The sequence below is a fragment of the Stegodyphus dumicola genome, chromosome 2 (genome assembly GCF_044657685.1).
Source record: "Stegodyphus dumicola isolate Sdum_Otavi_A_Nest chromosome 2, ASM4465768v1".
Lineage (NCBI taxonomy): Eukaryota > Metazoa > Arthropoda > Arachnida > Araneae > Eresidae > Stegodyphus > Stegodyphus dumicola.
Window position 1 is genome coordinate 276,466,415 of NC_140769.1, and position 135,028 is coordinate 276,601,442.

The 135,028-nt window shown below is 34.6% G+C and overlaps 2 protein-coding genes and 1 non-coding gene across 3 annotated transcripts; 1 reads left to right on the forward strand and 2 right to left on the reverse strand.

The window, feature by feature from the left end:
* The first annotated feature begins 7,790 nt into the window (after positions 1-7,790).
* On the forward strand, positions 7,791-27,478 carry LOC118187513 (uncharacterized). Its single transcript, XM_085810366.1, has 4 exons — positions 7,791-7,896; positions 10,265-10,349; positions 13,225-13,300; positions 27,206-27,478. Exons 2-4 carry the CDS (start codon positions 10,265-10,267, stop codon positions 27,414-27,416), a joined length of 372 nt encoding a protein of 123 aa, XP_085666492.1. The 5' UTR covers positions 7,791-7,896; the 3' UTR covers positions 27,417-27,478.
* Positions 27,479-37,289: 9,811 nt separating this feature from the next.
* On the reverse strand, positions 37,290-106,013 carry LOC118192471 (chymotrypsinogen B-like). The gene is made up of 6 exons (XM_085810285.1): positions 105,871-106,013; positions 75,897-76,070; positions 73,276-73,421; positions 60,294-60,424; positions 51,871-52,195; positions 37,290-41,649 (listed from the first exon to the last, which is right to left on the reverse strand). The coding sequence occupies exons 1-6, from the start codon at positions 106,011-106,013 to the stop codon at positions 41,279-41,281; spliced, it is 1,290 nt and encodes a 429-aa protein (XP_085666411.1). The 3' UTR covers positions 37,290-41,278.
* TRNAY-GUA (transfer RNA tyrosine (anticodon GUA)) lies at positions 51,400-51,469 on the reverse strand. Its single transcript has one exon. It is a non-coding gene; the product is annotated as a tRNA-Tyr (tRNA).
* Positions 106,014-135,028: the final 29,015 nt, after the last annotated feature.

Sequence of the window (135,028 nt, forward strand, 5' to 3'; positions counted from 1 at the left end):
ATGCCTTCGTGGAGGACTTTCTAAGGGAAACTGGCTCGTATACACGTTACACATGGGGGAAAACCACGAAAACACCCATGCAGCCAGCCCGTTCGCGGGATTCGAACCTCGGACCGAACTACCAGTGTTCAGCGGCTTTACCGCTCGGCCGCTGGTGGGCGTATTTGAGCTTGAGTGGATGAATAAAAAGTATTTTATTAACGATTGAGAATCTGAACAATATATAGACAGAGTGTGAGCTAACAGTAGGAATTTAAAAAAGGAAAATCGCTTTAACATTCTCGTTTCTTTTAGCAGGGACGACTGCATCCCTTACGGTGAGGAATGTGCTTTGATTGGAGGACCAAACTGCTGCGGATTCAGACTGTGGTGCAACTACAAAGATGAACATTTTGCTGGCAATGATACCCCCCCCCCCCAAGATACATTAACAGATGTCGGCAGGGTAGTTTGACTGTATTTCTGGCTGATACCTGGGATGAACTCGGCAGAAGTTCTTGAATTACAAAGAAGTTTAAATCGGTGTTTACGATTTACCACCATATAAGGATAAAAAAATTGGGCTCACAAGACAAATAACAGAGTGGGTACATAATATATAAATTTCCACAATATAATTCTTCTAAATATATTCATATACATTTTCTATGGTCTATTTGCAACCATAAAGGGAGGTGCACAACTATAGCCGTCCTATATACAAAATTTCAGTGGCAATCCTATATACAAAAATAGCAGCATTCCTATGTTGTAGCTGTCCTATATATAAAATTTCAGCGTTCTGAGACTATTCTTTTTTTAGTATGCGAGATACGTACATACATACCTATGTACAGACGTCACAAAAAATATTCTCTTCTGAACCCATTTTAAATTTATCTTACACTTTGTTTTGGGAAAAGGAATCCTTTATTCTGGCCGTACATACAAATGTCACGCAAAATAAGATCATTTAAATCGATTCGGGAGTGGTCAAAATGGATATTTTCGATGGAATATGATACCCGAGATTTTTCGCGATTATAGTACAAGGGAAGTAAAAGAAAGGAAGTGATAAGAACTCGCTAGGGAGTCGACATATCTCACTAGCAAGTCGAAATTATTTAAACCGATCTTGCGTACAACGCGTACATTTGTCATTATTATACTGTGGTACTTATTCCACAATGGAATTCTACCCTTCCATTCCGACATCTCACAATAGTTCGCTACTCTTGCTTAGTATATTATTGCAGAGACGTCAGGTATTTTTTTGGTAGCAGGAAAGATGAAAAATGAGCAACACCTTCGCCGGGAATCGAACAACGGACCTCTGGAATATGGGCCCAGCGTGCAGATCATTACACCAGGAAGGCACGCTAAAAAGGAGGGAGAAATGCCTTATATACTCCCCTTTTAAAGGGCGACTGGGGTTCTGTTAGGGGACCCAATCGCCAAATCCTGGGTGTGGAGAATCATCACTCACCACCCTTTTAGTTCGGGCACCACTATAGAGACATTAGGTATTTTTTGGTAGGAGAAAAGATGAGAAATGAGCAACGCCTTCGCCGGGAATAGAACCACGGATATCTGGAATACGCACCAGTGTGCAGACCACCGCACTACGAAGGCGTGCTAAGAAGGCGGGAGAAATATAACACTACGAACTCGTGAAAACGTTTTCCGTGTTCCTATGCATCTTGCACGCTTACAGATACCATCTATCGGTAGTAAAATCACTGTTTTGCATACACGACACGACAGTGATATCTGTGGTATACTCGTCGAAAGTACAAATTTTGCGGTTTCTGATGAAGACATAAATTGCAATCCATTACTGTATGACATAAACAATATTTAAGTTACTGTTTATTAAGTCACATTTGTTTCACAGAAAATATACATTTTATACTCCTATTAATGGTAGAACACTCACCTTAAATCGTGTCACTTGATTAGAACACTACGTTTTTGGTGTCCCAACCATCTCCCTTCATTTACTTGTACAAGTTCGTTTTGTACTCTTTCATATTACAAGATCATTGGAGAAACGAAACATCAGCTTTGAAAAAGGTTTGGCTGTAAATTATATTGACTGAAGGTTTCAAATTAAATATACACCTCCATAAATATAACCACCAACTCTTTCAACTAATATGAATTTAATAATAATAAAAATAGTAATCTGAAAATTTTCAGATTTTATATTACGCCCAAAGGGGCTTGTTTTTTAACGTTTTGTGTGTTACCTTTATTTATTAAATATCATGTTCTTCGCATGTAAACCACAAAATTCAATTTAACAGCGATATCCCAAAATAAGTTCAAATGACCATATCTTTAGAATTTCCGGTACACAGTCTCGCGCTGGAGATAAACGTATTTTATTCCGTAGAGTGTTGTCATTGCTTGCTTTGAAATCGTTCAGTTTCTTAATCAAAATACTGAAAATTGCTTTACTGAATAGGAAATGGGTGATAAAACAAATTCCTAATTTGGGCTTCCAAATGGTCATATTCGGGTGGAGACGTACATCATTCAAAATTCTATACCTGCAGGTACCATTGTTCAACAACAACAACACCAAAGCTAAGCTATAGCAGCTTAAGCTATAAAGCTCAATTCAGCAACAATTTCACCAATTATTAAAAAATCTGATGTGTACACCACATCACTTCCTTGTATGGGAATATTAAATTGGAATATTAAATTATATGCATTTTTTCTTGCATTTCATTTAAACTTATTGGATTGAATTAAATCTACTTCGCCGACAGCGCATAAACCACAATAGAATAAATGCATTCTGTAAAACTCTAGTATTTGTTTACCTAGTATTTGTTATAGTTACTCTAGTATTTGTATTGTAGTTTCTGTAAACTCCTGTATTTCTTTACCATAGCGACACTCTGGCGCTAGATTCACTTAAAAGTATTAATAATTATATAACAATAACAGTTAACTTAGTTTCCGTTATATAATTATTATATAACGGAAATAATCCAATAATTATATAACAGTTAACTTATATATTTCGTTCATATTATAACTCACAATGCACAAAATTTATATCATTTAAAGAATAGAATTATCTAATAGTTGCCACATCTTCTATTCAAATACTATAATAAAGCTAGAACGATGTATAAAAGAAATTAAGCAAACAAAACGTTAAAAGAAACAGTTTTTCATAGACGATTGAGTATTTCTCATTCAATTAATTCAGTTCTCACTTCGCGAGAAGGCAAAAATACATAACTTAAAATATCTGTATTAAAAATTACGAAGTAAATCTTAAACACTTATTTCCTCCAAAAAATTTCAGAAAGGATTAAGCATGATTTAAATAATAAATGAAGGCGTTATCTTTGTTGTTGCGAACCTAAGTTTCTCTAGATTGGCAACAAATCCGCTACTCAGCTGTTTCAAATGTAAACAAGAGCAATGGCCGCCATCAAATTAGGCTTAGCGGCACTTAAACAATTTTAAAATTGTTGATAATTCTAAAAATATTGCATACAGATTTACTAAAGGCATAAAACCCTTAACCGGAAGATAAAAACAACATAATTCAATCATTTTTAAAGCAAAAAAATGTACAATTTACAAACATATAAGAGTAAAGAAACTGAGATCACTGTGCCGAGTAACAGAATGGATATATATATAAATATAGTATTTATATACGTTTGGTGCGGCCGATTACAACCAAAATACGAGGTGCACATCTACATGTTATAGTAGTCTTATATACAAAATTTCAACGTTCTGAGGCTACTCGTTTTTGAGTTATGGGAGATACGTACGTACGTACATACGTTCGTACAGACGCCACGAAAAATTCTCTTCAGAATTCATTTTAAAGCAGTTTTTTAGTTTTTTTGGAGGAAAAGAGTCTTTTATTCTGTCCTTACGTACAGATATCACGCAAAAACATCCTTAAAGTGCATTCGAAAGCGGTCAAAGTGGATATTTTCGTCGAAATAGGCTGCCTGAAACTTTTCGCGCTTACAATACTTCCTTTTTACTTCGTACAAGGAAGTAAAAAAAAAAAAAAAAAAAATCACGTAATTTATATTTAAGTTGAATAAATGTAATTGACTTCCATGTTAACTGTAACCGTAATTCTACTTTTTTCCTGCTTTCCAGAAATTGCTAGAACTGTTTAGCGCGGCCGATTTAAAAAGCTATAAAAGCCAGAGAGAGAACATCTCAGCACAGTTGTTGTTTAGTCAGCTGCCGTAATTGTTGTTGAATGGATTAGCTTTCTCTGCGCTTTGGATTGCGTTCTATTTAACGTTTGAGCAGTTTAAAATATAGCTTTTGATTATATTGTGCGATATTGTACGAATATCTCTGAGGAAGAATCCAGCGTTTTGTTGCATTTCTTGTGATAACAATAAATTTTATTAACTTTTTATCGGACTTGTGCAATCAGTCTGTTACGAACCCTTACGCGCACGCAAAAATAGTTATTCCCATTTCAATATTTCCATTTTCAATATGGATTTCATCCAGACGTTATGGGTTTTTTTTTTTTTCTGAAAATGGTCTCCCTTATGTTTAGTGATATCTATAAAGAAATATATACGATTATTTTTGTTGCTTTATTTGCAAACCTTTTTCATCATTTTATTAAATTTTTTCTTATTAATTTTATAATTAAATGTAACATTATATTCTTTTTTTCTTATTCTATGTATTACAGGTAAAGCATTCATTTCTTCATTAATCCCATTTTTCCTTAATATGTTTTTTATTTCTGATTTAGAGCAGTAGAATTTTAAGAACAGAGACGACACAAAAGACTACTGATAGTTAGGTGATTTTGGTCTTCTGAAGTAATCGTGTTAAAGAGATAACATTCAACATTGTTAATTTATACTTTCAAACTATAGCTTTTATAGCTTTAACTTCGACGATAGGAATCAAACATGTTTATTTAATGATAAGGTTTGATTTTTTTATCAAAAGAAAGAAGAGAAAATAAGGCACAATTTCGAAAAATCAACTATTGGTGCCTGCTATACCACCACGCACCGCCACCCACTCACTGTTTTTATGCTGTTACATTTTCATTATTGCTCTTTTTCTCCTTTTTCTACTCCCGTGGACTTTTCTAATACTTTATAGAACTTTTTTCTTTTTTGTTTAGTCCAAAGATGCAATTTGCCCAAACGGACTACTAATTTCGTTTTGGCATTTGGCATTGATGTACTATAAATGTCGGTTCACTTTCCAAATTGTTGCCACACCATATTATCGCCCTGTATTATATTTACAGAAATTAAATAATGAAGAATCTGCATGAATGTATGTATGTTTCTAGCATTGTGATAATACGACGGTACCTAGAGCCATCCAATTTTGAATAATGTAATCTTCCACGGAATATGGCAATCTGGAAGCCCGAATTTGGAATTTGAAATTTGTTTTATTATCGATTTCATATTTTGTAACACTTAAAGGAAATTTTGATTAACAAACTCAACGATTTCAAAGCTAGTAATGGTACTGTACTGTAAAATTATTTCGCGATATTGCTGTTGAATTGAATTTTATGGCTTAAGTGCGAAGAACATAATATTTAATAAATAAAGGTAACACACAAAACGTTTAAAAATCGCCCTTTTTTGCGTAATGTTAAATCTGAAAGCTTTCAGATTTTGTTAATACACTGGTTATCATAAATTAAGGGAAAATAAAAAAAAAAAATCACGATTACTGAAAAAGTTGTAGAATTTAATGAAACTTACCCACAATATACAACACATAATAAGGTATCGAATAACTTAAAAAGAAATTACCAGACAAATGTGATCGTATAGAAATTAGCACATGTATAAAATGAACAAATCGAAGGTGTCAGTTTGCTATAGGAAAAGTACCTTCAATATGGAATATGATCGCCTCTAGAAGCAATGCAGCACATTCAGCGATGCGGGATGCTTTCAGTTATGCGGTCTATCAGTTCCATAGGAAGCGAGAGCCATCGCTCTTGCAAAGCAGTTGCAAGCGCGACAAGGATCTGAGGGGGCGGATTGAGAGCAGCTAGACGTCTCCCTAAAGCATCCCAAACGTGCTCGATAGGATTCAAGTCCGGGGATCGAGCTGGCCACCCCATGCGCATAATGTTTCCTGCTGAAGATAATCATCTGCGATGCGAGCCCTGTGTGCTCTTGCGTTGTCGTGCTGTAACAGGAAAGCAACCCGTATAGCCCCGGCATATGGGCGCACATAAACATCAAGGATGTCATCTCTGCGAACTTGAGCATTCACGGTTCCCCTTGGAAAGACATGGAGGTCTGTGCGTCCGGCTAAAGAGATGCCACCCCAAACACAGACACTGGCCCTTCCGTATGCATCTCTTTCACGTATGTTTGACGGATGATAACGGGTTCTAGATTCTCTCCATATCGAATAACGCTTGCTATCGCTTTCTTGACTAAACCTGAACTCATCCGTAAAGAGAACAGCCCTCCATCGATCAGGTGTCCAGTGGACATGTTGTCGTGCCCACTGCAAACGGTCCCTCCTATGGCGTGACGTGAAAGGCACGCAAATTGCTGGTCGCCTCGCATACAGACCACCTTCGTGAAGCCTTCTACGCACAGTTGACGTTGACACCAACCTTCCAGTGGCTGCAGCAAGGGAGGATCGAAGAAGAGTCGGAGTAGCGGTTCTATTCCTGCGTGCACATAATATCAAATATCGGTCATCGGCACCGTCGTAGTAGTTGGCCGTCCTTGGTGAGCCTCCTAGATGCCGAATCTGTGATTTGAAATTGTCTCTAAAGTCTATAAACCACAGAAGGACTCACATTTAGCCATCTGGCCACTTCTGTTTGACTTTGTCCTGCCTCTAGTCTCTCAATGGCTTTCTATCGTAGTTCTGCAAGCAAATGATGGATCATTGTTACCAATTGGCTATCTCAGATTTCTGATGTCACTATCGCAGTGAAATATGTGGGCTTGCTCTCAAACATGGACTTTTATGCTCCTCGTAGATGGCGTATTCCGAGTGCAGTGCCACTAATTTGCATATTGCAGTTTTACTCAGCTACTCTTACTTGGAACATATTCAAATTTTACACGGTTTGATTCTTATTTTTGAGGGAGTTATCGCTATTTTTGTGATTTTTCCTTAATTTATAATAACCAGTGTACTTTTTAAATTACTTTTAAATTTATTTAGCATCTAAAGAATGTGTTTTTAGTCTTGTAAGCCCAAACTGGAGGGTTAAAAGCTTTCACGGAGTTATGAGATCCCCTCCCCACGGTTTCAAGAGCCACTTCAACAAAAGGTTAATATATGAAGTTTAATTACAAAGTGTTAATTTTTGGTCTTCTTAATGGTTTTACCGATAAAAAATAATAAAGAAGAAGATACACACATTCACTCCACCTAAGGAAAAAATCATATTAACTAAATAATGAATTCTACATCTATCGCACCTACTGCGTGACATGAATATTGCACCTGCATCAAATGACACTTCTCTTTTTTACAGTTGTTTCCAGAAATTTATTCCACAGATGGGCCTAACATGACATTCATCAAACCTTTGAATATTGTAGACTTTTTCCTATTATTATTCACATCAGAGTGAAAAAAAACGTAATTTCATATTCTTCATTTCTACTTTACAGAGAATGCAAATATTTTTTATCACGAAGCATTATCCAGGCTTTACGTTTCATTTTTTGTAATTTTTGACAGAATGTCAGTCATCGAAATTGCACGTGCTATTGCAATTCATTTTTTGTGTTCTAAATCAAAGAAGAAAACTGGTTCCAGGCGACGTCGTATCGAATTTCATTGGTTAAGGAAAGAAATTATTGTGTGTAAATTTTGTATATAAATTTCGCTTCACAGAAATCTTTTACCAGTTCTACTATCTTCCAGTCTTCTTGCAAGGTAAGTAAGCAATCGCAGTTCTTTCATTCGTGTAATTTTTAACACTTTCGCTGCCAACCACGAGTTATCTCGTAGATCGAAGTTTGTGTTTAGGCGCCAGCTACCAGTTAGTACGTAGAATGTTTTTGTTTTACCTACACCGCAGACGATCAAACTCGTAATATTTTCATGTTCTTTGAAGGTATCCGGCTTTGGGGATTAAAAAGAAGCACAACAATTTGGCGCAATTCAAGAGATTTATTATAATTAATATAACATAAATAATTATAAAGTAAATAGCATAAGAATTGTAAAAATAATCAAGCAATTTATAATAATCTTTGTTATAATGATTGTTGTAAAAATAATGTCTTTGTTATCAGCAACCGCCAACTACGAATATACTCGTACTTGGCGATGTCATAAAATATTTTATCGGAAAATCCGACTACGATATAACTCGTACAATTAATAAATCAATTAAAAATTATATAAATTATTGGTTCTCAACGGGGGAAATTCTGCCCCCGGAGCAGTACGACGATGCTGAGAGGGGGACTTGTTTTGGGCGGTAGGGGTGATGAGTATGTTTTGGCAATCGGCTTAATTTTAAAATTCCAAAAATATTTATTTCTGAGCGTTTTGAGGATATTTTATCCCTGGAAATCACTCAATGGATAATGAACCCTTTTACGAATATTGAGAAAGCAAAGGTTCGAATATTGAGAAAGCAATTCAGGAGGAACCAGTCGAACTTTCAATTAATGAAACTTTGAAAGCCAGCTTCCAGAATAGTGATCGTCTCACAAAATTTTGGCTTCAAAGTAACATCAGTCGCCTCTAACCAGGATTGTGGACGATCGTCAAAAAATTTTTAATTGTTTTCCTTCCTCCTACCTTGTCAAGTAAGGATTCAGTGTTTGCTGTGATTGATCTAATTACAAACAAGTAATATTAAAAAAAATTTTTTTGTAGTCAGTTCCTACTTAATTCAACAAAGAAAAATTTTTAAATACAAAAAAAAATTTTTTTTAATTAAAAATTTTAAAAAATTATAATATCTCAAAAACTGTATTAACATCAAGTGTCATCCACTACAAGTTTAAAAAAATGCATTTGAACTTGAATGGATTAATAAAAAGTATTTTATTAACGACTGAAAATTTGAACACGATATAGGGAGAGTGTGAGCTAATAGGAATTTAAAAAGATAAATCGACCCCCCCCCCACCCAAGTCGTGGAAAGGGGACTTGTGCTTTCATTTCTCTAAAAATACTGAACCGAATATTCAGAAACTGACTTTGAAATATCAAGCACAAACATCCCCCTCTTCATACATGATTTTTTTCATTGATATTACTCGGTGTATGTTTTGCTGTTTTTTTTTAATTATTTAATTAAGAATAAAGAACTTTTTAATCATGAAAGAATGCTTAAGATTTTTTTTTTATTCCAAAGGGGCTTTGTTCCTGTGGGATTATTGTTTTCGTTTTGGCATTTTGCGTTGAAATCTTTAAAAGGCTGTATCACTTTTCAAACTGTTGCCACCCAATAGTATCGTCCTGTATTATATTTGAAGAAATTAAATAATGAAGAATCTGCATAAATGTATGTATGTTTCTCACATTGTGTTAAAACAATGGTACCTTTCGAATGACTTAATCCTACTGCTAATATGGGCATTTGGAAGCCCAAATTTGAAATTTGGAATTTGTTTTATTATCGATTTCATATTTTGTAAACCTTTAACGAATTTCTGATTAACAAACTCAAGGATTTCAAAGCGAGCAATGGCAACGCTGCACAGAAATAACACTTTTATCTCCAGTGCGCGACACTGTGTATCCGAAATTCTAAATATAGGCTCAATTTAAAATTATTTTGTGATATTTCTGTTGAACTCAATTTTATGGTTTAAGTGCGGAGAACCTGATATTTAATAAATAAAAGTAACACACAAAACTTTAGAAAAGCGCCCCTTCAGACATAATTTAAAATCCAAAATCTTTCAAATTTTTTGTCTTTTTTTTGGGGGGAGGGTGCGTATCAGTCATTTCAGTTTTAACCAAAGGAGTGTAATTACCTGCCAAGGCAAAACTATCCAGTTAAACAAATAAATTTGGTGTGCATGTCTACCAAAAAAAATTACTTAAAACTTTTGCCTTTTATAATTCAGGAACCTCCCTTTCCCATACCCTAAATTACAGGATTTTTCACATGGAGGGGGGCATTGAAAAATTTTTTGCGCTCCTTAGGGGGGCAGCAGCTTTGAAATGTTGAGAATCACTGATCTAAATTCTGATTTCTTTTGAATAACTTTCAATATTAATGATTAATACAAAATGTATATTGAACTTCTAGATAATGATTAATACTTTCTTCTTTCAGATGAAAGCCTTTTGGGTGTTCGTTGTGGCCAGCGCTCTTGCTGTTGTCTTGTGTCAGGACGATTCTAATGACCCGGAGCTACAAGGTAGGTTACAGTTACAGTTTTGAATAATGTTCAATGACATTTAAACGTTCTTTAACGAATCACGAGGTAATCTGAGGATAAATAAGATTAAATAGTATTTTTGCTCATTTTTCGTATCTGCTAGAAACATTTTTCTACCTTTCAGACGTAAGATTCTTAGTATTCAGACAATACAGTTTGAGAGACAACATGAAATTTTGTCCCGATGAGGATCGCTAAACATTTGTGTTTTTTACTGCTTTAACTATTTTTGAAATGCTCAAGTACTTAAGATATGATTCCGTTAGTTGTCATTATGTATCTATCCAGCTGCTTGTATGAAATGTTGATTTTATTTTTTTTAAATAATTATAATACAAATATAATATTTATTTTTAATCATATACTAATATTTCGAAATATATATTTTTTAAATGATTTAAAGGAAAATTATGAAATGTATTTTATAAAAAATATATTCAAATATAGATTTAAAAGAAAAATATAGATAAAAAAGAAATAAGAAATCAAAATAAAGCAACCAATCCACTTCATTACGAAAAAAAGGCTTACTTTTTAATATTCTAAGAATAAACTAAAAACACAGTGTTGCCAAAGCATGAAAATAACTCTAAGGAAAACGTGCGTTTATGTAACCGTTAAGTTGCTCGCGACATCTCCACTCATCTTTTTGATTTATATTGGGTGGAGCATAAGTCAAAATACAATATAGTTAGTTAACAGAGAGACTAAAGAATATACTTAGTACAATAACACCAAAAAAAAAAGTAAAGGTTTTACCGTTATCTTACCACGTTTAAATTTAATTGTTTTATGAGGAACCCTAATATCTTGACTAGGATGACTATTAAATTGTTTTGTGCTGAAATAAAAGCAAGCTCCCGCCGTCCATTCATTCTAGAGGATAGAATAGTTGCACAGGATGGATCCGTTTACCTGTGGCTGCAGCTACCTTTGCAACCTTAACACAATTATCTTGACTCTGAATCAATTCAATAACTCGGACCGAAGAGACAATCTAACCTAAATAATCAAATAACTAAGCAATCAAAATAACACTTATAGCAGGCAATCCAACTACATGGTCAAATAAAATAGGCTGCAGGCAATTCCCCTAAGTAATTAAATAAAACCTCAATACAAAAATATTTTTTTCCTACTTAATGATTAGAATGTAAAAAATACAGGACACAAGAAATTATCTGTATCTTCTGTTGGAAGAATTTTCGTCTTCACTTTCATTAGACCTTTTCGATCAGTTACATCGCAGTCTTTTAGAACGCTTTAAATCGCTCGAAAGTTTTCATGGCGGTGAAAGTTTCACCATCAGTTCAACGAAAAGAATAAGAAATTCAAAGCATGAAATTCATATAAATAAAATTATTTATACTCAACAACAAAATTTATGCTTGATAGCTTTAACAAAAGTTCTAATCAAAGTTGCTCACTATAATTAAAATCAATATTCTAACTTTATACGAATGCAATTAACAACGAAATAGAAGTTGGCGGTAATAATCGTCTTCATGTATTCTTTTGCACAGCCTCTAGTGGCCCAGTTATTGCATGAGTAATAATTATTTTTAATTTCAAGTATTTTATATTTTGCATCTGTTTAATTATTTCGTAAAATTAACTTTAACGTTTTGTTAATATTTATATTTATATTTCTTTTATGTTGAATGGCAACAAGTAAGTATTCATTTTTATATTTATATTTCTTTTACGCTGAATGGCAACGAGTAGTGATTCATGATTATTTTGGTTTTCGAATGTTGATTCTTTAGTGACTGCTATTCAAGAAGCAGCTCGTTTTGATAGCTGAAAAATAAAAGCAAAAAACTCAGCTATTCGTTAGTGATTCCAGCTATTCCTAACTATAATTCAGATTGAATATCAGTAGTCAAGACTACAAGCCTCAAAAAGAGAGCCAATCTTTGATTTTTCCACTAAAGTTCGATCTTCGCTAACTTTTATTTTTGAAAGGGCGAAGATTTATTGAAACTTTCGGCTTTAAAAAATTCCCTTAAAATACATTTCTACGTTTACTTCTTTTAAGAAATTTTAGTTATATTCTACTATTGTAGCGTACTCATTTTGATATATTTCATCATCTTCATCTAGTAATAAAGAGCTTATTTTATGATCTATTTAAATTAGCTGAGTCTAAATTCTACAATTAGATCTAATATTCTCTTTCTTAACATTATAATATGTCCTTCAAACCAAATTCGTAAAATTAATTCTTATAGATGAGCATTTTTTAACAAACAATTTATTTTTAGAATAATGCATCATTAAAAAAAAGCGTACCTTTAAAAATCACGTCGTTTTGGCTAACATGGTGAGAGACTCTATCTGAATTTCATTCATACAGTCGATTCTCTAGTTAAAAAAAAAAAAAAAAAAATGTAAAAAGAACACGGGATTAAAATAAAGCAGGCAAACCACCTAATTAATCAATATAAAACAAGCAATCCATTCACTACAAAAACATAGCGGATTTCCGTCTTTGCTTTTAATATTCTAAACATAAACTTGTGTGATACAGTGTTGCCAAAACATGAAAATAACTCAAATATAAATAATAAAGAAAAAGTGCGTTTACACAACCGTTGAGTTGCTCTCGATAGGTGAATTATCTTATAGTTATTAATTCGGATAAACCGATTTCTGCTATAATTATAAAGTACGTACGAAATACCTGATCTTTAGAATAGTTAATGACACTGTAAAGCCTTCCGTAAGGCTTTTCATATCCAACAAATAATAAAATTAGTGATATTTTAATGGTCGGAATTTTTGTATAATTACACGAATTTTAAATTATATTTCCTTGTATTTTGCGTAATAAACATTCTCTATTGTTTTACAGCTGTTCGGAAGAAGCTGCAAAAGTTGGAACTAATAGAAAAGCTAATAGCTGCAATTAATGAAAAGTTCGAACAGAGGTAAAAAAAAAGTGTTATTTGTAAAAAGCGACAATAATAGATGCAGAATAATATCTCTTTTTTTCCCTTGTTTTCCTTTAATTTTATTTATTTATTTATAAGCCCAAAGGGACAATTTGCCAAGAAGAGCTACTAAACTTCATTTTGGCTTTTAGCTTTGGTTCACTATAAACCGCGAATCACTTTCCACATTGTTGCCACCAAATATTATAGCCCTGCATAATATTTAAATAAATTAAATAATGAACAATATGCATGAATGTGTATATGTTTCTCGCACTGTGAAACAATAACGGTATCTGGAGAATTCAAATTTTGAATAACATCCACGTGACTATGGACATTTGGAAGCCCGAATTTGGGATTTGGTTTCTTATCTCCTTCATATTTTCTAAACCTTTAACGAATTTGTGATTACCAAACTCAACGATCCCCAAATGGTAAAATCAACACTGTACAGGGAAAAAAATTCTCTTCAGCGCGCGAGACTGTGTATCGAAAATTCTAAAGATATGCTCTTTTTTAATTATTTTGTAATATTGCTGTTGAATTGAATTTTATGGCTTTCGGGCGAAGAGCATGATATTTAGTAAATAAAGATAACACATAAAACTTTAAAAAAAAACGCCCCTTTGAGAGTAATATAAAATCTGAAAGATTTCAGATTTTTTTCTTTTACTTCCTTGTACGAAGTAAAAAGGAAGTATTGTAATCGCGAAAAATTTCGGGTATCATATTTCAACGAAAATATACATTTTGACGGCTATCGAATGCAAGTTAACGATGTTTTTGCGTAATATCTGCATGTAACGACAGAATAAAGGACCAAGAAAAATTATAAAACTGATTTAAAATGAATTCTAAAGAGAAATTTTCGTGGTGTCTGTACGTACTTACGTACGTACGTATCTCGCATAACTCAAAAAAGAGTAGCCTCAGAACGCTGAAATTTTGTATGTAGGCCTGCTATAACATGTAGATATGCACCTCGTATTTTGGTTGCAATCGGCCACACCAAAAGCGTACAAATATATGTATATATATGTAATAATAAAATTCCATAGTCAAGAATACACTTAAAATTCTAATTGTATGTTCTTTTCATTTTTAATGGCGACGTTCTCTTATTTGAAAGTACGCGGAATTAAATCCACAGCCCCGTAGTCAAGTTGTTTTTCCCGCCTTTTCTACACGTACAGTTATAGAATATTCTGGAAATATTTAAAGCGAACTGGATTGGCTGACGAGGCTGACGTCATTTCTTGGAAGCTCCGCCTTTCCAGAGGCTATAAAAGGACTCGCAAAGGAATACAGGAGGCTTTTTCTTAAATGTCACGATGCAGTAACTTCATACAAAAAGTTATTAGTAATTCTTTTTATTTGCTCCGGATATCTGATTTTGTAACTGCTATTTCTCCTGAATAATAATAAATGGATCCTGTTTTTTAAACTTATCGTCTGATAATTTAAGCTACGACAAAATCTGGTACATCATATATATATATATATATATATATATATATATCCACTGTGTTACACGGCTCAGTGAGTTCAGTTTCTTTATTCTTATATGTTTATAAATTGTGCATTTTTTGCTTTAAAAATGCTTTAAAAATTATTAAACTTGTAAGGATCTTAAGTTTTACTAACGTTTATTTTATTTTAAATCTTTACAATCACTTCTTATTTTCTACTTCCGGCCAGAATTATAAGCGTTAAAGTGTTTATGCAAAGTTTGTCTGGCGAACGCCAAGTATTTAAGTTGTGGCTTTTTGCGAAGCGAGAGAGAGGAAGCAGTTAGTCGAAGCAGGCCGCTTACCTTAGAAGTTTACTCAGTTGCTGGTTGCCTTCCAGGCTAGAGGTTTTAATCCTCTTGATAATTTTTAAACGTATTGTAGTGTTCACAGTTATCTGTACTACATACGGCTTCCTGTTAATATAAGGCCAATCTTCCACGTTTATTATTTTAAAGTTAAATTAGAGTTTAGTTCTATTTTTATATTTTTACGTTAGACCCCAAGTAGCGGGTCTGTGTATTCCGAAGTACGGAAGTTATTGTAAATAGACGAAAATAAAGGGTTTTGTATACCCTTCTTGTGTATCCTGTTTACTTCCCACAGTTTTGAACATAACTTTAGTAAGCTCTCTGTTCCGAGTCAGGTCCTTGCATGTTCCCGAAGAAGGTTAGACGGAACATTGAACCTGATAGTGGCGCCCAACGAAGAAGAATAACCATGCTCAGAATCCAGAAATGCCAGCTGCCGCCCTGGAAGGATTTGGTTACATCGTCCAGACCATGCGCGCTTCGATGAAACCAGAAGCAACATTTAATGGAAACTCACCGGTAACCAGTTTTTTTGGAAGAATTGGATGACCACTTCATGCTCTACGCCGTGCACGAATTTCAAAAAGTTACCTTAGCTACCAGCGCTTTGAGGGGCCAAGCGCTTAATTGGTTCAAATGTATAGGCAGAAGTCTCTTGGGTCAAGCAGGAAGTCCCACCTATACTTACGAGAATTTCAAGACTGCCCTAGTAAAAGCCTTCCCTGTCGTAAGGGATCGTGCTAAATTAGAAACGGAACTTTTTAGTATATATCAACAAAGAATCGAAAACCTCTCAAGCTTTATTTTAAGAAAAATTCACGTCTTTAAACTCTTGTATGGAAACCGTCCGGATCCTGAGATAATTCAAGTGATTTTGCCGAGGTTACTGCCCCAAGTGCAAGACTTTATTGAATTAAGAAATCCGACTACACTGGAAAAGTTATTTGAGCTAGCAATCCAGTTTGAAAGTAGAAGAACGGCGGACATTGAAAGAAGACGCCAATATCAACAGCGAAACCAATTTGGTGCGCCAAGACTACAGCAAACTCAAACACACGGCTACGGAAGCAAAGCGAATCAGTGGGCAAGGAAACCCGAGCATTCAAAAACAGCCGGCGAACGTCGACAGTTCAATAGCAATCCAGGAAAAAAGTCTCAAGGCCAGTGGAAAAAGAAGGAAAGCACGGAAATGAAAAATAATTTAAACTAAAACGGATTTCTGCTGACGAGAGGGTGCGGAAATCCGAAGGCCACGAAAACCCCTCTTCCTTCAAGTTAAATACAGTAATGGTGAAAAATTTGACTTTTCCGAAGATTGAAGTGTTGGTGAATAATATCCCAGCCACCGCACTCCTGGATACAGGCGCGCAGTGTTCCTGTGTGGCAGAAGATTTTTTTAGGAAGTATTTTCGGAAATACCGCATATATAATTCGGATAATACCACAGTGTTAGCGGCGCAAGGAGAAAAATGTAAGTGTATAGGTAAAGTACCGCTATATGTCCGTATCAAGGACGAACAAGTAAAGGTGATGTTTTTTATAGTAAAGAATCTGCAAGCACATATAATCTTAGGAATAGATTTTCTTTCAGAAGCACAAGCAACGCTGGATTTTAATGAAGCGTCCCTTAAGCTGACAATGAAACCATTTCGTGCAGAAAAGGCTGAACCGCCGATGTTAAATCTTGACCACCTGCCTAATGACGAGCAAGGAAGAATCCGACAAGTGGTAAGTGAATTTGCTTCGTTATTTAGTGATATTCCAGGATTAACTCAGGTTACTAACCATAGTATTGACACCGGAGATTCAATGCCAGTTCGCCAAAAAGCATACCGGTATGATAAGAATAAGGAAAAAATTATAGAATGGCATATCACCGATATGCTACGTAAAAAGATCATAACGCCCATCTCAAGTAGTTATGCTAGCCCGGTGGTTTTATGTAAGAAAAATAATGACTATCCTTTGACACATCCAAAAAGGTGGAGATTCGCGATTGATTACCGTAAATTAAACTCCATAACTAAATATCCGGTATATCCGTTACCTATCATTGAAGAAATTCTAAGGAACATAACATCCACCAAATATATGACGACTTTAGACTTAACGACTGGTTATTTTCAAATAGGGGTTAGACCTGAGGACGTGCCTAAGACTGCTTTTATAACCAAGTCTGGCACTTATGCATTTTTGCGTATGCCGTTTGGCCTTTCAGGGGCCCCGGCAACATTTCAGCGATGTATGGACATTGTGTTAAGACCTGTTCTTGGAAAGTCCACATTTATCTATTTAGACGATATTATTATTACTAGTGATAATCTCGACCAACATGTACAGGATTTAAGACAGGTGTTTTCTTTATTAAATGAGGCCGGTCTAAAAGTTAATGTCGAAAAGTGCAAATTTGCAGCCCCTGAATTAAAATATTTAGGTTACAAAATATCGCAAAAAGGAATCGAGACAGATGAATCAAAAATAATCGCTGTACAAAAGTATCCGACTCCAAACACGGGAAAGAAGCTCTCTTCTTTTCTAGGACTTTGTTCATATTATAGGTCCTTTATAAAAGATTTTGCAGCTATCGCTGAGCCATTGTTAAAATTAAAAAGGAAAAAGGCAAGATTCTCGTGGATGGCCGAAGCCAATAGTGCTTTCGAAAAATTAAAACAAGCATTAACGCAAGCCCCTGTGTTGAAATTTCCTGAAAAGGATGAGAATTTAGAAATTTCAGCGGATGCTTCGGATTATGCGGTAGGAGCGGTACTTTCGCAAAATCAGCAGCCCGTGGCATTTTTTAGCCGAACTTTAAATCAAACACAAAGAAACTATTCCGCGACCGAGAGAGAGGCACTTGCAGTTCTGTTAGCAGTGCAAAAGTTCCGAGTCTATTTTGGAAAGGCGCCAATAACAGTGTACTCTGATCATGCGGCGGTAACTAGACTGTACTCAGGGGAAAACTTATCCCCAAGGTTAATAAGATGGGCACTCAAGCTACAAGAATATAATCTGGTAATCAAGCATACCCCCGGAAAGGAAAATATCGTAGCAGATGCCCTATCAAGAATTAAAATAGATGAACAAGGTAATACTGTAAAGGTGGCAATGCTCACAGCATGTACAATAAATTCCCGAGAAACTGTAATAACCGAACTGGGTAAAGATCCTGAGTTTGGAAGCATTTATGAGTATTTAAAGGATCCTGAAAATTTTAGCCACCAAGATATTGTGGCGATAAGAAATAGGGCGGCCCATTACGAACTAATAGATGGTCTATTATTCTATACAAAAGCTACGAATTCCAACAACGAATTTCGACCTGTTATCCCAGCTAGTCTTAGATTAAATATCCTGTAGGAGCTCCATGACAGCCCTTTAGCTTCTCATGCTGGTATTCGAAAAACTATCCAACGCGTACGCGAGGCAGTTTATTTTCCTGAACTGCAAAAGTTAACAAGGACGTATGTCCAGTCCTGTCCAACATGTCAAGCAGTTAATTATATTAATTTCCGCCCGGCCGGGTTTCTAAATAGTATTAAATCCGAATTTCCAAATGAAATAATTGGCATCGATTTATTGGGCCCTTTCCCAAAAAGTCAGTTAAATAAAAGTCGCTATCTCCTTGTTATGGTTGATCATTTTAGTAAATGGACCGAAATTGTTCCCTTAAAACGAGCCTCCGCGAAATTAGTTACTGATTCTATTTTAAATAAATATATTTTAAAATACAGGTCGCCCCTAAAAGTTATATCGGATAATGGTCCTCAATTTGTAAGTAATATATTTGAAGACATGTGCCAAAAACTGGGCATACGTCATTTAAAAATGGTCCCGTATCGGCCGCAATCAAATATAGCGGAACGGGTCAACAGAAATATAGTGAAAATTATCCGTAGTTATGTTAAAAATTTTCATAAAAGCTGGGATAACTATGTCAATGAATTTGCTTTCGCCCTTAGGACCGCAAAACATGATACAACGGGCAAAACTCCTGCTGAGTTATTTCTAGGCAGAAAGATTATAACACCGTTAGATAAATTATTTTATGTGCAACAAAGAGCCCCAGAATTTAAAATAGGTGATATAGAAAAACTAATTAAGGAAGCAAAGAAGAATACTGAAGTAGCACAGAGAAAACAAAAATTATAATATGACTTGAAACGACGGGGAGAAACTTAAGTAGGGGATGAAGTTTTAAAAATTAAGCATTCACTTTCTTCAGCACCAGAAGATAAAACTGCCAAATTTTTTCCACGATTTGAAGGACCATATGTTATAGAAAAAATAACTCACGCTGTAGTAGTGTTGAAAGCCAGAAATGGTGAAACCTGCTCCGCAAACATTGATCAAATCAAACCCTACTATGATCGTAATAAAATGCAAATATTTTCAGATCTTTTGCAGGATCCGGCACGGCAGACACCGCAGGCACAAGCTCCAGAGGGGGAAAAACGACAAGTACAAGGGCAAGCCATTAAGAGGCAGGAGCAAGTGAAAAGAAAGTTTCCCCGCGGAAAAATTGAAGGTAGCAAGAAAAAGAAGCCGTTCCACCGTCCAGAAAAGAGAGCTAACGAACACCCCCAGAATGAAGAAGGGAGAAGGACGACGTATGCAAAGAGAACCAGGAGAAATGACGGCAACTATAACCCGGCTCTAAAACGGAAGATCTACTCATCCGACAGGACTCTCCGCAGCAAATGTCGCCGAACTGCGGAAGGGCCATCAGCGGCGGAGGAAAAGTTACAAGGAAAATTTGAACGGCCAGCAACGAGGTCCAAGCAGGAACACGAAAGAAGTTTCCCGGTTCCGCCAAGACCAGCTGCCATCAAACGACCAAGACCACAGGCAGAAGCGAAAAAGAAGGTATTCAAGGGTGACCGAACTGGAGAAAAAAGAAATCATCTAGAGGAAGGCACTGAAGGGCAAGCCCGTACAAGAAGGAGGATAAATCAAACAACTATCTGCACTACCTTTAAGGACTGGGCCCAGAAAAGAATGTCCGAATATCACAAAGATAAGTAAAATTTTATGTTACTTTGCAAACTTAAACTTTCATTCTTATTGCAAGTGGCAGATTTCAAGAAGTTTTACCTCATGCGAGGTCTACCTTTATCGTCAAAAGGGCGAGAAATGAGTTGTTACCGATTTTGGTATTATGTTTTTCAATGACTCGCGTGTAAAACTAAAGTTGATGTATAATAGCGATAAATTGTATAAATTTTATTTAAAACTTTCTGGCAAGAAAGAAGTTTTAGTCTGAAAGACTTTTTGAAATGTATTATTTCAATGTAGAAAGAATTGGCACTTGCTTTGAAAAGAATAGAAGTTAACAATGTACTAATGTATGTTTTCAAATGTATAAAATTAACGGCATGTTAATATGTTCTTATATACAATGTGAACTGTTATTTTAAATGTTAACAAATACCGTGATATGGTAAAAGTGAAAGTAATGTTAAATTTTTTTTTTTTATTCGTGTGACTGTAAAAAGACTAAAACATGGTGAATATGTGTTAAAGTTTGAATGATGTAGTTAGGCTCTCTGACGCTACACTTCAGAGTTAGCCACTTTCAGAATAGTACCTCAGGGTTTAGAGTTGAAATTAGGGTGTATTACGAGGTCTTGGTATGTTGAATTTTAACACGTTAGTGTTTTGATTGTAGGAGGAAGTGTTGAACACGTAGACATAAACACATTCGTGTTTGGTGTTCTTTTACAACACATGTCAGAGAGCACGGGGAGAGATAACTAAAATAGTTATGAATGAAATAAGAATGTTAAGAGAAATATAATTATACATGTTACTTGCCATTTCATTGTGTAACATTTCATTAAACTAGTTTTCCTTCCAGATCTCTGGAAGGAACCAGATTTGAATAAAAGCTCCTGTTTAGATGCAGTACAGATGAAAAAAATTGTGTTCTGGGAGCTGCTATTGTAAAAACAAATTTCTTTCTTTTAAATCTCTAGTTTCTAGCGAAAAATGTTTGTAAAAGATTGGCCTCCCGTTATATTCTAGAGCTAAAAGTTTTCAACAAAGTCGTTTTAGACCTCAGTTTCAAACTAATTAACTCTGGCGAGAAGTATATAAGGATTTTAAGTTTTACTAATGTTTATTTTATTTTAAATCTTTACTATCACTTCTTATTTTCTACTTCCGGCCAGAATTATAAGCGTTAAAGTGTTTATGCAAAGTTTGTCTGGCGAACGCCAAGCATTTAAGTTGTGGCTTTTTGCGAAGCGAGAGAGAGGAAGCAGTTAGTCGAAGCAGGCCGCTTACCTTAGAAGTTTACTCAGTTGCTGGTTGTCTTCCAGGCTAGAGGTTTTAATCCTCTTGATAATTTTTAAACGTATTGTAGTGTTCACAGTTATCTGTACTACATACGGCTTCCTGTTAATATAAGGCCAATCTTCCACGTTTATTATTTTAAAGTTAAATTAGAGTTTAGATCTATTTTTATATTTTTACGTTAGACCCCAAGTAGCGGGTCTGTGTATTCCGAAGTACGGAAGTTATTGTAAATAGACGAAAATAAAGGGTTTTGTATACCCTTCTTGTGTATCCTGTTTACTTCCCACAGTTTTGAACATAGCTTTAGTAAGCTCTCTGTTCCGAGTCAGGTCCTTGCATGTTCCCGAAGAAGGTTAGACGGAACATTGAACCTGATAAACTTAGCAGAATACTGTATTTGTTGCCATTCTAGGAAAACTAAGCCTCCCAACAACAAAGATAACGCTTTCATTTATTATTGCGAATTAAATCATGCTTAATCCTTTCTGTAATTTATTCAAGAAATAAATGTTTAAGATTTACCCGTAATTTTTAATATAGATGTTGTGAGTTTCTATGTATTTTTGCCTTGTCGCGAAGTGAGAACTGAATTAATTGAATGAGAAATACTGAATCGTCTGTGAAAAACTGTTTCTTTTTTGTTTTGTTTGCTTTATTTCTTTTATACATCGTTCTAGATTTATTATAGTATTTGAACAGAACATGTGGCAACGCTTAGATAATTCTTCAAATGATTTAAATTTGTGCTTTGAGTTATAATATGAACGAAATATAGAAATATAATACTGTTAAGTGAACCTATAGCGCCAGAGTTTCGCTATGGTAAACAAAGTGAATTTTAAAGAATGCATTTATTCTATTGTGGTTTATGCGCTGTCGGCGAAGTAGGTTCAATTCAATCTAATAAGTTTAAATGAAATCTGTATGCAATATTTTTAAATTATCAAGAATTTTAAAGTTGTTTAAGTGTCGCTAAGCGTAATAAATTTTTTGATGGCGGCCATTGCTTGTTTACATTTGAAACAGCAGAGTAGTGGATTTGTTGCCAATCTAGAGAAACTTAGCTTCGCAACGACAAAGATAACACTTTCATTTATTATTGCGAATTAAATCATGCTTAATCCTTTCTGGAATTTTTTCGAGAAAATAAGTGTTTAAGGTATACTTCGTAATTTTTAATACAGATATTTTGAGTTTTTATGTATTTTTGCCTTCTCGCGAAGTGAGAACTGAATTAATTATATGAGAAATACTCAATCGTCTGTGAAAAACTGTTTCTTTCTTTTTTGTTTTCTTTATTTAATTTCTTTTATACATCGTTCTAGCTTTATTATAGTATTTGAATAGAACATGTGGCAACAATTCGATAGTTCTTTAGATGATATAAATTTTTGGCATTCTGAGTTATAAAATGAATGAAATGTAGCGATGTTAAGTGAACCTCGAGCCAGAGTGTCACTATGGTAAACAAATGTAGATAATTTTTGAGAGTGCATTTATTCTATTGTGGTTAATGCGCTGTTGACGAAGCAGATTTAATTCAATCCAATAAGTTTAAATGAAATGCAGGAAAAAGTGTGTATAATTTAATATTCCGTACAAGGAAGTCATGTGGGTACACATTAGATTTTTTTTATTTTATTGAAAAGTAAGCACTATTTTTAATGGTTATCCAACAAAAAAAATCTGGTATTATTTTCCTTCAAAAATACCTATTGCAATGAAAATCGAGACCACAAATGACCTGGCTTGTGAATAAATACCTAAATCTCCAGGATTTAAAAGAGAAAGAGCTTGTCCACCAAAACAAGAAGTGAGGAGTGATGACGTAGTCATGTTGGTACTGCAAGCGGAGACTCAATTCAGAGCTAAGAAATTAGCGTTATAAATTTGAAGATCCAGCCTTAAAATGAAAGGTGAATGAAAAATAAATACAATTAAAGAGCTCATATTATTGCTGTATGCATTGTACAGTAAGTGTTTAAAAAGTTAATAATACTGTAATTTAATTGTAAAAATGATATTTAATTGATTTTAATTGTATTTGGTGCTTCATGCTTTTTCATATTTTTTAATTTTTAATGAAGATATTTTGAATTTTAATGTATTTTCGTCCTACCGCGAATAAAGAACTGAATTATTTCAATGAGAAAGCTATCTCTAATTAAATTCCAGGAATTAAGTTTAAATGAGATGCAGGAAAAAAATGCGAATTTAATAGTCCTGTAAATGAAGTCTGAAGTCATGTGGTTGAAACATCAGATTTTCAGATTTTTTTTTAATAATGTTACAACTTATACTCCCATCTACATCGCATACATTACACACACACACACACACACACACACAAAAAAAAAAAAAAAAAAAGTTTTTTTTTTTTTTTTTTTTTTTTTTTTTTTTTTTTAAAGTTTGACAAAACAGCTTGTAGAGACATTAGGTATTTTGGAGGCAGGAAAGATGAAAAATGAGCAACGCTTTCGCCGGGAATCGAACCACGGAGCTCTGGAATACGCGCGCAGCGTGCAGACCACTACACCACGAAGGCATTCTAAGAAGGCGGGTATAAGCTTTACTCCCAGTATCTAAAGAAAATTATTTAATTTTTCAAAAGAGAAGGTTAAAGATGAAGGCCTTTTTTATGCGAAGAAATCGCATAACTCGGAGCTCAAGGCACTCAAAATACCACGATAAAACTCACGCTCGATACACTCTCCGATATGCTCGACGATGCACCGCTACTCCGCGTACAGGCAGCGTTTATATAGCTTTTGACCTGCCTTCGAGAACATTCTGGGATAAAGCGGCAAGAATTTGTTCTAGAATGTTCTCGCTCCGTCTATAGCATATCGCCAATTTTGTTGCCAAATGGGCGATGTCGCGCCAAATCTGACAACCTTGCCTCACCTTGCCATTTTCTGGAAACCCTAAAGCCGCTTTGCGGGAAAGCTATCTTTCCGCAGCTGGGCATTTCGCAACAATATTATTAGTAGAAGAAAGAGCATTTATGTTCTAAGATACGTAGGTAAGTTGAAAAATAAGTTTCCCCTGTCGACTGTGGTCAGAGTTGTGTATGAAAGTCAAAAAATAGAATGAGACATTAAAGATATGACATACCTTTATTTTTCCACATAGGTACCAAGTACATTGAGACATTTGTCATATCGCTTGATAAGCTTCAAAAAGTCCTCCAAGAAAAATTCCCGCTTTGCATATGGAAGAAGCGCTGAACGGCTATGGGCGAAAGGCGATACAGCAGGAAAACGCGCAAGTCACCGATACACCATTGGGTAGAGGTCGCTGCAAATCAAGCAGATGGCGCTGTTACAGTGCCTGCGCAAAGCGAAGAACAGCCTCTCATTTGAGCCCCGGTAGGTATGGAGAGAAGGTGCGTTTTGAATTCGTGGTCAAAGGAGGAAGTGAGAGCGGTTATCCACTATGAATGGGCATGTGGAGTATCAGGAACAGAAATTCATAACCGCCTCGTGGAAGTCTATGGGCCAGGTGTGATGTCGAAGCAAATGGTGCGGAGATGGTGTCGCACATTCAGTGATGGACGTCAGCAAGTGGAGGACATACCGAGAGCTAGACGGACGCGCACGGCCACTACAAATGCAAATATCAGGAAGGTGGATGACATGATTAGAGCGAACCGGCGTATCACCTTTGATGAAGTAGCGGAAGAACTTGGAATCTCACATGAGCGAGCTCAAAACATCATCCACGACATTCTTCGATACAGAAAAGTGTCAGCACGATGGGTGCCCCGACAATTGACCTCGACACACAAGGAACAACGCATGGGGGTCAGCCTGGAACATCTCGTGCGTTACCATGAAGATGGCAATGACTTTCTGTTTCGGATTGTGACGGGGGATGAAACGTGGGTCCACCATTTCACGCCAGAATCGAAGGCCGCATCTATGGAGTGGAAACATCCATCATCACCTGTCCGAAAGAAGTTCAAGACAATTCCCTCTGCAGGTAAAGTGCTCCTGACAGTTTTCTGGGACGCCCAAAGAGTTTTGTTGCTGGACTTTTTCGAGGTTGGAACCATGAATGCTACGCGCTACTGTGACACCCTGTCGAAATTGAAAGAGGCGATTCGGAAAAAGCGGCCTGGCCTTCTAACATCTGGCGTTCTGGTGTTGGATGACAATGCCAGACCACATTCGGCGACGGCAACGCAAAACCATATTGCAACTCATGGTTGGGAGCGCCTACACCATCCGCCATACAGTCCTGATCTCGCACCAAGCGACTTCCATCTGTTTCCGGCTTTGAAGAAAAATCTCGGGGAAAGGCACTTTGGAAGCAATACTGAAGTGAAACAAGCCGTTCGACGCTTCTTCCATATGCAAAGCCCTGATTTTTTCCTGGAGGGCTTTTTGAAGCGATATGACAAATGTCTCAATGTACTTGGTACCTATGTGGAAAAATAAAGGTATGTCATATCTTTAATGTCTCATTCTATTTTTTGACTTTCATACACAACTCTGACCACAGTCGACAGGGGAAACTTATTTTTCAACTTACACTCGTATGTATAATAAAAAGCTTTATAACACATCACCAAAACGCTTTATCACTAACGCATCTAGCGACGGACCCCCGTTAGACGGGACTTTTCTGAAAAACCAGATTCTGGTAGCATTGGTTTAAACGGGAGGATGCCTAGAAGAAATAGCTCTGCTGGATGCGAAATCCCGTCTTTCTACGGAAACGATGTCGCCGAAAATGTTCCGTCTGCAGTTCCGTCCCGGGTAGAGATCAACCAATCAGACGAACGTTTTGCTTCTGAAGGATCACGCGATCCCAATCTGAGCAATAATCGATTACGCTTTTACGTTCAAATATTTGTAGTAAGTGAAAAGGGTAATCTAGCTACGCAGGTTTCGTGGAAATGTGCGGGTTCTGAGAAATGTCCCTTTCGACGTCCAGTCCCGCATAGCGAAAGCATATGTGATAAGGACTTAAAATGTTCCTAACCTTTGTGGTTAATTCCGGCCTAGCTATAATTCGCTTCATGTCTCTTAGAGGTTTTGCACGAATTAACTTTTACCAGATCAAGTAAAACCCAATAAATGATTGAAATTTGTACCATTTGAATAATTACGTGTCAATGTTACGGTGAAACACCGAAATCTGGAGAATGTCGACTTTCACCGCTGAATGTCAACATTCACATAGTCTCTTGGTGTATGTCCGAAATATTTTCCAAATATTCTTATTTCTGACTTACATCGGTCAGTGTCGACATTCACCATGTACCAATGGTGAATGTTGAACATATAACAGTACTATATTTTCTTCTCCGTCATTCAGTCGCGAATAAACGCACTCGAGACTTGAAATAAGAACTTAAGAACATGAGAACCTAAAACACACAATACATTCAAAATGAGAAAGGAAAATAATAGAAGTTAAAAACTTACTTAATTATACAGTACGTCCTAAATGAGAAAATAAAATAACAGTCATAAAAAACTTACTAAATAATGGGATTCAAATCTTATTTATTGCAACAACTTAAACTATTATGGCACTTTATGACCTCTCTTTTCGACTTTCACCAGAACATATCTGTGATTGTCGACATACACCGGTGAGGGTCCGAATATACAAGAATGTAGTGAAATATTCGGTCTTTCACCGACGTATTTGGTGAATGTTGATATTCTCCGGTGAAAGTCGACATTCTCCAATTTCGGTCTTTCACGGTAACATCAATACAACAAAAGGAATCATTTCTACTTCAACGAAACTCATCCACAATTTTATTTTTGCAGCAGGGCGGATTGCCTTCCCTACGGTGAAGAATGTTCGCTGATTGGCGGACCGAATTGCTGTGGATTCAGACTGTGGTGCAACTACCACGATGAGCATTTTGCTGGCAACGCTACCCACCCTCCAAGATATATAAACAGGTGTCGGGAAGGCAGTTTGACGGTATTTGCTGCAGACACTTGGGATGAAATCGCCGGCAGAAGTAGTTCTTGAATAACCAAAGAAGTTTCAATTTGTGTTTTCTTTTTTGTGATTAAAGTGATTTGATTTAGCAAGCTTCGAAGTTATTTTTTAATTTCTGGTATTAGCTTTTGATACCATTTTCTCATATATTTAACAAATATTATTTATTGAAAAGAACACATGAAATGTTAATGCTTAAACTGTAGATTTTCATAACAAGTTTTATGAATTTCTGTAAAATCGTAAAACAGAAGAAAGAAATGTTTACTAATGAAGTAATTTTTATGTGGAAGAATGAAAAGTTAATGAGTTGAGAAGTTTTCGGTAAAATATGATTAATATTGCACTAATGAAATACAACAATGAAGTTAGTATTCTTTTTAGTCCAAAGGGATTTGAATCCCGAAGGACTATTAGTTTCGTTTTGGCATTTTGCGTCGGATTCATAAATGTCGGTTCACTTTTCAAACTGTTGCCACAAAATGTTAGAGTCCTGCATTATATTTGAAGAAATTAAATAATGAAAAATCTGCATAAATGTATGTATATTTCTCGTATTGTGATAAAACAACGGTACATAGAGTCATCGAATTTTGAATAACGTAATCCTCCAACGAATATGAGCATGTGGAAGACCAAATTTGAAATTTGTTTTATGATCGATTTCCTATTTTTTAAAACTTTGACGAATTTTTGATTAACAAACTCAAGGATTTCAAAGCGAGCAATGGCAACGTTGTGCAGAAAAAACATTTTTATCTCCAGCGCGTGAGTCTCTGTATCGGAAATTCTAAAGATATGCTCGTTTTAAAACTATTTTGCGATATTGCTGTTGCACTGGATCTTATGGTTTAAGTGCGAGGAACATGATATTTAATAAAGAAAGGTAACACACAAAATGTTAAAAAACGCCCCTATGGACGTAATTTAAAATCTCAAACATTTCAGTTTTTTTTTTTTTTTTTTTTGGCAGCAACAAAAGGAAAAATAATTTCCAACCTTAAATTTCATGTTAGAGTTTCACATTTTGAGATACTAACCGTTTTAAAATGTAGAGTATATAAAAGACTTTAAAACTATGAAATTTCGCGTAAATATCTGTCTAATGATAATAATATCTATTGTTGAAAAACTCAAAAAAATTTTAATCAATAAAATTAAAATTCGAGAATTCCTGCTCCGGCATTCCGGCATATGTTTCTTCTTTCACTTCTACTTTTCAACGAAAAGTATTATAAGCAAAAGTACTGAAAAAAAGAATTCTGAAAGATTTTAAATTACATTCAAAGGGGCGTTTTTTTAATGTTTTATGTGTTACCTTTATTTATTAAATATGTTCTACGTACTCAAACCATAAAATTCAGCTAAACAGCAATATCGCAAAATAATTTTAAAATGAGCATATCTTTAGAAATTTCCATACAGAGTCTCGCACGCTAGAGATAATTTTTTTTTCCCCCGAACAGTGTTGCCATGGCTCGCTTTGAAATCTTTTAGTTTTTTAATCAAAAATTAATTAAAGTGTTACAAAATATGAAACAGATAATAAAAGCAATTTCAAATTGCAAATTTGTGCTTCTACACCCCCCATATTCTATGGAAGAATACGTTATTCAATTTTTAATGGCTCTAGGTACCGTTGTTTTATCACAATGCGAGAAGCATACATACCTTCATGCAGATTCTTCATAATTTAATTTCTTTGAATATAATACAGGGCGATAATATTTGGTGGCAGCAATTTGAAAACTGATTCGCCGTTTATAGTTTTCAAAGCAAAATGCCAAAACGAAATTAATAGTCTTTCAAGGCAAATTGTCCTTTTGAGCTAAAAAACTGAAAGCTTTCAGATTTTATATTTCGCCCAAACGGGCGTTTTTTTAACGTTTTGTGTGTTACCTTTATTTATTAAAGTTCATGTTCTTCGTACTTAAACCAAAAAATTCAATTCAACAGAAATATCACAAAACATTTCAAAGAGCATATCTTTAGAATTTCCGATACACAGTTTCGCGCGGTATAGATAAAATGTGGAGGATAAATTTCTGGAGATAAATTTCTTTTTTCGTACAGTGTTACCATGGCTAGCTTTGAAATCGTTGAGCTTCTTAATCAAAAACGCATAAATGCTTTACAAAATATGAAAAAGAATCATTTCAAGAAAAATTGCTATTTACATTTGATTCTGCATCTGGTTTACATGTTAGATTTTACATGCTTTGGTGATTCTAGTTTATATGCTTTAGTGATTCTGCATATAGGAATGAAAAGTGAAAGCTAACAAGATCGCAATACTAGAACAATTTTGCTAAGGCTCCAGCAAAATAAACACACTTTGCCCCCATGCCGCACCGACACTATACATTTACAAACAACCATGCCTTGTCGGGGTTTCGAACCCGGGCCCTTCGACACGGCAGTCAGCGACGCTACCATACCGGTTGGGCGGCATTCTGGATTTATTCATCATGATTATAATTATGGTCTTATATCGCGTGCATTTTTATGTATGATGAAGAATAGTGTGAAATATGTAAGAGGAAAAATGAATGTATGATGAATGATGTATGATGGAAAATATTCGCATGGTGTAAAAAAATTCGCATGTTTCCGAAAAATATTCCGCATATTTCCGGATGGAACTGTAAACATGTTGGATACTAAAAAAATTCCATCTAGTCAGGGCCGGTTCAACCCGTGCAGCCGCACCGGGCGACAAGGTTTAGGTAATAAGGTTTAGGGGTTTACGAAGGAGCTAGGCAGTAATAACTCTGTAACAATGGAATCATCGAATATTTGCATAATGCAAAATGTTTAACCCGTTTCTATAGAACTGTGATTAATCTCAGAACTATTTTAATTTAAATAATATAATATTAATACTAACAATAAAATTCATACTATTAAATATTTGCACTTAATGCTCGTAATAATTTTACGATTTCAGTGAAAAATGTCATTGAAATCAAAGAAATAGTGCGAATGAATTAATTAACAACTAGCTTAATTTTAGTTGGCTTGGGGGGGGAATAGCGATCTTAATAACTGAAATTTCTGATAATTGAAATAACTGTTCCACAATTCACTTTAATGAATACTGGTTTTTGAGCTTTTGTAGTACATTTACGCCTATAGAACTTTCTAGCTCTGTTTAAACTACGTACTTTATTAAGCCCGGCTGCGGCATTTTCGGCGCTAGGGTTCAGTACGCCGGATATAAAATTAAAAATATTCACAATTCACAGAAAAATATATCCTCGTTTATTAGTCGCTTGCAAAAATAATTTCGCTAGGGCCCTCCGAAAATCCATATCATATGCTGCATATGATTGTGCCCGGTCCACACAGCTACAGTGGCATAGCTACAACTTTTGTCGCCTAGGGCAGTTTCTAAATCTGTCTCTTGCTATACAAACAAATAACTGTAAAAAATGTCAAAACTACATGCAGAGAAATTAATTAAAGCATTACTATTATTTTTGAAGAAAAACTTAAATTCTATCACTATAGAGGTCTGTATGGTTGCTTCTGCTGTGACGTAGACCAGTAGAGAAAGATTTCTTAAATGCATATTTTGCACCGGATGGCAAAAATTCTAGCTCCGGTTGTGCATATAGTCTGCTAACCGTTCTCTTAGAGGAGTCTAGATAGCTACCAGATAGTACCTCATAGTATCTGCATACTGAAAGACTTAAATAAACAGGTAAAGGTAAAGGTAAAAGTATGGGGGACACCAGCGATGTACCATAGGTCAACTGGTAATGCCTTCCCATACTAACTCTTTGAGAAAAAAAAAAGGGGGGGGGGATAATTGCAAGTTTTATAAGAATTTGCATAGACTGAAGCTTTTCAAAAAGTCTAAAGTTTGCCTATTATGGTACATCGTGCAATTCCACAGTACGCCCCGCATCCAGTATTTATTAAAAATAAGGGTGTAGGGCATAAGTAGATTACAAAATAGTAGGAATACAATTTGAGATTCACAAGATAAATTGAACATCTGATTTGGTGCAACAAAAATAGGAGATAAACATAATTAATTAACAAATAAACATAATGAGATAATTATAATTAGTACTGGCAACACAATGTTAAATGAATTGTTATAATAATGCTAAAGAGGTAGGTGTCCATGGGTTATTTCAGATATATTGGTTTATTGCAGTTTATAAAGTTCAGTTCACGAGCGGATCCATTTTGTCCATAATTACAGCATGTAAAAGTTCACTAAGTTTAAACTGTATGTGGATTTACACTTGACAGAGATCTACGGCGTAGGAAGAGAGTCGTTGCATAATTTTCTGAAACTTTGGATACTGATGTTTATCTTTAATTAAAAATCTTTGGAATGCCAGGAGGTCAGTTCTTGGGAATTTTATGTGAATATCCTCAGTTAAGGGGCATGAGAAAACGTAGTGATCAGGAGTTCCCTGTTCCCCACATATGCAGATGTCAGAGTTTGCCAAATTTCTTGCGTAGAAATAAGTGGGGAAGGGTCCATGTCTTGTTATAAAGTAATTTAGGGAAGGATTCGAGTTCAGAGATGCTAAGCTTACATTGGGCATCAAGTTATATGTGCGTCTTCCCTGTGGAGCATTGTTCCACAAATCTTGCCAAGATTTTGAAGCAAGTTGTTTTAGTTGGTACTTGAAATTCGAGCGAGGCCACGGAATGATGATTTCAGTACCATCTTGATTAATAGCTGCTTCTTTGGCTAATTCATCTGCCTGATCATTACCAAAATGGCAACTATGTCCATGAGATTTGAATTTTGTAGTTTGGGATTTTTCCAAGAAGAGAATTTATGTCGGATATCAATGGAGAGGAAGGTAAGGGATTTTTAATAGCTAGAATAGCTGCTTGGGAGTCAGATTTTATGCTAAATTCGTTGAGATTTTTGAGAATGGACTTAAATAAAGAGGAAAACATCAGATTAGTGGTGTCAAAATCATTAGCGAGCTGCATACAGTTTACCAAATGTGCAGCGGTTACCATAAAAAGCCTTCCTTTACTATTTTTTAGAACTTTTTCAGTATTCTCTAGATAGAAATGTTCCGGCAACGTTTCTGGAACTTCCAAAAATTTAAAATGTTCCAAAATTTTAAAATGTTAATCCAACGAGAACTTCGACTCAGCCTTTCTAGAAGAATCTTTACCCAGTTCTAGCTCTAGTATTTTTGGTACTGTTCTTTAATCGGGATGGGAGTCGTCGCCAAATGTTTTGCTAAACTCGCCAAAAGATTGATTCACATGAAGTCGCCAAAGTTTACTTCTAAAGTCGTTACAATGTTAACTTTTTTTAAGAAAAAGTAAATGAATGTCTTCTCAAAACTGGCAACAATTCAAATTCCGAAAATGTAACGTTCACTTGTGCTATTATTATTATTGTATTTACCATGGATTTGAAAATTTGGACTTGCTTAATTATGAAATATCTTCCATACGATTTCTTCAAGAACGAAGGACTATTTAATCAGAAAAAAAGTGCACGAAAAACCATAAAATGATATTTTTTTTTTACTGATTTTTCGGCGGGTTGTTTAGATTACGTTAAAAATTGCTAATTTTACGAATATCCCTTTTATTTTTTCACTTGGATTTTTCTCCTACTTAACCACATGGCAAATATTTTGGTGAATATTTTTATGTTTTGAATTTTTCGCCAAATCGCTAATTTTTTGGCGATATCTGAATCCGGTCCCGATAACAGAAAAGTACCCTTTTATTTCCTAGAAAAACATTAAATTGAAATTCCAATCAACAATTTGACTACGTGATAACCAAATCTTTACTATCATGATTATTTGTTTTACATATTTAAATAATTAAAAATAAATTCTGTAAATATATAACAGTTTTTAACCCACAGTCAGAATTTAACTTAGCAAAGCTCCCAACATTAATCTGAACTAATCAAGAATTCTGTACAAAAATTAATTATTTCGAAGCATATAAATTAAGGCGAATATAGTTAATAAGTTTTCAAATAAAACATTTACAAAAATTGTTTTTCATAACCAATGAAGAGTTTGTATTTACTACTGATATATTTTGCTATGAGACTGCACTTACTAAAATCTTAAAATTAAGGAAATTTGATACATTTTTACACTTTCCCTATATCTTGTTCAAATTTTTAATCATTAATCAAATACTTTTTATTTATCCACTCAAGTTCAAATACATTTTTGAAACTTATAGTGGATGATACTTGATGTTAAAACAGTTTTTTCACAAAATTTTTAATCTAAAAAAATTTTTTTCGTAATTTTTTTTAAATTTCTCTTTTTTGACTTAAGTAAGAATTGACTTTAATTTTTTCGCAATTTATGTTTTCATTATAATTATTGCATTTTATGTTTTGGTATTTTTTCAGTCCATCTATTTTTTATATGTATTAACTTTTCATATATATTTTTTTTCGTCAATCTATTTTTTATGTGTGTTAACTTTTCACATATCACAACGGTCAGATTTTTTCATGCATTAGCATGTCTTCTAACATTAATTTTAACGGTTTTTTTCGTGTGTTTACAGTTTTTTTCCAGTTTTTCCAGACAAAAATTTCTTCTTAGTTCATATTTTAGTAATACAGCGTTGAAATATTTCGTGGAGCTACAGCTCCTGGTAACTTTTTAGCAAGATCGCTGCAATGTTTCTACCTACTATTATATATATATATATATATATATATATATATATATATATATATTACTTGTTTAATACCATTTTGAATTGTTAATAAAAATGGCATAACAAATTATCTCTCATCTGAAAATAAGAAACCTATTAGTCCTCCCAAAGGTTTTGAAAGAAGATCTATTTCAAAACTGTACATACCTCGTTTGAATTTTATTTCTACCTTTATTCGATGCATTGTGTATCATGGCAGGACCACGTAATCTTGAAAATACTTCATCGTTTGCAGATCTGTAGAAGGCTAATCCCAAATAGTAATCATTCCCTCAAACTTCCAGAGAAAAACCCGAGAAATAACTGTTAATTTTTATCATTTTTCGCAAAAACAAAACTAGGTTACCTAGAATTAATGGGAAGTTAGCATCAAACCAAAGCGAAGGTCTTATGTGTGTTGTAACGTCATACTTTTTTCACTATTGGCGCTAAATCGTACTGTTTGGCGAGAGTTTTCGTTTGCTCCAATAGCTGACCAAAAAATGCAGAAGTACCTAATTATTTTACTAGTTCTGTCAACGATTTATTCAAACGTTTTAAACAGACATTGTTTTTACACACACACACAGGCATTCTACTGACATGCAGAGGGTATTCATACATTCTTGTAACGACTTTGCAAATATTTATATATAAACAAATCTTAGAATTTTATTTTCTAATATGCTCAGCCTGATAGCCCTTTCGTTGAACTATCATATTACATCTTGATTTCGAAGATAAAAGTCTTTTTCTTAAAACATCCAGGTTGATTTTATTCCCCTCCTCCTTCACGATCTTGCAGTCCATCCAATGTTTTGGGATGCCGCTTATAAGGAGCTTGTTTTAAAATCCATATGCACAGTAGATGGTACACATCAAGGAACTTCGGTTGCGATGCATTTAAAGGAAATAGCTTCGATTCTGGTTTCATTTCTCATTTTTTCAAAAAACAGAGCAGTCGATTTAGAGGTATGGCTTGGAGACTATGGAACTTAACATAGTGAAGATTGTTTGGATAAAGAGGTGGAATATCTTCTTTGCAAATGGGTATTAAAACATATTTTTGATAGTAATCCGAGTTAATTTTGACATTTTTCTCTACTTTTCTTAGTTTAAGTTTTCCGTTATAAAAGAATCCAGTAATAACCATAAAACCTTTAGGAAAAACTTCCCTGGTTTTCTCCGAGCCAACACATTAAGTCTTTTCCTCCTCTTTTTTTGGTAGTAAATAACTATATCTTTTTCTAGTGCATCAGATAAGTATACGCAAGCCTTATCAATTGTAACTATATATTTCCATTTACCTCCTGCCAAATAATTTTCATACGGCGATCTTGGACAATGAGAAATATGTTTCGGCGTTATTATGAGCATCATGTTTTCTTGTTTTGATTAGCTTTCAATCAGATTTTATAATTTTGTTCCTACAGAGATGTTTAAAGATTTTGCAGTAGCTCTTTGAAGTGCTGGATTTTCCTTTTAAACATGAGATACGACTTTAGATTTAATAAGAGCTGTACGAACCTTTGTTGGGTATGCATTTTCTTGCCTTTTTCCCTCTTAGATGTAAACTTTGACACTTCTTCCCTTTTCTAAAATGAAATCTCTTCAAACAGGTACTAGAAATAGACTCGGTACTGATACAGTGAAACCAGAAATTCAAATTTGTACCAAGTTGTGAACAAAGTGGTGATGATGTTGATAGTGTATCTAAACATGTCTTCTTATCCTCTTTCTTCTTATTAATTCCTTTTATCTGAATCAGATCAGATCCATACGTTCACTCGCCTTCATAACTGCCAACACGAAATTAAGTCCCGTCAGCAGATCTTCACGCACCAAGGCAAATACAATTAAGAAGATGTTGCGCAGTAGCTTCATGGTTTTTACATTGGCGCAAGTGGGAAAGTCAGTATCACGAGAATATCTGAGGGTCCTTAAACCGAGCCAGAGCCTTTTGGTCCTTCCTGTCACCCTTGAACCCAATAGCAGTACCAGGACCTGTGATACGATACCATGAATGAGTCAGTAGCTCTCTCCAAGAATTGTTCATTAAAGCCTTTATTCTGAAATATAGTTCAAGGTAGGTCAAACGTAAGGTTCAAGGTTTTTACATTTGGCGCAAGCGGGAAAGTCAGTGGGAATATCTGATGGTCCTTAAATGTCCTGAAGTCAACCGAGGCAATACCACGACCTGTAACCGAGGCAATACCAAGACCTGTGATACAATACCACGAATGTGTCGGTAGCTGTCTCCAAGAATTGTTAATTAATGCCTTTATTCTCAAATATAGTTCAAGGTTGGTCAAACGTAAGATTCAAGGTTTTTACATTTGGTGCAAGCGGTAAAGTCAGTACCACGGGAATAGAGGGTCCTTAAATGTCCTGAAGTAAACCGAGCCAGAGTCATTTGATCCTTCCTGTCACTCTTGAAACCAATAACAGTACCAGGACCTGTGATAAGATACCGTGAATGTCTCGGTAGCTGTCTCCAAGCATTCCCCCCCCGGGGGTTGACTCAGGCGAACGCCTGGGAAGTACTGGTTAGGATCTGTACCTAGGCAGTCTCAACCACGGGGGTATATAATTTGACTTCACAGGACTAGAACCCGAGTATTGTACTCAGGTTGGTTCAGGCTTGGCAGGGACCTTACTGGTACTGTAGTGTCTGTTCCTTCGGCTGGGGTGGGGCTACATCGGAGATCGTCGACTGAGTCCCCGGGGGTTTGACCCCATTCCGTTCTCGTAGCGGGGACTGACAGAGTGGACAGAGCACCCACAAGCAATGGAATTTTTGCCGATGGAGTGGTGCCCGGAGGCAAGCTGACAGAGTTTTTGATTTTGCAACGTTTTAGTTCTGCCCAATGCTTTGTAAAAGCCGGGGAGGACTGCTGGGGTTGCGCCCGCGAGGACGAGGTCCCCAGATGACGGATATTCCAAACTCTGTATGGGTCTTCTAGGATATGGACCTGAATCAGAGGTCCTTCGTCTGGTGTGTCTGTCTCCAAACATTGCTAATTAAAGCCTTTATTCCCAAGTGTAATTCAAGGTAGGTCAAACATAAGGTTCAAGGTAGATTCAAGGTAATCTAAACATGCTTGAATGCTATATCGATGAGTAAGTTTCACGTTGCAAAGCTGTAATAGAAGTTGCTCAAAGTGATAAACAATTCTAATGAAGCAATTTTCAGCCAATAACAAGAAAATACAAATTTCTCTTCATAATATCTTTATTATTCTTTAAAAAAATATATAATACAAATTAAACAGAAACCTTTCGTATTCATATTAAATATTATCTTAACGAGTTGATGATAAACATCATATGGCTGACACCAGACAGGGAATCATTTCCGATGGCATCAAGTCCAGTTCACTACACATACGTAGGAGTAAAATTTTCTCTTTATTTAAAAAAGAAAAGAAAAAGAAAATTTTAAATTTTTGTCAGATTCCTGGATTACACTTAAAAACTAACTTGCTTCAACAACTCATGAATTTTAAGCTAGAATAAGAAAGCTAATTTAGCATGTATTTGACCCCCTTTTGTCTCGCTAGTGGGCATTTTATGTCCACTGAATTTAAGCTAAAACAATAAATGTTTATTTAAAAAATTTTTCCTGAAAAATTAAGCTCTATTTCTGATAATTCATTGGGCATCATCGGTTGATATCAATATAGTCTATGGTGATATAAAAAAATCCCTTTCTTAAAGTGCTTTTCGAAAGATACATTTCATCTTATACACAATGTGCATTAAGATGATTCATGACTTATTCTTTCATTTTTTAAAGCAAAATTATTCAGTTATTTTCATCTCAATGTTAGCCATTTTCCTTATAGAACGTCTTTATCGTACTAAACTTTCATATGCTCATATACACTGAAGTGACAAAAGTCATGGGATAGCAATATGCAAATATACAGGTGGCAGCAGTATCGCGTAGAAAATGTATAAATGCGAAGTGCTTTGGCAGGCCTTTCATTTGTGTTCAAGTTATTCATGTGAAGAGGCTTTGACGTGATTATGGCCGCACGACGAGAATTAACAGACTTTGAACGCGGAATGGTAGTTGGAGCTAGACGCATGGGTCATTCCATTTCGGCTATCGTTAGGGAATTCAACATTCCGAGATCCACAGTGTCAAGAATGTGCCGAGAGTATCTAATTTCAGGCATAACATCCCACCATGGACAGCGCAGTGGCCGACCACCTGCACTTAACGACCGAGATCAGCGATGTCTGCGTAGAGTTGTCAATGTTCACAGACAAGCAACACTGCGTCAAATAACCGCAGAAATCAATGTGGGACGTACGAGAGATGTGTCCGATAGGTCAGTGCGGCGAAATTTGTCTTCCTTGTGCTATGCCAGCAGAAGACCGACTCGAGTGCCTTTACTGACAGCACGACATCGCCTGCAGCGACTCTCGTGGGCTCGTGAGCATATCGGTTGGTCCCTAAACGAATGGAAAACCGTGGCTTGGTCAGATGAGTCACGATTTCAGTTGGTAAGAGCTGATGGTAGGGTTCGAGTGTGGCGCAGATCCCACGAAGCCATGGACCCAAGTTGTCAACAAGGCACTGTTCAAGCTGGTGGTGGTTCCATAATGGTCTGGGCTGTTTCTACATGGCATGGACTCGGTCCTCTGGTGCAACTGAACCGATCATTGACTGGAAATGGATACCTTCAGCTACTTGGAGATCACTTACAGCCATTCATGGACTTCACGTACTCAAACAACGATGGGATTTTTATGGATGACAATGCGCCATGTCACCGGGCCACAATTGTTCGCGATTGGTTAGAAGAACATTCTGGACAATTCTAGCGAATGATCTGGCCACCTAGATCGCCCGACATGAATCCCATCGAACATTTATGGGACATCATCGAGTTGTCAATTCGTGCCCAAAACCCTGCACCGTCAACACTTTCACAATTATGGACATGTATAGAGGCAGCATGGCTCAATATTCCTGCAGGGGACTTCCAACGACTTGTTGAGTCCATGCCACGTCGAGTTGCTGCACTTCGTCGGGCAAAAGGAGGACCGACAAAATATTAGGAGGTATCCCATGACTTTTGTCACTTCAGTGTATATTCTGAATGCAACATAATGTTGTACACCTTGCATAAAAAGAGAGAGAGAGAGAGAGAGTTCAATATCTCCCCTTCTACTGAACCAATTGTCGAAATTCAACTTGCGACTTAGGATATAAATTAGATTTATACATAGTATTGTTCTAGCATAGGTATTTTGACACAAAATCGGACTTTTCTAAAATGATATACCGATGGTTTTTTTTTTTTTTTCCATATTTTCATTCTACGACACAAATTATGCCTAGATATCAAATTTTGTAATTTTTTATGAGAAATTTATCTTTGCGTATTTTTGCAATTTCCGTTAAGAATAACTCACTTGGCCAACTTCTTAATTTAAGGCAACCTATTTTCCTCTCCTTTTTACTTCCTTGTACAAAGTAAAAAAGAAGTATTGTAATCGCGAAAAGTTTCAGACAGCATATTTCAACGAAAATATCTATTTTGACCGCTATCGAATGCAATTTAACGATGTTTTTGCATGACATCTGTACGTAAGGACAGAATAAAAGACTCTTTTCCTCCAAAAAAATTATAAAACCGCTTTAAAATGAATTCTGAAGAGAATTTTTCATGGTGTCTGTACGCGCGTACGTACGTATCTCGCATAACTCTAAAACGAGTTGTCTCAGAACGTTGAAATTTTGTATATAGGACTGTTATAACATGTTGATGTGCACCTCGTATTTTGGTTTCAATCGGCCGCACCAAACGGATATAAATATATTTATATATATATGCACTCTGTTACCCGGCTCAGTGATCTCAGTTTCTTTACTCTTATATGTTTGTAAATTGTGCATTTTTTGCTTTAAAAATGATTGAATTATGTTGTTTTTATCTTCCAGTTAAGGTTTTTATGCCTTTAGCAAATCTGTGTGCAATATTTTTAGAATTATCAACAATTTTAAAGTTATCTAAGTGCTGATAAGTCTTTTTTTTATGGAGGTCATTGATGTTTACATTTGAAAGAGGAGACTAGTGGATTTGTTGCCAATCTAGAGAAACTTAGCTTCGCAACAACAAAGATAACGCATTCATTTATTATTGCCAGTTAAATCATGCTTAATTCTTTCTGGAATTTTTTCGAGGAAATAAGTTTTTGAGATTTACTTCGTAATTTTTAATATAGATATTTTGAGTTTTTATGTATTTTTGCCTTCTCGCGAAGTGAAAACTGATTTAATTAAATGAGAAATACTCAATCGTCTGTGAAAAACTTTTTTTTTTTTTTGTTTGCTTAATTTCTTTTATACATCGTTCTAGCTTTATTAGAGTATTTGAATAGAACATGTGGCAACGATTAGATAATTCTATTCTTTAAATGATGTAAATTTTGTGCATTATGAGTTATAATATGAACGAAATATATACGTTAATTGTTATATAATTATTGGATTATATAACAGTTAACTTAGTTTCCGTTATATAATTATGATATAAGTTAACTGTTATATAATTTTTAATACTGTAAAGTGAATCTAGCGCCAGAGTGTCGCTAAACAAATACTAGAGTGAATTTTAAAGAATGCATTTATTCTATTGTGGTTTATGCTCTTTCGGAAAAGTAGATTTAATTCAATCCATTACGTTTAAATGAAATGCAAGAAAAAAATGCTTATAATTTAATATTCCGTACGAGGAAGTCATGTGATGTACACATCAGATTTTTTCTTTCAATAATACCAGGCAGAAACAACCAGGTCTCAATAAAACCAGGCAGAAAAATTGTTCGAAACAGTTGTTCGTGTGAAACAAACGCCATGTGATATGGGCTTAAAATTTTTAGAGCTAATTTTTTAAAAAACTACTCGTGCGATTTTTACAAAACTTGGCACTTTGGCATGATTTGAGTCGTTGAATGGAAATACGAAAAAAAATCGTAATATTATTTCAGAAAAAGTCCGATTCTATATCAAAGCATCTGCATTAGAACAATGTTATATATAAATCTAATATATACCCTAAGTCGCGCTTTCGAGACATGGAAAACGCAAGTTAAATTTCGGCAATCGGTTTAATAGAACGAGAGATATATTATTTAGGCCCCCCTTTTTTTGTGTGTGTGTGTAAGGTGTACATTGTTTTCATGGACACTGTATACTATGTTGATTATTTTCCAAGAGGTCCTGTACTGTCCGGCAACTCTTCGTCCTGACTTTTGATGATGTCTATGATCCAGGATAAATGGGTGACGACATTGGCATAAATACCAAATTTCTTTTTTTGGCCACATCCGTCTCCAAAGCTGGTCACACCGTAGACTGCCCAAGTGCCGTCTTTCTGTTTGTGTATGAGGGGACCTCCACTGTCTCCTCGGCATGAATCCACATTTCCAGTTTCATATCCAGCGCAGAGCATGTTGCCCCTGATGTAGTGGCCTTTATAAGCCTTTTGGCATTCTTTAGGTGGAACAATTGGCACATCCGCTTGATGAAGAACGTCACTTGTGTAAACAGTGTCAGCTCTTCGCGAGCCCCATCCTGTAACAGTATTCTATTAGTACCGTGAAAAGGAATAATAATGAAATGCACTCACAATGGAACCAAAATCTCACGAAAAAAAAATATATACTTATTATTTAAATAAAATTTTTAAATTCGTCTGCATTATTTTTAAAATCCACCCATGACTCCGTTTATGCTTTTGGACAATTATTTTTAACATTTTTTTTTTTTTAATTTTCCCTTTGAATCTGAATTTATTTGCCCTTTGAAACATTTCTGCGACTAAAGGATGTCGCAGAAATTACAGGCACACGCATATATTTTCATATACATATGTATGTACGAAGGCAAAAAAGGTCTCCTATTTTTTGGGGACGTAGAGAAAGTTTTAATACTGTTGTTGGCAACACTGTTGTGAGTGGTGCCTTCTCCGCTACCACATAAGCACACAGGCGCTTCGCTCGGACAAAGAATTCTTTGACATTCTTTGGCTCGGATGCTCAGTCTTGGCTTGGCAGCCATTCGAAATGGAGCTCCCGATAAACGTTACCGCCAAGTGCGAAGTGCGCGCAGTTATTCGATTTTGAACGCAAAAGGCGTTGAACCGGTTGAAATTAACCGCCTATTGACGGAAGTGTATGGACAGTCGTGCATGGATGTCAAAAGCGTTCGCAAGTGGTGTAGAGAGTTTACAGCCGGTCGTACTGAAATTCATGACGAAGAAAGGAGCGGGAGGCCGTCAATTGCCGACGAGACAATCACGAAAGTTGAGGATCTCATGCGTAAAGATCGGAGGATCGCTCTGGATGCTCTTTGCATTTTGGTTCCTGAGGTTTCCAGAAGCACCATCCACAGGATTTTAACGGAAAAGTTGCAATATCGGAAGGTGTATGCAAGATGGGTGCCGCGTATGTTGACAGAAGACCACAAACAGCAACGGGTTGATTCTTCCCGCAAATTTCTTCGCCGCTATGGAGACGAAAAGGACAACTTCTTGAACTTCTTGGAAAGATGAGGGTCAACGCTTCCTGAAGGGCATGGCGGCAAGCTGGTATGACATGGGCATTGTAAAACTGCCACAGCGTCTACAAAAATGCATCGACCGAAATGGCGACTATGTTGAAAAATAAAGCATTCTTCAATCTTTAAAGTGATGTAGCAATTATAGAAAATAAACGGTTCTTTGTATATCTAAAATTATAGGAGACCTTTTTTTTTGGGGGGGGATTGCCCTCGTAATAAAGAGATAATTAAATCAAGAGTGTATACAGTATAGCAGATACATAAATCAAAACCAAAACAAAATAAAATATATAAAAAATAATACACTACAACTCCAACCATCCGAACTCCGACTATCTTAATCGCTTTCAGAATTTAAGAAAAAAATTAAGACGTAAACGCAGTGTCGGACAATCAACGATTTCGGACATTGTTGTTGTTACTAATCTCCATGCCTAGGAATATACTAGACGAGGTCCACGAGTCCATTCACCTTTAAAAAATAGAAAACAAGCTTAGGAGACCCGTAAAGGTCCACAAGAGACAACTCCAGGCACTCAAGGATATGTGCCGGTGATGCGGGTGCATTGTGACGCTTAAAACAAACTGGGTGCATCTTGATACCACTCTCAAAAGTAAGTCCCCTCAGGTGCCCACTGAAGAATCCGGAAAGTGTTGTCTGAACACATCTTTCGCAATCCATAGCAAGGGATCTTCCAGGACAATCAGCTTGATACCAGGGATGACTCGAGCCAAATTTGCCTGTCAGCATGTCTTCTAATGGAATGCAGTTCAAGATATGTCAGTGAGTTGATAATTGGCAAAGGTTCTTCAGAAGCCTCCTTCGCCAGAATGTCTGCCATTTCATTCCCCCCCATATATCAACATGGACAGACAGACAAAGTAGACAGATGTCTTGTTTTGCACCCGCTAAGTCTTTCTGCACCGATTGGCGAAAAATCAAGCATAGGTGCGAAGGAAAGGTATATAGAAAGAGGGGCAATTTCGTATTTGAGGAGAGTAAAAAGGAACTTCGTACATCTTGTACGAGTTCAAAAAGCCAGGAAGAAAAGATGGGACAAAATAAAATTTAAAATAAATGGCCCAAAAATAATAGAGGTAAAAAATAAGGGCCTATAGAAAGAAAAGGAAAAGAAGTAGAAAATATCCTAAAATACGATTGTGTCCATGAGTGTAGTTAAAAGGAGAAGAAGCTGTCTTCATTTACAATTCCCCCCCGGGGGTCGACGTAGAGAATTCTGCGAAGCTACTGGCTAGGATCTGTACCTAGGCAGTCTCGGCCACGGGGGTATAAAATTTATGAACTTGGTGGTTCTGAAGGCTCTGGGAAAGGTCACTTATTGGCCGGCCCCGGAGTCTGGCACGTCCTAGCGCGGCGTGGTACTAGTAACCCGGGGTCTCCCCCGGGGTCGCTGGATAATGTCCCGCAGCGACGGGATCGCCCAAGCGACTGGTAGGAGCATTAGACGACCGGTGGTACCTGGGGCTTGCTCCAGGTGGTGCGCTGCTCTCCTAAGGGGTAATAGTGGAGGTTGAACCACCACGATGTGCCCTAAGGGGGAGTGGACCCGGAATGAGATTGAGTTCTCGAAACGGGGAATGCCCAAACCTTCTCCTTCTTCTTCTTCTTACCTTCTCCTTCTTCATTTACAATAAATAGTGTCTCACAGGTGTGTGTGTGTGTGTGTAGTGAGTGTGTTTGGTAATGGTGAATAGATGTGTTACTGGGGGGGGGGAAAAACAAATATTGACGGTGTTAAAATGCTTCGTATCAAGATATTTAGCATGGAATATAAAGTAATATGTATGCTTGCATCCTGAGATATCAACAAAAGTCATCAAACAAAAGTGTATATTAATTTAACCAAAGTAACTTATGCTACTTTCATTTTCAACATTTTCATACATTTTTCAAAAAACAGCAGCATACTAACAACATAGAACAAAAAAAAAAAAAAAAAAAACGCACACACCCAAAAATATATATATATATGTGTGTGTGTGTAAATTACTGAGTATATGTATTAAAAACACAAATTAAACAGTATTTATTAATTTAACTATCATAATTTATTACAAGATTAGTTATTTTACTATCATAATTTATTACTAGTTAATTAATGTTAGTATAACACAATGAGGCACACTGTTATTTATATAAGCTCATTGTTCTAAAAATTCATTTAAGGCGGTGAAGAATAAACCATCCCTTACATATGGACATTTAACAGATAGCAAACAACAATATGAGAAAAAATCGGTGAGGTATAATATTATTTAAAGGCGAAACTATATTCAAGCGATCTAAAAAGAAAAGAGAATCCAGAAGATCCGAGAGGGAAATAGCGCGATGCCCAAATTTTCCCTCTCTCGAGATTCCTTAAGGGCTTTGTAAGTGTTGACAGACGTGAACTGATAACGTTGGCGTCTGTTTGGAGTTGATACACAAAGGAAGCCACAAACAATGGCAATTTCAAGTATTTTTTAATGCTTTAAACTGATGAAAAATTAAGATTTATTGATTTAAAGGCACTTATTTATAGAAATTTTATTTAGTTTAGATGAAAGAAAAGTACTTATCTTAAAATTCCAGGCTTTCGGAGTATATCCTTATATTGCCCGCTGTTTTATTCTCGTCAACATCGGAGCCGAAATTCATTAGAATGATATAGGTGTTGTAGGGAAAAAAAAAAAAAAAAAAAATTTTTTTTTTTCAAAGTAATTTAATTGATAATCACCAAGAGGAAAGGAAATTTTTTCACTTTTTTACGGAGCGCAGCGATCGTACTGCCGCTTGCCTCGGTGATCGCAGACCTCTCCTCGAAATTTTTAAATTTTTAAAAGTTTGCGCAAAATTCATAATCTATATCAACATGGGAAGGAATCCTCTGAAGATGCACTTCACAGAGTGACGAGACCTGTCAACCTGTCTGTTTGCTAAGAATTGCGGGTCCGGCCCTATCACCAACTCTTTGCCAGTTTGAAAGATATCTGACAACGCTACGACTGTCAGATAAAATCGATACTGCCTTAAGATCTGTAAAGTACAAAACAGTATTTAGTCCCGCTTTATTTCGGACATTAAAAGGGGCAAAACTGCACTTTTAAACTTGGTATCACTGCTTGAAAACGAAGATGGAAGTTCTTCAAGAAAATCAATGAAGGCAGCAACAAACAAAAATTTAGAAGATGTTGTTTTCAAATGGCTTTTGCAGCAGCGTTCTATGGGGAGCCCAGTTTCGGATCCGATTTTTTGTGAAAAAGCTAAGATCTTAGCTCAGAAGCCTGGTTGGTCATCCTTTACAGCAAGTAACGGCTGGCTAAGAAATTTGAATTCCAGGCACGGTGTCCGTCAGGCAGCTTACTTTGACCGAGATGTTCACCATGACTTTCGGCACTTGCAAGTACGGTTCAGTACGCTATTATAACATGTACGTAAAAGTGTTGCCTTTTAATTTTAATTAATTAAAACCTCTTAAAAAATATTTTTTCTCCCATTTTCAATATACAGTACATACAGCAATTAATTAAAGTGTACCTAGACCCTTTCTTCGGAAAAAATCCAGTTATCTGAATTTTTTGGTTATCCGAACGGGGTCCGGTCCTAAAAGATTCAGATAACTGGAGTTTTACTGTATCACAAATTTCTGAAAATTCTTTCGTCTGTTTCAAGGTGAGACTGAAAAAATTTCAACAGAGCCATATTTCTGAATTATATCTGGATAACAGTAAATACTTGAAATAATTCAAACGAAAAATTCAAAGGACAAATAAAAACAAAATATTAAAAATTTTTAAAGACCCTTAAAAATGCAATAAAATATTTTTTTTAAATTATTTTTTTTTTAATTTGAATTTATTATTACGACATAACCTATTCCGACGTGACCCTAAAACAAAAAATACTGTAAAAATGAATAGTATAAAATAAATATCAAAATAAGAAACCAGAAAAACAACTAAATAAATTAAAAGCAATATCTAAATAAATATTTAAATAAATTTTGAACGGAAGGAAATGCAGAATTGCTAATAAACGTTATAGATCAACAGCAACTTTCCCAAATCAAAAGCAAATATATTTTAAAGTCAAAAGTTTGAAAAAACGAATTTATTTTAGAGGGAAATTAACTTAAAAGTAAAACAAATAAAAACCTTTAATGATAATTTATGTACGAAAGTTTCCGAACTGAGGAAAAAACAAAAAGGCCAAAAAAAAAAAAAGGACAGAAGCTAACAGTTTAAAATGTGAAAGGCAATATGCCTAAAACAAACTGGAGAAATGAAATAAAATTAAATTGAATTAATTTATTCAACTAAAAATTAATTCCAATGAATATAAAAAGTAAAACCTTCAAAACCACATTAGTAAAGTGGGTCAAAACCGCACAAAACTAATTCAAAACCACATTTTCTTTATGAAAATGTTTCTTTATGAAAATTTATTTCATGTTTCTTTATGAAAATTTCGAGAATATTGTGAAGTGTAGAGTCGAGTTGAGGGGTAGGAGGGAACTTTAATAAACTGGAAATGATAATAATAATAATAAAAAAGAACATAGTTGAGCTGTACAGATGTAGCCTGTAAAACTGAAAAATGAAAATGTTGGGAAATTGTAAACTTAGTGATAAATTCTGAATTTTAATTACATAAATTAAAGGTTGAAAAATGTAAAATTTAATTTTAAAATGGAGAAAATAAAATGCGAAAAACAATATTAAAATTTAAAATGATTTTTAGGTGAAAAATAATTTGCAATTTTGGAAGAAAATCAAAAAAAATTTTTTTTTATTCTTTAAACTAATAAAATTATTTAAATTAGAAAAGTATATTAAATAGTATAAAAGATTTTAAGCATGTCTAAAAGAGACATTTTAAAAAGAGTAATATGCAGGCAACAAGAAATAGAAAAAGATCTTCACTTACTTGGCGTATAATAAGACTAAAATAGAAATGATCGTTTCCCAATAACAGATATTTAGAAATAATTTACATATTTACAATTCTTACACATCCACTAAATGCCTCAAATTTAGTTGACATATTTATCATCATAAGTAGAAACAAAATCTGATGTGTATACCACGTGACTTTCTTGTACGGAACATAAAATTACACGCATTTTTTCCGGCATTTCATTTAAACTTATTTCCTCGAATTTCATTTAGAGATAGATTTCTTATTTAATTAATTTAGTTCTCACTTCGCGGCAAAGCAAAAATACATAAAAACTCAAAAAATCTACACTCATGTCCATAAATTAAGGATAATTCGGAGTCACGCGGAAATCGAACTCTAAAATAAATATATCACATGTAAAATCACTACACATATCTTCAAGAATCATATGCAAATTTCAGGAAGTACTCACATGACACCGATGGTACATCACAATGACAAGAGTGTAAGAGAGTGATATACAAGGAATACAGGCAAAGAAGTAAAATTGTTCGCAGGCGCTTTATAAGCATTTTAGTGCAATAACCGAATAGTTAAGACACAAAAAACACATTTGAATGATTTTTTACGTGGTAGAATTATCGGCCGTCTGGAATGTGGGCGTACCCAACTGTAAGTATCAGACGAACTTGGAATTGCCCAGAGTGTCATCTCCAGGCTTTGGCAACGATTCCAAGATGATGATAATGTGAGTAGACGTTACAACGCCGAATGAGGACCAGTATTTGGCAGTTACTGCCAAAAAAAAAGGAAGAGCACAGCCTCAGACCTGTCTCGTCAGCTCTCTTCAGCCACTGGTACGACAATTTAAAGGCAGACCGTGTGCAGCTGCTTAGGACAGATTGGTGTATATGCTCGTAGACCTGTCAGATGCGTTCCACTTACTGAAACTCACTGTCGCCTGCGGTTAGCCTGAAGTAGAGAGCATGCGTTGTGGACACCGCAACAGTGGGCTTGTGTGATGTTTTCCGACGAGTCCAGGTTTAGCTTGCAGTCTGATTCTTGCCGGACTTTCATATGGAGAGCTCCAGGTACCCGTTACCACCAAGAAAACATCATTGAACGACACCGTTACGGTGGTGCAGGAGTGCTCGTTTGGGGTGGAATTATTCTGGGTTCCAGAACTGACCTGCATGTTCAAATTGGAACTATGACAAGCCAAATATATCGGGATGTTTGTTTCGGGGCGCCATGGGCGCACAATTTGTGTTTATGGATGACAAAGCCCGTCCTCAACATGCAAACATCGTAACCGAATGCCTTCATTCGGAGGATATCATCCGTATGGACTGGCCAGCATTCTCACCGGACTTGAATCCAGTAGAGCACGTGTGGGACATGCTTGGACGACGAGTTGCAGTCCGTCAACCTCCTCCTACATGTCTACGGGAACTTCGGAGAGCATTGCTTTTTGAGTGGTGTAATATCCCCCAAGATCAGATCGATAATTTGATACTCAGCATGCCTAGGCGTTGTACGGACTCTATTGCATCGTCTGGGAGACATACAATGTATTAGCAATCATATCAACCATGTAATATTGGTTTTTTGTAAATTGATGTTTTTTGTAATTTGCTCCAGGGAGAAAAATTCGCTAATTCTTTTAATAATATCAAGCATATAGCATCTTTTTTTGCTCTTTACCTTTTGTTTAATAAATAAGCTTTACAAATAAGTCAAATTTGTTTTGTTTCTAACTCTTCCTTTGCCTGATCTTGCATTATCTTTAATTTATGGACATGAGTGTATATTAAAACTTGAAAGATATAGAAAAACATAAAACACCAAGAATAGTTAAACCAATTAAAACAAAAAAAAAATTACAATTTAAATTACAGTTTCTACGAAAAAATAAAAATTCGGCTAGCAGGCAAGAAGACAGATTTTTCGGTCCACAAAACTAAATGTTTCCTTTTGGTCCCGCTCTGCAAAAAGACACTAAAGGTACAGAAAACCTTAATTCACTCTTCTGCTAAGTTTCAAATATAAACAAACATGGCCGCCATGGTAAATACTTTGGCTTAGCCGCACTTAAACAACTTTTAAATTGTAGGTAATTCTACAAATATTGCATGCAGATTTACTAAAGGCATAAAAAATTTAACCGGAAGATAAGAATAACATAATTCAATCATTTTTAAAGCAAAAAATGCACAATTTACCAACATATAAGAATAAAAAAAACTGAGCTCATTGAGCCGAGTAACAGAGTGGGTATATATATATATATAATTGCTTATCAGCTTAACACTCAACTTTACACAGTATTAGCGCTTTGTAAGTATATATATATAAATTCAAAAGTTACACTAAAGTATATAAATATATATAATTACAAAATTCTTTTGAAAACCAAACATAAATATGCCTAGTATTTTCGCGCATTAAGCTGCAGAAAAAAATATCATTAAAGACATAAAGGAAGAAAATTAGAACTAATATTTCACAAAGACCAAATTGAAATTCATAATTAATAAATTCAAATAATAATTTACTTAAATTTCATTCATTATTATGCAATTTTTTCTTTGATTAACGAATATAAATAAATTTTCTTTATAAAAGTTTTTCTTTTGGTTTCAAAATTACATTTTCGTACAAGATTTTAGCCTTTTGAGTGATTGCTTTCTCGCCAAGGTTTTTTAGTTTCGCCAATAAAGCCAAAATGGCAAACTTGAATGTCACTTTTGTTCCACATCTCACAGATAAGACTAGTGTCTAATGAGAGTGCTCGAGGTTCTTAATTACTTCTTGTACGTTCTAATTCGGTTTTTTTCTACAGTGTTTTATAAGCTCACTCACATCTTTATTCATTGGATTATCTGTTTAAAAGTAAACATTTTTTATTTAAAATTTTTCACTGAGGTATTTTGTTTTTTCACTTTCGATTTCAATTTTAATAAAGTGGAAATCTCTTTTCAAAAAACAGAATTATCTTTTTTGGGAGGGGTTTCCTAATTATTCTAATTATGAATTATTTTTTTCCTGTCTTTGGGGATGGGCCAGAATTTTCGGGTGAACCATTATAATTAATGAGCATAGTTTTCTTTATTCTTATATATTGGTAAATTGTGCACTTTTTGCTTTGAAAATGGTAGAATTATGTTAGTCTTCTTTTCCGGTTTCATCTTTTCCTGTCTCTTCCCACTCTCTTTTACTTAAATTCTGAAAGCAATTCCGATAGTCGGAGTTCGGATAATTGAGTTGTACTGTATATAGTTTTTAACCGTTAAAACATCGAGACATTTTTGTTAAAAGTAGCGCTAAAAAGAGAGCGAATTTTTGAAATCAATAAATTTCAAGATGGTAGGTTTCTTTTACATCTATATTTCTCTAATAGTTAAATATTTAGTTAAATAACTATCCTAGTTTTGCTAGTTAAATAACTACCCAAACTTTTAGTTGAGAAAACATTGGATGTTATAAAATATAGCAAACAAAGACAGTCAAATAGTAGATGAGTTTCGTAATTAAATGGCTCCGCAGAACTTAACATCATCAAATAATGATCCAGGAAGTAACTTACTGGATAACTGAAGATGACAGAGATTGTTCATAAACTTCCTGCGGAAGTTTCACTTGAACGCACTAGACGCGTTACGGACGACGAAGAGGTTAAAATAAAAGGTTCTATTACACCCTTCTTGAGTTCTGTTCTATCTTAGATATAGCGAAAGTCGCCTACACGTCTACTGAAAGATTTGCCACAAGTACATTTACACAGGCACAATTCCTGCAAATGAATACTTTTTAGTGTAGAGTCATTAGGTGCTTTCGAAGCAGGAGACATTAAAAATGAGCAATGCCCTCGCCGGGACTCGAACCCGGACCCCTCGAATACGCCGAGTGTGCTAACCGTTACACCACGAAGGCATGCAAGAAAGGAGGGAGAAAATACAGGGTGTTTATCCCACCCTGTATTTTCTCCTAATAGAATGTCGAATATGGATGACCTAAAAGTCAGAATGACAACCGCAATAGCCTCTGTGGATGCCGACATGCTTGCCGGTACCTGGCGTGAAATTGAATATCGACTTGATATTCTCCGTGCGACGAAGGGGGCACACGTGGAAGTTCATTGACAAGAGTCACGAAACTTTTTGAGTCTATCTAACCATTTATGTTATTCATTTTAATCTACCTTTATTATTTTATGAGTTATTAAACATCAAAATGGTTCCGGGACTTTATAAACACCCTGTATAATAGACAATATTTTAATGAAATAATTGCAGTCTCAAAACCGGGTTTACGAAGATTACAAAACGACCTACCCAAAATGGTTCCTCTGGAATAGTACGGAAGCTCGTAATCCGGTTGAGGAAGGCAAATAGGCTGCACGAACTGATTCAATTCAAAAGGAGTTCTCATCTTAAGAAGTGCCAGATCGCTTTCAACCGTCACCAGATCATAATTGGGATGCACGAAGGTTTTGGACACTTTTTCCTGTTGCTCTGTGTCTTCGTTGTCCCTAACGTCGTGCTCCCCGGCTCGAACGGACATGTCCCGCCGTACGCAGTGAGCTGCGGTGAGGACCCAATCTGTGGATAGCAATACGCCTCCACAAAAGGGTTGGTCTTTCTTATTCAGAAGGAGAACCTGAAGAAAAGAATAAAATAGAATTTAGTTATTATGCAATAAAAGACTAAATTGTCATTGGTCAGGAGTGAGGTTGGTCATGTTTGGTCAAATGACACTGATTTTGTCACTTGCTCTGATGGTCAAGATAACATAACTACAAACTGTAATACTGCAATCAGTTTCGCTAAGTAAGGTTATTTTCTAAAAGTACAGGGTTATCCAAATTAAACTTCCCCAACTCAGAGGCCTGTGCAGAGTGTTGTATGGGTCATAATGGGATGAAATTTTAAAAACAGACACTTCAGATCATGCGCTCGAGATTTATTACACAAAAAAAAATTAGTACAAGAAGTTGCAGATAGGGGGCGCTGTAACGCTAGTAATGTGCATATTGCAGCAGCGTGATTTGCAGAAATAAAGCTTCTGCGCAACGTATCCAAAAGACGAGCCCTACAAAAGTGGAAGACAGGCCTTGCACAGGCAGTTGTTTCCAGCTCGCTGATGCACAATGGCGACTTTGAAAGACAAAGCTCTGTTAGTGAAACTTTTCTACCAGAATGAAGAGAACTCCTGTGCTGCGATAAGAGCATTTCGTCGGCTGAAGATCTTACGCCGAGGACCAATGACACCACGAGCTCTATGAGACATGATGAAGAAGTTCGAAAGAACGGGACAGCTGGGAATTTTACCAGGTAGAGGACGACATGTTGTGGAATCTGCACGCGTAGAAGACGTTGCTTCGGCGGTCGTGGACCCCACTAGCCAATCGCCACATGGTGTTGTCAGTGTGCCAACTGTTTCTCGTGCTGTTGATATGCCATATACGACCGTCTGGCGTGTGATGCGTCGAATCCTCGGTTATTTTCCTTACAAAATCCATAGTCGTCATCAGCTGTCCGACGGGGATGCTGTAGTTCGGGAAACATTTGCGTTGCACTTCCTTGCCAGAATGGAAGTCGATGCTGCTTGGCCTTAGAACATCCTTTGTACGGATGAGGCCCATTTTCACCTGAACGGTCAAGTGAATACGCACAACTGCCGCATTTGGGCAAGTGAAAACCCGCATGCAATCCATCAAGTGCTCTTGAACCCTCCAAAGGTTACTGTATGGTGCGGTTTCACTGCAACATTCGTTATTGTACCTTATTTTCTTGAAGAGGTGACTCCAACAGGGTTCAAAATCTGCTTTGTCACAGGGAAACTGTATCAGAACATGTTGACAACGTTTGTGATCCCTGTACTGCAACAAGTGGCCGCCTCCAGGACACGATATTTATGCAGGATGGTGCACCTCCCCATATTCTTCGTGGCGTTCAACAGGTGTTACGGGCAACTTTTACCGATGCACGTGTGATCAGCCGCTGTTTCCCTACAGCTTGGCCTCCCCGCTCGCCTGATTTCACGCCATTCGACTTTTGGCCATTCGCCATTCGGGTCTACCGAGAACACCCAGCGACCTTGGCACATCTGAAAGACGCAATTATTCGACATGTTCGTGGAATTCATGTGAACATACTGCGTTCCGCTGTGGAACACACTGCTTTGCGAATGGAAAGAGTTGTGGAGAACCACGGCACACATATAGAACATTTGTAGAATGTCTTGTTGATCTGCAGCGCCACCTATCGGAAACTTCTTGTACTAATTTTTTTTGTTTAATAAATATCGAGCGCATGATCTGAAGTGTCTGTTTTTAAAATTTCATCCCATTATGACCCATACAACACTCTGCACAGGCCTCTGAGTTGGGGAAGTTTAATTTGGATAACCCTGTACTATTAGTTAATTAATCTTTCCTTTAAAATTCGGTTAAATTTCAAACATAAATTGGATTTTGTTTTAAACAAATGTTGTTTTGATTTCGAGGTAATCCAGCCCGATTTCCTCGCTTTTACAAGGTGCGAAGATACTGCGTGCTCTTTCGAAGGAAGAGAGATGAAAATTGATCAACGCCTTCGCCGGGACTCGAACGACGGGCCTCTCGAATACGCGCCGTGCTTGCTGACCACTACACCACGAAGCCATGCTAAGAAGGCGGGAGAAATACCTTATAAACTTGTCTACTTTGCTTTATGCTTTTAACAGTGTAATGCCCTTAACATCTGAAGAAAAATATAGTGTTATGTATTTGTATTTGTATTTGTATTAATATTACTTGTTAGACATTTCATACAAATGTCTAAAATGTTTTGTAACAAAATATCATCGATACATATGCAATTATATTCAACACAGTATTTATATACCGCCTTGCATTGCTTCTATCCATTATTTATTCATTAATTAATGGATTTATAATGTGCATTTTAAACTGTATTATTTCATATGTACATCTATTTTAGTCTATGAATTTAAACATCTATGTATTTAAATTATTCTAAACCGTATCATGTCATAAGTACATTTATCTTTAACTGGCATAATATTTTCAATGTAAACTACTGCAAACTTATTAGTCTATACTTATGTACTCATCATTATTGTAATCTGCTGTAAACTACTGTTTTTTATCATCCTATACTGCATTTTTATCATACTGTACTGCACTTTTATCAACCCATAATCTCTCTACAACTATATGTTTGACTTCTCTTCAGGAGTTTACCCTCGTGCTGTATCATGTATTATGTATAATCATATATCACTTATTAGAAGTCTTATGCAATAACATATATGACTTCGTATTTACATTGTATTATGTTAAATGTATCGTAATCTGCTATTTACAACAAATGCAACAATTCTTTATTGCCAAGGTATGCTACAACTGTTTAAACTGTATCATGTCACATGCACATCTATTTTTAAATGGCATAATATTTTCAATGTATTTTACCGCAAACATATTAGTCCATACCTTTGTATTCATCATTACTGTAATCTGCTGTAAACTACTGTATTTTTGTGATCCTGTACTGGATTTTTATCATACTGTACCGTATTTTTATCGTATTATAATCTCTCTATAGTTATATGTTTGACTTCTCCTCAGGAGTTTATCCTCGCGCTGTGTAATGTATAAAGTATAATGATATATCACTTGTTAGAAGTCTTATGCGATAACATATATGACTTCGTATTTACATTGTACTATGTTAAATGTATCGTAACTTGTTATTTACACAAATGCAACAATTTTACTGCCAAGGTATACCACAATTGTTTGTAATCAATCATTCATTTCCAATTATGTACTCACGTATTTGCATTAGTGTTGTCTTAAGGGCTCCCTAGATCATGATGGACGTGGTGCTATACTATTTAACCGTATGGTAGAGGCATAGTACCCACGTCCCCCGTTCCTTATCCTTATCCTTACTATCGTTTATAGTGTTTCAAAGGTTTAAATATAGAATCTTCTGCTTCAGCTGCAGAAGTGCAGTTCTCTTGTATCAATTAAATTTGAGTTTCTTTCTTAGAGATCCCATTTCGGAACTTATGGTTTACATGCAGGATTCCTTGCCATTGGGGTTTAATTTACATTTCTGAAACTAAGAGCTTCAAATTTCGTACTAAAGATCGTGAGGCATATGTTAGTTTCCAATCACATTATGTTTCGGCTACGCGGGACTTGACGTCGAAAGGGACAATTCTCAGAACCCGCACAATTCCAGGAAACACACGTAGCTAGGTTACCATTTTCACTTACTACAAAGACTTGAACGCCAAACAGTAATCGATTATTGCTCAAATTGGGTTCACGTGATCCTTCAGAAGCAGAACTTTCGTCTGATTGGTTGCCTCTACTCGGGATCCGAGACATTTTCGGTAAGGTAAGAAAAAATCCGCGTAGCCGCAACATTTTTCCGTAGCTAGGCGGGACTTCGCTTCCAGCGGGGCTCTTTTTTCTAGGAATGTTGCCATTTAAACCAGGGCTACCAGAATCTGGTTTCTCAGAAAAGTCCCGTCTAGCAGGGACTGTAGCCATATGTGATAACCTCTTTAGAATAAAAACAAAAACATAAATCCTCTGTTGCCCAGTATTGTTGGTCAGAAAATCAAATCGGAGGAAATCTCTCCCAACCCTTTAAAAGTGGAATTTCGCAGCTTCAGGGACGGGGGAATTTCTTTTATCTGAGTCGTGTAACATCTCAAACTACTAAAAGATACCTCTGGCAAATACCATCTAAAGGAATGGTGAAATCATGATGATACAAAGGGCGAGAAAAATAACAATGATCCTATTTTATTTGACAAATAAAGTAACAAATATTAAGTTCCTGAAAGTTTTCTGGAATTAAACTGTCTCACAAAAAAGCTTGCTATGGTTTGCTAAGGTTAAATAATAAGTTCCTGAAAGTTTTCTGGAATTAAACCGTCTCCCAAAAAAGCTTAAGTTTTTTACACTCTCGCTGAGCTCGCGGTCTACCAATCTGCTGTTGCACTTACTGCTGCTAATCCTCATTTTTTTGTCTTATTAGCTTTATTATTTATTTACTTATTATGCGCTTCTCCCTTAGGCACTACACGAAAAGGGAAGGACGCCCTGTTGAGGTCTTTTTCAAAGCAACTGGCTCGTATCCACGTTACACATGGGAAAAACCACGAAAACGCCCATGCAGCCAGCCCGTTCGCCCGAACCCTAGACCGAATTACCAGTGTTCAACGGCTTTAACCGCTCGGCCGCTGGTGGATTAGCTTCATTATTAAACATCGTTTTCTTCGCACTTGCGTTATGGAGAATTCAACCGCAAAAAAAATTAAAGCAGCTTAGTAGCATATGTTTAGAATTCCCCACGCAATGCTAAGTATTATTATTATTATTATTTACGTGTTCCACGCTAAGGCACCGCAGGAAAAGGAGGGATGTCTTCACGGAGGACTTTCTAAAAGAAACTGGCTCATATTAAAGCTTCGAAACCACAAAAACGCCCATGCAGCCAGCCTGTTCGTGGGATTCGAACCTGGGACCGACCTACCAGTGTTCAGGGACTTTACCGCTCGGCCGCTAGTGCTAAGTCTTGCCATACACTTTTTCTGTTTCTTCAATCATTTCTTTGTTCAGCATATCAATATTCAGTTTTAGTAAAATGGTTTATAAAGCTTTTTCCTGTCTTTTCTTCTGAGGACCTCAAAGATAGCTTTGATTTTTTTATTTCATGGAGAATTTTTATCTCTTAATTAGATGATAATATTTAGTTATATACGCTTGTGCGATGTTCGCAGCTTTTATACAGAAATATCAACCTAAATTTTCCGGTGCTGGCATTACATAAATCATTCAATTTTGTTTTTCTTTAATCACATAAGGAATGTAAAAGATATGGACATTTGGCATTATTATGTATTTTATCATAAAAAATAAGCATTTTAACTTGGCGTTTCCAAAAGGTTTAAATTATTTTTAAATCCTTCATATTTCTAGTGGATAGTATAATTTTAGGTACATTTGTCTAAAATCTGTGATAAAATGCATCATATCAGAATAATCCAAATTTAATATTCCCCTCCTAATACGGAAAAGAACTCTTAATACGGAATTGCTTGCATACGGAAGGGGAAAGAATCATTTGAACATTCATGTTACTGTGCCTAACCTATGGTATTTTACCATGCGACGAATTCTGTTTTCATGCAAACTGATTCTCCAGCCCTACTAAACAATTTTAAGCATTTTCGCCGTGAATTTATCAATCTCAGTTAGATCTATCTACCTCAAAGAGCGAGTCTCGTCAAATTCATTTTTTGATACAAAAATGTCATTTTTCAGATTTTCTTCAACTTTGGTTGGCAGTTCAAAATAAGGGTTGCCAATTTGGTGCAACAGATATCTAGAAACGCCTAATAGCATTATTCAGAAAATTTTATTCGACATCGCTTTGATTGGCGAAAAATACTTCGGTTAAATCCACGTTTACCATCCGAGATTCTCCAGATTTATAATATTACTAGCTGAAGTACCCGATGCCAGTTAATTTAGACTGAGAGTAATGCATCTAATAACAGAGAGAATGGTACCGCTGTAATCCTTCTCTAATAACGATGCAAAAAATGCCATTCATAGTCATACATTTTTCAGTCTGATCCGATACGAAACTCACATAAAAAAATTGGATAGAAAAATAAACTAGTTCTCTCTTATTATATCAGCAACAATGGCACGCAGTTTTTAACGATTTTAGTCTTTCTAATAAATTGGTCGAAAAAGCTCAAGTTCCATCCAATACTTCACCTGCATTCAATTTTAATTGATTCAAATGTGACAAAACATCTATCATAACTGATCACAAATCAATAAAGCGAACAAACACACAAACAGACATTCTTCTTTATAGGTATAGAATTCGTAAAATTCTACACCTATAATACCAAAGTCTACAATTTGAATAGCAAACTCTACTATCTAGACAGCAGTGGCAACAATTTTCGAAATAAAGCATTTTTATCTCGAATGCGCGACACTGTTGCCACTCGGAAAAATGAGTGTAAAAATAAGCGCTTTAAGAGTTTTTAGTTAATATTTCGGCTAATTAAAGGTCTTACGAAGATAGGAATAGTCGAAATGGCTTCCCACGAATTTTTGGAATCGGGAATAATGTGTTTAATATTTGGTAATGGTATTTTTATTTCATCTTAAAACTGAGAAATTTTTTATTAAAAAACGCTAGGATTTGAAAGCGAGTAGTGGCAACAACTTTCGAAATAAAGCAGATTTTCGTCTCCAGCTTGCGGGACTGTTGCCACTCGGAAAAATGAGGGCGAAAATGATCGTTTTTTCGAATTTTTAATTCATATCTCTGTTTTTATTTATTTATTTTTAATTATTATTATTATTTTTTTTTTTTTTTTTTTTTTTTTTTTTTAAGTGAACGTCGACTAGCGAACCGCTATGGATTTTCAAAGAAATAATGTTAAAGTGGACAATCATAGGGTAATGTGCAATTAAAGTAAGTTCTATTCTTTCAACTTTCTGATGCTGAAGTTAATAGGATTCTGAACTTTATTTTGCTGTTATAGAAGCACATACGCGTAGAGATAGGTGAATACAAAGATTGGCTTCGACACAGAAAAAGGTTGGTTCGCCAAATTACAAAGGCTTGTGGATTGCAAATATCCGAAAAACATTCATTAAGGAATCCAATTACAGTGGAGGTTCGAGATACGAGTTTAATTTGTTCCCCAGCATTGAGCTCATATAGCGAATTTCTCGTATCTAGAAACAAACTTTCCCACTGAAAATAATGAAAGTTAATCCGTTCCGCACCCAAAAATATCAACATATAAATCAATTTTCCTAATAAATAACACTAGTAAATAATACCTGGTGTTTTTCGGAGAAGATCCAAGTACAGATTCTTAGCACAAATGATAGCTTCCGACAACGAATCGCCTTCACAAAAGCCTTATGACCATTTTGAAATGGTCCACTTTGAAATGGTCATAAAAGGAAAACTACTGGAACAAATGTTATCAAACTTGGTAATCGTGGAGAGGAGATTACGGGAATTTATCTTCCGAGGGAAAAAAAAAAGTTCAGAAACTCACCACCAGAGGGGAAATGCAGCTGCATGCAATATTGTTATAAGAAATAAGACATGAAGACATCGGTTTAAAATATGTTTAATCGTTTCTGAAACGTGTTACAAAGCAGGTTCAATATGGCGTCCACCATTTTCCGAAAGCAAGTTAAATCGTATTACTGCATTCTCAACAGCAGCTCTTAGCATATCAGGAGGAATGTTACGGACATGTCGGTGTATCGCATCTTTCAGTTCCACCAAATTGTTTAGATTAATTGCGTAAATCATTTGCTTCTTCCTGTCGTAAGCCAATTACAAGCCATTGTGGATTTGCATAACCAAACAAACAGTTTCATTTTAGAAAGGGTTAAAACATTTTAAAACGATATCTTCATGTCTTAGGGTCGAATTCAGGCTTCTAAAATCACAAATTAGCGATCTGTAAGAAAACGATTTACGGAATGCGCATACTTTTGCAAGTGATTTGCATTCTCACGTGTTCTAATCGCTAACTTGCGGTTTTTCATGGACAAATGGCGCATCTGTGACAGATAATAACAAATAAATAAACAAATGGTAGAAATTTCAATCAAAATCATTTAAGAAAGAAGAGGGATAGAGTAAAAATTAAAATAAAAAATATTTTGAAAGATTACCTGCCAAGGCCAACTGCCTTTAATAGCTGTCCTTCCGCCAATAATTCGAGTACCAGGTGAAACTGCCGATAAACCACAGGTCATATTGCTTAAAGGATGGTCGTCCTCTTCTTCCAGATCAAACGTATCTGCTGTAAAATAGTTAATTTACATCGAATGAAAAAGAATCCACAAGAAAATCTCTTAATTAAAAAAAAATCAAAGCTTTTTTTTAAAAAAATTTAATTTCCAACAAGTCTCAAATGAATAACTTTTCTACTATTTATGTATCAGCAAAATTTCATGAAAATCCCATCTGACTGAGATTCATTGCAAATGGAGTTAAAATAAACTCAAAAAATCAATATATAATTTTACCATCATTCTCAAAAACACTTTTCTTATCGTTAAAAATTACACGAATAAAACGTTTGTGTGGTGTATTTAATTATGGCAAAGCACACTAGGGCTATCTGCCTAAGGGGAGGGATGCCTTCGTGAAGTACTTTCTAAGGGAAACTGGCTCGTATACACGTTACACATGGGGAAAGCCCCGAAAACACCCATGCAGCCAGCCCGTTCGCGGGATTCGAACCTCGAACCGAACTACCAGTGTTCAGCGACTTTACCGCTCGGCCGCTGGTGGGCCACGAATAAAACGATTCATAACAGATGGATTATCAACAATAACCAGAAATTAATTAAAACTATTTTCAAAAATTCTTTCGTAAGTATTTATTTTTATGTTTTCGAAAACTTATTTTGTACGTTACTTCTAAACGAAATTTGCAGTAGTTTCATTCAGCTTTACACTTTTTATCCTGACTTAATTATTGAATTAGAAAACTGGACCACCTAAATTAAGTGCACACTCGTTCACAAATATATTACAAATATACACCATACTTCAGCTACAAATTTACCTACAAATTAATGGTATTTCAATGGATACTAACTATTCTACGACCATTTGTAATTTCTTACTCTTTATTAATGAATATAACTTCATCAACAAATTCCCCACTTCTGTAACTTTTTTATTTTATTAACGGGTATACTGATGAAACTATTGTCACTAGCAATAATAATGAAACAGAAAAATAACGTAATTTTTTTAAATACCTTAAATTAACACTCATACTAAAGAAACTGGAGCATATTATTTAAACTTCTAAAGCTACAATCTTAACAAAATAGAACACTTTTGAAGACTTTTATTTCAAAACTAACTAGCAGTCAAACATTTGAAGAAAGGTCATGGTCAATAATAGTACAATAAATCAAACTACCAGAATTTGGAGGGAAAATATATAGTGACAAACAAAGATTTTGAAAAAGTCAAATGATTAATCAAATTATTTAAAAATAATACATTTCCGCACAATTTTATTTAGAAATAGCTAGCTAAATAGCATTTGTCAATCTCAACTGCTAATTTCCATGAAAGGCTACACGAACTGTATTGTTGCGTTTTTCTTCTGACACCAATTGTTACGTTATTTTCTTCCTTCACGTTCGTACGGGGTTCGTAGATTTGGAGTGAATAACTGCGACACTTGGGGAAGTATCGAAACACACTTTATTTAGCCAGTATTAATCAGGACAGCTCCAATAACACTTTTTACATTCGTCGAAGATCTACTCTAAACACTCTGGAACAATCAGTGACACTGTCAGGCAATAACGGTGGAGACAGCTTCACTGCAAAGCTCCCGACTCTGCTCGGTCGTTCTCGGAGCTTCACGTACTCTCGAGACTCTCCACGCTACAACCCAACGACACACGAGCACAGCTCCCGACTCTTCGGCTCAGTCGTTCTCGGAGCTCAACACGCTCTCTCGACGATGCACTAACTGCGATATACTACGAGACTCTTGCGATGCACTCGACGACCCACTCGGCACTCGCTGCCCGACTGTCAACTCGATCCACTCCGCAGGGACTGACTCGCTAGACGAGAAACACTAACTGACTGCGGAACCAGCAGGGTTTATATAGCTTTTGACTGGTGTTCGAGAACATTCTGGGCTAAACCGGTAAGAATTCGTTCCAGAAGGTTCTCCATCCGTCCATAGTATATCGCCAATTTTGTCGGCAAATGGGCGATTTCTCGCCAAATGTGGCAACTCTGCTTTCCCTTGCCATTTTATGGCAACCCTTAAACTGCTTTGCGGGGAAAATTTCTTACCGCGCCTGGACATTTCGTAACACCATAAGGTATTTCTCCCACTTCCCTAGCGAGACTTCATGGTGTAGTGGTTCTGCACACTGAGCCGGTATTTCAGAGGTCCGTGGTTCGATTCCCGGCGAAGGCGTTTGCTAATTTTTCATCTTTTCTGCCTCTAAAAAATCTTAATGACTCTACAACACTATTAACAATATAGATTAAATTGTTAATAACATTTGAATTAGACATTTTGTTTTTCATAAATCTAACATTTTTTAATAATTTTGAATAAAATGTTTAACATTTTCTTATGCTTCTTTGCTATCTAAAACTGCTTTTTTCTTTTTCAAAAGAAAGCCCGCATGAGTGAAATTCTGTATCGACATTTCTTCCTCATGTCTATATGCAAATGAATTTTCAAGACGTTTGCATCATAGTCATTTTTTTACTGACCATCCTTCCATGGACAATTTTTGTATCCGTAATCGCTGTGAATGACTTACCCTCGTCGATCATTGATGTGCGACCTTGTCGATCATTCCCATATAACCGTTTCTGAAAAGCCTCGATTCACACTATGCATTCTAAAATTTCAATTGCTTTACTGTTGTTTTTCTTAATTTTAACTCAAAATTCTATAACATCTTTGTAATATTTTTACAAAATAACTTCAATCACGAGAAAATATATCGCATACTTTCACTCGCTGCGACCAAATACTTAACACCCTAATTGACAAATTGAAACTTAAGACACATGGATGTATATGACCTTCACAAAAGCCGTCAGAAGGTTCTCATGTTTAATGCCGGGAAAGAAGCAGAAACAGTCGCTAGACTTTTCAGTAAACCCCATAGTTAGGGTTCCCCTCTCCCGGAATTGAGCCCTAAAAATTAAAATCTCCCGGAGCCCGGAAGGAATTTAAAATAAATATTACTCTCCCGGAATATCAAGTTTCTCGAAAATAACGATACAATGAGCACGGACGAAATGGTTGAGAGCATCGAAAATCACACGATCGCTCACAGCAGCCGAAGAACGTCATGAGAATACATGTTCTCATGCAGCAGTGATCTGCGGTAAGTAAGCGCCTTACGGGATGAGTAGTAGTTTCATGCTGGCGTGTAGTGCTCATGCGCCCTCATCTTCCTCACTTTCTCACTTTCAGTCCATTCTTTCATTTAGTCTGCAGCTATCCACAAACAAGTGCGTATTTTGAAGTTATTTAAATGCTTTCATAATAATGTCTAGTGGAAAAAAAAAAAGATTCTGATTCTGCAGGTTTACAAGTACCACTAAAAAAAAAAAAAAAGAGAGAGAGAGAGAGACAAAATATTCGACGTCGTTTCTAGAGAAGTGGTTAACTCAATTTGATTGGTTTATGAAGAGAGACAACTTTAACGGAGAACGATGTAAAGTACGTCAGAAAACGGTTAATATTAAGTACGAGGATGTTAGAGCTTTAACTGTACATTCCTAAAGTAAGGAACGCCTACTGTTAATATTGAATACAGATTCTCCGCAATCGGCTTCGAACTTTTTTCTGAAGAAGAACAGGACAATTATATCAGCAATTGAAATTACTTCAGTCTATCATTGGATTAAAAAGCACCATCATAGTTTTAATAGGCCCACCAGCGGCCGAGCGGTAAAGTCGCTGAACACTGGTAGTTCGGTCCGAGGTTCGAATCCCGCGAACGGGCTGGCTGCATGGGTGTTTTCGTGGTTTTCCCCATGAAGCCAGTTTCCCATACGAGCCAGTTTCCCTTAGAAAGTCCTCCACGAAGGCATCCCTCCCTTAGGCAGATAGCCCTCGAGGCTTTGCCATAATCACACACACACACACACACATAGTTTTAATAGCCAGGATTGCACAAACAAATTGTACAGCACTCTATTTCCAGATTCTTCTTTGTCAAAAAAGATTTCTTGTGGTAGAACAAAATGCATAAGTATTTGCGAGAGTGTGCTTGCTCCTGCAGTTCAAAAAATACTGTTAAATGAGATTAAGAAGGCGGAGTTTTTTTCAGTTGCGACTAAAAAAAAAATTTTTTTTTTCTTCTCCCGGATTTTGACAGCCAAGAGGTGGCAACGCTACCCATAGTACATAATGTAACTCTTTTTTATGTTTTAAACTGTAAGGGGCAGTCAAGTGAAAACGAGACAGATGGGAAAAAAAAGTAATTAAACTGGCTTTTATTTCAAAAATAGTCGCCGTGCCTGTTAATACACTTACCCCCTTGTGAGGCAAGACGGTTAATGCAATGATAGAAAACTGTCTTCGGTTGCGTGCTAAGTACTGATTGTGTCCAGGCGCACACATCTTCGTCCGAAGCAAATCAATAGCCAGGAATATCTTTCTTAGGGACTCCAAAAATATGGAAATTGCAAGGGAAAAGATCTGGACATCGTCTTAAAACCATGGCAATATGTGGGAGGGCATTATCCTGTAACAGAATCATTCCGTCCGTCAACATTTCTGGGCGTTTGGACTTCATGAAGCTCTTCAATCTTTGCAATGTTTCCATGCACCGCTATGCGTTAGTCGTTACGTCGTGTTCCAAAAGGTCAATAAGCAGCGGGGTTTGCAGTCAAAGAAAAATTTCCGCATGACTTTCCCAGAGTCGGCGTGCACGGTTTTGGCTTTTTCGGTGGGGGTGAACCCGTGTTCTTCCATTGTTGGCTCTCACGCTTGCTCTCCCGCTCAGAATGATGGTACCATAGAAGGCGATATTCTTCGTTTTGATACCGTTCCAGGTGCTGCAGTGATACCATCATTCTGTTCAATTTCTGCCACTCTGTCAGGCTGTGGGGAGCCTACTGTGCACAACTTTTCCGGACCTTCAGACGTTCTGTCATGATGGCGCGAACGGTACCATGACTAATGCCCAACATGAATACGTTCCACCGTCTGCCGCCGGTTTTCTCAGACGACAGCATCCATCCCAGCAATGACAGAAGAGGTAATGACATAATAAGGCCTATCTTGGCCGACTGCTGTCTTTCAATGACACCTGACTTTCTCGATGTTGCTTCCATTCAAACCCACCCTCACCAGATATACTGTATTCCCTATACACAGAAGACATTTGGACTGGTACAGGTAGAAGCTAAAGTAGACCTCCGTAGTACCACGGGTAATTGAGGTATTGCTGAACCTAGATAACTGTTAAACTTTCCACCCCAATTTTGAAGGACAACACTCCGGGAGATGGTGCAAGGATCTCCCGCCCCTCTTTTTTTATTATCAACCCCTTGAGAGGACTTTGTGAGATCATTGATTTCTGGTATTAATAGTGTACGCAAATCATACTGAGAAAAGATTGTCCTTGAAAAGTTCAACAACTGATGCTTCCAAAAGTCTAATGCATGAACAAATATCCTTTCTAAGGCGGAAGGTGTAATAATCAAGTCTTTGGAGCTCCCGTCCATCAGCAGTGCGTAGAAAAATGAAATTGTTGCAACATTAAATTTAAAAAATTAAATAAATATATTTTAGTAATATATGGAGATGCATAAGCATTAGATATGACAAATATCCAGTCCGAGTCTATTGATATGTATAAGAACGTCTCTGATTTTAGCCCTAAGGTGTCTGTGTTTCCCAACATCGTTTTCGCTATTTCCGAAAACTGACTTGTCTCATGCTTTCGGAGATTGCATCTGCAGAGAATGGTATGTAATGAACATGAAATATTCATCACAACACCTTTAACATGAAGGATTTTAAATTAAGAATACATTTATTAAAAATCTCTGCATTTAATTAATACATATTTACGGAGCTAGCACGTGAAGAAATAATACCTTTTCTCTCCAGGGAAAAAAGTCGCTACATTTTTTATATTAAATTCACCACACTACAGTGTTGTAAGAAGTGCACTATGGAGCCCAAGCAAAGTCAAGGCGCTCCTTGATGTCATCGGAAGTCTTCGACATCGAAGAACTGATGTCATCGGAAGCCAAATCCAATCACGACAAGGAATTTTCCCCATGTGCTTACACTCCGTCTGCAGTCAAAAAACGCACCACAGCACCCTGTTTCTCATTCTTAGCCACCATAGTGACGGCGGACTTACACGCGACTCACTGACCTCACTTCGAGCACGTCTAACAGAAAAATGATGCTCTTTTTCCTGATACGCAGCGCCCCCCCCCCGCCTGGGTTGACTCAGGAGAATTCCTGGGATGTACTGGCTAGGATCTGTACTCAACCACGGGGATATACAGTAAGACCCCGCTTAACGCTGTTTCGGTTTAGCGCTCTTTTATTTCAACCCGGGGATTCTCCGAAAATTGTGCGCAGCGCTAGGTTTCCAAATAACATATCCGAAACAGTGTAGTTGTGTTTCTTGCATTTTAATCATTTGAAGCAACATTTGTTGACATTATTGTAAGTTTAAATTTGATATATAATACTATAAAGATTAAGTGTATACAGTGACAAATATTATGTATGATCTTTAGTTTTTATCATGGCTGATAATACGAGTAAAACACAAGAAAAGAAAGCAACCAGAAAAAGGCATTTCGCTGGAAACTCAAATGCAAGTGATTAGAAGATTTAGATTCCGGTGAACGTCAATCTCAAATTAGCGCTGCATTGATTTTGGCAACTTCAACAATAAGGACAATTCTTTCTTAAGAATAAAGGAAAAAAAATACCGTCATCGGCAACCGCAACTACGTCCAGCTCTGCAACTAGAATTACCCGTTCTAGAAATAGCATTATAGAGGAAATGGGAAAACGACCATCTATATGGATTGACGACGAAATTGATCGCAATATGCCATTAAGCCAATCTATCATAATGCCTTCTTGACAAAAAGGCAGAAAATTGGAAACCCAGAATAGACTGAATGATCTGACTGAGAATTTTATTTGTTTTTAAAAGTATATGCGTTTATATTGTTTTTATTTTTGTAAGAAATAAATGTTTGATTTTATTTTTATTAAAAAAACATACTTTTTAAATTTAATACCTAACCAATTTCCTAGCCATCTTCCCCTAACCCCATTATTTACATGTTAAGATACCTCGCTTAGCGCTGTTTCGCATTACGTTCTACTTCGATGGAACGTATCCCCCGCGTTAAGCGCATGGAGGTAGGAAAGGGAGGAGGGGCCATTCCGCGCTAGAAGTGAAGCACTGCTTTGAAGCTTGGGTCACCAGACGGGGTGTTCTTTGTTTACATTCAGAAGCTCGCTTGACAAGATTCTGATAGTATTTCGACACAGGACAGTTCCATAGAAATCGAAAAAGGGACACACTCGCATGAAAGAAACCTTCATAGTGTGATGGATAATAGCAATTTGTATAGTTTGCTGACATTTACGCAAAAATCACATCTTGGTTATTTTTCGATAACTAACAACAGCGATTTTGATTATGAATTTGTTTTATAAAGTTCTAAGCTGTTGCACTACAAAAATATAGATTTTAAGAAAATTGCTAAAAGAGATCTGCCAAAATTTATTTTGTAGAAGATTTGAAAAGTTTGAAACTTGATGGCTAAATGTAAATATAAAATTATGTATGTTAAAATATTTGTAATTAGGCACATAGGTCAGATTAAGTTTTTATTAAATAGAGTAACGCATGCAAGAGCTATCTGCCTAAAGAGAGAGATGCCATCGTGGAGGAATTTTGAAGAAACACTGACCTTTGAGTGGGTATTAAAAATAATACTTATAATTTTCATTCAAATTATATTCATATATATTTTTATGTAAAACTTTCGGGTGTATGCTAAATTAGTGTAAATTACTTTACACGAAAAATATAGTGAATGCGCAAAAATTAAAGATTTGCACATACCGGAAATGATAAATAGGAAATATGTATGGGTATTTATGCATGTGCTTGCAAAAAGCATGTATTTGCCTTTGACAAAATACTTAAATATTCATTAAATTATTTATAAATGTATTTGAAATGAAGAATTTATTCACTTATAAACAACTGTGAAAGTACTGTGAAGAAATCTAATGATTAAATGTATCTAATTTATAATGATTATAAATGTTATATAATAACCTTAATATTGAATTGTAAACATAAATTGAAATCCTGTTGACAAATACGTTATAAAACTGTTTAAGCAAGAATTATTCGTATTGGAAAGCAATCTGTTAAAAGGTATTGTAAAGCAAATGCTATGAGATGCGCACTTAAGAACGTAATAAAGAGTTTTGCAATATGTATTGTTGAAATGAAGGGTAAAAAAAAAAAAATCTGATAAGTATAATTAAGAGAATTATTCCCTTTACATTTTATAATAACTCAGTTACAAGCTTTAAATAATACTTAAAAAAAAAAAAAACTTATTTTATTCCCTTTCAGAAATGTTCAGAGAAAGTCAAATACTATTTAATACCTATTTAATTATTAGGAATTAGCGAAATACTTATTTAAAGTATTTCCCTAATTCCTAATAATTCTCTAATTTAAAATGAACCGAATAGAGCATTAATTATAAATTGACTTACATTTTTCGATTTAAAAGATGCCTCAGAAGCCAAAAAATCATGTCATATTTAAGAAAGTATTTTAGGAAGAAGCTCTATAAATAGAAAAGAAATAATGCATAATTTTAATATTAATAATACAATAAACTTTGATCTTAATTTTTGTACCTTAACCGAATAAAATCGAATTACCTTAATTTTTTTTCTAATGTAATTAACGAAAACTTGTGAAAATATTTCATTCAAATTAAACCATTCTGAGAAAACTGTCCTGTGAAAAGTATAGCATTTAATTCCGTTCAGAATGAAATGTTGTTTAAACATATGTTGTTTTCACATACTTAGGACTCTGAAGTATTGTAGAAAAAGAAAATATATACATTTATATGTATATTTTCGACGTAATTACAAAATATTTACACCCGAACGCGTCAAATCCCATAGAACTCAATGGTAAATGACCCAATGTTTTGGTCACCACGTAGGGATCGCCGGTGCTTCAGAGCAGGGTACGGAGAAACTTGTTTAGGGCGACTCCATCTTACTTCCTACCTCCATGGTTAAGCGGGGTCTTACTGTATAATTAGTCTTCCCTCTGGTGGCCTGCAATCAAACAGGCCCTCAGGGAGGCAAAGTGCCCCAGGAATCTATATAACATCTTCAATGATTATCTGGACTCAAGAAGTCTTATAATCGCAAACAATAGTGGTGTCTATACAAAGAAGCAGGAGAGGGGTTGCCCACAAGGCTCTTGCGCGGGGCCCCTGCTTTGGATAATTACGTTCAATGCGCTACTGCAACTCAATTGGCCTGACCACACCAAAGTAGTGGCGTATGCCGATGATGCGGCACTACTAGTTACTGGCCGTACGCGAGACGAACTGGAGAGGAACGGCTCCGCCACTTGCTCCAAATTCTATGACACGTGCCAAAAGCTGAAACTCGTTATCTCAGCCCAGAAATCTACGGCCATGGTCATACCGCGTCCAGGTACAAACCCCACGAGACGACCTTGTATTAAGCTAATGGGCAGAAACTTGAAAACCACCAAAACGTTGAAATACCTTGGAGTCACGTGGGACCAAGGCTTGACCTGGCTACCACATCTACAAGAAGTCAAAGTCAGAACAGCTAACATTGCAAAGAAAGCCAGGCAGTTTCGGGGACAAAACTGGGGGCAGAACCCTTACATTCAAAAACTGCTCTACTTGACGGTTGCAGAAAGGATTGTACTCTATGCCTCAGCTATTTGGGCACTACCAATGAGCAGCCGTAAAATAAAAGCCCTGTCAGCAATTCAAAGACCTTTTGCTCTCAACATTAGCAAGGCATATAGAACAACCGCGACAAATGCAGCACTTGTGCTTACCGGGCTCACACCCCTTCACATCAGGGCCAAGTTAGAAGCAATATATGAGCGGGTAATAAGATTAAAGGAGAATGCTGCACTCGACACCACAGTCTTCAGCACGCTGCAGTACGAAACACCAGGCAGCACACAGCACGTGCACCCAGCACATAAAAACTCGGGCATACACGTCAAAATAGCAAAGAGATCTACGCCGCGAATAGAGGATGTACCAGTCGCCTCGCAATTCTACACAGATGGCTCCAAACATGATAACGGAGTGGGTTGTGCTTATGCTTATTATGAGCATGGTACACTTCACAGTCAATGGAAAGGTCATCTTGCAGCTCACAATAGTATCTTCCAGGCGGAGGCCATAGCAATTGAAGCGGCAATACAGTACGCACATGACATACAACTTGCACGAACAGAAATCTGCACAGACAGCATGTCAGTGCTGCAGGCATTAAAGAATCATCATCACACATCTCCCATAATCCTGCAAATCCAACAGACATTGCATAGCAACCAGCAATCTAACATCAAGCTAAAATGGGTAAGAGGCCACTCTGGGATCGCAGGCAATGAGATGGCAGATCAACTGGCCAATGAGGCAGCAATCAACAATAATGCACAGGCTGTCTCAGCACTAATCCCGCCGTCATTTTTAAAAAGACAACTAAGAGACATATGGAATAAACAATGGCAACACGAATGGGAGAATGGAGATACCGGCAGAAGGACTTTCGAGTTCTACCCTGTAGTAGATAAAGAACGCTTACAGGCCATACCCCCTTTAGTAAACTATATCACGGGGCATGGCCCTTTTCCCACTTTCTTTTATAAGCGTGCTATTTCCATGACAGAAGCGTGTGTGGGGGGGGAAATTGGCTCCCCCGACCACTACGTGTTCAACTGTAGCCTCACGACGAGCCATCACCTACCATATCCCACTACGGATATAGTACCTTACAAGAGGTTCATCATCAAACACGCACCTGCGATAAGAAATATATGTAAAATTATACAGCAGCTGAGCGCTCTAGGGCAGGATGTCTGCCAACCATCATAGGAATAATAACATACACAGCGCAATAATTCTATGTCTCTATTGTAACTTAGCAGGTGTTATGTCTAAAATTGTAAATATGTAAGTGTATAAGTAACTGTGTAATGTAAGTAATGTAAGTAATAGTGTAATGTAAGTAATTTAATCAATGAGTGTAATACGTCTTACTATGTGTACTTTTAACATAACGTAATCGGTAATGTAGTCATTAGCGCGTGCCCCATGTGTATTATTTTAAGTAACGCATATATGATTATAAGGCAAAGTATGTGTGCCTATCTTGTTATATATCATAATGTCATTTAAGAAGTAATAGCAATAATGTAAACTATAAGTAATCCAGTTATAAAGTAACTTAGCAAGTTCGCAATACCATTAGCTTAACGTAGTATACAGTCAGGTTATAACTCTAATAAGTGTAGATTAATGTCATGCATTATGTATGTGTAGTCTAATGTCATGTGTAAGTATGTATGTACTAATTCATGCAAGTATTATGTATAAGTTTAATGTCATGTCATATCATGTAATGTTATGTTTCATGTATGCATTATGGCCTATGAACACCCAGGTCAACCATTAACATAAGAATCTGTACCGAACCAATGTCAAACTGGAATAGCCCTTGTATGGCCATGTAAACTTTTTCATGAAGGCTCAGTAACTCCCGGTGCGCCCTTGTGGGACCCCAGGGAGTTCTTGTATCTATATAGGGGAGGGCGTGGGACATATGCCTGTTTACCTCCGTTAAACACCAGGCGTCCCCGTCCTCCGTCACCTGTCACCTGTATAATTAGTCTTCACAGTACTAGAACAACTGTTCACTCGAGGGATGGCTCAGGCTCGGTAGGGACTGTACTGGTACTGTCTTGTCTGCCCCCTGGCTGTGGGGTCGCAACACTGATAGAGTGTTAGATATTGTGGCTGTCCTTGGGGATTTAGCCCACTTCGGTTCTCTTTGGGAGACCAACATTTCAGACGGTATTCCATCTTCGTCTGCAGTTGTGGCTGCCGGGGTAACTTCCGGTAGCCTTTTTGTCGTAGCCTAGTGGGGGCTGCGCCCTCTCGGATCGTCTCCGGAGTATGGATGCTGATCCTGAAAAGCCAATTCGCTATGTGCAGAAGTCCATCTCTGGTAGTCTGTCTCTCTGATACACAACCTACCTGCGTTACCGAATTCCGGGCCATGCTCGTTATATATTCTTTCTTGTTTGCATTTGACTGTCCCTTATAAATAGTTCCTTTGTGTCAGTTCTATCAGGCGAGCTCAAAATAAAGTTTCCCCTCAAAGAGTATGTAAGGATCCTAAGTTTTACTAACGTTTATTTTATTTTAAAACTGCACTATCACTTCTTATTTTCTACTTCCGACCAGAATTAAATGCTTTAACTTGTTTATACAAATTGTCTTGCTAACGCCAAGTACTTAAGTTATGGCCTTTTGCCAAGCAAGCCGCTTGCCACTGTAGTTTTACGAGTTTTCATTCGGTTGCTGGTTGCCTTTAAGACCAGAGGTTTTGCCCTCTTGATATTTGTAGGCGTATCGTAGTTTCAGCAGCTCGGTGTACTACATACGTACCTTTTTTAAATAAAGGCCAGTCTTAGTGCTAGGCATTTGTATTCTAATTCAAAGTTAGCTTTTAGTTAGAGTTAGTTAGTAGTTTTTATATTCTTACGTTCAGACCACAAGTGGTTGGTCTCTGTATTCCGAAGTTTCGGAAATACCTGTAAAGTATTGAAAATAAAGGGTTTCGTATACCCTTCCTGCTTTTGTTGTCTACTTCACACCTTCCTGAACATAGCTTGAGTAAGCTCCCTGTTCCTATTAAGGACCATTCATGTTTCCAAAGCAAATCAAGAGAAACACAAGTCCTGACAAGTATACTAAACCCACTAAATCTCTTATAGGCAGTTCTGCTATTGAAAATTTTGAAAGCATGTAATTTCTCACCAACAGTTACGGGATGTTGTTCCTTTTTCTGAAGTTTCTGAAGTCGTTCCAAATATTTTCTTTCACAGTCGTCACCTTCCTTATAACACAGCTTATATTCTTCCAAGATGGGCTTTTCTCCACAAATTTCAGGAAAATGGCATCTTCTGCAACAATAAATAAATAATGAAAAATAAATAAATAAAATAAAATATTAAAAAAATCTAAAAGATTTTAGATTTTACATTACGCCCAAAGAGGCTTTTTTTTTAATAGTTTTGTGTGTTACCTTTATTTATAAAATATTATGTTCTTCGCACTTAAACCATAAAATTCGATTCAACAGCAATATCACAAAATATTTAAAAAAGCATATCTTTAGAATTTCTGATACACAGTCTCGAGCGCTAGAGATTTTTTTTTTTTTTTTCCCCGCGTAATGTTGTCATTGCTTGCTTTGAAATCGTCGAGTTTAATCAAAATATCGTTAACGTTTTACAAAATCTAAAATAAATAACAAAAATTACAAATTCCGGGCTTCCATATTCGAGTGGCGGACTGGGCTATTCAAAATTTGATGTCTCTAGGAACCGTTGCTTTTTCACAGTGCGAGAGACATACATACATTTAGGCAGGTTCTTCATTATTTAATTTCTTTAAATATAATGCAAGCCTTTAACATTTGGTGGCAACAATTTGAAAAGCAAAACGCCGTTTATGATGAAAGAACACAAAATGCCAAAACGAAATTAATAGCCCTTCTGGTCAAATTGTCCCTTTGGGCTAGAGAAAAGAAGCAAATCACTAAATAAAGATTCTAATTTAATTCTTTATCACAAATTATATGATCTTCTGCAAAAGGAAAATACTAAATAGTATATTTTCTTAGAATCTGCTTATTTTACTTCATTCTGCACACCACAATGATTTTTTAAAAAAACTTAAATTTGCAGTTTAAAAAGAAGCTAGTAAAAAAATTACTTTCTAATTATGTTGCAGAGTGTGTTTATTTCAAAAGCTCTAATTGAATATTTCTAGCAATGATTACAAAAGCATAAAACAACATCAACATTTTATACTTCTGAAATGAGATAAAAAGTTTAAAGCTTGTTTATATATATATGTGTGTGTAACAATTATTTTATAATATGTTTAAAGCTTGGCGATGTTATTTTTATTTCATATTTTGTAAAACTTAGAATTTTTTTATTAACAAACTCTACGATTTAAAAGCGAGCAATGGCAACACTTTTTGAAATAAACCAGATGTTTATCTCCAGCATGCGAGACTGTTGCCACTCAAGAAAAAGAGGTCGAAATTTAGCGTTTTTAGAGTTTTTAATTAATACCTCGGCTGATTAAAGTCGTACGAACACGGGAACAATCGAAATGACTTCCCACGAATTTTTGGAATCGAGAATAATATGTCTAATGTTTGACAATGCTATTTTTATTTAACATTTTGTAAAGCTCAGAAATTTTTTATTAAGAAACTTTACGATTTGAAAGCGAGCAGTGGCAACGCTTCACGAAATAAAATAGATTTTTATCAGCATGGTGCGAGACTGTTGCCACTCGGAAAAATGAGGACAAAACTTAGCGTTTTCAGAGTTTTTAATTAATATCTCCACTGATTGTACGAAGATGAGAATGGTCGAAATGGCTTCCCACGAATTTTTCAAATCCGAGAATGCCTCTCTTGAAATTCAACTCTCTGCCGTTCCGGAGTATATAATGCCACAAACAAACAAACAGACGAGCACAGATTTTAATAATATAGATCAGCGGTTCTCAACCTTTCGACTAACCAAATCATAACCATCTAAACCAAAACTGAAAAACTTTAGTATCACCACTTCATTTCACAATGATTATTTTTCAATTTATCAATAGAAATATATTTTTAAAAATATATTTTTCCACTTGTACAACCTGTTGGCTATATTAAATGTGCTCACATAAAAAATATTAACTTAAAAGTTGGTTACCATTTTAATTATCAAAATCTGAATTATAATATTTTAACTCTAAAATTTATTGTGAAATTTGGGCCCTTTTTAAGAGAGATCAATTTCTTTACGTCTGCTCTTGTTTCACTTAACTTTAACCGTAAATTAGGATCCAATCTTAATTTTGTTCTGTATTTCATTTTCAAGTAAAACGTGGAAGGAAATACTTGTTCACACAAATAGGTTGTGCAAAAACGCAATCAAAATTTAAAAGCTTTATTTGAACCGCCTTAAAATTCTTTTTTTCAGCCAAAAGTTAACAAGTGTGTGATGTATTTTTGAAATCTTCAATTGCAGTTCGATCACAGGAAATTTCCATCAGTTTTCTTTTTCTTCACGAGGTCTTTGAATTTAATAGTTAAAAATACTTTGTTTCTTTGCCCATGACCTATTTTTCTCTTGCGTGCCACCGGTTGAGAATCACTGGTATAGATAGATGCATGAAAAGAAGTAAAAAAAAAAAACCTTCAGTCACTTTTATGTAGCTTAACAGTATTGTGTGGGAATTATACTGCTTTTCAGAACTGAGTATTTTTGTAATTTTTATGAGAAAAATCGGTTAACACGCTAAATTCTCTACCAAAATCAATAACTAACTAATTTCTGAATATATAAAACAAACTATATTCTTACTTGATTCTTTTAGTGAGGCAAGACTGCGAGCACGATGTCCACCCCGACCATTGGGTGTACAAGTACGAATCCAGATGGGGCATAACTCGGAATGTAGATGGGCGACGGGTATCATTCTCATTTTTGCCATCGACCGTTACAAATTTTCGTTTACAACCGTATGAGTGGCATCCTCTGAAATGAAGAAAAGATGTTACCATTTTACATTTACTTTTAAAGAAAAGTATTCAAGCAATAAAGAAAATTCCTGAATAAATACAATTCCTGTTTGCTTGCTTCGCACAATTGATATCCGAGCGTTGTACTACAATCGAAATGTTACAACATTGGTACATACACATATACCAACATACACTGCATTTGGAGCATATTATTACGAATTTTGTACTTAGACAAGTAATTTTAGTAGAAATATAAGTAAAACTATTGTCTTTCTTTTGTAACATAATTCCCCCCCCAAAGAGAGGCTATGCCGGAAAAGCAAGAATACAGGGACAAATGCATTTAATAATGAGTAAATGGGTATCTCGATAATTTGGCGACAAATCGAAAAAAGTCGCCAGATTTGGCGACCATTTAGCGACATTTGGGCCCGGTCCCTATATTACCGCAATATGTATTGAAACTGAATAAATGTAATTGACCGTTATGTTAGCTGCAACCGTAATTCCAGCCTCGTAGTGCTTTCCAGTAATTTCGAGCAGCAGAAAGGGCTAGAAATATCTGGACGGCCGGCTGAAAACTATTTAAGGCCGAAGAGACAGCATCTGCTCTCAGAATGATACGCTCCATAGAGACCTGCAGATCGAAACTGTGGACAAGTTTCTCCACAAAATGAACGACAATTTCTTCAAGAATGCTCTGACTTGTTCACACCTTGGTCAACTTAATGTCTTCAATTATGAAATTCTCGAAATGGACTCAGAAATTAGACCGCTCTCGGCCCATCTCACCCGTGACTCAAACTTCCCTACCTAATTTTTGTACATACTCATGCATATATTATTTCTACCTTATTATATCCTTTATGTATGTTGTATTTCAGTAGTATTTTATTGTAATTATCCCCCTTATCTCCTACCTCTTATGTTACTGTGTAATTTTTTATGTATTGTATGTATTTATGTATGCTTAATTTATCATGATCTTGCCTTTGTCTATGCTAAGAGATGTCTATGCCTCTCAGTTGTCCCTCGCTGCTCCGACTCGTTTGTATCATCCTCAGTCTTTAACGTGACTCCTAGTCACGTTACGTGTGTACGAGCCAGTTTCCCTTAGAAAGTCCTCCACAAAGGCATTCCTCCCCTTAGGCAGATAGCCCTCGAGGCTTTGCCGTAATTAAATAACCTAACCTAACCTAGTCACGTTAAAGACTGAGGACTTTAACTTGACTAAGACTGTGACTTTTAGACTGTGACTCCTAGTCACCCCCTTTTTACACAACTTAAACTTCCACTTAACTACGTCCGGCATTTTCTAACGTCATGTGCCTTCTCAGCACTCAGCATTGTTTGTCCCTGAGCCGGAGACGTCGCGCCTTGCGCGATATTTGGGCGATATCTGTGCGGATGTGGATCTGCTCTCAGTTGCTTAGTTATTATTGTTGCGAGTCGTTAGTTGAACTGAGGTATCCGAGTTAGCTTTCTCTTTAAGATGCTCTTTGCATTGTGTTGTGTTTACGTTCTTAGTAGTTTGATGCATACCTACTGATTGTACTCTGTGATATTGTGAGCTCCCGTACGAGTATTTCTGCGGAAAATTCCAGAACTTTGTAGTGTTTATTTCGATAAAATAAATTTTTATTAAACTATCGTCCGACCTGTCTACATTCAATCCATTACGAACTCGTAAGCACGCAACAATAATGTTATAAGAGCCACAACTTAAAAATATTATAAGACGAATAGAAAAAAATATGTGTGTGACGTGCAGGCACTCAGCTGATCAATGTTTATTAAAGTTTAACAATATTTAATCTTACTCGAAACATTGTGTACGCAGAAGTTTTTGATTAATTTCATGAGTTGATTTATTTTTGTTAAGTTAACAGCTCATTAATGCTCAGAGTTTGCATCGTAATATAAAAAAAAAAAAAAAAAAAAAAAAAAAAAAAAAAAAATCTGAAATGTTTCAGATTTTAAATTACGTCCAAAGGGGCGTTTTTTAACATTTTGTGTGTTACCTTTCTTTATTAAATATCATGTTCCTCGCACTTAAACCATAAGATCCAGTGCAACAGCAATATCGCAAAATAGTTTTAAAACGAGCCTATCTTTAGAATTTCCGATACAGAGACTCACGCGCTGGAGATAAAAATGTTTTTTCTGCACAACGTTGCCATTGCTCGCTTTGAAATCCTTGAGTTTGTTAATCAAAAATTCGTCAAAGTTTTAAAAAATAGGAAATCGATCATAAAACAAATTTCAAATTTCAAATTGGGTCTTCCACATGCTCATATTCGTTGGAGGATTACGTTATTCAAAATTCGATGACTCTATGTACCGTTATTTTATGCCAATGTGAGAAATATACATACATTTACGCAGATTTTCATTATTTAATTTCTTCAAATATAATGCAGGACTCTAACATTTTATGGCGACAGTTTGAAAAGTGAACCGACATTTATGAGTCCGACGCAAAATGCCAAAACGAAACTAATAGTCCTTCGGGATTCAAATCCCTTTGGACTAAAAAGAAATCTGAAAGGTTTCAGATTTTAAATTACGTCCAAAGGGGCGCTTTTTTAACATTTTGTATGTTACCTTTATTTATTAAATATCACGTTCTTTGCACTTAAACCATAAAATTCAGTTCAACAGCAATACCTCAAAATAGTTTCTTTCTGTACAACGTTGCCATGGCTCGCTTTGAAATCCTTGAGTTTGTTAATCAAAAATTCGTTAAAGTTTTACAAAATAGGAAATCGATCATAAAACAAATTTCAAATCTGGGCTTCCACATGCTCATATTCGCAGTAGGATTACGTCATTCAAAATTCGATGGCTCTAGGTACCGTCGTTTTATCACAATGCGAGAAATAAACATGCATTTATGTAGATTTTTTCATTATTTAATTTCTTCAAATATAATGCAGGACTCCAACTTTTGGTGGCAACAGTTCGAAAATTGAAACGGACATTTATAATGAACCAACGCAAAATGCCAAAAGGAAATTAATAGTCCTTCAGGGCAAATTGCACGTTTGGACTAATAATTGGTCCCGCCTTCATTTAATCTTTTTTTAATATGTTAATATAATTTATTAACTATTTAATTTCGTTTAATCCTCCTGTCGCCAATTCTCAAAATGTATATACACACAACTTTAAAGTTGGATTTATTTTCTTCTTTTTTAACTCCTCCATGCTCATTCTCGAGCAGTTTATTTCCGTTCGTACTGCTTAGCGAATTTCAAGTGTTCGCCTACTCAGTTCATTAGAGGTGGTGGTGTATTTAATTATGGCAAAGCACACTAGGGCTATCTGCCTAAGGGGAGGTATGCCTTCGTGGAGGACTTTCTAAGGCAAACTGGCTCGTATGCTCGTTACACATGAGGAAAACCACGAAAACGCCCATGCAGCCAGCCCGTTCGTGGGATTCGAACCTCGAAACGAACTACCAGTGTTCAGCGACTTTACTGTTCGGCCACTGGTGGGCCCTCAGTTCATTAGAGAATGCGGGGTTTGCTAGCGCAATTCTAATTTAGAATTCGGCACCTAATGTCAGTTATTACTTTTAGATGGACTTAAACTGACGATTATCTATTTGTACAATAGCCAAGCATTGCAGAAGGGCGTAGATGGGAATTAAAAAAATACTCAGCTAGAATGGAAATACAAATTTGTTTTCGAGTACTTGTGTTTTTCACTTTTATTTGCAAATATCAGTTACTAAATATTAACAAAATTGTGCTATTACTTCCTTATATAAAGTAAAAGAAGTATAGTAATCGGGGAAAATTTCGGGTATAATATTTTAACGTGAATTTACATTTTGACCATTCCCGAATCCATCCCCCCCTCTTTTTTTTCCCTTGACGTTTATACGTACGGAAAGAACAAGGGATTCTTATTTTTTTTTTTTTTTTTTCAAAACGGATTCTAAAATGAATTTTAAATTAGTTTTTACTTTCTTGTATAAGTAAAGGAAGTATTATAATTTCGAAAAATTCCGGGTATCATATTTCAACGAAAATATCCATTTTGAAAGGTATCGAATGCAATTTAACAATGTTTTTGAGTGACATCTGTATGTAAGTACAAAATAAAGTAATAATAAATAGTAATAAATTGTTTCTCATAGAGAATTTTGAAGCACGTTCTGCTTTCGAAGATATGTGATGGAGAAAAGCGATGCACATTACGCTTTTTTCCCTTTTTAAGATCCAAATCAGCATTAATTACTTTATTTACAATTGACACTGAGCATTTTAATGATTATGCAACTGTCCTTTGAACTCGAAAATTTTCTTTTAACATTAAAGTTCTTACCTTTGCAACACCAAATATTCCGTTTTCTCCTTGGATATGTATGTGATGTATCAGCTTTAGTCGTAGCTTAAATAATCAGACGATAAGTTTAAAAAACAGGATCCATTTATTATTATTCAGGAGAAATAGCAGTTACAAAATTCATATCTCCGGAGTAAATAAAAAAGAATTACTAATAACTTTTTGTATGAAGTTTACTGCATTGTTACATTAAAGAATAAGCTCCGATATTCCTTTTGCGACTCTTTTTATAGCCTCTGGAAAGGCGGAGCTTCCAAGAAATGACGTCAGCCATTCCAGTTCGCTTTAAATATCTCTAGAACATTCTAAAACTGTACGTGTAGAAAAGGCGGGAAAAAGAACTTGACTACGGGGCTGTGGATTTAATTCCACGTACTTTCAAATAAGAGAACGTCGCCATTAAAAATGAAAGTTACAAAATACAGTTAGAAAAGTAAGTGTATTCTTGACTATGGAATTTTATTATTACATGTATTTTGAAAATTTTCTCTACTTGAAGCCAAATCTTGACGTTTTTTCCTTTCTTATTGATAATATTATCTATCGTTGCTTTAGATACCGAAAAATCATGGCTTTCGCAACACTTTTTAGGAACTAAATACGAATAATAGTCTTCAGAAAGAGCAGAAAACAGAGACACCCGTCCATTGCTTCTTTAAAAGCTCCATTTTGAGTGAAAATAAAATTGTCAAATAGCAGACGATAATTTACGCTTTTCAAAAATGTAGTTGCAATTAAAGAAAAAGTTTTCCAAGCCGGCGATTTTTTTACAGCAGAGCGAAATCGTCTGAGAAATAAGCGAAAAACCGCTGTAATTTGAAACTTTTAATAAATCAGCCATCTTATTATTTCCTATCTGTTTTGATATGCTTTTTTTTTTTATTATTATTTTTAAAACTTCATTTGAGGAAAAATATAGAGCTCCTTCGCTTTCTTCCGCTGAGTTCCACCAGCCCTTTTACAAACATAACCTCCCGTATTTTATTTCAAATGTTTCTTTACCAGTCTGAAATTTTACACCGAAGTTCCTTTCGATGTTAAGGCAGGAAAAGCTCGATAATTCGGCACTTTTGGCGCTTTAGCAATCGCGAATTATCGGATATGACGGATTATCGGACTATAATTACGTATTGTCACAAAACGATTTTTTCCCGCATTGTTGAATTCATTGAAGAGTGAACATAACTGCATAAATCAGCTCTGCCAACATAATAGCAGCTATGGATAAATTTATTCATAGTTTAATTATATCTCAGTCGTCAATTTTTTACTTTGGGAAATCACCGTTAGGAACAGCTTGAGTATAGGACTACATTGGCGATTTTTTGGCTTGGCGACCAGAAATGTCGCCAAGCCATGGAAAAGCCGTTAAAATTGAAAACACAAGTTAGAAAGCACGTTTTAACCAGCAAATTTAAAGGTACATAAGTAGGGGCATATTTTAAAATATATTGGCAAGTTAAATTGTAAATTTATTATATTTTATTGCATACTGTAAAAGCAGTTAAAATTGAAAATAGATGTTAGAATGCACATTTTAACAGGAAAAATTTTAAATACAAATTTAGAACATATATTTAAACAGTGAAACTGAAAATAAATAAATAAATGGAGGCATATTTTTAGCAGTCATACTAAAAATACAAATTACAAGCTGTAAAATTGAAAATAGGAGCTCAGAATACATGTTTAAATTAAAAATAACAGAAATTTTGAAAATTTAAAGTTTACAAAATCATGGTAAATTTACAAAGAAATCCTATATTCTGCCCAATGTATGTCTTTTACAATTTCTAGAGATTTGTTGAATACATAAATATTTTGCTCCTTCGAAGAAAATGACACTTTATACACACGGGAATGCAACAGGGTTGCCGAAGTGGAGTATTCTAGAATTTACTGGGTTACCAGAAAAACAACCGTCCAAAAAGTGTGCCAAGCCAAAAATTGCCAATGGGGTCCTATACTCAAGCTGTACCCATCGTTATTAGCCAGTGTAAGAAATATTTTCAAACAAAATTCGAACTTCCAACCACCTGCGTCACCTTTTTTAAAAGCATTCCATAGATGTTCATTATTTCTCAAATGTTATAATTTCAGTATTTTCCGCGAATTCCCTAAATGCATTCACCTCTTCACCAGTTTCACGTCATGGATCTTACCAACTAATTTTTCTTCATCAATTTCCATTTGTTTTGCTAACCTGCAAATTCAACATACTTTTAATTATGACGCCGTTATGTAAATCTTTTACAATTGTTCATTTCCATCATCATCAACGATTTCTCTTTCTGAAGGAGAGATCAATGGATTCTTTCAAAGGACAAATTTCATTTATTTACAATAACGCAGACGCTAATAACTGCATCGTCGATCGCCATAGAATTCGGTCACAATTTTCGCCAAGCTTTGCCGAATTAAACCGAATGAAGTGCCAGTAGTGCCATCTTGCTGCAGGAATATCAGTGAAATATGGAATAAACGAACTTTAAATGTAATAATTGTGGACCTAATTCTTCATCTTCATTTCCTGTTTTCGACTAATATTTCTTCATTTGTCTCATTCGTTCCTTATGAGGCAACTCGAGTTTAATATCACATTTTTTCAGCCATTTCTTTGCTAAATTGTTCTTCACCCACTTCCAAATACTTCCAAAACATCATTCACCTCAGAAATTTACTTTGAATTAAATTATATACAATTTCTATCCAAATGATAATCTCTACCAGATGAATACATCTGGCGCTGATTCTGAATTCTGAATGATTTAATTTTCTTGAGATTTGTTGTAATTTATTAATCTTACGGTATTGTCAGGTAAAACCACAAAATCATCATAAATGAATGATATCTTTGAATGGGATAGAACACTGTCCAGTGTTAACAGCACTCTCCTGTTTCTTTATTATTATTATTAGTCCAAAGGCATAATTTGCCCTGAAGGACTACTATTTTCGTTTCGACATTTTGCATTGGTTCACTATAAATGTCCGATTCACTTTTCAAATTGTTGCCACCGAATATTATCTCCCTGTATTATATTTAAAGAAATTAAATAATGAAGAATCTCCATAAATGTATGTATGTTTCTCGCACTGAGATAAAACAACGCTACCTAGAGCTATCCAAATTAGAATAACGTACGTTTCCACCCAAATATGGGCATCTGGAAGCACAAATTTGGAATTTGTTTTATTATCCATTTCATATTTTGTAAAACTTTAACGAATTTTTTATTAACAAACTCCACGATTCAACGATTTAAAAGAGAGCAATGGCAACACTCTACGAAAAAAAGCACCTAGAGCCATGCAATTTTGAATGACGTAATCCTACTGCGAATATAATCATCTGGAAGTCCAAATTTGAAATTTGGAATTTGTTTTATTATCGCTTTCATATTTTGTGAATATTTAACGAATTTTTGATTAACAAACTAAAGGATTTCAAAGCGAGCCATGGCAACGTTGTGCAGAAAAAAACACTTTTACGCTCATTTTAAAATTATTTTGCGATATATATTGAACTGAATTTCATGGTTTAAGTGCGAAGAACGTGATATTTAATAAATAAAGGTAACACGCAAAACGTTAAAAACACGCCCCTTTGGACGTAATTTAAAATCTGAAACCCTTCAGATTTTTATTTATTATTATTATTATTATTAATTTCAACTAAAGATAATAGCACGAGTGTTCTAGGACTTCAAACTTGCATACAATTGCATTTAATGATGCTCTCGACCGTAAGAAATTCCTTTTGTTCAAATGGTTCTTTTTCTGTTATTGCATTGACATCCAGCATCACAGTTACCCTTCCTTTGTTTTATTGTATTGGAGCATCAGAAGTTCTGAATCTCAATAATTTAGTTGATAAAGGCCAATAAACAACTTTATTTTGCACTAAATTGCTTGATTTGAAGCAGTCGAGTAAGAGGTACAACTGATTGGATGTTTTCACGCAAGACCTTCTTCAATGCAAGTCATAATTAAATCGTTCAGTTATGTAAAGATATAAATATCTTTGCATAACTGAAAATTCAACTTTTCTATTACATTAAGCATTTTAAAAAATATTTCTTAACCTTTGTTTTTGAAACCTATCTTTGTCATTGCTTCATTCCACAGTTAATTTTCCGCTACATTCTTTTCGAACGAATTATCAGTCATTTTAATTATGTTCTTAATTTATTCCATTTGATTTCACTCAGAAATACCAGATTTTAAACATGTCATTTAAAATGAAAGAGAAATATTGAATACATGCACTTAATTGCAAAATAAACGTAAATAGTTAAGACGTTTAAAAAAGAACTCTTTTGTTTCGGAATATTTAATCATAAACGCCACAACAATACGAGGGTTGCTATTTATATTTCTGACTTAATAATGAAAAAACAAATATTCATGATCGAAATTGGTTTTATTATTTTTCAACATATTCTCCGCGAAGATCAATACTTTTTTGTATGCGTTTGAACCAATTTTCGAAGCACTTTTTCCACTCCGATGAAGGTAACCCCAAAACAAGCGTTTTGAATGCACCAACCTCTTTTTTGGGTGTCGCAAATCGCTGACCACGTAATTTATTTTTGATGTGCGGGAGTAAAAAAAGTCATTGGGTGTCAAATCAGGGCTGTAAGGCGGATGACCCATCTATTTGATGTTTTGGCCCGACAAAAATTCCTTTATTTGAGCCGATGTGTGAGAGCTCGAATTGTCATGATGAAGAATGATTCGCCTCTTCTTTTACTTTTTTCGAATTTCTCCATTCACTTCTGGCAAGCAAATAGCCGTGTATCATTCGGGATCGTCCGTGGTGAGTTGTTTCAATATGGCAACACTCTCACCACGTGATCGGTAATGCCGAAGAAATAGGCAACCATTTGCTTCTATGTGTTTCTTCCGCGAACAACTTTTGTTGGATTTGGCTCATCTTGGAAGACGCATATAGTCGACTGCTGTTTTGTTTCTAGCTCATATGCTAAGTCCATCATTCGTCACCTATGCTGATGTTCTACACAGCCTTTGATGCACCCTGAACGCATTTTTCAAGATTTCCTTGCACCCATCGGCACGAGCCTTCTTTCAAGCGTTTGTCAGATTATGTGAGATCCAAGGCGAACAAATACTTTTTACGGCCAAATATTTTTTACGGCGAAATGATCATGTAATATCTTATTGATGCTTTTCATGCTAATGCCCTAATATGCCCCCATCTCACCTTTCTCTCTACAACTATATGTTTGACTTCTCTTCAGGAGTTTACCCTCGTGCTGTATCATGTATTATGTATAATCATATATCACTTATTAGAAGTCTTATGCAATAACATATATGACTTCGTATTTACATTGTATTATGTTAAATGTATCGTAATCTGCTATTTACACAAATGCAACAATTCCTTATTGCCAAGGTATACTACAACTGTTTAAACTGTATCATGTCATATGCACGTCTATTTTTAACTGGCATAATATTTTCAATGTATTTTACCTCAAACATATTAGTCCATACCTTTGTATTCATCATTACTGTAATCTGCTGTAAACTACTGTATTTTTGTGATCCTGTACTGGATTTTTATCATACTGTACCGTATTTTTATCGTATTATAATCTCTCTATAGTTATAGGTTTGACTTCTCAGGAGTTTATCCTCGCGCTGTGTAATGTATAAAGTATAATGATATATCACTTGTTAGAAGTCTTATGCGATAACATATATGACTTCGTATTTACATAGTACTACGTTAAATGTATCGTAACTTGTTATTTACACAAATGCAACAATTTTACTGCCAAGGTATACCACAATTGTTTGTAATCAATCATTCATTTTCAATAATGTACTCACGTATTTGAATTAGTGTTGTCTTAAGGGTTCTCTAGATCATGGTGGACGTGGTGCTATACTAATTAACCGTATGGTAGAGGCATAGTGCCCACGTCCCTCGTTCCTTATCCTTATCCTTATCCTTATGTCACATGACGATCTTACTTTATCAGTTCACGCTCAGCATCTATATATGTTCTGTCACAGCAACTGATTTTGGACGACCTTCGCGGAATTCATCCTGGAACGAACGTCGACCATGATTAAATTCGTTTTATCAGTTTTGGGCAGTGCTGTAAGATCTTGCTTTATTGCAGTGTACAGAATTAAGTTCATCGAAGCACTCTTGTCTTGATAATCCCCGCCGAAAGTTATGAAAAATAATCACATGAAAATGTTCACGAGTCAACTCCGTTTTTTACCCGAAAAGAATTTTTCAGTTTACTCTAAACAACACAAACTACTCCAAAATGGCAAAACGTTTTGACGAAGTTAATGTTAAAAATATCAAACTTTCGATTGGAATCGTCTGCGATCGGCTAGCAACACTTACTGTTGCCAAGGCCAGAAATATAAATAGCGACCTTCGTATAAAATTAGCAAACGATTCAATGAATAACTATAACTAATGCAGAGGAACCTCCCTAACACAACCAGTTATATTTCCTGATGACTAAGGGAAGTTGCTTAAAAGAACACACAATTATAGAGAATACCTACTGCCGTTACAATTACGCTCATAGAAATACTCATAACTTTCAGAAGTGCTCATCTTAAGAACGTGGTGACCCTGTAAAATTTCGCTACAACTTTTCGTGTTTTTGTAAAAAAATTTAATTTTAGATTTTAATTTATTTAGTACCTAAAACATTTAATTCGTAATTAATATCGTAATTATACATTTTGGCACTTTTCTTAATTTCTGATGAACTCGATAGGGTTAAGTATAGAAGCTTTGTCTTAGATAAAAATACTGTAGTCTTCAATGAGATACATTCCGATGACCTCATTGATCACGTGACGACTTATGTACATCTTTTGTAAACAAACAATGCAGATGACCTCAGAGATCACGTGATTTATGTACAGCTAATGCAAACAAGCAAGGTCATTCTTCTTCCTCTTCTCTTGCGGAATGTATCTCATACCGATATTTATTTTTATTTTTCAGAAATACTATTCATATTCATAGATGGACTTCGAGAGAGACATCTATATTGTAGTTATTATTACTGTTGTCGTTTTAATCATTTTTAAGGAGTTCTTACACCTTAAAACCCTTAAGATCTTCGAATATGTGACTGTTGCAAGAACTGGGATAATTTATTTCCAACTTTTTAACAGCTCACTACATAGTATAGCTAGGAACTAGTAACCAGAAAGTTTATGTTGCCACAAATATTTTTATAAATTAATCTGCTTTGTGACAAATTTTTTTATGCTTTGACGTCACATTTTCACCTTGCGTGGCACAGTTTAAAACATTGGTGTACGCCGAAAACGTTGCGGAGAAACAAACGCAAGGCGAAAACGTCGTGGTACAAAACATCGCGGAAGAAAAATAAGCAAAGACAAAACATCGCAGTTCTAAACCATCGTGATACAAAACATTTGAAAACTACTGCGAACCAAAAATCCTAAGAATTTCATGTTAAATTCTTATTTTATTTGGAGCTGAGTTTAATGTATTTTGTCAAAAAAAATCTGTAATGCTTTCATGTATAAAATTTTTAATATTAAAATATTCATCAGATTTTTGGTTCAGTTAGAAGATAGTGCCCATGTAAAGAATTCCATCAAATTTTAAGTTTGTACCATTAGCCATTTTTAAAATATCATGCGCGCAAGTTCGAAACATGACGTGAACGCATAAAAAATTTTGTCAAAAAGCAGGTTAAATTACAAAATTATTTGTGGCAACCCAACCAAACCAAACCAAAGCAGCTATATTATGTAGTTAGCTGTAAAAAGTTAGAAGTAATTGCTTTTAAAATAAATATGTTGCCCCATTTCTTGCAACAGTAACATATTCGGAGGGTTATTTAAGGTGTACAAGCCCCCTTAAGTGAATTATTTTTAGCTTGTTTCAAATTACAGAAGACTGACCAATTTTTTTATGAGCTTTTATCTGAAATATGCCCTCGAATCTCTGATTAAAGTACCTCTCAATATTTATAAAACTACTTCAAAAGTTCTATTGCAAAATTCTTAGAATTTACATTAATTAATCTTAAAATTTGTTTTATAGTCTAGTATATTTTGAAAAGTAATCTTTTAACACAAACTAAATTATTATGTACATTTATCATAAGTTTTATATTACGAAATCTTCCAATTTTTATATGATTTTTCCTTCTAATTTTCTTGTGTATTTTATAAAGGAGTGTTGATAATTATAAAAATTAGGCATAAATTCATGATTAATGGTCAATACAACTCTTCCAGAAGAGGGAAAATATCCTTACCTGAAATTTTTTTGTAGCTTATTTTGACAAACTTCGACTTTCAGACATCTACGTGATCGCATTTGCTTGCAACGACGATTGCATCGAGACCAGCTAGTCCACTCTGTGAATGCTGAACCTCTAACCTCATCGTTAGATTCTTCATTGGTGGAATTCTGGGTCTGGGTAATTAATCATAAGAACACTTATTCTAAAAATTGTTACTATTTAAAATTACATAGGAAATAAGTGCTTGTATTTGCAGAATAATAAATGAATCAGTAAAGAAGTATCTAAAACCCTGTGCATATAATAAATTCTTCGAACAAGATTTGATAAGCTCTTCTTCGCGTGGAAATATTCGAATGGTTTTTCCAAGTTTGATGTGAACAAGAATGAATCAAAAATGCAAATTAATAATATTAGATAAAGACATTGAAGCTATTTTCTATCTTAGTATTTACAATCCTAATTTGCCCCGGCATTTGTAGAACTGGTGGAAAGGAAGTTTCGATCACTAAGAATCTTTAAAATGCAATATTTTTTGAGAATTAGTTATACTAGCGGGCTGCAGCCAAAACAAAATTTAGAAGTTCTATGTACTCCTGAAAAGCAGATGTATAAAAACACTTTAGTATGAATGAAATCAGTTCATTCTTTTCAAGCAACAACCAATATGAAAATAACTTTTTATTGCCAAACCAGGAAACAAAAATCTTTGACACTTTAGGTTAATACGTGTGACGTCATGATTTAATGTAATATAACAATATTTTCTCAATATCAATAAAAGAATTAACGTGAAATTAATATATCTTGCCAATTTTACTAAACGAAAACAAAAAAAATTGCCAACAATGCTGACATTAGTGAAAAATGTTTGACATACAATGACATCACAGGCAATTGCATGATTTCTGAAACGTCAAAATATGATCTTATATTATTATTATAATAATACAGTGTCTCACAAAAGTGATGGGACACTTATGCTTTACAAAAGGAAACTGTAATAAAATAAGTTAAAAAAACATGTAAAATTTTTTTGTGTGTGTGTTTCATACTTAAATTTAGTAACAATTACTACATAACATACATTTTCTCAAAATATTAAAATATTAATTTAGTAAAAATATAGTTATTTAAAACGGAGCAAAAAATGGCTCACATAGTGATGGGACGTACTAGAATAAAAATATTTTTGGGGTTTTCATTTTTACTCAAAAGCAATTAGCAATAATTTATAAAATCGTCTGCAGTATTTCTCTCCAGTTTGTTTTGAAATTTTTGTGTTTTTTAGCTCTGTGCAGCCATGTATGCTAAACGAAAAGAAACTTTGCCTGAAATTTGAAAATTAGTTATTAATTTGCATATTGAACGTAGAAAATCTATTAGAGAAACTGCTGAAACAGTTAACTTAAGTCATTCAACAGTTTTCAATATCATTAAACGATATAAAAAGAATCATATGATTCAGGATAAAAGAAGACCTGACCGACCATCAAAGCTATCCAATGGAATAAAGCAAATTATCGTTCGAAATATTTAAAAAAAATCCAAGAATGAGTGCTCCTAAAGTTGCTGCTGATTTACAAGCATTATATGGAGTAATTGTTAATCCTGAGACTATAAGAAGAGTAATTCGATCTCCTGGATATCACGGTAGAGCAGCCAGGAAAAAATTCTTCGTAAGTGAAAAGAATAGAAAACTCAGACTGGCTTTCGCAAAATCCAACATAAATGAGAATTCTGATTACTGGAATGAAGTTATATTTCCTGATGAGAGTAAATTTAATATATTTGGTTCTGACGGTAGAATCTTGATGTGGAGAAAACCCAAGAAAGAATTTTGCAAACGGTGCCAACAGTAAAACATGGTGGAGGAGGAGTTATGGTATGGGGGTGTATGTCGTCCGCTGGAGTTGGTAATCTTGTTTTTATTGACAGTATAATGGATCAGTACAAGTATATTGACATTTTAAATCAAAATTTGAAATCTTCAGCACGAAAATTGAACCTTCATAACGATTTTAAATTCTACCAGGACAATGACTCCAAGCACACTGCCTTGAACGTTAGACTCTGACTGCTGTATAACTGTCCTGAAATAATAAAAACACCACCACAATCTCCAGACTTAAATCTCATAGAGAATATTTGGCAAAAATTGGAATCAAGAATTCGCAAACACACCATTTTTTCAAAACAACAATTAAAATTGGTGCTTCAAGAAGAATGGGATAAAATCACTCCAGAAATCACAAAAACATTAGTCGAATCCATCCCAAGAAGATTAAATCATGTTTTAAAAGTAAAAGGAAATCTAACCAAATATTAAAACCTTTTAAAAAGTAAAATTTTTGGATAAATATTTGATGGAAAAGTAAGTGTCCCATCACTTATGTGAGCCATTTTTTGCTCCGTCCTAAAAAATTGTATTTTTTTTAGTCCAAAGGGATTTGAATCCCGAAGGACTATTAGTTTCGTTTTGGCATTTTGCGTCGGACTCATAAATGTCGGTTCACTTTTCAAACTGTTGCCACAAAATGTTAGAGTCCTGCATTATATTTGAAGAAATTAAATAATGAAAAATCTGCATAAATGCATGTATATTTCTCGTATTGTGATAAAACAACGGTACATAGAGTCATCGAATTTTGATTAACGTAATCCTCCAACGAATATGAGCATGTGGAAGACCAAATTTGAAATTTGAAATTTGTTTTATGATCGATTTCCTATTTTTTAAAACTTTGACGAATTTTTGATTAACAAACTCAAGGATTTCAAAGCGAGCAATGGCAACGTTGTGCAGAAAAAACATTTTTATCTCCAGCGCGTGAGTCTCTGTATCGGAAATTCTAAAGATAGGCTCGTTTTAAAACTATTTTGCGATATTGCTGTTGCACTGGATTTCATGGTTTAAGTGCGAGGAACATGATATTTAATAAAGAAAGGTAACACACAAAATGTTAAAAAACGCCCCTTTGGACGTAATTTAAAATCTGAAACATTTCAGATTTTTTTTTAATTTTTAAATTAATATTTTAATATTTTGAGAAAATGTATGTTATGTAATAATTGTTACTAAATTTAAGTATGAAACACGCCCACAAAAAATTTTTACATGTTTTTTTAATTTATTTTACTACAGTTTCCTTTTGTAAAGCACAAGTGTCCCATCACTTTTGTGAGACACTGTATGTTTAAAGTGTGATAATGCTATTTTTTTTTTTTTTTTTTTTCATATTTTGTAAAACTTCAAAATTTTTTATTAAAAAACTATACGATTTGAAAGTGAGCAGTGGCAACACTTTTCGAAATAAAGCAGAGTTTAATCTCCAACGCGCGAGACTGTTGCCACTCTGAAAAAAATGAGGACGAAACTTTTCGTTTTCAGAGTTTTTAATTAATATCTCCGCTAGTTAAAGTCATACGAAGATGAGAATGGTCGAAATGGCTTCTTACGAATTTTTGGAATCCGCGGGTACCTCTTTCGAAACTCAACTCTCCACTGTTCCGGAGGAGATGATGCCACCAAACCACACGAGAGGTCTTTCGGCTCGCCTCATATTTAGAGTGCCGTCATTCACAAGCATCCATGCCTTCTCTGGGATTCGAGCTCATGCCTTTTGGGACGGCAGTCAGCGACGTTAACCGCTATACCGGTTGGGCGGTACATTTTAATGGTATAGATTTTCGAAATATCAAAGCTTTATATGCAGAATTGCATAAAAAGAACAAATGGATGTCTGTTCATGAGTTTTAAGTTTTTCCGATTGAAAGCAAAAGTAATATTTTTGTCCGAAAAGTGCTATTTAGTCTCGAAAATGGATTTTGCGTCGAATCATTATAATTGCTTCGTTTCACTTTTGATTCGTGTTGCCATTCGGTAAAACGTAAGATTTTTACCTTTCAGCTTAACTCTGTCTGTTTGAATTAACAAACAAAGCTATTCGAATGCAATAGATAAAATTCTTAAGAATATTCGTTTCTTTTTTCAATTTTTTTCTTAGTTTATGTTATCAATGTTCAGGTTTTCTTAATAGGACGACCGAGAATTTTTTTTTTGTTTTCTTATTATTAATATTTTGCATATGAATTTTATTTATTAAATATCACTTTCTTCGCACATGTGCCACATAAATATCAGTTCAACGGCAAAATCACAAATTATTTAAAAAAAGCATATCTTTACAGTTTCTGGATACACAATTTCGCGAGCTGGAGATAAAAGTGTTTCTTTTTGTACAGTGTAATTGCTACTATACTACGTTTCGAATCGTTGAGTCTGTTAATTAAATATTCAATAAGTTTTACAAAATATGAAATAAATAATTAAAAAAAAGTCTAGTCATTCTATAAAAATATTGAATATTTTTAACAGCATATCTTTAGTTCTGATAAAGAGGAAAAAATAAGTAAGAATTGACTTTAATATGTGAAAAAACTGTATTAACATCGAGTGTCATCCACTACAAGTTTTAAAAAAATGTATTTGAACTTGAGTGGATGAATAAAAAGTATTTTATTAACAATTTGAACAAGATATAGGGAGAGTGTGAGCTAATAGTAGTAATTTAAAAAAAAAAAAAAAAAAAAAAAAAGTATAAAATAATTTTAATGAATCTATTTAGCGTAATTTCTTAAAAAAACTGAACATTTCTAATTAGAAATCTCATAATTTTAATATGTGTTCATTTAAATCAATCACATTAAAAAGTAGAACAAATATTCATCAGAAGTGTGTTTATTGCTTTTAAATCTCGTAATCTATTACTCAGTAACCTTCCAGATTAAATATGAAAGAATCCTTGGCTTTACTGAATGGTAACATGCCGGCACATGGAAGATAAAGGTAATTTACTGCTTTCGTAGAACCGAGTGTGTTAATTAAAACTGAAAGATCTTATATTTTCGAAATGGCACCAATCTAATTCGGAATAATTCAATTGAGATAAAAATGTTTCAATCCGAACAGTGTTGCCACTGCTCGCTTTGAAATCGTTGAGTTTGGTAACCACAAATTAATTAAAGTTTTATAAAACCTGAAATGTAAAATTCGAAATTTAAAATTCAGACTTCCAGATACACCTATTTTTCTGGAGAATTATGTTATTCAAAATTTGATAGCTCTAGGTACCGTCGTTTTTTCACAGTTCGATAAACATACATACATACTTGCTGATTCTTATTTAATTTCCTTAAAAATAATACAGAATGATAATAATTGGTGGCAACAATTTCAAAAGTAAAATGCCGTTTATAGTGAACCGAAGCTAAATCCCATTTCAAGAGTAATAGCCCCTTTTCGGTTGAAAAGAACTTTCATTCCTCTATCCATTATTTCGAAAAGTCATTTCCAGAGACATATTGGAACTTACTCTATATATATATTTCTAGAGACAGATTTGACAGAGATTAATTGAGCATTCAAACTTGACCAACGTGTAACAATTATTGAAATATAGTCAACAACTTTTCCGGTATCTACGTATTCCATGTGTGGTGTGTTATTTAATGTAGATTTTATTTTAAATTAACTAGTCAAGAGTGAAATTTCACAAAATCATGTTTGATTTTTCATCGAATTAGAATTTGCTTCTGTAGTATCTTGGAAAAAAAGGAAAAAAAAAAAAAGAGAGAGAGAGAGAGAGAAGAAGGGGGGAATGTGAGAGCCTTTTTAGATTTTATATTACGTCTAATGGGAAGGGTTTTTTTTTTTTTTTTTTAATTTTTTCCCAACTTTTATTAAATATCATTTCTTCGCACTTAAACCATAAAATTCAAATCAACAGCAATGCCTCAAAATAATTTTAAAAGAGATTATCTTTAGAATTTCGGATACACAGTCTCGCGCGCTGGAGAAATTATTATTATTTTCCCGTAGAGTGTTGCTATTACTCGCTTTGAAATCATTGAGTTTGTTAATGAAAAATTCGGCAAAGTTCTACAAAATACGAAATAGATAATAAAACGAATTCCAAATTTGTATTACCAGATGCTTATATTCGAGTGGAGGACTACGTTATTCAAAATTAGATGTCTCTAGGCATCGCTGTTTTTTCACAGTGCGAGAAACATACATACATTCATGCAGATTCTTCACCGTTTAATTTCTTTAAATATAATGCAGGGCTCTAATATCTGGTGGCAACAATTTGAAAAGTGAACCAACGCACAATGTCAGAACGAAATTAATAGCCCTTCTGGGCTAAAAAGAGAGGATCCTATGCAAATGAAATTAAAGATAAGAACTTTCACTTCTTTAATACATTTAATTATTATTTTTTAGAAGTAAATACGCATTTAAAAATAAATCAACTTGGTAGTATTGTTAAAATAAATATAAGTCAGAATATTTATTATACATTTCTATTTTTATTACTTCCTTGTACGAAGTAAAGGAAGTATTGTAATAACGAAAAATTCGGTGTACCATATTTCAAGTTAGTATTTACGACTTCTGTGTCTTTTTTGCCAAGTGAGACAAAAAGTAAACTTTAAGTTTTGTGCACCGAAATATATGCCTTCTAGCCCGCAGGCCGAATTGCTTGTTTTTGCGTAGAAACACTAATTTTATTAGTAAAAATTGTTTTAACTGTATTTTTGTGTTATATTTTCAATTTTTAATAAAGATATTTTGAAGTTTGATGTATTTTTGCCTTGTTGCGAAGTGAAAACTGAATTAATTGAATGAGAAATATATCTCTGATGAAATTCGAAGAAATAAGTTTAAATGAAATGCAGGAAAAAATGCGTATAATTTAATCTTCTGTACAAGGAAGTTATGTAGTGTACACATTAGATATTTTCTTGCAATCGCGAAAAATCTCGGGTTTAAGATTTCAACCGAAATATCCATTGTGACCGTTCCCGAATCCATTTTCAGCAATTTTTTGCGTGACGTCTGTACGTGCGGGCAAACTAAGGGACTCTTTACTCCAAAACAGATTGTAAAATGAATTAATGGATTTAAAATGGATTTTTTCATGACGTCTGTTATACGTACGTACATACGTATATACACAACACTCTTATCCGGTTTAAAAGTTAAAAGCCTACACTTTAATTAGACCTTCTAGTTATAGAATTATTTTAAATGACGTAATATTTTTTAATGTTTATGTTTCGACGATTTAAAATTTTAAAAAATATTAATTTTTTGACAAATAACGAAATTTAACTTTTAATGCGGTCTCTCGGTGTCTGTACGTATATTTGGGAAAATTTTATACTCATTATCAAAAAATTAAACGTTTGACTCCCGTACGTCAAAAATCGACGAATATTTTCAAAATTTACAATTTTTGATGTCATTTTCAACTTGCCTTCAGGGATCGGTTAATTAAGTTAGAATAATCCGAGGCAATAAGTTTAAATGAAATGCAGCAAAAAATATGTATAAATAATTTAAAAGGTCGTTTAAGGAAGTCATTTGGTGTCCACATCAGGTTCCCTTAACCCCACCCCCTCTACACACACACACACATGTACTATTTAATCACTATTTTGAAACCTACTTACTTCGAAAAAAGTTATTCGAAACGTTTTTATAAATAAATAAGAATAACAAATAAATTACATTACGCCCAAGGGGGCGTTTTTTTTTTTTTTTTTTTTTTTTTTTTTTTTTTTTGACTTTTTGTGTGTTGCCTTTATTGATTAAATATAATATTCTTCGGGCTTAAACCATAAAATTCAGTTCAACGGCAATATCGCCAAATAATTTTAAAATGAGCCCTCTTTAGAATTTCCGATACAGAATCTCGAGTGCTTGGAATAAAATTGTTGTTTTTTTTTCCCGTAGTGTTGCCATTACTCTCGCTTTTGAAATCGTTGAGTGTGTTAATCAAAAATTCGTTGAAGAGTTACAAAATATGAAATCGATAATAAAACAAATTCCAAATATCAAATTTGGTCTTCCGAATGCCCACATTCGCAGGAGGATTACGTCATTCAAATTTTGATGGCTCTAAGCAACCGCTGTTTTTCCCAAATGCGAGAAACATACATACATTTATGCAGATTTATTTAAGTTGTGTAAATATAATACAGAGCGATAATATTTGGTGGTAACAATTTGAAAAGTGAAACGGACATTTCATTTTGGCAAAATGCCAAAATGAAATTAATATCCCTTCCAGGCGAACGACCTTTGGGCTAAAAATTCCATTTCAACATATGTTATTCGAAGCTGGATACGCCTCAAAATATTACTACACTTCAGACATTCAATTTTCAGATCCTGTACTTCTGAAATAAAACATTTTTTAAATATAGTGATGACTCTAGCACAATACTGAAGAGAAAATGCAGATTCCCTTTTACTTCTGTTTGTTTATAAATCTTGAATACCTGAGTTATTAACAGAATGAATGTATGGCTGCAAGGAAAACTTAATGGTAATATTAGGATTTCATTAACAAACATTTTGTACACTGTATATATTAGACATTGTGTTTGTACAATAAAGCAGGTAATAGTTTTGCAATAGATTTATGTATATTTCATGTTAAAAAGCTAGTAGCTGTACATATTTCCATGCTCATAACATATCCAATCTTTCCTTAAATTTTCTCGTTATTTCTAGGTCATACGATGCGAATTTTTTAAAACGCTAGCAAACTGCTATAGGTAGAGTTATGCGACTAACAAGAGCATTGTCGACGGTCAGTTGTATCCTGCATTATTACGCGAAAATGGTTACGGTTTAAGGTATTTCTCCTGCCTTCTTAACAAGCCTTCGTGGTGTAGTAGTCTGCACGCTCAGCGCGTAATTGGGAGGTCCGCGGTTCGATTCCCGGCGAAGGCGTTGCTAATTTTTCATCTTGCCTGCTTCCAAAAAATACCTAATGTCTCTACAACGGTAAGAACTCTTAAGAATTGGAGGCTCCCTTCAGCCCACCTGGACACGAGTGTCCCCATAGCTCAAAAGAAGAGGCTCCGTATCTCCACAAAAGAGGGCAGCCAGTAACCCAGCCACCCGCAAACAACAAACAAAAATACTAAATTAAAAATAAGTAAGCACATCTAACACAAAATTACAGACCAACAAACAAACAAAAAAATCCATGAACACAAATTCACAACGTAGAACACCACAGATATCTAAAACCCATATAAATACAAAATTCAATTTTAACAGAAGATTCCTACCAGCGCTCTATTTTCATTGATAAACTTCATTAGAGCGATAGAATATGATTTAAAAACTTTAAAATGAATGACACTTACATTAAAATCAGTCTAATAGGGGCTGTTAAACTACAATCAACCACGAAATGCCTAGCATCACCATCAACCTGACAACTATTACATAATTTACTTTCCTGCAGATTAAATCGGTTGAAACAGTACCGAAACCTACCATGTCCAGTTAAAACCTGATTAACATCAATATTGTTCATACATTTAATTTTATTCGTGATTTTAATTAGTTCCATAAATCCCTTGTTTTTAGGTGAAGAGAACCACTGTGTTTTCCTTTTGTTAACGTAAAATTTTTTCATTCTTCGAATAGCAACCCTCTTCGAACCTGTTACTTCAATATCCATTGCACTGATGCCCACCAGCGGCCGAGCGGTAAAGTCGCTGAACACTGGTAGTTCGGTCCGAGGTTCGAATCCCGCTAACGGGCTGGCTGCATGGGCGTTTTCGTGGTTTTGCCCATGTGTAACGTGTATACGAGCCAGTTTCCCTTAGAAAGCCCTCCACGAAGGCATCCGTCCTTTTAGGCAGATAGCCCCCGAGGCTTTGCCATAATTACACACACCATTGCACTGACATTTGAGACCGCCTGCTTGGCCAGGCTGTCGGCCCTCTCATTACCAATAAACCCCAATGTAGCTTAATATTTAAATATGAACTTAAAGTTTCTAAATGACGCTTAATTTCGACAATTAATGGATTGAAATTCTCTCTACAACGGTATCTAATGTTATATTAAAGAGAAGACTCTGGCCTTGAAATTTTAAACTTGATAAAATCCAACTTTAAAATTTTCCAGTTTAAGAAACCAACCGCTACTTGAGGAATATTTAATCTTACAAACTAATTTTGGATAACTTCTTGTACTGTAAAAATTAAAAATATATAATTTTGGATAACTTCTTGTACTGTAAAAATTAAAAATATATAATTTTGGATAACTTCTTGTACTGTAAAAATTAAAAATATATAATTTTGGATAACTTCTTATACTGTAAAAATTAAAAATATATAATTTTGGATAACTTCTTGTACTGTAAAAAATTGAAAATATATAATTTTGGATAACTTCTTGTACTGTAAAAATTAAAAATATATAATTTTGGATAACTTCTTTTACTGTAAAAATTAAAAATATATAATTTTGGATAACTTCTTGTACTGTAAAAATTAAAAATATATAATTTTGGATAACTTCTTGTACTGTAAAAATTAAAAATATATGGAAAAATAATAATTTGCCCTAACGTCATAAGCAAACAGAAAACGCGGCAAATGGTAAACTCGAAAACTATCTTGTTCGACTTTCAATCTGAAAACACTATTCTTTGTTTTACTTTAGATAAAGTCTTGGGAATTTTGTAAAAACTTTGTGAAGCATAAAAGCTAAACGTTGCTCTCGTTCAACAACAAATAAAAGGCACTGAAAATATATACTGACCATATTTCTGTTTATAAAAGGATAACTTTCTAAGTATATCTGGAAATTTTTTGCGGGCGCTTCTTAAAACTTCAGAACCAAGAACGTTTTAAAAATCTACAAACTTCAAACGAAACTTTTTATATATCTCAGAATAGCTTACAAAGGAAAATTATATGATTTAACGTACCGTCTCTTATTTTCAGCATTTTTCTGTTGCACTTGTATTTGAAGAGCCTTTAAGAAGGACTCAAACGCATTAAATTTGCATATATTTGTCCCGCTTTGATTTCAAATATAAAATACCTACGACAGCAATAATAATAATAATAAAACATATAACAAAAATCTGAAAGGTTTCAGATTTTAACTTACGTCCAAAGGGGCGTTTTATTAACATTTTGCATGTTACATATATTTATTAAACATCATGTTCTTCGCACTTAAATTATAAAATTTAGTTCAAGAGTAATACCGCAAAATAATTTTAAAATGAGCATATCTTTAGAACTTCCGATACATAGTCTCCCGCCCTGGAGATAAAAGTGTTTTTTCTGTACCTCGTTGCATTGCTCGCTTTGAAATCCTTGAGTTTGTTAATCAAAAATTCGTTAAAGTTTTACAAAATATGAAATCGATAATAAAACAAATTCCAAATTTCAAATTTGGGCTTCCACATGCCCATAATCGCAAAGGTAACGTCATTCAAAATTGGATCTAGGTACCGTTCTTTTATCACACTGCCAGAAACATACATACATTTATGCAGATTCCTCATTATTTAATTTCCTTAAATATAATGCAGGACTTTGATATTTGGTGACAACAATTTGAAAAATGAAATGTCGTTTTATAGTGAACGAAGTAAAATGCTGAAACGAAATTAATAGCCCTTCTGGGCAAATTGTCCCTTTGGTCTAAAAATTTAAAATATAAATTTTCTTACAAATAAGCGTTAAAAAATAATGAGTTCTATACACAGTGTCTCAAAAAAGTGATGGAACACTTGTGCTTTACAAAAGGAAACTGTAATAAAATTAATTAAAAAAACATGTAAAAATTTTTTGTGGGTGTGTTTCATACTTAAATTTAGCAACAATTATTACATAACATACATTATCTCAAAATATTAAAATATTAATTTAATAAAAATATAATTGTTTAAAACGGAGCAAAAAATGGCTCACATAAGTGATGGGACACCATTAGATACTACTACGTACTACAATAAAAATATTTTTTGGGTTTCTACTTTTACTCAAAAGCAATTGGCAATAATTTATAAAATCGTCTGCAGTATTTCTCTCCAGTTTGTTTTGGAATTTTTGTGTTTTTTAGCTCTGTGCAGCCATGAATGCTAAGCGAAAAGAAACTTTGCCTGAAATTCGAAAATTAGTTATTAATTTGCATATTGAACGTGAAAAATCTATTAGAGAAACTCCTGAAACAGTTAACTTGAGTCATTCAACAGTTTTCAGTATCATTAAACGATATAAAAAGAATCATATGATTCAGGATAAAAGAAGACCTGGCCGACCATCAAAGCTATCCAATGGAATAAAGTGAATTATCGTTCGAAATATTAAAAAAAAATCCAAGAATGAGTGCTCCTAAAGTTGCTGTTGATTTACAAGCATTATATGGAGTAATTGTTAAACCTGAGACTATTAGAAGAGTAATTCGATCTGCTGGATATCACGGTAGAGCAGCCGGGAAAAAATTCTTCGTAAGTGAAAAGAATAGAAAACTCAGACTGGCTTTCGCAAAATACAACATAAATAAGAATTCTGATTACTGCAATGAAGTTATATTTCCTGATGAGAGTAAATTTATTATATTTGGTTCTGACGGTAGAATCTTGGTGTGGAGAAAACCCAGGGAAGAATTTCGAAAACAGAACTTGGTGCCAACAGTAAAACATGGTGGAGGAGGAGTCATGGTATGGGGGTGTATGTCGTCCGCTGGAGTTGGTACTCTTGTTTTTATTGACAGTATAATGAATCAGTACAAGTATATTGACATTTTAAATCAAAATTTGAAATCTTCAGCGCGAAAATTGAACCTTCATAACGATTTTAAATTCTACCAGAACAATGACCCCACGCACACTGCTTTGAACATTAGAATCTGGCAGCTGTATAACTGTTCTGAAGTAATAAAAACACCACCACAATCTCCAGACTTGAATCCCATAGAGAATATTTAACAAGAATTGGAATCAAGAATTCGCAAACACACCATTTCTTCAAAACAACAATTAAAATTGGTGCTTCAAGACGAATGGGGTAAAATCATTCCAGAAATCACAAAAAAAAAAAAATTAATCGAATCCATCCCAAGAAGATTAAATCATGTTTTAAAAGTAAAAGGAAATCCAACAAAATATTAAAACCTTTTAAAAAGTAAACTTTTTGGATAAATATTTGATGGAAAAGTAAGTGTCCCATCACTTATGTGAGCCATTTTTTTGCTCCGTTCTAAACAATTGTATTTTTATTAAATTAATATTTTAATATTTTGAGAAAATCTATGTTATGTAATAATTGTTACTAAATTTAAGTATGAAACACACCCACAAAAAATTTTTACATGTTTTTTTAAATTAATTTAATTTTTACATGTTTTTTTTTTTTTTTTTTTTTTTTTTTTTTTTTTTTTTTTTTTGTAAAGCACAAGTGTCCCATCACTTTTTTCAGACACTGTAGATGTTTATACAAAGGGAAACTGTATATTAACTTTTAACTGTAATCTTCAAATCCAAAAAGTTCAGAAAACGGAAAATATAATTTAATTAAATTAATATGCTCGTATTTGAAAGTAAAAGTGAACAGAATTTCTTTTATTCTTAAAAATGAAACGAGGGAAATAAGATGTTTCCCTTCCATTTCCTGTAAAAAAACTGAAAGTAAGTTTTTTCTACTTCAGTAATTGTTAGTTTATTAGTTTTCATTCGAAATAATTAGAATGCATTAAAAGGTATGCTGAATTAATTTATTTATTACATTCTTCTTCAAAACTTTACAAAAATAAATGGGTGTTTATATTACTGTTTGTTATAGTGCTTCTGAGAGAACATACATTATTGAGTTAAGTTCAACATATTCATGTTCGTTAAAATGAACTGCAATTTACTTTGTTATTTGTTTCTTTTTATGAAAGCAAATAGATTTATTTCAATTTTAACAAACACGTATATACGTAAAAAACAAATTTAAAGCTAAAATAGTTTAAAAATGTTCAAACATATCAAAGATTTAATTTTCGAATGCAATTGTTCTAAAATAAATGAATAGGTTATTTTTGTCATTTTGAGAAATAAAAATAAAACGGTCCCGCTTCTTTCACTAGTACAGTAAGGAGAAAGGAATGCATTTTTCTTTCTTCCCTTCCCGCTTCTACAAAAAATTCGAAGATACCTTTATATTTTTCCATTATTAACTGTGAATAAAGTTTCGTTTTGTATTCTTGAAGATTTTATTAGTTCAAAAAGTTTATACCGGAAGGGCTATTAATTTCGTTCTGGTATTTTGCATTCAAAACTTAAAATGTCGTTTCACTTTTCAAATTGTTGCCACCAAATATTATTGCCCTGTGTTATATTTAAGGAAATTAAATAATGAAAAATATGCATACATGTATGTATGTTTCTCGCATTGTGATAAAACGACGGTACCTAGAGCCATCGAATTTTGAATGACGTAATCCTACTGCGAATATGGGCATGTGGAAGCCATTTGAAATTTGGAACTTGTTTTATTATCGATTTCCCATTTTGTAAAACTTTAATGAATTTTTGATTAACAAACTCAAGCAAGCCATGACGACGTTGTACAGAAAAAACATTTTTATCTCCAGCGCGTGAGTCTGTGTATCGGAAATTCTAAAGATATGCTCAATTTAAAACTATCGAATCGAATTTCATGATTTAAGTGCAAAGAACATGATATTTAATAACTAAAGATAACACACAAAATGTTAAAAAAAACACATCTTTGGGCGTAATGTAAAATCTGAAAGCTTTCAGAAATTTTTTTTAAGAAAAAATTCCTACAGTTTCTTGGAAAAATAGGATCTTAGAAATTAAGAACATTAAACATAGAAAATTTAAACTTGAAACTTAGAAACAAAATTTCAGTATTCAGATTTTAGCATTGATTATTAAAATTTCAGTATTAAGATTTCTACTTAAATTTCAATGAGATTTTGAAGAACTTTTTAAAAAATTGCGTTTTATAGGACGAATGTATTCAGAAGTTAACACAAGATATAAGTAATGAAGAATCAGTTGTCCTGCAAGACTATTTCAACTCAGACACCAGCAAAAATTACAGAAAAGTTATACAATTCTTAGGTTACCGCTGTTCATTGCTGAAATGTATGTCTTTGTTAATCTAAATTACACTAGGAATTAAATTTTTCAAATTAAGTGCATGTGTCTTTTACGGAAAATAATAAAGAGACAACTTCAGTTTTTTTTTTTTTTTTTTTTTTTTTTTTTTTAAATACAAGTGGAAATTTTAGAACTCAGCTTCTACAATCATCATTTGAATTTTCAAATATTACGCTAATTATGCCATTATTCATTGGGAACAAATTTTAGTTTAGCTTCAATAACCGGATTTAGGTTAAAAAAGTTGTATTAATTTATGAGACCCATTACAAAGAGGAGCATAAGAGATACAGTAATTAAATCTAATGTAAAACTTATACAACTCCAACTTAAAAGCTTCTGCATCATAGCCATTTTTCATTTAATTATCATTATCATCTGCATCATGATTTCGTTCAAGACACAAGTAAACATGGGCAGTAAATATTTAACGAAACCATTTTTTATTTGATCATAATCACTTGTTCGTGAAACAATGATTGCAATTATTCGTGATAAATGGGCACAGACTTTTTAATATCACAGGCATAGTGTATTCATTAAAACTTCTTCCGTTCATTAAGTTCATACAGTTTTTTCTTTTAGCATTCTTGCAATCAGGTTATTTATTAAAATGTAGAAACAAATCTTAGGAATAAATTAATTATGCTTTATATTTTGAAGGCAGTCATTATCCTGATACACACATAAACAACAGTAACAATAATAATATTTTTTACTGAGGATGTTGAAATTAATTATGTTTTATATTTTGAAGGCAGTCATTATCCTGATACACACATAAACAACAGTAACAATAATAATATTTTTTACTGCGGAAGTTGAAATTAATTATGCTTTATATTTTGAAGGCAGTTATTATCCGGATACACACATAAACAAAAGTAATAATAATAATATTTTTCCTGCGGAAATTAAAATTAATTATGCTTTATATTTCGAAGGCAATCATTATCCTCATACACAGACAAACAGCAGTAATAATAATAATAATGATAATACAGTTTTAAGAAATCTGAAAGATTTCAGATTTTATATTAAGCCCAAACGGGTATTTCTTTAACAGTTTGTGTTTACCTTCATCTATTAAATATCACGTTCTTCGCACTTAAACCATAAAATTCAATTCAACAGCAATATCACAAAATATTTAAAAGAGCATATCTTTTAGAGTTTCGGATACATAGTCTGGCGCGCAAGGAATAAAAATGTTTCAACCCCCCCCCCGTACGGTGTTGCTATGGCTCGCTTTGAAATCGTTGAGTTTGTTAATCAAAAATTCCTTAAAGTTTTACAAAATATGAAATAGATAATAAAACAAAGTCCCAATTCGGGCTTTCAGATGACCATATTCGAGTGGAGACGTACGTTATTCAAAATTTGATGGCTCTACGTACCGTTGTTTTATCACAATACGTGAAATATATATGTATACATTTATGCAGATACTTCATTACTTAATTTCTTTAAATATAATACAGGGTGATAATATTTGTTGGCAACAATTTGAAAAGTCAAGCACCACAAAATGCCAAAACGAAATTTATAGAACTTCTAGGCTAACGCCCTTTGGGCTAAAAATTATAAAAGGTGTTTTGTATTAAAAAGAAATTTAATATTAAGTTAAGTTTTCATAAATAATTTAATTGCAGAAAAGAAGTGCGATGTTTCAATTTTCAATTTCCTATAAATTTCTGAACTGCTGAAGAAGATATTGCAAATATATGACGGTACAAATTCCACATAAAATTCATATAAAAATTTGAGGAAATTCTTTTGAGCAAAATTTTCGACGATACTTATGGGAAACCCAAGAAATGAAAGGGTACCTCACCGTTGAGAAATTATAATCAAAATTCCTTAAAAGTAGAATATCGTCATTGTATGTTTAATATGTTCCTTCTTAAGAAGAAATTAAATATAAATTGGATTTTTGAAAAGACAAACGATTGTGCTACATTTTTCGTTAGTATTGCTCAGTTTCGAATTCTTCAATGAATTTGAGGCTGGACTCAAAATGCATTATTCACTTTAAATGGTAATTTAAGTAAAACTCAAAAAAGTACACCAAAAATAGAAGTTTCACTTACCTCATTCTGGTTAAAACTCTTAAATATCTTTTGCTTCTTTTTGGCATCGCAGAATAATGAAAATAAACCGATCGACAAAAAAATAACTACTACTACTTTTGACATCTCCATATCGAAATAATGCTGCTACCGTCCTTTTCTGCCGTGTAAATGGAACTTGGCTTTCTCCATCACACAATAGACGAGATCCTTTCTGCTGCTGACCAATCATAGCTCATCTCGGGGGAACATGATTTTCCGTGGAGTACGTCTATTGAATCTTTTACGAGAGCGGGAAAAATGTTCTTTACTTAAATCATATAAACACATTTTCCTTTTCTGCTATAATTACTTTCTCATAGTCCATGCATTCTGCAGTTTTCCTAATTACCGTACATTCCGGCGTATAACAAGCACTTTTAATACAATAAGCAAAAAAAAAAAAAAAATGTAAAACTGAGATTTACGGATGTGCATTAGACGCCGGATGTAAAAGTGATAGATTTAAAAATAACGAAAAGGCGAGCATACAAAAATTAAACTTTTACATGTACCTAGAATCTTACATGCGCTGTACCTTACATGTACCTAGAACGGCCATAGCTTATGAATTTAACATTTTTACTTCCTTGTACGAAATAAAAAGGAAGTATTGTAATCGCGAAAAGTTTCAGGCAGCATATTTCAACGAAAATATCCATTTTGACCGCTATCGAATGCAATTTAACGATGTTTTTGCGTGATATCTGTACGTAAGGACAGAATAAAATACTCTTTTCCTTCAAAAAAATTATAAAACTGCTTTAAAATGGATTCTGAAGAGAATTTTTCGTGGCGTCTGTACGAACGTATGTACGTACGTGCGTACGTACGTACGTATCTCGCATAACTCAAAAACGAGTAGCCTCAGAACGTTGAAATTTTGTATATAGGACTGCTATAACATGTAGATGTGCACCTCGTATTTTGGCTGCAATCGGCCGCACCAAACGTATATAAATATATTTATATAATATCCACTCTGTTACTCGGCTCAGTGATCTCAGTTTCTTTACTCTTGTATGTTTGTAAATTGTACATTTTTTGCTTTAAAAATGGTTGAATTATGTTGTTTTTATCTTCCGGTTAAGGATTTTATGTCTTTAGTAAATCTGTGTGCAATATTTTTAGAATTATCAGCAATTTTAAAGTTGTTTAATTGCCGCTAAGCCTGTTTTTAATGGCGGCCATTGATGTTTACATTTGAAACAGGAGACTAGTGGATTTGTTGCCAATCTAGAGAAACTTAGCTTCGCAACAACAAAGATAACGCATTCATTTATTATTGCCAATTAAATCATGCTTAATTCTTTCTGGAATTTTTTGAGGGAATAAGTGTTTGAGATTTACTTCGTAATTTTTAATAGAGATATTTTGAGTTTTTATGTATTTTTGCCTTCTCGCGGAGTGAGAACTGAATTAATTAAATGAGAAATACTCAATCGTCTGTGAAAAACTGTTTCTTTTTTGTTTTGTTTACTTAATTTCTTTTATACATCATTCTAGCTTTATTATAGTATTTGAATAGAACATGTGGCAACGATTAGATAATTCTATTCTTTAAATGATATAAATTTTGTGCATTATGAGTTATAATATGAACGAAATATATACGTTAACTGTTATATAATTATTGGATTATATAACAGTTAACTTATTTTCCGTTATATAATTATTATATAAGTTAACTGCTGTATAATTATTAATACTGTTAAGTGAATCAGCGCCAGAATGTCGCTGTGGTAAACAAATACTAGAGTGAATTTTAAAGAATGCATTTATTCTATTGTGGTTTATGCGCTGTCGGCGAAGTAGATTTAATTCAATCCAATAAGTTTAAATGAAATGCAAGAAAAAGTGCGTATAATTTAATATTCCAATTTAATATTCCAATACAAGGAAGTCATGTGGTGTACACATCAGATTTTTTATTATTGGATAAGATGAAACGTTCATCATAGTTGTCTTCGATAGTGGCGGATTGCCCAAAGAAATAGGCCCCCAATATGATATATCATTATACATATATATTGTTTTTAGTTTATTTGTATGTATGTATATATATATATAGAAATAAACTACAAACAGTAAATAATAGTGACTAAATAATTATATAAACAAAACAGCGGTTAATTCATAATTAGCCATTTAAATATTTTTTAATTCCAGGCACCTGGGCAAATATTTGCTCCATTAATATATTCAATTTTTGTTTTAGCCAAAATATCCTTCTCAATAACCATAAATTTTAATTTTTTTACCATCCGCTAAGTGGGAAAACACTACGGCGAGGTGAGATTTATCGTGCCCTGTCGTTTTATATAAACCGATTTCGTGCCTTTCACATCAATCACATACATATTGTTCATCTTATCGCTTGTCGATTCAGTGTACCACTTTTCGGAAGCTTGCGAAAAATCTTCCAATGAGAGCATCGCATACGTATATTTCATGTTTCTGCGTAAAGAAAAGGATGCGCGTTATATGGGGAATGCACTTAAAAATTTTAAAAAGCAGTTTGAAATTATAGGTGAGCCGGTATATACGGCATTCTAATCCTCGATAAGAACCCAAGTATTAAGACTTAATTTAGATCAATAAATAAAATTTTAATGCCAGTATAGTCGGAAAGTTTTCCGAGATTATGCTGAAAAGCACTCATAATTACATTTTGGCTTAAAAAGGTATTGTATCTGGATTAAGGAGATATTAAATTCAACAGCTATTACGCGAGCAATTAATGTAGTACAGGAAGCTTCAAAACCTGCAAGCAATATTCGTTTTTTGGAATTCACAGGTAGAAATATCACTGAAGAGCGTAAGTTCTTCAGGATGAAATTCTAACACGTAAAAATGAACCCTTCGTAAAATGACGCTTATAAAAACACCACGTCCTCTGTTATGCATTAAGGGGGCTCATACACCTTAAACCCCTCATGATCTTCGAATATGTGTCTATTGCAAGAATTGGGATATTTTATTTATTTTAAAAGCAATTACTTCCAACTTTTTACAGCTGACTGCATGATATAGCTGCTTTGGAAACTAGGAACCAGAAAGTTTGTGTTGCCACAAATATTTTTGTAATTTAACCCTCTTTGTGACGAAATATTTCGCCATGTTTCCACCTTGCGCGCATGATATTTTAAAAATGGCTAATGGTACATACTTGAAATTGGATGGAATTCTTTATATGGGCACTATTTTCTAACTGAACCAACAATCTGATGAATATTTTAATACTGAAAAATTTTATGGACGAAAACATTACAAATTTTTTTAATAAAATACATTTTATAAACTCAACTCAAAATAAAATAAAAATTTAACATGAAATTTTTAGAATTTTAGGTTCACAGTAGTTTCCAGATGTTATAAAAGCTATATATTAAATATGGAATTAAATTATGAAGCAGAATATTTTAAACTGTGCGCGCAAGTTGGAAATATGACGAAAAATGTTGTCACAAAGCGGAATAAATTATAAAAATATTTGTGGCAACACAAACTTTCTGATCACTATTTCAGAAAGCAGCTATATTATGTAGTCAGCTGCAAAAAGTTGGTAGTAATTGCTTTTAAAATAAATAAGTTATCCCAATTCTTGCAACAGTCACCTATTTGAACATCTTATGGGTTTTAAGGTGTATGAGTCCGCTTAAAGCTTTCTATAAGCAGTTCTTCTATATTACATACGTATGGGTCTCACTTAAAATTTCGCTGATTGATCAGAATTTTTTTCATTTCCAGGATAGTAAGAAGTAATAGTAATAATGCCGCCAGCCGGTATAGTTGTTAGCGTCGCTGACTGCCCGGGTTCGAATCCCGGAGAAGGCATGGATGCTTGTAAACGTACAGCGTCCGTGCGGCATGGGGGCCCTCTAAATATGCGGCAAGCTGAAAGTCCTCTCGAGAGGCTGTGGACAGGGAAAGTGGGGTGGGAGAATCTCGGAGCTGTCTCCCCCCCCCCCGGGCTCTCCCTCAGCATCAAAACTGGAGGTGGAACTGAGCTAAACCGCACTGTCACCTGTAAGGTGCTCAAAGTTGTTGCCAACGACAGGCGTGAAACTTGCGCTGCTTGCCACAAGGATTTTCGTGGCCTTGTACCGGCTATGAGCTAGACTATTGAGCATTAGTAACAACAAAAACAACTGTAATAATGATTTTTTTTTTAATTATAAAAGCAACTCGCGCAACGTTAGACGAGTGGGAATTAGATAATTCATACTTTACTATTCTTTAAGTAGATTACTATTTACAATAAATTTGTAATATAAATCTTCAAATTCCAACATAAAACCCGTACCAGGCTCTCACAAACTAGTCTTATTGCAGGATGCACGAAAATCCAGCAAAAAAATCCTTTAAATGGCTAAGAAACAGTCACTGGTGCATGTGAATGACGTGTAAACAAAATACGAATTATGAAGATTTTGAATTATACGAAAGGCGAATTTTATAAACATTTCAATTACCTTTTCAAATAATAAAATGGTTAATCTCAATGTCTTAAGTTTAAACCAAACAGTTTTGTACCGATTATGTAACATAATAGCGTTCGAAATATCGTTTAGTAATTGCAGTAACACTGCAATATTTATTTTATATGAATTATATATATTATCAAAATATAAAATAAGCCGCCCAAAAGGGATAGTGGTTAGTGACACTACTAGCCTGGATTCGAATCTCGGAGAAGGATGCTTCCGGATCCCCTGGATGTTCGTAAAGGAGTGTCGGACACAGCAGTCCCCACCTAAGATTGTGTGTGGGTGCAGATCTAAGATCACGCATTTAATAAGTCTGATATACTGAAATATTCTTATCATTAAATTTTACCTCAATTATTACACAACAAAAATTTTCATCTTAATCATTTCAGTAATTAATACTGATGTAATTAATCGCTATTATTTGCACAAAAGTACTGGTGAAATGTTTCTAATAACTTGAAAAAATTCCCACAAATAATATACCATACCAATGTAACGCATATCAGCATAAAATATCAAAGCATAAATATCAAAAAGCAATTAAAGCATTCAGTACAGTAAGTATCGACAAGAGGTCTTACCTCTCTTAACTTAATTAACCTATATTTTTTTTTAAAAAAAAAAAGGTAATAATAAGCATGTTAATTCAATATAACAATAATAATGAAAGATGTGTGCTCATGCCATGGTATTAGGTGTCAGTTTAGTGTCCTTAGCTCAATATAAAGTCACATAGAGTCACACAATAGTGGCACATATAATCGACCTAGAATACACCTCATCAGTTCTGTTGAGGTAATCAAGACAAAGCAACAGCAATGTTAAGCTTTACTCCGTGCAATGTGAAACAGTTATGCAATATTTCTGGAGCGCTAATGTCTACCGTTGTGACGATTATGGAACATTCTTTGTGATGAATGAAAGGGGAGTGATCAATTCGATATGTGAGAAAAAATCCAAAGCTCAAATTTCTTCACTATTCCATATAACTTTAAGTACCTCTCTCTCAATTGTTGACTATGCCTGCTGAGATTTCATTAATTTTTGACTTGCACAGCTGATAGGACATTATTGTCCTTCTCTGCGTCCAGGTAAACACCAGTACCTGCTAAAGGAGCATTTCTAAGTTCTACGCACACATGAAAAGAAAATGTATAAAAACATTTCAGTATGAATGAAATTAATTCATTCTTTCCAAGCAACAACCAATTCGAAAATAATTTTTTTATTGCCAAGCCAGGAAACAAAAACGTTTGACATTTTAGGTTAATGCGTAGGACGTCATGATTTAAATTTAATGTAATATAGCAACATTTTACCAATATCAATAAAAGAATTAACGTGGCATTAATATACCGTGTCAACTAGACTAACTGTAAACAAAAAAGACGCCAACAGCAGCTATTTATTTAAAATGCTAACATTAAGGGAAAATGTCAGCCATACAATGACGTCACATGAAATCCCGTGCTTTCTTAAACGTCGGAATGTGAACTTATATAATAACAATATGTTTAATGTTTCGCAGTGCTATTTTTATTTCATATTTTGTAAATGTTACAAATTTTTGATTAACGGACTCTACCATTTGAAAGCGAGCAGTGGCAACACTTTTCGAAATAAAGCATTTTTATCTCCAACGCGCGAGTCCGTTGCCACTCGGAAAAATGATTGCGAAAATGAGCGTTTTCAGAGTTTTTAATTAATATCTCGTCTGATTAAAGTCGTACGAAGATGAGAATAGTCGAAATGGTTTCTCACGAATTTTTGGAATCCGGAACAATTTATTTAATGTTTGGCAAGGCTATTTTTATTTCATATTTTTTAAAACTTACGAATTTCTTATAAACAGACTTACAAATTTTTTATTAACGATTTGAAAGCGAGCAGTGGCAACACTTTTCGAAATGAAGCAGATTTTTATCTCCAACCAGGGCTTAATTTCTAAAATTAGAAGTGCCGGAGCCCTATGCAAGAGCGTCAGGAAAAAGAGTAAATAAATAAATAAAATGGCCATTAAAATCATTAATAATTTAAAAATTAAATACTTTACTACCAGATTAATTAATAATTATTAATATTAATAATCAATATTTGTATTGTTATTTAATTACTACTTATTGTTTAGTTAATTAATAATTAATTATTAGTCATTAAAATTAAATTACAGAGATAAATTAAAATTTAATAAGCGATTTTTAATATAATTTTATTGCTAAAAATAAAATTTTCGAGATCAGATTTCTATTGAAACTGTTGTTCGGTTACACAGAAGTGCCGGAGCCTTCTTATTTAGGGCTCCGGTGAGCTCTGTCTAGAAGTATGAATTATTCCCAAAACTAAGAAGTATCGGAGCCAGGCTCCGGTGGGCTCCGGCGCAATTCTGTCTCCAGTTTGCGAGACTGTTGCCACTTGGAAAAATGAGAACGAAAATGAGCGTTTTCGGAGTTTTTAATTAATATCTGTGCTAATTAAGGTCCCACGAAAAGGATAAATAGTTGAAATGGTTTCCCAAGAATTTTTTTAATCCAAGGGTACCTCTCTCGAAATTAAACTCCACACCGTTAGATTTTAGTAGTATAAATTAGCTGATTAGTTTTGATTTTCCATCGAAGGTGTTTCTCTCTAATTTTAAACATTGGAACTGACTTAAATCACCAAACATCTTCATGTCTGCGCTTTCTTCATTCCCTGTTTCATAGACTCCATAGATATTATCGGAGTAAAGAGTTTATCGTGTTCTTTCTCTGTCGTTTCTAGGATATTCGTTGGCATTAACTTTGGACCTTTTAGTATATCTGTTACAGTTACAGCAACTTCTATGGCTATTCTTAATGTACTACTTCTCTCCTAATTTATTTAGATAAAAGTCTTAATTAACTTTGTTTTTACATCTTCCCTAGAAGCTGAATGATTCTACGAATATAATCGTAATTTACATTAAGGACATTGTCAGGTCTTAGAATGGTAACATGAGTTCCATTGTGCTCGATACATCGGACCTCTTTCTTTTTCACATTGACTGTAATAAATCTTACAGGCTGAATGACGTAATAAATCTTAAGGGCCTGCACTTGTTAACTATAACCTGCAAAGGTGCGAGAATCCGTTTTCCCTGTAACAGCATCTTATTGCTTCGCGGCGAAATCTTTTTTGGATTGTTAATCCTCTCCGAGCAGTTTCGCACTAAATGGCTTGAAGTTCCCACAGATTGTAGTATTCTTTTGTGTGATTGTCACTGAAAATATACCTCTTCCATGCGCTGTTCCATTCCCTGTGTGGTTATACCATGGAGGTAGGAAAGGGAGGAGGGGCCAACCCGCGCTAAAAGTGAAGCACTGCTTTGAAGCTTGGGTCACCAGATGGGATTGTTCTTTGTTTACATTCAGAAGCTCGCTTGACAAGATTCTGATAGTATTTCGACACACGACAGTTCCATAGAAATCGAAAAAGGGACACTTTCGCATGAAAGAAACATTCATAGTGTGATGGATAATAGCAATTTGTATAGTTTAGTGACATTTACGCAAAAATCACATCTTGGTTATTTTTCGATAACTAACAACAGCGATTTTGATTATGAATTTGTTTTATAAAGTTCTAAGCTGTTGCACTACAAAAATATAGATTTTAAGAAATATGTGCTTGCAAAAAGCATGTATCTGCCTTTGACAATATACTTAAATATTCATTAAATTATTTATAAATGTATTTGAAATGAAGAATTTATTCACTAATAAACAACTGTGAAAGTACTGTGAAGAAATCTAATCATTAAATGTATCTAATTTATAATGATTATAAATGTTATCTAAATATATAATAACCTTAATATTGAATTGTAAACATAAATTGAAATCCTGTTGACAAATACGTTATAAAACTATTTAAGCAAGAATTGTTCGTATTGGAAAGCAATCTGTTAAAAGGTATTGTAAAGCAAATGCTATGAGATGCGCACTTAAGAACCTAATAAAGAGTTTTGGAATATGTATTGTTGAAATGAAGGGTAAAAAAAAAAAAAAAAAAATCTGGTAAGTATAATTAAAAGAATTATTCCCCTTACATTTTATAATAACTCAGTTACAAATTTTAAATAATACTTTTTAAAAAAAAAAACTTATTTTATTCCCTTTCAGAAATGTTCAGAGAAAGTCAAGTACTATTAAAAGTATTTCGCTAATTCCTAATAATTCTCTAATTTAAAATGAACCGAATAGAACATTAATTATAAATTGACTTACATTTTTCGATTTAAAAGATGCCTCAGAAGCCAAAAAATCATGTCATATTTAAGAAAGTATTTTAGGAAGAAGCTCTATAAATAGAAAAGAAATAATGCATAATTTTAATATTAATAATACAATAAACTTTGATCTTAATTTTTGTACCTTAACCGAATAAAATCGAATTACCTTAATTTTTTTTCTAATGTAATTAACGAAAACTTGTGAAAATACAGTGGATGGACAAAAATATGGAAACACCTTGTGAAATGCATGTTTGAAAAGAAAGATTGATTTTAATGAAATATGTAGGTGGCGCTGGCATTTTTGACTACTGACGCCACCTATACAACTTCGTAAATGTGCTAAACAGTTCAGTTGTTGTCGGAGTACTGTTATGCGAGGTTGTCATTGCATTATGTCAGAGTTAACAGACTTCGAACGTGGGCAAATTGTTGGAGCACGTATGGTAGGTGCTTCCATAAGCAAGGTAGCCGAGGTGTTTAGTGTTTCAAGAGGTATTGTATCGAAGATTTACTCCGCATATTTGAAAAGCGGAAAAACATCATCTGCTAAATCACAGCGCGGACGAAAGTGTGTCCTGAGTGATCCTGATAGACGATCATTAAGGGCAATTGTGACGAAAAATAAGAAGACCACAGCTGCAAAAGTTACTGCTGAAATGAATGTTGTGTTACCGAACCCTGCGAGTACCAAAACAATTAGAAGGGAGCTTCATAAACAGGGAATTGCTGGCCGTGCTGCAATTGAGAAGCCACTCATCAGTGATGCTAATGCCCGTACACAGGAAAAGGTGGTGTTTAAGTCATAAAGCCTGGACTATAGAGCAGTGGAAGCCAGTAATATGGTCTGACGAGTCTTCTTTCACATTGTTTCCCACTTCTGGCCGAGTTTACGTCTGGAGAACGCCATCTCAAGCCTATAATACAGACTGCTTGTTGCCAAGAGTGAAACATGGCGGGGGTTCTGTTATGGTTTGGGCAGCCATATCGTGGTTCCCTGCTAGCCCCATGATAACTGTGTCAGGGCACATGACTGCCAAGACTTATGTGAACATTTTGGCCGATCAAGTTCATCCCATGGTACAAACTTTGTTCCCCGATGGTGATGGTGTCTTCCAAGACGACAAAGCCCCTGTTCACACAGCTCACATTGTCCAGGACTGGTTTTCTGAGCACGAGGATGAGTTGTCCCATCTCCCCTGGCCACCACAGTCACCAGACCTGAATATTATCGAACCTTTGTGGTCTACATTGGAACGGAAAGTGCGTTCTCGTTTTCCACCACCAACATCGTTACCTGAACTTGCCACCGTTTTGCAGGAAGAATGGTATAATATTCCCTTGGCAAACATACAGGAACTGAAGACTGCAAGCTGTTTTGGATGCCAACGGGTTTCCTACACCATATTAAGCAAAGAAACATGTTTTTTTAAAGGTGTTTCCATATTTTTGTCCAACCCCTGTATTTCATTCAAATTAAACCATTCTGAGAAAACTGTCCTGTGAAAAGTATAGCATTTAATTCCGTTCAGAATGAAATGTTGTTTAAAAATATGTTGTTTTCACATACTTAGGACTCTGAAGTGTTGTAGAAAAAGAAAATATATACATTTATATGTATATTTACGACGTAATTACAAAATATTTACATCCGAACGCGTCAAATCCCATAGAACTCAATGGTAAATGACCCAATGTTTTGGTCACCACGTAGGGATCGCCGGTGCTTCAGAGCAGGGTACGGGAGAAACTTGTTTAGGGCGACTCTATCTTACTTCCTACCTCCATGGGTTATATATACTCTTGGCTATACGCCACCTCATTTGAGGTTTTGGACGTTCGCCTGCTCTGAACTGGTAATTTGAAACTCTTTGTCCAGGAAATTTAGTTGCGCATGAATGCGATAGAGATTTTCCTTTTCGAAATTAAATACAGATCCCTCTGTTTAGTTTAATCAATTGAATTATACCAATTTTATCTTTTTGATGAAATCGCATTATTTTCACTAGTTTCCTTCTTTTAGAAATGTGCTTTTGGCAACATTTTTTCATTCAATGCATCGTATGCTGGACAGCTGATTGTTGAAAATATGAGATAAAATATTATTATTATACACGCACATCGCAATCTTCTTATTCTGACGCGCATGTGTCTCGCGAGGCACAACAGAAAGAATTTCCTTCTCTCTCTCTCTCTCTCTTTATTAGCTAATGGCAAAGAGGTGTATATTTTGAATTATGTCATCCACAAAGCACACTTTTGATTGGATATTGCTTTCTTTTGGTAGTTTAATTCTTTTAGAAATGTGGTTTTGGCGACAGTTTTTCATTCATTGCTTTGGATACTGCACTGTTTTCTCTTGAAAATATGAGATTTTTTGCTTATTTCATTGTAATTTTTTTATATTATGCTTTAATTATATGTAATCTTAATCATATTCTTAACTTCCTTTATACCATTTGAATTGTTAGGATTTTGCAACGGGAAGTTGCTTAATTTATTTATTAGGATAATTAATACTTGTGTTAAGGGATATTGCTTATTTCATTGTAATTTTTTTTATATATATAATACATTTTTATTGAAATTTCCGACTTTTCTTTTTTGTTGCTGTTTGTTTTTTTGATAAAGTTGTTCGGCAAAGTAAAATTCTGTGCAGTTTTTAAATTTAATGTTTCGTGTTCCCTTTAGGCATTTTTCCGGTACAGTTAAAAGCCAGACGAAGGCTGACGGAGTTGCGGCTAGTAGATAATAAAACAAATTCCAAATTTGGACTTCCAGACGCAAATATTCGGCGGAAGATTACGTCATTCAAAACTGGATGGTACTAGGTACCGTTGTTTTATCACAATGCGAGAAACATACATACATTCATGCAGATTCTTCATTATTTAATTCCTTTAAATATAACACAGGACGATAATATTCGGTGGCAACAACTTGAAAAGTGATTCGCCGTTTATGATTCGACGCAAAATGCCAAAACGAAATTACTAGGCCTTCTGGGCTAACGCTCTTGCGGATAAAAATTTCGGAAATCGGCAAAGAAATTTCACTTTTAAAGAACAAAAAGAGAGAGAGCACAAGATAGCGTAATAGAGCTTATAAATAAAAACGAGCTATTTAGGTGGTGTGGTGGTGTATTTAATTATGGCAAAGCACACAAGGGCTATCTGCCTAAGGGGAGGGATGCCTTCGTGGAGGACTTTCTAAGGGAAACTGGCTCGTATACACGTTACACATGGGGAAAACCACGAAAACACCCATGCAGCCAGCCCGTTCGTGGGATTCGAACCTCGGACCGAACTACCAGTGTTCAGCGACTTACCGTTCGGCCGCTGGTGGGCTCACGAGCTATTTAGGAAAAACATTAAGTGAAACTGTAAATATGGAACGCAGGAATGAAAAGAAACTTCTGATTTAATACTGCATATAATATACGAAATATATTACACTAGCGACCCGCTCCGGCTTCGCAAGGGTATAAAATATATAGCCTATGTCACTCACTGAAAAACGTATAAGATACGTATTCTATTAAGTTCTACGTATAACGTCACAACAAAAGATACGTACTCTTTTAAGTCCTTTTTCTGAACTTACATACCTCACCTTAAAATACGATTTTTGAAAATAATTTCCCTAATATTAAATTGATTTAACTCTAAATTTTAACCAAGATCTTAATAGAAAATTCCAATCCATAAATTATGGTTTTATTTAATCTAATCTTATCTAACCTTATGTACTTATAATAACTATAAGTGCGATTTAAAAATTAACCTTGGAATAGAATATCATTTATATTTTAAAACTACTATCATACAATTATTTATCATAACTTACTTATAATTACTGATACGTTGTCGCGCTGAAAGCTAGAGGGCTTCGATAAGAAACGCGTCCGATCGCTGCTAAATTCAAAGTGCTATAGGGAGAACCGCGGCCTCCGACGCGCTATTTATAGGCACGCTCCCGCCGCCCCGACCGGCCGGTACGCTTAATGGCAAACTGCACATTGAGTTGATCAAAGTTAACGAATTTCGCGTACTGCGCATGCTCAATGGTGTACCGCTGGCGTGAGAGAAAATACTGGCGAATAAACATAGGCAATCCTACACAAGCCTGTTCGTCATGTAGGTCTTAGCGACTGTTTACGATTGCAACAGTCTATTTCATTTACTTACAATAATTTATTTAACCTTTAATTCAGTAATTTAAACTAGATTGAATCCCTAATTTGTTAAAGTATGTATGAATGGAACGTATGGTAAATACTCAATTGTTTTTATTCCTCAGTATAATCAGCTAATATATCTTGTGATGTTTCCTGTTTTGTAATCCTTTTTAAAAGAAAGTTTGGGTAGTTTATAATCGACATTTACACTCCAAGTCCTGGCACGTTTTAAAACCTCGAACTGTTTACGGCCAAGATAACACAACATCAACCATATCTTCTTTTAAAATTGCTCCAAATTCTCTTTTGGGCATGCGCAGTAAGCGAAATTTGTTTAACATTGATCAACTCAATGTGCGATTTGCCCTTACGCGGCCGGTACCACCGCAAACGCTACGTCCCGCAATTTTTAAATCTGTAGACCTTTTCAATGTGTACAATACTTAGTACATTATTTTGATAAATCTCATAGGGTTCAGCCTGCGTTTGCAATGCAAGCGGAAAAAATGTAATTATTTACGACATCACATAAGAAACCTCAAAAATAACAGTATTTCTCCACTATTTAATGGATGCTATTATACATATAAACCTTCCTCTTCAATCACTCTATCTATTAAAAAAAACCGCATCAAAATCCGCTGCGTAGTTTTAAAGATTTAAGCATACATAGGGATATAGGGACAGAGAAAGCGACTTTGTTTTATACTATGTAGTGATGAACGCTTACAATTTTTGTTTTCGAAATAAAGTGATTAGTGTAATAAAATATGTAAAGTTATAAGTTATGTAATACTGTATTAACAAACCTTCTCTAGAAAATGCAATTGTGAACGGGCCCCTCTGTGGGTACCCACCTATCCCAGTTTGCAGGGTTTCCTAAAATTTCTTAAGGGGACTCATACACCTTAAAACCCATAAGATGTTCGAATAGGTGACTGTTGCAAGAATTTGGATAACTTATTTATTTTAAAAGCAATTACTACCAACTTTTTACAGCTGACTACATAATATAGCTGCTTTCTGAAATAGTCATCCGAAAGTTTGTGTTGCCACAAATATTTTTATAATTTAATCCGCTTTGTGACAACATTTTTCGTCATGTTTCCAACTTGCGCGCACAGATTAAAACATTCTGTTTCATAATTTAATTCCATATTTAATACATAGCTTTTATAACGTCTGGAAACTACTGGGAACCTAAAATTCTAAGAATTGCATGTTCAATTTTTATTTTATTTGGAGTTGAGTTTATAAAATGTATTTTATTAAAAAAATTTGTAATGTTTTCGTCCATAAAATTTTTCAATAGTAAAATATTCATCAGATTGTTGGTTCAGTTAGAAAATAGTCCCATATAAAGAATTCCATCCAATTTCAAGTATGTACCATTAGCCATTTTTAAAATATCATGCGCGCAAGGTGGAAATATGGCGAAATATTTTGTCACAAAGAGGATTAAATTACAAAAAGATTTGTGGCAACACAAGCTTTCTGGTTACTAGTTTCCAAAGCAGCTATATCATGAAGTCAGCTGTAAAAGGTTGGAAAGATTTGCTTTTAAAATAAATAAAATATTCCAATTCTTGCAATAGTCACATATTCGAAGATCATGTGGGGTTTAAGGTGCATGAGTCCCCTTAAACCGGCTCTGACTTTTGCTGCAGCCAAGCTGTCTGTTCGCACCTGCAAATCTCCTTTGCGTTCTTTACAACGCGGGCGTATTCTTTTCTAACAGTGGGCGGTAAAATACCGAGAATAAAAGCGAACCTATCGAGGAAGCTTCTCATTCAAATCTATTGGCGATGGGCATTTACCTGATATTTCCGCGACCCAAGGGATATTTAAAAGTAATCCTTCTCTTTCCCCCGGCAATGCAGGTGTGCACGTCAATTCAAAACGCGCCTCCTTTAAATACACCCCATCTTTTTGTTTGTAAAGAAACTTAGAAGTTTATACTAGCGGAAGTAACCAATGTCAGTTTAGTTAGAGTGAGAGTAATGTATCTAACAACAGAGAGGAACGATACCGGTAGTAATCCTTCTCAAATAACCATGCAAAAAATACGATTCCCAGTCGTACATTTTTCAGTCTGATGCGATATGGAAAATAAAAAATCTGATGTGTTCACCACATGACTTCCTTGTACGGAATATTAAATAATACGCATTTTTTTCTTGCATTTCGTTTAAACTTATTGGATTGAATTAAATCTACTTCGCCGACAGCGCATAAACCACAATAGAATAAATGCATTCTTTAAAATTCACTCTAGTATTTGTTTACCACAGCGACACTCTGGCGCTAGATTTACTTAACAGTATTATATTTCGTTCATATTATAACTCAGAATGCACAAAATTTATATCATTTAAAGAATAGAATTATCTAATCGTTGCCACATGTTCTATTCAAATACTATAATAAAGCTAGAATGATGTATAAAAGAAATTAAGAAAAGAAACAGTTTTTCACAGACGACTGAGTATTTCTCATTCAATTAATTCAGTTCTCACTTCGCGAGATGGCAAAAATACAGAAAAACTCAAAATATCTATATTAAAAATTACGAAGTAAATCTTAAACACTTATTTCCTCGAAAAAATTCCGGAAAGGATTAAGCATGATTTAATTGGAAATAATATATGAAGGCGTTATCTTTGTTGTTGCGAAGCTAAGTTTCTCTAGATTGGCAACAAATCCACTAGTCTGCTGTTTCAAATGTAAACAATCAATGGCCGCCATAAAAAAAGGCTTAGCGGCACTTAAACAACTTTAAAATTGTTGATAATACTAAAAATATTGCATACAGATTTACTAAAGGCATAAAAACCTTAACCGGAAGATAAGAACAACATAAGTCAATCATTTTTAAAGCAAAAAATGTACAATTTACAAACATATAAGAGTCAAGAAACTGAGATCACTAAGCCGGGTAACAGAGTGGATATATATATAAATATATTTATATACGTTTGGTGCGGCCGATTGCAACCAAAATACGAAGTGCACATCTACATGTTATAGCATTGCCAAGAAAAATTCTCTTCAGATTTCATTTTAAAGCAGTTTTTTTTTTTTTTTTTTTTTTTTTTTTTTTGGAGGAAACGAGTCTTTTATTCTGTCCCTACGTACAGATATCACGCAAAAACATCGTTAATTTGCATTCGATAGCGGTTAAAATGGATATTTTTGTTGAAATACGCTGCCTGAAACTTTTCGCGATTACAGTACTTCCTTTTTACTTCGTACAAGGAAGTAAAAATAATAAATTAATTAAAATATATAAAGATAAAAAAATTCGATTAAAAAATAAGCTAATTCTTTCTCATTATATCAGCAACAATGGCACCCAGTTTTTAATGATATTAGCCTTTCTAATCAAATGGTCGTAAAAGATCAAGTTTCATCCAATATTTCACCTATCTTCAATTTTAGTCGATTAAATGGCGCAAAAAATCGATCATACTTGATCAGAAAATCAATAACGCGAACAAACACACAAACAGGCATTCTTCTTTATATATATAGACTTTGTAAAACTCACAAATTTTTGATTAACAAACTCTACGATTTGAAAGCAAGCAGTAGCAACACTTTACGAAATTAGGCAATTTTATCTCCAACGCGCGAGACTGTTGCCATTCGGAAAAATGAGCGTTTTCAGAGTTTTTTAATTAACATCTGGGCTGGTTAAAGTCGCACGAAAATGGAAGCAGTCGAAATGGCTTCCCACGGATTTTTGAGATCGGGAATAATATATTTAATGTTCGGCAATGGTATTTTTATTTTATTGTAAAACTTCGAAATTTTTTATTAACAAGTTCTACGAATTGAAAGCGAGCAGTAGCAACACACACTCCTGGAAAGAAAGCAGATTTTTATCTCCAGCGTGCGAGACTGCTGCCACTCGGAAAAATGAGGACGAAAAGAGGTTTTGAGAGTTTTTAATTAATATCTCTGATTTTAGCTATTTTATTTTCAAAGTAGACGTCGACCTTTCCTAGGACCCAGAAAAGAATTGTAGAAAGTTTGGTACCGATAGCTATAGTAGTGACTAAGTTAATCGGGAACAAACGCACAGACATTCTTCTTTATATATATAGATATTCTAAGCTCAAGGAACATAAGTGCAATGTAACTCCTACGAATAGTAGGATATACCAGCAATAAGAATATTTCAGAATGAAACTAGAAATGTATCGAATAAAAAGTATGGAATTGGTTGGAAACGTATTGCAAAATTTTGGCAGGAAAACGTTTCATGTAACATAGCTGTATTTCTAATTATAAGGTATTTCTCCCACTTTCCTAGCATGCCTTCGTGGTGTAGTGGTTCTGGGCCGGTATTCCAGAGGTCCGTGGTTCGATTCCCGGCGAAGGCGGTTGCTAATTTTTCATCTTTCCTGCTTCCAATTAGCCTAATGACTCTACATAATAAAGAAAATTATTAAAATTTAACAATTTTTTCTGTTATTTAAAATTTCCGAAAGTGTTTGATAATTCTTCAGTTACAAAATATTTTCTTCATTAGATTTAAGACTATCGTTTAAAATATTTTCATATAAAATGTTCAGTCACTTCGTTTTTATATGAAAATTAGTATTTACAGTACAAAGTCAGTAATCCGGACTCGTCGGGACTACGGCGATTCCGGATTAGGGGTTTTTCCGGATTATAGATCATCAATTTAAATCTGGTAAGATGGCATGCAGAAATTATATAATTAAAAATATGAAACCGTAATTTATGAAATAAAGAGCAATTATGATCTTTTCTAAAGGATATCAAATTAAAAAAAAAAAAAAAAAAGCTTAATATTTATTTGTTTATTTCATTAAACATTTCTTTCAACGCGTGCATGCGTAAAGCATTCTCTACGCGCATGCGTTAAGTTTGGGGCTTTGAGGTCCGGATTATAGATCATTCCGAATAATGGACGTCCGGATTACGGACTTTGTACTGTATATTATACTGAGATAGTTACGCTCCTCAAAATGTAATATAAAAGTAATTCTTCAAAATTATATATATTGTTACGAACTTTTCAGAAAATAAAATCGATTTATATAGTTTGTAGTTAAATAATAATACTATAGTATCATTCAGGTATGGCTTTTGTTGTTGCCTAGGTTGTTGCAAATCTGCAAAACAAAGCAAACATTCATTTGGGTCTTCCATGATATTCTTTAAAGGCTGTATATACACAAATTTTTAAGACTGCAATACATGAGTGATAATCCAAACCGCTGAGGTCATAATCCATAATTCATCCAGATAACTTTGTTGGGTAATATTTTTGAAAATTAAATACACATTTTTTTCTAATACAAGCTGTAGAGACATTAGGCATTTTTTGGAAGCAGACAAGATGAAAAATTAGCAAACGCCTTCGCCAGGAATCGAACCACGGACCTCTGGAATACCGGCCCAGCGTGCAGAACCACTACACTACACCACGAAGGCACGCTAGGAAAGCGGGAGAAATACTTTATATACTCACCCTTTTAAAGGGCGACTGGGGTTTTTAGGGGACCCAATCGCCAAATCTCGGGTGCGAAGAATGCTCATCCAACACCCTTTTAGTTCAGTCGCCATTGTAGAGATATTAGGTATTTTTTGGAAGCAGGCAAGATGAAAAATTAGCAAACGCCTTCGCCGGGAATCGAACCACGGGCTTCTGGAATACGGGCTCTGCACGCTAGGGAGAAATACCTTATAAAGTGATAAAAATATTACAGTTTATGCTAAAGAAGAAAAAAAAATTGATATGGACACTAGAGGACTTTCTAGTAGACACAGCACTTGTTCGCTTAGAACAACAATAAACTAATAATAAATATTGTTAGATATTTACAGCAATAAATAATATTAAAAATTGTTAGATTTTTACAACGATAAAAAATATTAAACGTTGTTAAATTTTTATTGATAGCCTAAATGTAGTTAGATTTCGTTATTAGTCGAAAATTAATTTTTGTTTTTTTTTTTCGATATTGCCAAAACGTGAATATTTTCGTCATTTAAAATATTTCTATAATTAGAAATAGATGAGTAACGGTTACGAAAAAAAAAATCTGATGTAGACACCACATGACTTCCTTGAACGGTCTATTAAATTATGCATATTTTCTACTGCATTTCACTTAAACTTATTTCAGGAATTTCATTAGAAATATATTTTTCATTCAGTCAATTCAGTTCTCACTTCGTGACAAGGCAAATATACATAAAAACTCAAAGCATCTTCATTAAAAATTGTAAATTGTAAAAAAAAACTTAAAACACCAAGTACAGTAAAAAAACATTTAAAAAAATTTTATTACAATTAAAATTATAGTTTAAATTAGTTAAAATGAGGCAGGAAGACAGATTTTTCGGGGCTCAAGACTTTTGCACCCACTAGGCAAAAAGTCTTTGAAGTTGGGGCAAAAACTGACTGAATTCACTATGCTACTAAGTTTCAAACGTAAACAAATGGCGAAATCATTAGGCTTAGTGGAACTCAAACACCTTTTAAATTCTTAATAATTCTACAACTATTGCACGCAGATTAACTAAAGGTATAAAAACATTAAGAGGAAGATAAGAATAACATAATTCAATAATTTTTAAAGCAAAAAAAAATATGATGTGTACACCACATGACTTCCTTGTACGGAATATTAAATTATACGCATTTTTTCTTGCACTTTATTTAAACTTATTAGATTGAATTAAACCTACTTCGCAGACAGCGCATAAACCACAATAGAATAAATGCATTCCTTAAAATTCACTTTGTTTACCATAGCGACACTCTGCCGCTAGGTTTACTTAACAGTATTATATTTCATTCATATTATAACTCAGAATGCACAAAATGTATATCATTTAAAGAATTATCTAATCGTTGCAACACGTTCTATTCAAATACTATAATAACGCTAGAACTATGTATAAAAGAAATTAAGCAAACAAAACAAAAAAAGAAACAGTTTTTCACAGACGATTGAGTATTTCTCATTCAATTAATTCAGTTCTCACTTCGCGAGAAGGCAAAAATACATAAAAACTCAAAATATCTATATTAAAAATTACGAAGTAAATCTGAAACACCTATTTCCTGGAAAAAATTCCAGAAAGGATTAAGCGTGATTTAATTGGCAACAATAAATGAAGGCGTTATCTTTGTTGTTGCGAAGCTAAGTTTCTCTAGATTGGCAACAAATCCACTAGTCTCCTGTTTCAAATGTAAACATCAATGGCCGCCATTAAAAACAGGCTTAGCTGCAATTAAACAACTTTAAAATTGCTGATAATTCTAAAAATATTGCACACAGATTTACTAAATGCATAAAATCCTTAACTGGAAGATAAAAACAACATAATTCAATCATTTTTAAAGCAAAATATGTACAATTTACAAACATATAAGAGTAAAGAAACTGAAATCACTGAGCCAGGTAATAGAGTAGTTATATATATAAATATATTTATATACGTTTGGTGAGGCCGATTGCAACCAAAATACGAGGTGCACATCTACATGTTATAGCAGTCCTATATACAAAATTTCAACGTTCTAAGGCTACTTGTTCTTGAGTTACGGGAGATACGTACGTACGTACGTTCGTACAGACGCCACGAAAAATTCTCTTCAGAATTAATTTTAAAGCAGTTTTATAATTTTTTTGAAGGAAAAGAGTCTTTTATTCTGTCCTTACGTACAGATATCACGCAAAAACATCGTTAAATTGCATTCGATGGCGGTCAAAATGGATATTTTTGTTGAAATATGCTGCCTGACAGTTTTCGCGATTACAATACTTTATTTTTACTTCGTACAAGGAAGTAAAAATGCACAATTTACCAACATATAACAATAAAAAACTGAGCTCACTAAGCCGGGTAACAGAGTGGGATTTTAGAGTGCCTTTCTTTCCGTTCCTCATTTTCCGGTGCCCTCCTTTCCATTTCCCTTTTTTCGCGGTGACTTTTTTTCCCCGCACGCTTAGATATTTAGACAGATATAGATTTATATACTTTTGGTGCGGCTGGCTGAAACCAAAAAGGGAGGTGCACAACTGCATGTTATTGTAAACCTATATACAAAAGTTCAACGCTCTGAGGCTAGTTGCTTTTCATTATGCGAGAGATTTTGAGTTACGTTCAAACAGAGCTGTGGAGTCGGAGTCATGGAGTCGGGCAGATTTTGGAGTAAAAGGAGTCGGAGCTGGAAAATCGGAGCTACGACTCCAGTTTTCGTTGGAAAATTTGAATTTGAAATGAAATTAAAATGAATTGAAAAAAATTAATGACAAGCTGAGTTATTATTTTTATTTACGTACTGTATACATTAATAAATAGCTATTTTCTATTTTATTGACCTATTAATAAATAAATAGAAGGGAGGAAGATAGATGTGATATTTGCCATTAGTGATTAAACTGATTCATTTAGTTACTTTATTTAGTTACAAATCTCACTGATAAATTTAGGTAAACAGCAATAGCAGCAAGAACTAAAATTGATGCTATTCTGAGGAAGCGAGCAGCAAAAGGAGCAATTATTGATCAAGCAACGCGATAAGGAAGTACATATTTGATGATAAAGAGGTTTTTAGAATCAAGGACTTTTTTAGAAGATGTAGATAACCCTAATGTTTCACTGTGGAATGATCTTGCAGAATTGGAAACTCTTCTTTCTATACCGTATATAGCCACAAAAAAGCTGCAATCTCAAGAACTGACAGGAGGCGAGAATGGGATGTTTGATCTTTCTCAAATGGAGGGTTTATTGCAGAAGGAATCATTTCTTCAATGAAGAAAAGAGAAACTAGCTTGCAAGGCAATGAGATCTTGCTGGGTTCAATATATGGAGATCCGAAACACCGAATTTTCTCGGATGACGAACTAATTAAATAGGCAAAGAAAGCCATCTATGAACTTTCATTAAGAATGAAATTATTCTCAGAACAATTAAAGAATTCGAATCAGGACAGTCAAACTTTAGACATTGCAATTGAGTTTCTATCATCCTTTTCGATGGATGAATTAGATTTTGAGAAATATTGTTGGATAATATTGAAGAGGCTAAGGCAAAGGGAATGAAAATAAGAAACAAGAGCCTTTAGATATAAAAATGAAAAAATACAAACAAGATTTCTACACAGCCTTTGAAGAAATAGAGATATATGATTGCGCTTGCAAGACGCCTCTTTTAGAACTTATAAGAATCTATCCTGAAAAGTTAAAAGAAGTAGCCCTAACAGTAACAGCTCTTCTTCCTACTCAAGTTAGTGTGGAAAGACTCCTCTCGGCTCTGAAGTTTATCAAATCGGATCTATGGCCTTCCAACAAAGCAAATCTTGCCGAAGCTATACTGTTTCTTAGAAATAACTAATGCCAGTTTTTCCATTTCATAATAAATGCTAATTAATATAAATAATTTGCTGAGCCATCAATTTTTTTTTTTCCTGTAGCATCATTACTTCTTTTATATTAAAAAAATAAGCTGTAACCCATGTGTATATCTATATGTTTACATATTGTTACGAAATGTACAGGCGCGGTAAAATGGTTTCCCCGCAAAGCACTTTTAGAGTTCCCATAAAATGGCAAGGGAAATGGCAGGGTCCCATAAAATGGCAGGGTTTCCACCTTTGGTGACAAAATTGGCGATATGACATGGACAGATGGAGAACCTTCTGGAACGAATTCTTACCGGTTTAGTCCAGAATGTTCTCGAACACAAGCCAAATCTATATAAATCCTGCTGATTTGGGAAGAGTAAGTGCGAGATAGTTAGTGTGTCTGTGCGGAGTCAATCCAGTTGACAGTCGGCCAGCGAGTGCCGAGTGGACCGAAAGAGTCTCTTAGTGTATCGCGGTTAGTGCATCGTCGAGAGAGTGTGTTGAGCTCCAGGAAGAGTCGTTAGCTGTGCTCTGTGTGTCGTCGAGTGCATCGCGAGTTGTAGCGTGGAGAGGCTCAAGAATACGTGGAGTTCCGAGAACGACCGAGCAGAGTCGGGAGATGTACTCTGGTGCTTTACAGTGAAGCTGTTTCCACCGTTATAACCTGAAGGCTGTGTCGCTGATAGTTCCAGCGTGTTTATAGTAGATCTTCGACGACTGTAAAACATGATTTTGGATTTGTCCTAATTAATATTGGCTAAATAAAGTGTGTTTTACGATATTCCATCAAGTGCTGTCGTCGTTATTGACTGCAAATTCACGCGAAACCCGTACGAACGTGGAGGAAGAATATAACTTTGCGCAATGCCTAGACTGTGCAATTCGTAGATGTTTTTTCAGTTTTAAACAGAATGCTGTGTACATGGTATTATTTGAAATTTATTGTTGTTATGTTAATTTATTAAAGCGAGGTGTGCGTAGGTCGTAGATCGCTGCCTATATTTTGCAATTCGTAGATGTTTTTTAAGTTAAAACATATCGCTGTACACATGGATTCTTGTCAAATATTTTTTGTTTAGAAACTTTACATTTCTGCTATCTAAATTTTTTGCTTTCGTTTCGGATTTTTAGCTTAAATTGTGGGTACTTACGTATTAACGCAACCAGGCCAAAATTCGCATAAATTGCCAAATTTGGCGACCCTACTTACGGCAACCCTACGTGTTATACGTAGTTTTGTAAAAAGAGCATGTAGAGATTCACAAAATTTTCCTGCATTTTCGTGCAAATTTTTGTAATTTATGAGAAAATAGCAGTGTACATGGATAAAGTCAAGAGTGTGCGCAATGCCATTTTTGTGCAATTCTGGTATGTTTTTTTAAGTAAAAATAAGTCGACGTGTACATGGTTATGGCGAATACGGTTTTCAATCAGTGCTAAAAGCAATAGCCAAAAGATTTCCGCCGAAAAAATAATTCTGCAACTTATTCAAATTCGAAACCGGAAGGGTTTAATTGCTATTTTATATTTTAAAACAAAATAATATAAAAAACTGTATTAAAAATTATCTTTAATTAATAAATGTACATTTTCTTTCTATTCATACTTTTTTACTCAAACTTACAAATAGCGTCAACCTGGTTGCGATAATACGTAAGTACCAAATTGGGTGTTAAAAACGTGGTTTTTTTCATGTGCGAAAACCGCATTTTTTGGAGACATTTTAGGCTTAAAGTTCGAAATGCAGACAAAAAATTTAGATAGTAATATGGCACCGTGGAGTTCCTCACGAAAAATATTTTACGAGAAATTTGGCGACCTAAGGGCACATATAAGAGTAGTTCCATGAAAATCACAAATTTATAATAACACGCAATGTTTCAAGGCGGAGATATAAAATCAAGTGCAATTACAATAGCAAACACTATATAGTAATAATGCAAACATGCCTTCCTAATCGAGTGCAGGTTTGCGATTTTCGCGACTCGACTTTTGACTTAAAAGATCACAATCAATATTTATACAAAGTACAATCAATATTTACAGTCAATCAAAATCATTATCAACATATCGTAAAGAAAAAAATGAAAAATTCAACTTAAAACACAAAAATGATGATTAAAAGTGCAACTTACAGTTACTATATTAGTAGAAATTAAAAATGCAAAAACTATATATAGTACATAACATACGATATAATACTGTTGTTCTTCCCACATGAACACAGCAATTTATTTTCGCTTTAAAAAAAATCAGAAAATCGCACAAACTCGGCATTGCGCAGCGCTTCGCCGCTAGTCACGTTCACGATCCCCCTCCAGAACAGTTGCAACAAACATATACTCTAATGTAATGAAAATAAAATAGGGTTCCTGTTTTTAAATCATTTAAAAAGATAAAAGAAAGCAGTCAGAAAACTAGAACAGATGACAGAGAGAGAAACATTTCCCAACTCCACTGATTCGAGTTCTAAAAAAAGTAACCTTTCCAGAAAAATGAGGCAACGACGAAAATAAAGCTACAAGAATAAAGTAATTAACCTAATATCAAAATTACCATACATGGCATCCACCCGCTATTTCACTTCAGTCAATAATAGTAAATGAAATTTACCTTCAGTTATCTTCTTTTTTCAGATATTGCTGACATCTCACTCATATATATCTCCATCAACTTGCATATGTCAGATTTCTTCTGTTGTCGTGTCCTCGTGTATTCATCCAGATAAAATCCAATTGTCCTTTTGCTGCCAAAAACCACAGAGACTTTTTTAATTGGTCCCTAAGTCTCCTCAATATTGTTAGTATGCGCACCTGCCTTCGGATCATTACAAGCTATGATTTACTGTTAGATGCGCGTATCCTTCGGATTCGAGGCTATAGGCTTTCCAGCAATCAGAAATAACAGTTGTTTCTGGCAGAATATTCTATTTAATAGTTTTAACAATAACTCGGCACCTCTGCTTTAAACCACTCTAAACGCACATTTATCGTCCTTCTCTCAAGCAAATCAAACACCCACATCCACTCAAAACCATCTATACAGTTCTTTCACTCTACCAGTTTCGTATTCGTTTCACAAATCGGACATTTATACGACCTTGCAATTTTCTCCATACACCACTCAATCATGCTTTTTTTACCCTTTCCCTCAAACCAGGGTTGCCACTCAAACAGGAGAATGGAATTCCCTGACTTTTCCAGGTTTTCCAGGTATGTTTCGAGAAAATTCCAGTCTATCCGCGTAATGTACGTTGGCTGTGCTAAGAGGTAAATTAATTATGGTATTACTTGTACTGTGTAGCAAATTCACTTAATTATTCAATAAATCTCAGAGGACATTTATTCTTAATTATTCTTGGTACACTTTGTTTGATAATTTTGTTTACTTTTCCACTTAAGAAACTTAATAAAATTTAAGATATATACATTGGATAACAATTGTACGTTTTATTTAATTATTACTCATGATCATCACCAGTTCAACCTGAGGCTAATCCGGTTCTTATAAATCACAACGCAATGCTAAAAGTTAGGTTAGATTTTAGGTAAATTTAATTTGTGTGAGGTGTCTTCTTAAAAGGCACCTTAACACTTGAAAACACAAATATAATTATAACAGGAGTTGTTTTCTCCACTGAAGATTGAGATTAGAATCTTCCCAATCTGGAATAAAATAAGGCTTTTTTTGAAGACATTCTGCAGCTAAATGAAAGAAAGAAATCTATTTAATGATATTTTTTTACTAAATTGAGGTATTTTATATTTATTTCGCAGCATACATTAGGAAAAAATATGTGCATTAAATTTCGTGATGTCATCATACTGCTAGAATTAATTTCAGGATTATGCCGAGAGAAAATTTCTTGAAATTTGGAAATATTATTTACTAATGATAAATAAATTTAGAGGGAAGAAGCAACATTAAATGATATGAATAACATAAAAATAAAGATAATTGCTTAAAAACTGAATTAGAATAATCAACGATATTTTAGCGAATATAGTTATACAGTCAAAAGTCGTTAATTCGGACACCCATAATCCGGAATAATCTATAATCCGGACATCAAAGCTAAAAACTTTCTGCGCATGCGCCGCGTTGGCACATGCGCACAGGCGTTTTACGTGTGCGCGTAAGACCTTGACTATTGCGCATATGCGTGTGCGCAAGTGCAGAATACGTTTTCGCCTGCGCGTTTAATGTATAACGGACGGTGTAAGCTAAAATTATCTAATTATCTATTTCAGTTAATGTTAATGATTGCGTTGTTCCTTAATCTTCGAATTTTATCCCGCTTATTATTTTTTGCAGACTGTAAGAGCAATTTTATAAAAGTAAACTTGAACTTTCGATTATGTCAAATAGAATTTCCGATGCTGGAACTTCCAAAGGATCTACAAAACGAAAGTATGTTTTGATGTCCAACAAACAAAAAGTGGAATTACTGCAAAAATGGATAAAGACATGAAGAATGTGACAGAGAGGTTAGTGAAAACGAAAAAATTCCGATTGACAAGTTAGTCGGTATTCTCGGCACAGCAATTAACGAGACTTGAACAGCGGAACTTTGTAACTGAACAAGAAATTATGTCTTTTTATAGAATTAAAGAGAAAGTATTATCACATAAAATGAAGCAACTTAAACAACTTACATTGAGAGAAATGTTTAATAAAGTAAACAAATAAATATTAAGCTTTTTTTTTGTAAATTTTGATACCCTTTAGATCATAATTGTTCTTTATTTCATAAATTACGGTTTCATATTTTTAATTTTAGAATTTCTGCATGCCATCTTACGAGATTTAAACTGATGATCTATAATCCGGAAAAATCGATAATCCGGAATCGCCGAAGTCCCGACGAGTCCGGATTAACGACTTTTGACTGTATTACATGGTTAGGCTAGATGACTGATTACTATTTTTTTATTTTACTGCAAAACGACAAGGTATTTATTAAAAAGAAAAGGAAAAAAAAAAGATTTTGCGGTAAAATCCTAGTATACGGTACGGCCTTCGCACGATTTTGAAAATTGTCGCCAAGAACAAAATGACTCGTTTACTGCTCATCATCATGTCGCCAAATCCCGCTGTACCATACATAGAGATTATTCTAACCAAAGAACGTCTATGTAAAGAAGAAAAGGTTCCATACACGTAAATGCTATTACGCGGCTAGAAAGCGGAGGGAAAATTTGCCAAGGGATTTGGCGACGGAACCTGGAGGCCAGAATTTCCCTCTCCGCGATGTGTACAGGAAATTGAGAAACACGTGTTAAGAAGAAACGTTCTTTGACAAAAAAGAAAACTACGAAAATCCATTTTTAAATTATTGCGAAAAATCCTAGAAGAAACGTTTTATCAAAGAACGTTTTTTCTTGGATTTTTCGCAATAATTTTAAAAACGGATTTTCGTAGTTTCCCCCCCCCCTCAAAATAACTAATCCATGAATTAATTTACTTGCGCCAAAAGATATTTTCTTTTCCTTTAGATTAGAGTTTAAAGAAATTTTAAACGATATTCATTTTATGAATTCTTGATAACGTGACCTTCGAACTTCGACACCGGTTTCGAGCTTTGGCGACATATATATCGCGCACGCACAGTTGTTTCTCTCTATGATGGAACGGAGCCACGTCTGTTGCAGAGGTTTTCTTTCTTTACAATACATATTTTTGATTCTAACCTTCATGGTACCGTATACTAGGATTAAAACCATTTTGTTTTATACGAGAAAAGGTACTTTCTTTTGTTCATGCACTGCACATGGGATTCTCGAGGTTACTGGAAACCAAAAGTTGCGGGAAACTTGATTTGCCTTTCTAAAAGACAATCAAATTGGAGCTGCGAAAATTGGCTCTATGCCAGCTGCCCGAATGACACTCACGTGATACACAATTCGCCAAAAAAATGATCTCTTCCGACGTCGGCGGAAAACTCGCCTTTTTTGGCGGGATCGTTGTATGAAATTCCCTGACTTTTCCAGATTTTGACTAAAACACTTAAATTCCCTGACTTTTCCCTGAATTTTTTGGTCAATTTCCGAATTCCCTGACTTTTTCCGGTTTTCCAGGTAGCGTGGCAACCCTGTCAAACTGATAAAAAAATTCCAGGTTCCGATAATCATCCACACTGCACCGAGATCCGACTCACTCATCAGTAAAGAAAACGTAGAATTATTTTTTGCATTTTGAGCAGTTACGGTCATAAATTTTAAATCATTCATTCAATATTTCCAATCGTCTGGTAAATCTTGATAATAAAATTTTGAGAGCTAACTCGTTGCATTAAATGTTAACAGTAGCACACAACACACAAAAGTAGATTTATAGTAAAAAAAGAATCTCGCGCTGTAATATTACTCAATTAAAATATAATTTAGATTTTCCACAAATATGAAGTAATAGCATAACTATAAATTGTTTTTAGAAAGAGGCGTAGCCAGTAGAGCTACTAGAGATTACTCTTTATAGTACGTCATAAAATACAGTATTACGTCATAAAATAGCGAGTCCTAAGACAAGTAAAAAACATCTGAACTTGTGCAGCGTCTTCTAGGAACGGTGCATCCAGTGGAATGGTGCATCGTGACACCTGGGTACCTGGGCCGAAGGCTCTACTCCTTGTGGAACAATTGGTTAGAAGTTCTAAGGTTGATAAAAAATAACCTGGTGATGAACTTGAATGATTTTGAATTGTAAAATAATAACATTTTGAAAAAAGCATCGAAGATGGTCTAAGTGATGGGAAAGCTGTACAGGAACGTCTTCTAGGATTGAACTCCTGTTGTACCATATACTAGGATTAAACCCTCTAATTTTATAAAATTTAAGAGCACACTCATCTATCTTAATCAGTTTTTCAGTTTCTTCTTCTGTTAGAGTTTCAAGC

Excerpts from the sequence above, each read along its gene's own strand:
- LOC118187513 (XM_085810366.1), top strand. The coding sequence starts at position 10,265 with ATGAAAGCCTTTTGGGTGTTCGTTGTGGCCAGCGCTCTTGCTGTTGTC. Across the intron at positions 10,350-13,224 it reads TAATGACCCGGAGCTACAAG|CTGTTCGGAAGAAGCTGCAA; the intron begins GTAGGTTACAGT and ends ATTGTTTTACAG. Across the intron at positions 13,301-27,205 it reads AATGAAAAGTTCGAACAGAG|CAGGGCGGATTGCCTTCCCT; the intron begins GTAAAAAAAAAG and ends TTATTTTTGCAG.
- LOC118192471 (XM_085810285.1), bottom strand. The coding sequence starts at position 106,013 with ATGATTGGTCAGCAGCAGAAAGGATCTCGTCTATTGTGTGATGGAGAA. Across the intron at positions 73,422-75,896 it reads TGCCTCACTAAAAGAATCAA|AAGATGCCATTTTCCTGAAA; the intron begins GTAAGAATATAG and ends TTATTGTTGCAG. Across the intron at positions 52,196-60,293 it reads AAGGCAGTTGGCCTTGGCAG|GTTCTCCTTCTGAATAAGAA; the intron begins GTAATCTTTCAA and ends TCTTTTCTTCAG.